This window comes from Ictidomys tridecemlineatus, unplaced genomic scaffold (genome assembly GCF_052094955.1).
Source record: "Ictidomys tridecemlineatus isolate mIctTri1 unplaced genomic scaffold, mIctTri1.hap1 Scaffold_50, whole genome shotgun sequence".
Lineage (NCBI taxonomy): Eukaryota > Metazoa > Chordata > Mammalia > Rodentia > Sciuridae > Ictidomys > Ictidomys tridecemlineatus.
Genome location: NW_027523264.1, coordinates 699933 through 816664, shown reverse-complemented (window position 1 = coordinate 816664; position 116732 = coordinate 699933). Strand labels below are relative to the sequence as shown.

Genomic DNA, 116732 nt, shown 5'->3' with positions numbered 1-116732 from the left:
GTGCTGAGGATCAAACCCAGTGCCTCACATGCAACCCCACCCCAGCCCCTCAAAGTGATAATTTATATGAAGAAACATTTAGCATCCTTCACATAAGAATGCTTTTTTTAACCTCTATTTATTTATGTGGTGCTGAGGATTAAACCCAGGGCCTTGCCTGTGCTAGGCAAGTACTCTACCACTGAGCCACAACCCCAGCTTCCACCAAAGAATGGGGTTATATGAAAAAAAAAAAAAGAGGATGCTTTGTATGAATGTCTTTCATCAGCATTAAACAAACTTAAATTGAACATTGTCATCAGCTTAGCTTTAATTCAGACCTGAATGACCAAACCTCCCCCCCAAAAAAAAGGTGATTTTATCTTGAAGCAGTTAACACAAAGCAATCTGTATCTCACAAATTAGTTGTTTAAATTTACTTTCTAGTGTGGGAGGAGATGAGTTACTGGACAATAATTACAACTATAGCAATAATACTTTCAGGTTGAAACACTACTGCTTCACAAATGAAATGATTTTAGTAACTAAATTCAAACACAACTTGCTGGAGAGAACTTCTAAAACTTTTGAGATACAAAAGTATACTTGAATCAAGGGACAGTATTCTCTACACAACCTGTATATGGGCAGCTACCTTGGGCTTTGCTACAGAAGTGGTACAATCAATCAGATGGATGTAAGGAGAGGCAACTATGGGTGGGTTCAGAACTGCTCAGATAAACTATGTAGAATGCATTATAACTTACTAATAAATACAAAAAAGGCTTTAGAGGGAAAACTACTGTTGCTTTGAATAAAATAATAAATCTGCCTTTTCTTGAAAATCTATCTTCCTAGCTGACATCACCTTTATTTAAATGCTATTTTAAAATTAGAAGTTAAGTAACTTCAGCATTGCCTTGTGTCCTGTAGAGGTTGAAAGATACATTCAAAATGTGTTTGTGACTTAAATTTTATTTTACATGGTTAAAAATGGCATAAGCTATTATATGGTTTTCCTCTTACACACAGCTGCTGCTTCTAATATTAAATGGAGGTTATGTAGATAGAATTTGAGTCCTTTAGGAAGAATTCATTTTTATTCTGAGTTATCTTCAGTAGTTTAGAGATTTTGTTTCACAGAGATTTTGTTTCACACTGAAGCTTTTGCCCCTATTTTGAGAATACTTAGGGGACATAAAAAAACAATGATATGTTATGTTCTAGGTTTCAACAATCCTATTACTTTCTAGAATTTAAAAGAATGGAAGAATATGGTCTAGCAGTAAACAAAAGTATCAGGCTTTTATAATTTTATTTAAATCTTAAACCTCTTAAAATGTACTGTTAAAATTGCCGTAATTAAAATTACAGTTCTGGAGAGCTAGTTCTTAGAAACATTGTTTTAAAAACAGTAGTTACAGATCCAGGACTTGCTTTAATTGTTTTTTAAATAAAATATGTTTGAGTATCTATCAAAAAAAAAGAATTTAATTCAGCCGGTAGTTGCTGAGTAAAGACATTATAAGCCTTAGAGTTTCATTCATTCTTAGAGGATTATACTTTTCTAATTTTTTTTATCATATTCCTTGAAAATCAGTGGGAAGGTATGGGAAAGAGAAGAGTGTGTTGTGTACATTTTTAAAAAGAAATTTCCTTATTTTTTATAGACACAACATACCACCTTATATTTTACTGTTACAATGCAATAATGGCAAAAGCAGTAGCTCTTGCTACTAATGTAAACTCATTCTCAGAAAAGCATTCTCACATGGACAGTGGTTAGAAAAAAGTACATGAATGTGCTACAAAAATAGAGCCACAAGACTTCTCACAAGTAAAAGAAATCCTCTGTAGAAGTCCACAGTTGACCAAGGTCCAGCCTCCTTAACAGTGAGCAACAGGGAATATGCTGCCAAGTCACTATCTTCAGTTCTGAGAGTGTGTTTACATGCTTCCCCAATGGCACAAAATCTCATGACGATCCAATGAATCAACAGACACTTGGGAAATATTAATAAACAATTTTTATGAACTATTACAACAAAGAACTTCAGCAAGAAGGAAAATGATGTTTATGATCTTTGAGTAAACATTTTTAGCCCAACAGTCTCTGCGACCAGATATTGAAAGAGAAAAAAAAAATCAAGCTTATAAAACACCATTTCTCTGTTATCAACTGGAATACACTAATAATAGAATAATGGAAATACATGTTCTTAAAGCATTTCCACAGGAAATGTCCATAATTATGACATTCTAAATCATTTAGCAATTGTATATGCTACATTAACTAAAACAAAGGTATTCCTTATTGCACATTTTTAAATTGGAAGGATACTCTAGCTTAAGTGGGGGATATTTAGGGGGAAAATATTTTGGCTCAAAATGTATACTGCACCAAGGCAGCTTCATTCTGAAAACATAAACCATTTAAAATAAACTTTTATATTTTGAAGCCAATAATCCTTTAACTCTGACTAAGTGTCAGAGGTTAATTTTATGGGCCCTGTTTTTAAGGCCTGTGAACAGCCCTCACTACTCTTGAGAATTAGGTGGAGTTTCATCTTTAAAGCCTGAAGGCATTAAGTCTTTTGCAGCAGGTGGTGGCCCATAGTCTTGGGGACCATGAGTTGGAGGTGGTAATGGGGCACCAGGAATGAAGTACTCTCTTGGGCCAAATGAGCCTAAAGGTCTAAATGGTGCTGGTGCAGGTCCTGGAAAAAAATCACGAGGGTCAAAAGGCAAATCCCATTTTCCAGGTGTAACACCTGGTGCATATTCTCTGAAGCCTATTGGTGGACGCATACCAGGACCTGGAAAATAAAAAGGAAGTTATGTAAATACCAGAAATTTCTGAACTAGGGTGATTTCAAGTATGTTAATATAGTCTTTAATTTCTCCCAAGCCTAGAACATCAGCTGGTGAACATCCTGACTTGCCAGATGAGGCAAACTGAGATGGAACAAGTTTAGGTTATAGCCTTTGACCAACCAGCCATGAAGCAACATATTAAGGATTTAACATGGCTCTACCTAGCTCCAGGCTTGTCTTTTTTGTTTCCCTACTATATAATTGCAGAACTATTTCTATCTCACAAGAGCTCCATTTATATTTGGAAGTATTACCATGACAAGATGATAGATTATGAAATAAGAACTTTACTACATCAAAGAAATTTTGATAAAAGGAAATCTCACTATCTATTACTGTATCCATTAAAAATTCATGAAGTATTTCAGCATGGACTTTACACATGCCATCAGAATCAAGGTGCACGCATGCCCTCCTGGAAAAGGCCTTCCACAGCCACCTAATTAAACCAGGAACATTTATTAGGTAACTGTTAAATCCTCTTTAACACTTCCCTCTGACTTTTTTCAAGTTAAGGAGGGTTTGACTTTTCCTTTTCTATATTCTATAACCTACTGCTTATGCTTCCATTATGGGTGATTACAAACTTTATGTTATAGGATTTTCATATCTGTGACAAAATTTTAAGTTATGGCATGCGTCTCATCCACCTTTCCATCTATTGCAGTGCATATCAACAGATTTTCAACAAACATCTGCAGAAGTAATATTTCTGGCTTTTCTGTATATAGCCCCTTATCCTTGTCTATGAGAGATAGCTATTGCCTATCTCAGTATAAGATTATGTAGTGTCCCATATGTCCCAGAAAACTGGAGGAAAAGTTAAAATGTACTCAGCTTTATCCTTTCATTGTTAAGACCTGAGATAGCAACCAACTGTTTTAGCAAGCAATAGAAGTGGAAGATGAATGTGATTTATAAGTCAATCACTACTGTTCAGATCATCATACCAAATGGTGGAGGAATTGGCCGAGGCCCAAAAGGCCCACCGAGCTGAAGTGGCGGTCCATACCAAATGGGAGGTGGTGGAGGCCGTCCCATCGGGGGTCCCATGAAGGGTACCCCTGAGAAAGGAGGGGGCCCTTTCATAGCCATATGAACCTGCAATTTAAGATTTGAAAGCAGTTAAAAGTTTTAAAATTCCTATGTATTAAGACAAAGTACCAATACCTATAAAAGCTAAAACCCAAAACCTGTCCAGAGAACACCATCAGTGCAACAAAACTCTACCCACCCCTCCTGTGTATTCCCACTGACAGCTTACAGAAGTTGGAAGGATGCCACAAGAGGGAGCAGTTTGTTACTGATTATATCTGCACAGGAAAGGGAAAGGCAAGAGGACTGGCAGGGGTTATTAACAGAGGTGATTTCTGACCAGTATGTCATGCTGTATTCACTACAATCTATTTCAAAGGGAGTCCCCCCATCCCCATCACTTCCCTTTTATCACAATAGCTCATTACTTCCATATTAAGAATGAACAGAATAAAATGAAAAATCCATTCTCTACTCATGTAATAATAGCTACTATTCTACTATATCTTCAGTAAGTCTTTCATATATTATTCAACCTCTGAGATCTTTAAGTAGACTGTCTTGTTTTAAATAAGAGGGAACAAAAGCAAATGGGATATCATAATTTGTTGAAGGCCACACTGCATATTAAAGAACTCAATCCCAGGTTTGCCTCCAAGCCATGCTTTTTCCCACCTCTATTCCTCTCTAACAATGGGTCTTTGCTCTCTTTTAAATTTTCTACTACAAAGGGGTTTGGGGTCTTATCTAAGCTGCCCTTAGATTTCTCCAGAGATGTATATTCCTGGAATATATATACACTGGAACTTGAGAAGTATTTTCCATCACAGTGCTATATACACAAATTAGGAAGACAAGCCTTTAATATTTACTTTCATTTACTGTACACCATTTGAGATATTTATTTATCATTTCCTATGAGTAGTGGGTTTGAAACTAAACAATTAAAAATTTATTTTATTATAGAGCTGCAGAAGACTTACTAGATATAATAGCAACACAGTTACAAGAGAATACACTTATGTGAACAAATGAGACCATTTCTTGGGACTGGCTCAAGAGGTCATTTCAGATGATCATTGTTTCACAGAAAATCTGATACCAATCTAATTCAAATCACTCAAAATAGGGTTTGCACAAATGGAGGAATTCTTAAATAACATTCTTCCAAACAAAAATAAAAATGATGAATTATATAATTTATAATGAATTTACTTTGCCTTAGAACATTCAACACAAAACACCATATAAAGTTAGAGTGATAACTTTTCACATTCTGTAGTTCATTATAGTTGTACACACTTAAGCAACATTCCCAAGTTAAAGAGAAAAGTAAGCTCAATATTGCATGCAGTTTAAAGCAAACAAGATCAGTGTCATGCTCTGAATATCCTTCCCATAAATGCACAGAATAAAACCCAATTCAGTTCTCAACCTCTAAGTACTTACTCCAACTGGATGCTCAGTCAAAGAAGTAAGGGTGGAGACTGAGGGGGTCTCAGGTTCTTGGGGAACAGTTTGCTTTTTAAAAAACAAATGGGATAGTACAAATAGAACACAAAGAAGGATAAAGCAAAGAGCAAGTACTGTAGGAAAGCTACATGTTCCTGCATGACCACATGATTCACAGTAACTACAGAACTTACCTTGCCCTCATTCGTCACCTTAGCTGGAGAAGAACTTCTGGAGCTGCTGTTCATGTGAGCTGGACCACATCCTGAATCTGTTAGAGATCAAAGAATGGATTCAGACTATTCTAACATGAAAAGAATAAAAATCCTCCATCCACAATTACAGATTCTTTGAAATTACTTGGTCCCTTTACCAGAGGCAACGGGTTTCCCAGATGCCTCAGAAGACCAGTACGAGGTAAAGGTCCATCCATTGACCTTGGGAAAGAAAGATCAGAGCCCTTGTATGTATTTTTCAGAAGAAATAAACCACTGGTGGACAGGTCAGGGTTCAACAATAACTAGAAAGCAACATGAAAAATGGGTTGCCCAGGGGTTGGTGTCATAGCTCAGTTGTAGAATGTTTGCCTAGCATGTGTGAGGCACTGGGTTTGATTCTCAGCACACATTTAAAAAATAAATAAAGATATCATGTCCACCTACAATTAAAAATATTTTTTTAAATGGGTTGCCCAATACGTAAATCACAATTTATGAAGAGACTTAAGTAAAATAAAGAACTGCCTTGGGTTGATAGAACAGGAGATTAATAAGTACTGGTCCTAAACTTTAAGCTATAGACTTAAAGTATGTGTAGGCTGGCTTTTCTTTAGTCTGTATAACCTGACTTCCAATCTTACCAAGACTACAGTCCTATTTAGAATTTGAAATAAGATTCAGTATTTCATGTTGGAAATATGTATGCTACATAAAGTTTAAGGCTACTTTTATAATATTTGGGAAAAGAACACCATAGAGATTTAATTTAAAGATAAAGGTTTACACTTCGCAGTGTAAAATTTAAAAGAAAAAAACAATACAGGGACCTCCAGGGAAAAAAATGCTTTCTATTCTAGAACAGATTTTCCAGAAAACATTCACTAAGATAAAGTAAGAAATTATCTTCTATATATTGTACAGGCCCAAATTCAATGTTTTCATTAGATATTCAAAAGGGGGAAAAAAAAAACCTTGAAGCAGTTTACTATAAAGCAACATGTGAATGCTCACTAAATCCGTTTCTAGGCATATCTTTTTGATTAAGAGTAGCAGAAGGTGGAGAAGGGGAACATTCTCCACCACTCATGGGGGATGGACCAAAAGAGCCATTATGGCTCAGTGGACCTAAAGACAACAATGCCGTGTTACTACTTTAAGGCAGCCTTCTCCCTGACACCAACCCTCACCTCCTGCTTTAGCAAATCATTCAGATTATTTCATAACCATTACACACAGAAATAAAAAGTAATTTACATACATTTGCACCAAGAAATAAAATAGCTCCTTTTACAAAGTGCCCCCTACCTCTCTGAGGAGGATTTTGTAAATCTGGTCTTCCCAGCATAGGTTTTACAATCCCGGGTTCATCTTGACGCACTGCAATCTTTTGGGTCATTTCCAATAGTCTTGAATATTGAGAAAGAATGGACTGAATTATGAAACAGCAATCTATTCCTTCATAGATAATATCTAGCATAACCTTAAAACACTATAAAACATATAGGAAGATACCAAAATCACATACTTCTGTCTCAAATTAGCAACTTCCCTTTTCTCTTCAGCTATAGCTCTTTCTGCAGAACGAGCTTTGAGCTATTAAAGAGAAAATATTCAAATTCAGTTGCAGTAGGCTATGCTCAAAATAAAGAAAAGGGGGAAAAAATCTTACCCAATTATCATGAGCTTTCTTCTCATGCATAGCAATCTGAAAAAGACAATACATTAAAAAATATGTTTTTAGGGACTCATTATAATAGCCTATAATTGTCTGTATTAGATATCAAGAAATTCTGCAACTACAGGACAGTATTAATTACTACCTGGTTTTTAAACGAGTGCTTGGTTTTCTGTAATGCTTCTTCCATCTCTTCAATTCTCCGCCTAAGAATTACAACAATTGAATAACATTTGAAACATTTCTGACCATTTTCCCTTTATTCCATCAGCTATACTTTTAAAGATTTTATCATACATAAGAAAAACATTTCTATAGTTATATGAATCCAGTGTGATCAAAACTAATACTACAGGCCAGGTGCAATGCCACATGCCAGTAATCCCAATGATTGGGAAGCTGAGGCAGGAGGATCACAAGTTCGAGGTCAGTCTCAGCAATTAAGTGGGAACCTATGCAACTGAGACCCTGTCTCAAAGTAAAAAAAAAAAGGTCTAAGGATGTAGCTTAGTAGTAAAGCACCAAAAATAAATAAATAAATAAATAAATAAAATAAAGACCCAATACTAATAACTTCTTTATCATTTAATTGCTAGAGATTCTGAATGATAAATTATAATTTCCTTAACTGTTCATCAGTGTGTTCTCAAGTAATTCTGCTAGAAATATCTTCCTCCTTAAAACTTTTTTTTTCTTTTTTTCAAATTATATCCATAAAAGATTTCCAAGGTCTATCAAATGCCACACTTTTGTGGGTCTTGATACATCACACAGCAAACTGATTTCTTAAAGAATTACTACAACATACAAAACCCCCAGAACTGTTTGCATTGACCAAGTTCCCTATGGTCTTGCCCATTGGGTATAAGTAAATTTTTGTTAACATTTTTCATTTGTAAAGTTGAAATTTATTTTTTCTCCTGTGTGAATTGAATGTATTCATATCCTCTCGTTATTTATACTTCCATGCTATTTTCTTCTATCTACATAATGTAAAAAAAGATTAAAAAAGAAAACCACCACTAGTTTATTAGACATTGACACCCTCCTTTAGAAACTGAACTCACTTGTAATTTTTAACTTCCTGTACAGCGGAAACCACCTTTTCATCTGCAGCTGACAGCCGCTGCTCTTTTTCTAGTCTCTCATATTCTTCTTGGCTCACTTTCCTAAAATAAAGCCAGTTATCAAATCAAAAGTTTCTTTCTGTGAATATCACTTCCCACAATTCTATAAAATGCTTAGGCACATAAAATAGGAATTCAAACCTGCAATTTCGTAAATCAAACTCTGGCAAATCACTTACATTTTCTAATTTTTCCTCTTAATTCTCTATTTACCAGTAAATAAAATAAATGTGAAAACAACATGTGCCCCAAGGGCAAGTCTCCTGTGTGTAAGATAATAAAAACTCACTTTACTTCAATGTGGAAGATCAGGACTGATAAACCTAACATAATTAAACATATTAGGATAAAGCAAGGGATAATTCTTTTCTCGTTTCTGCCATGGGTAGGACACTAAGTATATCTTTGTCATGGAGGAACTCTTTTCTCAATCCAAGACTGGTACCATAATAAAGATATAGTCAATCAAAGAAAAAATCTTCTAGAATATGTCTTTTAGCTATGCAATTAGCCACAGAACATTTTTCACACTTTAGATATATATTTCAAAAGAATTGCAATTAAGCAAAAAGACAAATCTGCTTTTTGATAATGTCTGTCAACCAGAAAAAGAAGCCAAACTGCCCCACCATCAGAGTATTATCTACTGACAAGTTTTAACTCTGATCATGAAACTCAAGATGTTCATCTACTGAGACAAAGGTAGCCACATTTAATGATTTTAAAAATACTATTTTCTGCTATCCTTGTACTACTTTAGCCATAGTTCCAATTCAAAAGATAATTAACTTGAAACTTAATTTTCCATAAATCAGAAGAACTATAGTAAAAAAGGATTATTGATACCAAATAGAAAAAGGGGATTATATATTCTTATATAGCTTCTCATTTAATTCTTCAGCAAGTATTTTATGAGTGGCTATAATATACTAGTTACCTTGTAAGATGCTAAAGAATAAAAGAGCTCACTGTTTCAGGTATAAATGACGCCTAAAGGAATAATAATTTTCCCCACTGGCTTAAGAAGGAATATGGAGAAAACTGAATCTTGAAGGACAGAGAGAATTTTGTTTCCAATTACCAAAGAGTTAGTCTGAGAGCACTAAGAACAATCAAAACATCTTTATAAGAATATAAAATTGTGTTTGAAAGGATACAAGCTAAAAAGGCAGTGAAGATATATGTATGTGGCCAAGATCCATTAGAAAAAGGAATCTCAGAATTACAAGTAAAGCTGGCACTTTAAGGTACTTTTCTCCTAGGTTTACCCACATATTGAAGATAACACAAAGATATAATGAGTCTGAACTAAGCCTTCATCAAATTCCTGGGCTTAGAGGAAAAAAGAAGTGTTTGGGGCTACAAATAAAGGGACCCTTAATAAAAGCCCTAGCCTTTGAGTTTAGATTAGAAAGTACTGCACACTTAAGTGATGAACAGGCAAAAAATCCAAAAGGAACAATACTGAAACATTGAAAAGACAAGTCATTTTTGAATTATCTTAATTGCTGACTAAGTTTGAAGTGACAATCTTACTCAAGTAACCTCAACACTTTTCTATAAGAAGATAACTTCATCTTAGTTCCTCAAATTTCATGTATAATTATCACAACAATGTTAGCCAATCAAAACTGACTAGGCACTCCATAAGACAAAATTCTGTGAGAAAAAATCCCACAGAAAAGGAAACCACCTAATGGGGTTAACCACACATGTTTTAAAATCACTGTGCTTTATATAGTCAAAAAAGTAAAGTCAAGATTATGAATTTCAGGTCTGGGAATATAGTTTAGTTGGTAGAGTGCTGCCTTGCATGCACAAGGCTCTGAGTTCAAACCCCAGCACCACAAAAGAGGAAAAAAAAGATTATGAATTTTGTCAAAGGATTAGAAACTATAAAACCGAGAAATAGTTGGGTGTGGTGACCTACATACAGTCGAAGATACTTGGAGGCAGAGGCAGAATGATGAGATTAAAGATAGCTTGGAAAGCAGTAAGACACTAGTCCCTTATGAGAAAGAGCAAGGAGTCTGGGGAGGTAGCTCAATAGTAGAGCACATGGCTCAAGGTCCTGGGTTTGAGCTGTAGTACTGAAATAGGACTGGGGTTGTGGCTCAGTGGTGAAGCACGTGCCCCACATGTGTGGGGCACTGGGATCAGTCCTCAACACCACATAAAATAAATAAAATATTGTGTCGGGCTGGGGATGTGGCTCAAGCAGTAAGGCGCTCGTCTGGCATGTGTGCAGCCCGGGTTCAATCCTCAGCACCACATACAAACAAAGATGTTGTGTCCGCCAAAAACTAAAAAATAAATATTAAAATTATCTTTCTCTCTCTTAAAAAATCCTATAAAAAATAAAATAAAATATTATGTCCATCTACAACTAAAATAATATTTTAAACCCTGAACTTTTTAAAATCCTAAACTCAATGAATGATTTTAACAACAGATTTGGGAAGTAAAATAAATCCTACCGCTTTTAAGACAGGTCAGAAGAAAATATCCAGAAGAAGTAAATCCAGAATGTAGGAGGCAGGGGAAATCAAATTCTAATATGCATTATTATAATCAGAAGAGAGAATGAGGTAAAATCAACATTTAGAAAAAGACTCGAAAATTCAAGAAATGTTTAATGGTCCCAAGCAACATAACTGCAAGAGGAAAAAGTGGGTGGGGTGGGGAAAACTACACCTAGGCACTTCCCAATACAACTGTTAAAAAAAGAGAGAAATGACTACAGGAACTAGGGGAGGGAGATAAGACCAAACAACAATGATAATGGACTCCTTAAAGAAAAAAAATTAAAACAGATGGTAATTAATTGGATATTTTCAAATTGCTAAAACTAAGTAACAGTCAAAATTCAGTAGCCAAAAGAAAGATCCTTTAAAAATGGAAACTGGTTTTAACTCTAATCATGAAGTTCATGTCAACCTAATACAGATTATAAAGGTAGCAATATTTAGTGGATAAAATACTGTTCTCTGTTTATCCTTGTACTACTTTGATACACTAATCAAATCTATCATTAAAGGACAATGTTCAAATAGAATGAAAATAATTTCAACTAAGAAACCAACAGTGTAGAATGCAGAACTACAGAAACTTTAAATATGTGTATAAATTGAATGAATGTCTTGTGGAGTTCACAGTATATGAAGTACTAACATAAGATGCCACAACAGTTATCTGATTCAGGAGCTACTTAAAGCCCATAAAAACAAGTAATAAACCTATTAATCTATGTCAGGTTTTTATTAAATCCAGAATATATACCAAGGCCTTTAAATTATGAGAAGATGAATAAAATTATAATTATATAATTATAATTCCATTATAATTTATGATTACATCAAGCTTATACAGGTGATGAGGAAAATAATTAAAAATATTTAAACTATTAAAAAGATACAAGGAAGAAAAAAAGAACAGGTCATCAAATAGAAAGCAAATTCTTCATAAACCACAGGCACATATTGACATGGACAGACTTATATTTTAGAAAGTCCACTCAAGCGGCTATAGAGAAAATTACTAAGAATTTGAAATAAATTATATAAAAAATATAAATAATGGAGAATGAAGACAGATGACCTAGGTTAGAAACAGAAAAGATGACACAGGCATGAACTAACATAGTACATGGGGATGAGAAAAAAAGAGTACAAACCACAGATGATGACTGAATGAATTTTGGAGGAGTTGAGGAAAATAGTGCTACAATTTAACTGCATTACAAAGAAAATTAATTGCCATTTAGGTCATTCATATTACTTGTAGGGACAGAGAAAACAAGTGTTCTTTTGAAAAAAAAAGTGATAAAATGAGAAATGTTTCTTTGAAACAGGCCAGGCATTTAGAACTGGCCTGAACAAAAATTTGAGATTCTAAAAAGGTCGCTTGGAGATCACAGAATTTTAGAAAAGTTAATGGAAAGGTTTCAATATTTAATGCATTAATTAGGCAACAGAAGTCAAAATACCTAAAAATAGTTAGGTCTATAAGAAGGTCTGTCTTTGCTTTAACAAGATATATATATATCTTGTTAATAAATCAGGTGCAAACAAATAAAATCTGACACAAAAAAAACTATTTTTAGAGAATTCAAGTATTTTTGTGGATTAAAAACTTCAAATGAACTTCCAAAAAATAACTAGCTCCACACTGAGAAGATTAATATATAAATATATACTACAAACAAGTACTTCTGTAATCATAACTCCTAAAATCCTTGCCACAGTTCAATTTTTAGTGTGAACATCTGAGATACTCAAGTCCAAAACTTGTACCATCAATAAGTAAATATTATTCCTTTTTGAAGTTTTTATTCTACTAAAACATGTCATTCCAAAACACTCAGTATTTTTAAAGGTCCAGAGTTAGAGATACAAGTTCAAAATATTAGAATTACATAACTGATCACAATGAAAGGAAATTAAAATAAATAGTGGGATCATAGAAAGGGTCTAGATCTTTGAGAGGTATTTCCACATCAGTGACTGTTAATACCAGTTTACCACTTCTTGCCTTCATATGAATTTGACAATTGATTATGATGTCCTCACAGCCTTAGTTTATGGTTCCAACTACCTCAGGACTCTTAAGACTGATGATGGAAAGAAAAATGCAACTTATAGGAAACAAAACACAAAGGAAAAAAGACAAATCTCTACTAGATAAAATTATCTGTTAGTTCACACAATGATAACAATAACAAATAATGGAAATCTTACTTTTTTAGTGCCATCTCATTTTGCTGGTAGAGTTCATTTAAAATCTCCACTTTCTGCCTAAGAGTTTTGCATTCCTCTTCCAGTCCAACTTTAGAAGACCGTAGTGAATTGCAGTCACTTTCTAATTTCTTTATTTGGTCTGTAAAGGATAAAACAGCTTATCTCTATATGTGTACAAGGACTTAAGAACTTGTTTGAGGGAGTAGTGCCAAGAAAAGTAAGAAGCATGAAAGCAAGAAGCCATTCTTTATCTTTCCAATAAATTTTTAAGTCTTTCCAACATGGCAATTTCTTCTCAAGAAGAACCCACCTTCTAGATTACATTTTGTGGACATCGAGGCTCTTGGCTTAAGTTGTAAAAGTTTTAGATCCTCTTCAACTACTGATATTGTAGTTTTTGTCTAAAAATTGCAGAAAAGAGAGGTATTCTTAAAAGTGAGGCACAGGAAGAATTCACAGGTACTATGGGACTCTTACAAAAAACTATACCTGAGAGACATCCATCATCTGCTTAATTTGATCTTTGATCTTCTCGTTCCGATCACCTAAAAAACAAAAGACTTTAGCTTTTTCTTTCCTTACTTTTAACTCTATATTCTCCTAACTTCCCTAAACTAAAGAATGATTGTGTTCAAACACTGGAAGAAAAAAATCAATTAAATAATTATACTGATTAGACTAATGACTTTTAAGAGAATTGCAAGCTTAGATTTAAAAAAAAAAAAAAGAGAGAGGTGAATTTCAGACTGGGGTTGTGGCTCAGTGGTAGAGTGCTCACCTAGCATGTGTGAGGCACTGAGTTTGATCCTCAGCATAAAAATAAATAAAAGTACTGTGTCTGTCTTAAAAAAAAAGGTGAATTTCTAGTTTGCACAACTAAAATGTTATCTATGCTATTCTTGTAAGATAAAAGCTTTTCTTCTCTCTCAGATCTATCTTCACCTGGGCAATAAGTGTCTTGTTTAGAAAGATTCAATCCTCTATTTTCTCCCTGAATCTACTACCAGGTGTGGTTTGAAATACTTGCTATGTAAGCAATATCCAACTTGGGAGAAAACATCTGGAAATATTTTCCTCATCAGTAAACACTGTTACACTCCCTCTCTAGCTTTCTGATAGTCTCTAGCCTCTGTTCTCACAGCCTTAGTTTATGGTTCCAACTGCCTCCGGACTGACTGTGGACCTTAAAACCACAGAGCCATAGAGATGATGAGTATCAAAATCAAGTATCATCTGCATAAGTTAAGAAATAAATTTCTCTTACTGTACAATGTTCAATACTTAGAGGTATAGGATATGACTATTGTAGCTGCAGTGTACTTACTAGTTTTCAATAGGATAGAAAAAGTCAGTGTTCTTCACATGCCTATTGCTACATTATACCCCAACAACCCACCTCTGCCAATGCAACAGACATATCTATAGATCCAGTGATATGTGTCTACAACCCTGAAGCTTAAGAAGAAATTAAGCCAGCTGAAAAGTGGCATCTGTATACTTAATTAAAGACAGGAAAGCAAAAAAGGATTCAACCTCCCTGAGACTGATCTTACCTGCTAACTCTCCATTGGTTAATTCATCTGACTCATCTCGACTTTGATCCTCAGATTCAGATTCACATTGAAACCGATTCAACTGTTTGATGTGATTAGTCAAAGCCTAGAAAAGAAGCAAAAGGTTGGAAGACTCTCGATTTTAATTCAGAAGATTTCAGGAGAATTCATGAGATGAAACATGTATTTGGAGTATAAACTTACATGAATAGTATCATCTTTTTGACTAAGAGCTACTTGTAAATCTTTCTGGGTCTTCTCAAATGATTTCATTTGTTCACTGAGCTCAGCGTGTGATGTACTCCAGTCTTTTACTTCCTGCTGCAACTGAAAAGTCAAAACACATGAATTCCTATGGGTTAGGGAGGGGTTTCTGCACTGGATATATCAGGACTACAAGACTTAGAGAAATAGAGAGCCATACTCCTTGGTGGCCTGCCTCAATCGAGGGGGTTGAGACCTTGGTTAAGGAAGAGGGCAGAGTGGCCCCAACTCTCACAGCTGCAGTAAGAACATCAGAGCTATCAGGAAGTTGACCCTGTTTATTGCATTCCCCAGAAAATTGCTGCCAATTCAAATAATTTATCTCCAGCAGGAATGGCTGGGCACATATGACTGTCTCCTAAATTTAGATTCCTTATCATGTAATCTTCCCTTGGCCGGTGAATCAGTAACTATTCAAAAGAGGATCATAAAATACTTAATTTTCTGGTTTAAAAAGTTTCTTTGAGGCTATGCAAGTTAATAACTGATTGACATTTGATAAGGAAAGCAATAATCCAAAAATCCAAAACAGATGGAGACCATACATATGCACTCAATTTGGGGAGCATTGTTTAAACTTTGAATATCTAGAAAAGGTCCTACATGAAAATTCCTTACCTCAGAAACAGATCCAAGAAAGATACAAGATAATGATATTCACTTCTCTAGTTTACATTATGTATGACATCAAATTTTCTTTACCTGCTCTTTCTCCTTCTTAAGCATGGTATTTTCTTTCTGAAGCTGACAGCATTTCAACTTCACCTTCTCTTCACGAAGCTTAGCTTCAGTAAGGAGAATTTGAAGCTAATGAAAAACACTACAGTTAGTGAATTAATTCCAAAGAAGAAACAAAGTTATACTTTCCCAAACAAGACATCATATAGTTCTCATTTTTTGCACATTTTAGCACACCTCAAATTTTTGGTCCGCAACAAAACTAAGATGTAGTACTAATATCCGTTAGCAATAGTTGGCAGCTTTACCTCTGAAAGTTCAGAAGTATTTACTGAAATGACATCTTTAAGCTTCTCTATAGATTTCTTATTTTCCATTATCTGCCAGGTGAAAACAGAACACAAAATATGCATTAGGATTTCAGTAGAAATACGAATATATATCTGTGTGTGTGTGTGTGTGTGTGTGTACGTACACATACATATATATACTAAAAAAGATAAACACAACAAAATTTTTGTCAAGCCATCCCATTACATTTCAGGTAAATGCAGGGGATCCAGCTTTGGACTAAGCAAAAAATCAAGAACTGAAAGAGATGAGGGAAAATGAAGTCATAAATATTTCATGGCATCCACAACCTTACTGTTTATGAGATAACCAGAAAAAAAGTTCAAAGTATAGAAAATCATAATGCAATAAGTAAATAAAATGTTTTAAAGCATAGAAAATTAACTAATTAATTACTGTTTCAAGTAAACCAGTTCAAATTAGTAATTTTTTTTCTAGTGATAGAGAAAAAAATTTCCCAAGATCATTTTTAAAATTTTCTTATCTGAAGTAAAAAATGATAAAATTTAAGGAAGAATAGACTAATCTCACATACAGAAGAATTCCAAAAAAATTATAAAGATACTTGCTCCTTAAGGAAGTGGACATAAATCTGCAATCTTTGTTTGCAATGCCTGGGATTGAATCCTGGGCCTCATGCATGCTAGGCAAGTGCTCTACCATGAGCTGCATCCTGAGCTTGTAACTCTTCATACTTTAACTGTGGGCTGTGCATGGTAACTTCCAAAGAATACAATATGAAAAGGATTGGAAAGAATTTTTACAGTGGAGAAATCTGATAAATACTACCTCAGCTAGGTGATCAAGCTTACTTGGGGGTAGGATATTTCAGAACACACTCTCTACCATCTTTTGCAACTTTTATGTAATTACAGAAACTTATAGAAATTGAAAATGAAATATGTAAGTAAAAATTTTTTAAGTTGTTGTATCAGTACTTAAAAGTTCCACAAAATGGGCAGAAGTGGGTTCAACTTCCTTGACTCCTAATCTTACTTTAGTTAACAGCTGGACTAAGTTCAACTTAACCAATTTTACAAAATATTTCAAAAGCCAAATTGCAGTAATACTTAGCAGCAAAACTCTTACCAAGTCCTGATTCTTAGCTTTCTGTTCTCTCTCAGATTCTAACATAACATGAAGACTTTTAGCTCCCTCATCCAGAAGTTCTTTAGCTTTTTCAAGAAGCTTCATTTTATCCTGGAAAAAAAAGGTGTCAAGATTACTCACTCATTACATTTACTTTTGAGTTTAGAATGTAATTCCCCCCAAAGAAGGGATTTTTACCTTATAATTAGTTGCTTCATCAGAAAGAATCATATTTTGTTTCATGGTCTCTTGGACCTGTTTCTTTGATTCCTTCATCTATGTAAATAAAGTATTCAGAATTAAGATACACAAATTATAGTGCTACCATACAAGTTACTTCCAGACAAGTGACCCTTTCCAGAAGAAAGCAGTACTTAATACATATGACTGTTTAGAATTTGGATGATTTGTAGGAAATAATGAAACAAAAATTTTAAAATATGATTTTTAAATTAAAACAGGTAGGAATGATTCAAGCTAGAACCAAGGGAGAAAGAAACAAAAAAATAATTATACCTTCTGTTCATAATTTGACAATTTCTGCATTAGTTCTTCATTTTCTTTCATGAAATTGTTCACCTTTTTGGAAATTTGCTGTTCATTGACTAAAAGGGGGAAATACACAAGATTATTACAATCACTAAATGAAATTCAATTACTCAATCTACTAAAAGCAAAGACATGTTATATGGTACTATGAGGAAATACTTCTTAGCATAACTATTATGCTTTTAAAAAGCAATCTATGCTTATTAGCAATAAGAGTATAAAAATTATTAGAATTTAAGAAAAATATAAGAACAATGATATTTTGCTGGGTGCAGTGGTGCACACCTGTAATCCCAGTGGCTCAGGAGGCTGAACTAGAAGGATTCCAAGTTCAAAGCCAGCCTCAGCAAGAGCAAGACACTAAGCAACTAAGTGAGACTTGGTCTCTAAATATAAGGGGTTGGCGATGTGGCTCAGTAGAGTGCCCCAGAGTTCAATCCCAGGAACCCCTCCCATCCAAAATGATATTTCAATTTAAGCTTATTTCACAGATGGGAAATATAGTAAAGTGTTGTAGCTTTATATTCCCCCCTTCTCAAAACACTTTCTTTTCCGAAAATGGAATCATTTAATTCTTTGCAAAGAAAAACAGAAATGAAAACATACTGATTCACATTACCATTCTTCAAATTATCTACTCAATTACTTAATTCATGATTAAATCATTAACATAGAAATACTCTTCAAATGTAATACATCTGCATTACATCAATATTCAAAGTTAATCTGCCCCGAATTAAAACTTATCATCATCTCCCTATCCACAATTTATTCCTCCTCTTTATCTCCTATCTCAGAGTTGGAACCATCATCATCTACTATATTATCCATGCTAGCAACCTAGGAATAGTAAAATTTTCAGGAGGTAAAAAAGATAATAGACATTAAAAGTCACTGTATCTACTTCTAACATACATAAAACACACATCAAACACCAATACAAAGGGTTATTACAAGTTTAAGAAACCTAAAAATTTACCTTGATATACTCTATCTTTTACCTAGAAGAGAGAAAAAAGATTAAATTTGATGTCAAACATCTGCTCAATAGAAACAGCATTCCTAAAACAACAGTCAGAATCATAACCAAGTGAGAATTTAATAACATTCTGGTTCAGGATAATAATTTATAGGATTAAAAATAAGTAAAGGTTAACAAGCCTTTTAAATTTAATTGGTAGTGATATTTCATAAATAGCCTCTGACATAAAAACACTAAGATATGTACCTTATTTCACAGCAAAGATGTGTGTATGTGTATGTGTGTGTGTGTGTGTGTGTGTGTGTGTGTATACTCAAAATCATTTACTTGACAATTCTAAATAACCAGGATAAAGTCTAGAAACAATGACTATTCAAAAGAAATCTGAGGAAACAATATTAAATGCATAATCTTTGTACTAAGATATGCCACTTTCACTCACCAGAAAACATCTTAGAACTCCAATTTAAATTTGGCTATTGGCTGAATTTAGAAACTAAGAGGGTACATCATCTTATTTCTGCAAACCACTAAATATATAGCAAGAAATCTGAAAGGAAAGACTGCTTGAAGAAAATGCACAAGCAATAAGAGAAATGACAATTAACATATTCTGGAAAGGACAAAAACAATCGTTTCCAAAAAACAGCAATAAACTACCTGATAATAAAACCTAAGCAGAAATTTTTTTTAAACATCACTAAATTTCTTTGTAACTTAGCATATTACTTGTCCTTTCAAATGTTATAAATGGTGATGGGATATTCAGATGTGTCCACGGATCATCCAGGGGATCTTCGTAACAGGAAATTGCATTCAGAAAACTCCAACACAGAAAAAAATGAACATTTCTTTAATGTCATAGCCTTGCTAACCTTTTACTCAAAATGACAACAGAGGAAAATGGGAAGTAGCATAAAAGCAGTCATCTAAGGTAGGGAGACTAAAGTTTTAAAGTCAAATGCTGAAACTGAGGAGCAACAAGCTAGGAACCACATCCCACATAACCTAGTGAAAAGAGAAACAGGTACCAGGGTTCTTGAAATGAAAGAAACAAGAGAGAGAAATATAAAATGTTTTCATGTTTTTCCCTTCTCTTTATCCTTCTATTTCCTTTTTACTTTTAGCTGAGAAAAAGTTCATTGAGATTAGAAAATTCCTCACAGGAATCCAGGCAAACAATTCTTCTATTTAAGAAGGGAATACTTTTTAAGAGATTTTACACTCAATTGTACAAGGAGAGGAAACTTATCTTAACAATGATATGTCTGAAATAATTAAGAAATCAGAAAAAGAACACTCAGATTTGAAAAGATTTGTATCCAATGCTTTTGGCCTCTTTAACTGTTAGGCTTTTCATATGCAAAGTCCATTTACCTAAAATAATTTTCTTCCAATTATGTTAAATAACTATGAAACAGAATGACCTACAGTACAAACATAAGTATGTATAAGCGCATATATATATATGTGTGTGTATATATATATATATATACATATACACACACATATATATATACACATATACACACACACACACACACACACACACTTATACATATATGTACACACATACACAGAGATAGACTAATTCTGCTCAGGAAAAAAAAAACCTTAATGAACAAAACATTTAATGGATTTTTGGACAACACATAATCTATACTTCCAAATAAAAAGGTATTTTCTGTACATATGATCAAATCATAAAATCTGGGAAAAATTTATATAAAAGACTGGAAAAATTATATCATCTCCTTTTTCTCACTTTACTGTATTTCTTTGCAGCATTTCCCCCTGTTTGTATGTTTATATTAACATACAGTTCATCAACATTTAAATCTTAGTTTCTGCTTTTTTTTCCCACTTCACATTTAATTGTGAGCATTTTCTGTACCTCAAAGCTTTGAAATAAATAAATCTGCCTACTATTCCACTAATCGAACATACAATAACCCCTAAATGAATTATGTTGTGCTAAGTCTTCAATCTAATACACTGTTCCATTGAAAAACATTACCAAAATCTTCAAAGCATAGTTATTTCTTTAAGATAGATTACTAGACATATATGCTACATAAAAGGATATTTATCTAACCTATCCCATCTTTTATCCCACTTTTAAGACTTCTGATACATATGAAACTACTGGTCAGGATGGCTGTAAGAATTACCAGTTCTACCAACTGCACCCACACTAAATTATTTTATAATGTTAGTTTGACTTAAACCACTATTTTGTGTTTTAGCAATTGAAAAAGAAAAAAAGGGGGGGCAGTGACTATATAAAATAATCCTTGTGCTTATGTGCTAAGGTATAAGTAAGTTAATTTACTCACAAGTGCAGTTCTCCAAGAGAAAATGACAAAGGATACAATCCCAAAGAAAACAGCGAATACTACAGGCTTCCATGGTAGTCCATAAAAATCAGGCCCAGGTTGAGTATCATCAGGCAATGTAGTAAACAGCTTAAACAGACAAATTAGAAGAAATGGGAAACCTTAAATTTATAACAAAACAGTCACAAAGAATCATGGCAATTCTAAACCAACTTCCTCATCAGAAATCCACCTCCTCAATATTTTCCAATAGCTTCTTCAAGAGAGAGGATACTGGCAGTCTCATATTTTTTGTTCGCTTCCAGTGTTTTCAAGTATAATGAATCTAAATACTTTTTAAAAATATTTATTTATGTATCTTTAGTTTTAGGGTGGACACATTGTTTTGTTTTTATATGGTGCTGAGGATCGAACCCAGTGCCTCATGTATGCTAGGCAAGCGCTCTACTGAGCCACAACCCCAGCCCGAATCTAAATACTTTAAATTGAGCATACATTTCCAGTTTGTAACAGGCCCTATATCATCACATAGTCTAACACCTGGCTAGAATCCCTCTGGATCATTCTTTTCTCTTAGATAACCTGGTTTTTATAATTTAAAATATTCATTTAAGACAAAATTTAAATACATGAAAGAACTAATTAATTTTATGGCAACAAATAAAAACAATGACGATATATGTGTAAGATTTTAAATCTTACTTCCATTCCACTCTTATATACAGATACGTGACATATAATTTCAGACAACTCTTGAAAACTGGCTTGGATAAACTTCTCTGAATTTAACATCCTTCTATAAAATTCAGAGCCTAATTTTAAATGGTTGCTCAAAGGCAGTGCAGTAAACACCTGCCAACTCTTCCCTGTTTTCACCGCCCTCTACACGTAATACGAGATAACTGTCACTTGGGCCCAATTCCCCAGCAGTCTCCTTAGGGAAAAAACCTGTAGTAACATTAGCTGTTTGGATTGTTGGCTGCATTTCAGAACATACCATGAGGTTGTCACCTCTATTCCGTCAAAAAAAAAGTGCAAGTGGGGAAAGCTCAAGTACACTCTCACCGGCCTCGCTTAACCATACAGTCACGTCCTGCCTGCCTTGGGCCTGACACACTCCATTTCTCCGTCGCCACGACAGTCAGTGCACCCACTCCGCCAGAACTCAGCCACCCGACAGGGGTCCCAGGAGCTCTGGGTCCCCCAGGGAAACAGTGACAGAAGGCACAGTGGCAGGTACTGAGTCCATGGTGTAGGGACGGCTGAGTGGAAGCGACGCTTCCCTGCAGAACAGCACAGGACCCTCTCTTTCACCGTTTCCTACTTCAGTAGGACCCAGCGCAGGGGGCGGGTACTGGGAGTGAACTTTGCCTTCCTCCACCACAGGCGCTTTCCGCCCAAGGCACGTAAAACCAGTCATCAGAGGAAGCCCCTGGGTGGACTGCAGTGAGCAGACAGAGGATGCTGAGGGGCGTGGCGGGGAGCGGGAAGAACCAACTGCGGAGCCCAGCGGGGGACAGCGCCAGTAGAGCCAAGTGGAAGAGTCCAAATGAAAGGACTCCAGAAGGAAAGAGGCTCACCTGTCCCCGGAACTTGGAGAGGACTGGTGATTTAGCAGGCCCTGGAGGAAGCCAGGGAAACTAGCAGAAGGGGATTATAGGCAGAGACTAGGAAAAAGGAGAAAGTCAGGCCTCCCAGCCCCTCCCAGAGCAAAACCCTTTTGTCAACGTGTTGAGACACCAGGTACCTACCTGCCCCCAAAAGTGCAGACAGAAGAGGAGAAGCTTCTCCTGCTCCCTTCTAAAGAACTACTGCTCGGACTGGGCTTTCCTTCCCTGCTCACTCTAGTCCTGTTACTTTCTCCAATTGTGGATGACACTCTTTTTAAAAAAGCCTAACCCTAAGGAATCATGTCATTATCACCACACGCTGGTGGCTTCATTTCTGGATGCCACATTTTAGGGTTGCATGACTTGTGGAAAAGAACAGAATCATGAATAGCCCAAAAAGCACGTGCTAAAAATTGAAGAAACTGGGGACATTTAACTTGGGGAGGAAATGAACATCTGTGGATCTTTAAAAATCTGTCGTCAAGTTGAATATAGTCAATTCAAAAGAACAAGAATAAGCAGGAAAGCACTGAAAAAGAAGAGCAATGAAGGGTACAGGGAGGGCAGACTATATAATTAATTCATGTACCCTCGTCCAAGCCCAGGAATACATAGAGATTGTGGGACAGAATAGAGAATCCAGAAACAGAACCAACTGGACATTTGGGGTACAATAAAAGTTAGTTTGGGGAAAATAGACTTTCTAATAAGTAGCGTTACCACATGGAAAATTATAAAATTGGATTTTTCTCTACTTATTCAAAAGATAAACTACAAATGGATAAGAAACATGAATGTAAAAATAGAAAATAAACAAGTACTAGAAAATATTAAGTGAAATTTTCTATGTATTATGAGTGGGCAAAACCTGCCTCATTGAAAAAATCTTTCCTGGCTGTATCTAAACCTGCTACACACACACACACACACACACACGCAGTTTGACAATGACAAACTGAGAAAAAATATTTGCAACATATTATTGTCCAAAGAATCATGTTCCTGAAATATAAAGAACATTATAAATAAAATGGCCAGCAAACCTATACAAAAATGGGCTGAAGAAATAAACAGATCTCAGGAAAAGAAATACAAATAGCTATAACATATGGAAACATGCTCTGCTTAGCTCATAATGAACAAAATACAAATTAAACCACACCAAGACACCATTTCTCACTTGCATTGGCAAGATCAAAACGTTTGACAACATAATCAGTAGGTGAGAGAATGTGGGGGAATACAAATTCTCAGACACTGCTAATAAGTATACAAAATGATACAACCCTTATGAATGAGATTTGGCAACATCTCCCAAAACTGCTTATATATTTACCTATTAACTCAACAATCCCACTTTTTTTTTAACTTTTTCAGTGCTGGGGAAGGGTATCTTGGGCAAGTGCTCTACTGCTGAGCTATAGTCCACCAGCCCTAATTTCTAAAGATACTGGGAATACAACAACAAATGTTTAAAACTTGTATTTACAAAACTATGTTATTCAAGCATTAATTATAACAATACAAGATGGTCACAAAAGGCTGAAACAACCGTCATCAATGAAAGTTGTTGAATAAACCAAAGAAGAAAGAAAATAATTTTAAATACTGCTAAGAGCTGGTTTCCGGAATACATTTTTTAAAAATAAAGTAGAGAAAAATATTTATAGAATACTATTTGTATCTTAGAAAGTGAAAAAAGATGAATATATTATTTCTTATAGCTTTGAGGTAAAACTGACATGCAATAAATTACATGTATTTAAAGTGTGCAATTTGATGAATTTTAACATGAAATTATGAAATCACCATTATAATCAAGATAATATACACATCCTTTACTTCCAAAAATATTCTCATTCTCTAGGTAATTTTGCCCTTTGTCACCCTTCTTTCTTGCCCCCCACTTTCCCATTCCTCCAGCAAAATGTCTTATCTTAATAGATTGCTTTGTATTCCTCAAGTTTTATGTGTATGGGATAATATATTGTATTTTCTATGGCTTCTCTTATTCAGCATAATTTGAGATTCATCTACATCAGTTTATCTATCATCTATTTTTATTGCTGAGTAGCATTTCATTACATGTACATACCACAATTTGTCTATCATCTATTGATAGACATTTGGATTTTTTTCCAGTTTGGGGCTTTTACAAATAAAATAGCCAAGAACACTGATATAAAATTCCTCCTATTGCTTTATAACTTATCTTTTCTTTGGAAAAGAATGGTTGGATATGACTGGTGTATGTTTACCTTTTTAAGAAGGTGATTCTACCACTTTATATCCCCACCAGATGTGTACCCATCCAGTTCCTCCATCTCTTCTCCAACCACTCAGCACAATTGTCTTTAATATTAGATATTTAATAAGTGTGTAGTGGTAACTCTTATGCTTCAAAATTGCATTTCCCTGATAATTATGTCAAGCATTTTTAATGTATTTACTATCTGTTTATCTTCTTTGATGAAGTGTTATTTTACAGGACTATATTTTTTTCTAATGCGTTCTAAGAGTTCTTCATATATCCTTGATGCAAGTCGTGATAAATGCTTTAGAGTAATTTCCTCCCAGCTTGTGTTTTGTCTATTTCATTGACTTCAAAGAGTATTTTGAATTACAGAGGTTTTAGTTTGATGAATCCCACATTGTCAAATCCTTTTTAATGCTTTTGTTGTCAAATTTAAGAAATCTTTGCCAAACCTAAGTTCAACAAAAATTTTTCTCTTATTTTTTTTCCTAGAGGTTTTGTAGTTTTGAGTTTAATATTTAAGTCTGTGAGTTAATTCAGGTGTCTAATGCAAGGCATGGATCAATATTTTGCATATAAATATGCAGTAATTTCAGTACCATTTGCTGAAAAAACTTTCCATTCTCTACTTGTCTTTCCATCTTTGTCAATGACTGTTGTCATATATATTGTGTATCTATCTCTGAATTCTTGGCTCTGTTTCAATATGTTTTGTCTGCAATCCTGATTACTGTAGCTTTAGAATATTTTTTTTCCTCTTCGTATGGTACTAGGGATTGAACACAGGACCTTGCATATGCTAGGCAAGTCCTCTACCACTGAGCTACATCCCCAGCCCTAGATTAAGTCTTGAAGCCACGTTGCAATCAGCTTGTCATTTTCTACAAAACTCTGCAGGGATTTTGATTGGAATAATGTTGACTCTGGTGATTAAACTGGGATGAATGGACACCTTAGTCTTCTGACTCATAAATTAGGTATATCTCTCTATTTAGGTTCTCTTTAAATTCTATCAGCAATATTTTATAGTTTTTAATATATACATTTTAGTTTTTGCCACGTTTATGTTTAAATACTTCATATTTTTATTCTATTGTACATGGAAATCTTTAAAATTTCAATTTCTAATTATTCATTGTTAATATATAGAAAATATAATTGCTTTTAGATGTAAATTTTATCTGTCAACCTTACAATAGCTTTTTTCTAGATCATACCAGATTGTATCTATATATATTCATGTTATCTGAAAAGAAAGAGAATTTTATTTCTTCCTTTCCAATCTGAGTGCATTTTATTTCTTTTTCTTGCCTTAGTATACTAGCTATTTCCTTACTGCACCCCAGTACAATGCTGAATAGATGTAATGAGAGTAGACATCTCTGTTTGGTTTCTGATCTTGGGGAAAAGTATTCAATTATCAACCATTAAGTATGAGGTTAGCTGCATTTTTTCAGAGGATGTTTTAAGCTCCCTTCTATTCCTAGTTTGTTGTTTGTTTTTCTACATCAATAATCAATGCTGAGGGGCTGGGGTTGATACTCAGTGGTAGAGCACTTGCCTAGCATGTGTGAGGCAATGGGTTCAAATCTCAGCACCGCATATAAATAAGTGAATAAAATAAAAGTTAATCAACATCTAAAAAATTTTTTTAAATAATAATCAGGGCTGATTTTTTTACATGTTGATGCGATTTATTGTCACCTACTTGTACATGCACACAAAATAACAATATAATTTGGCCAATATTACTCCCCAACATTTCCCCCCTCTGCTATATTTTTTAAATGCTTGTTTTGTATCTCTCGAGCTAAACACAAAGATTGTGCTTTTAGGTACATCAATGTGGTAAATTTCATTGATTTTCAAATGTTAAATAAATTTTGGATTCTTGACATAAATCCCCATCATCCGTCTAGTTTTTGTCTATGATGTATTTTCCTTTTACATATTGTTGTATTTGACTTAAATTTTTGTTTAGAATTTCTGTACAGATTCATTGGAGATCCCATGAGAGGTATATGGTTTTCTTTTCTTATTATATCTTTGTCTTGGTTTGGTGTAGTGATAACACTGGATTCATAGGAGAAATATTTCCTTGCTTTAATATTCTACAAGGGTTTAGTATTACTACTACTATTAGGAATTAGTATCATTTCTTCCTTACAGGTTTAATTGGATCACCAATAAAGCTATCTTGGTCTTATATTTTTTTCTTTGTAGAAAGGTTTTTACCTATACCTTCAATTTCTTTAATAGTCAACAAGGTTTATGAAATTGTCTGTTTTTCTTGAGTGAACTTTTGCAATTTCTGGCTTAAATAGAATTTCTTCATTTCATCTAAATTGTCAAGTTAATTAACATAAACTGTTCATAATATCCCCATTATCAGTCTAGTATCTGTGAAATCTGTAGTGATATCCCTTCTCTGATTGCGAATATTGGTAACCCGTGTCTCCTCTTTTATTTCCCTCACTAGATGTTGATCAATTTTATTCATCTTAAAGAACTAGCTTTGGGTTTCATTGATTTTCTCTTATTTTCCCTTTTTTAAAATTTTACTGACTTATGGTCTTTATTATATCTTTTTTTCTTGCTTACTTGGAGATTAACTTATTTTTCCTTTTCTAGTTTCTCATAGTAGGAACTAAGTCAATGACTGGAGACTTATTTTTTAATAAAGCTATCTTGGGCCTGGTAGTGCTATAAATTTTCCAATAACACTTTAGTGACATTGCACAAATGGATATGTTGTTTTCAGTTTTATTCAACTCAAAATATGAATTTCTTCTCTGATTTATTTGACTCAAAAATTATTTAGCAGTGGGGGCTAAGGTTGTAGCTCAGTGGTAAAGTGCTTGCCTCACATGTGTGAGGCACTGGGTTCGATCCCCAACACCACATAAAAAATAAATGTACTGTGTTGTCCATTTATACCAAATATATATATATATGATAGATAGATACAGATATACATATAGATATAGATAGATAGCAGATAGCAGCCTGGCACTTAAGTTTTCAAATATTTGAGAATTTTCCAGATTTTTCCATTATTGATTTCTCATTTTATTGTGTTCAGAGAATAAGCTTTGCTTGACTTTGAATACTTTTATATTTACTGATAATTTTTTTAAGATCCAGAATATAGTTTATCTTGGTAAATGTTCCATGTGCAGTAAGCTCCTTGGGGGTTTTCTATAAATGTCAATTAATTTCAAATGGATGGATTGATTATGTCATTCACACTTTCTACAACCTTATTTTTATTTTTCATTTTCTGCCAATTGCTGAGGAGAGGATATTGAAATCTCTAAATGTAATCTATAGGATTCATCATTTTCCTCATAATTCTATCAATTTTGATACTTCATGTATTTTGAAGTTCTAATATTAAAAGTACAAGCATTTAGGTTTATTATATAATCTTGACTGATTCGTTTATCATTAGGAAATAACTTTCTTTAGTCCTGATGATATATTTTGCCCCACAACCTCTTTTGGTTTAATGTAGCTACTCCAGATTTCCTTTGACTAGTGTTTAACATGAGATACCTTGTTCAATCATTTTAATTTTGACTTCTTTGTGTCTTTCTATTTACAGTGTTATTCCCTTAGACATCTATTTGGGTCTTGCTTCTTTAGGCAATATGACAATCTCTGTTTTTAACTGATGTATTTAGATACTTTCCACTTAATAGGATTACTGCCGTGCATAGGTGTAAGCTTAATATAATCTTCTATTTGTTCCTTCTGTTCTTTGTTCTTTTTCTTTTCTTTCTGTCTTCTTTTGCAGAAATACCACTATCGGTATTTTTAGTGATTCCTCTATTGGCTTATTAAGCTATAACTCTGTTTTCTAATCTTAGTGCTTCAGGGTTTAGAATATACATCTTTAATTTGTCACAATCTACCTTCAGATGATACTATATTACTTCACATATTCAATAAGAACGTTACAATAGTTACTACCCTTCTGAGATTTATACTGTTGTCATGTATTTTACTTTACATGTTTTCTAAGTCCCATACTACACTGATATTTGTCTTTAAACAGTCAATGACTTTTTAAAATGTTCAAATAAGAAAAATTATTTTAAATATTTATGCACACAGTCACCATTTTCAGTGTTCTTTACTCCTTTATTCCATTATTTCCATCTGCTGTCTTGGTGCAAGTGTAGGTGAATTCTTTCAGCTTGTATGTCAGTACAAGTCTTCATTTTAGAAAGATATTTCACTGGGCATGATATTATCGGCCAACATTATTACTCTTCAAATATATTAAAGGTATCACTCCACTATATTCTCTTATGCCTAATTTCTGACAAGAAATCTGATGTCATCCTTAGTTCTTCTCTACATAAATGTCTTCTCTAACTGCTAAGATTGCTCTTTATCACTGGTTTTGAGCAATTTATGATATAATATACCTTGATATAGCTTTATTCATGCTTTTTGTACTGTAGTCCCATTTAATATCTTGGATCTGCAGATGTACAGTTTTCACAAATTTTTGGCCATCATTTCTTAAAATATTTTTCTGAATACCTCTCATAGCTCAACTTGAAACTGTCCCACAGCTCACTGATGCTCTGGTTCACTTTTCTTTAACAGAAGAAATTTTCCCTGTTTCATTTGGGGTACTTCTCCTGCTATGTCCTCAAGTTCACTAACAATTTCATCACAATGCTTATTCTGGCATTAATCCCATCCACTGTGTTTATCATATATTTTCAACTCTAGAAGTCTGATTTTCTTAAAATATATCTTCTATATCTCTTTTTACCTTTTTAACACACGAAATATAGTAGTAATGACTTTTTAAAAAATGCCATTACCTCATTCTAACATCTCCGATAGTTCTCAGTTGGCTTTGATTGGATGATTCTTCTCCTCATCATTGTGGATTGTATTTTTCTTGCTTCTTTGCATGCCTGGTAAGCTTTGATTCGATGCCATACATTACGAATTACTATTCTTAATATTTCGTATACAATTAAATTACTGGAAACAATTTGATTCTCTTGGGTCTGAATATTTGTTAGGTATGACATAAATTGTAATAGTCCGAGGTAACACCCTTCTGATTATTCTACCCAACTTCCTTAGATAGTTTTTTCCAGGTGCTATTCTGGTCCCTGTGTTAAGACCTGTTCCTTCTAATCACTTAAGATGGTTTCTCTGACTTGCTAAGCAGTTTCATCACACTTATGTGCAGATCAATACCCTGCTGAACACTCAGAGAGCCTTTCACAGATTTCCAGAATTGTCTCTCAATGTAGCAACCTTCTTTTGGTACTCCACCCTGTGAATTCTAGTCACTTCGGTTTTCCTGGAATCTCAGCACCATCTCTCAATTCATGGTATCCTCTGGTTCTGCCTGACTTCCCCTTCTTTGTCATGGCTTGGGAATCTCTTAACATAGTAAAAGCTGGGGCAACTAAAGAGCTCATAGCATTTGTTCTTTATGTTTCCAGAATCATTCTTTGTTGCTTGATCTTCAATGTTACTGGATCTTAAAATTTTATATGTTTGTGGGTTTTTTTCATATTTATTTTAGTTGTTTCAGTTGGGAAGGTGAAGCCAGTACCTATATAAAGCTATCATAGCTAGATGTAAAAATCATTTGCTTTTCTTTTTCTTTTTATGGTGCTGGGGATTGAACACATGGCCTCATGTGTGGTAGGCAAGTGTTCTACCACTGAGCTGCATATCCCTTTTCTCATTTGCTTATTTTTTTAATAGCAGAATGCATAATGAAATAAATTTTAAAAGTTAATTATAAAAGAGAGTAATATCAGGGTAGACAGAACTGGGACAAAAGCTAGAGTTCTTTCAAAATCAGGCAGGAGAATCACAAGTTCAAAGCTAGCCTCAGCAACTTAGCAAGTCCCTACGCAACTTAGTGAGAACTATCTCTAAATAAAAAATAAAGAGCCTAGGTATGTGGCTCAGTGGATAGGAGCCCTGGGTTCAATCACCAGTACCAGAAAACAGAAACAACTTATTTTCACAAATTAACTTTGGCTCTTCTAAATATTTAAATAATTGTAAAATAAATAAAAAAATCTTTAAAAATTAACACCTAAATATTGAAAGCAAAAATGAAACAACCTGTGATATCATGTTGGTGACAAACCACAGAAATGAATTATTTCAAACATACCTTAGTGGGATATAGCTTAAAGACAAGAGAATTTCATCTCATTTCAGGAATACATTCCTGAAAGTATTTTAAACAACATAAATATAGTCGTGTGTTGCTTAATAATGGGAATAAATTCTGAGAAACACATCTTAGGCAATTTCAGTGTGTAAACATCATTGAGTATACTTATACAAACCTAGAAAATATAGCCATTTCCACACGTAGGTATTCATATATGATATATCATCGCTTTGGGGATAAAAACCTATAAGATATTATTATACTGAATTCTGTAGACAATTGTAACATTGTAAATGTTTATATATCTAAACATATCAAAACACAAAAAAGATTAAAAATACTAGGTGTCAAGAATTTTTTAGCTCCATTATTATGCACTAATGACCAAAATGTCATTAAGTGGCACAAGACTGTAAACAATTATATTTATGTCATTGAAAACTGGAACTCCAACATCAGAGAAAGAAAACACAAATCTAAGATAGATAAAGTGAAGTAAAATCTCTCTAACATCCTGAATTTTCATGGGAATTATCTAAATGACATGATCAAAAATCCCCACATATTTCTGAGCTTTGTTCACTAAAAAGGCTTACAAATGACAGTCAATTTGAGCAATAAGCAATCCTAGTACTTGGAATGTAGCCTCTAAATATCATTTCCTATTGAAAGAAACCAAAGTTCTTTTAGAGAAATAGTTCCTTCAAGGTCTGGACAGGGAATGTTTAAGATGAACTTGGAACATCTCATAGTTCAAAAGCAAGGGAAACAGGTAACAATGACCACTAGGTGGTGGCAAAGGGTCCCAGGAGCCAAGATAAAGAGGCTTCTACAAGGCAAAAGGGAGAGAAATTGAGCATCAGATAAGAACAATTACTATTCCTAACTGGATTAAACACACCAAATATTTTTAAATGCATGACATCATATTGACTCTTAAATAAAAGTTAAAAAGATTTCAAAAGCCCCTTTGGGTATCATTTGATAATGCTAGAATAATACCTTACTATTCTGAAAAGTGTTTAAATGAAGAAAAGGAATCAAATGTTTATCTCCTGCCTTAACTATACAAACTGAATATCTGTGTAAAGAATAATCAATCATAGCCAGGCGCTGTGGCACACACTTGCAATCCCAGTAGCTTGGGAGGCTGAGGAGGAAGATAGCAAGTTCAAAGTCAGCCTCAGCAAAAGTGAATTGCTAAAGCAACTCAGTGAGACCCTGTGTATAAATAAAATACAAAATAGGGCTGAGGATATGGCTCACTAGCCAAGTGCCCCTGAGTTTAATCCCCAGTACCAAAAAAAAAGAAAGAATAATCAATCATAAATTTTTATTTGTATAGGCATCCCAACCTTTAAATGAAGAAAGAAAAATCCCAGCAATTCAGACCATTGCTATTTTGCAATCTGTAATATATTAGCAAATCTCACCAAGGTCACTGTTGACTAGTAGTCAACATCAAAGGAGAGGACATGCAGATGTCAATGCAATATTTCCTATTAAATTTTCATAAGAATCAGAATTGAACCTAAACCTGACTACCAATTTCCAAGAAATATAAAGCAACAGAGAAAGGCTGAGGTTGTTAGCTCAGCACTTGCCTAGAATGCATGGAGCCCGAGGTTCAATCCCCAGCACCACCAAAAAAAAAAAAAGGCAATAGAGAAAACAGGTTAAATTGTTGTACCAGGGGGATGTCATTTATTCACCCAAACTACAATATATCCTAGAAGTCCCACAAACATATTTTTTTCAATTATTGCAAAAAGTTACAACAAAAGGAGAAATCAATAGAGAGTAACTTATATGAGACTTTTCTCCCACTGAACGCAACCAGAAAGTAGGAATATATATATTGGTACCAGGGATTGAACTCAGGAGCACTTGATCACTGAGCCACATCCCCAGTCTCAGCCCCATTTTGTATTTTATTTAGAGACAGGGTCTCACTGAGTTACTTAGCACCTCACTTTTGGCTTTGAACTTGTGATCCTCCTGTTTCAGCCTCCCGAGCCACTAGGATTAAGGCATGTGCCATCATGCCCAGTCAAAAAAGATTTTTAAAGAGCTATTTTTCAGATAGAAAGCCACAAGGAACATGCAACTGTCACCCCTAAGAGCAGGAGAACAAATAGGTGAGCATTCTACCTGGAGGCACCCTCTAGACCTCAGTTTGAAAATGGGAACACAAATGGGGCACAACAGTCTCACTGAGGAGAGAGAGACCAGAGTTCCAGGAGATTAAGCAGCCAAAAATATGTAGAGAAAACTACCAGAAACATGGGAGCCACAAAGAAAAAGAGTTCCAGAAATCTGCATGGAGGTGGTCTTCAGTTTGGGGCTACATTCTAAGCAGTACCTGTGAGGGCCAAGAACAACTATAAGCTAACCAATCCCACAGTTGGCACTGAGCTGGGAGAAGTCTGGATTCCAGCTAGCCAGAGAGAGTTGACGTACAAAAACAGTATGGTCAACAAGCTCATGAAGAAGTATTTGATCCTGGCATCATGGCACATATCTGTAATCCCAGCAATCAATCCCAGGTTGAGGCAGGAAGATCCCAAGTGTGAGGCTGGCAACTTATCAAGGGCCTAAGGAAGTTAGTGAGACCCTATCTCAAAAGAAAAAAAAAAAGTTCACTCAATATCATTAATTATCAGGAAATAAACTCACAAAGACATACCCACTAGAATGGCCCAAGTGCTAGTGAAGATGAAGTCAAGTGGAAGTCTCCTAAATTGCTGGTGGAAGTATAAAATGATTGTGGTCATTTTTTAGCATGGCTTGACAGTATCACATAAGACAAAAACATACATTAAACGTAGGAGGCAATTGCACTCCTAGATATGAGTCCACTTATAGTGGCATATATATGAAACAGTACTGTAGGAAAAATGAATCTATAGTTTAAAAAAAAAGTTATCAATGGTTGCCTGGAACAGGTGGTGAAGGCACTCACTGGGAAGGATCCCAAGGAAACCCCTTTTCTAGTGAAAAAAAAACTGTTCTATATCTTGATTATGGTAGTTTTTACCTGGGTATCTACATTTGTTAAAAGTCAGAGTGTGCTTGCTTTGGCAGCACATATACTAAAATTGGAACAATACAGAAAAAATTAGCATAGTCCCCGAGCAAGGATGACACCCACATTTGTGAAGCATTCCATAGTTTTGTGGAACCAACCCTTCAGCAGATGAATGGATAAAGAAACTGTGGTACATATATGAAATGGAATATTACTTATAGCATTAAAAGAGAAAAAAATTATGGCATCTGCGGGTGAATGGGAATATCAGGTTAAGGGAAGTAAGCCAATCCCCAAAACCAAAAGCTGTATGTTCTCTCTGAAAGTGGATGCTGACCCATAATGGGGGTGAGGTGGGTGGTAAGGGGCATAGAAAGAATGGAGGAACTTTGGGCAAAGGGGAGGTAGGACAGGTGAGGGGGCAGAGGGATAGGAAAGATGGTGGAATGAGATGAACCTCATTACCCGAGGTACATATAGGACTACACGTGTTGTGTACAACTAGGAAAAGTTTTGTTCCATTTATATACAATGAATTGAAATGCATTCTGCTATCATGTATAACCAATTAGAACAAATTTAAAAAACTCACTGATATTGGCTATCAAGGAATTACTGTTAAGTTGTGTGATGGCCCGTGGGTTCATTATACTATTCTCTATGCTTTTCTTTAAAGCTTTTCTAATTAAATTTATTTTTTAACTAGTACATAGAAACAAACATTATAATTATTGAATTAGGTAACATGACATTTTGATGCATGTATACACTATGTAAAGTTTAAATCAGTTAAATATATCTACCTCCTCAAACATCATTTCTTTATGGTAAAACTTTCACAATCGTTTCTTCTAGTATTCTAAAATATACAGTATGTTATGGTTACCTATAGTCCCCTACTATTCTCTCTGCTCTTATTTGAAAGTTTCCATGATAAAAATACTAAAAATAATTTTTAAATTAAGATATAACTTCAAATATTTAAAGGATTTCTATGTAGAAAAGTATTCAATTTTATAGAGGAAATCATGTGGAGGAAAATTTGGAGTCAATACAAGGATGAACTAGACAACAGAAGAACATATAGCCTTGTAAGAGAGTGACTCATGCTAGGAAATACTGGTGTACAGGCCTCATAACTATTCGTCAGGGCCACAGTAAAGAAAATAACAGCAATGAGTGAGAAACTAGACTAACAGCCTTCCAAGGTTTCTTCTAACACTAAGATTCTGCTAAGATTCCATTGATCAATGAATCTGATTGGTGCACATCTCCCAAACACATCAGAGCCTATTATTCTCCAGTCCTATCAGATATCATACTACTTGTTTAAGATTTTACATTGACTTGTTCATAATTTTTGCATATATTTGTTAAGTCCTTTTCTTAAGGCTTTCAAAAATCACAATCATGCCTTACACCTGTTAGACTCTTTTAGTCCTCGCACAATGTCCTGTACATACTGGGCCATCAAAATGCCTCTTTGAAATCTCCTCTCAAATCAGTCTCCTAACGTTGTGCCTCTTCTTTGCCACTCACGTCTATGTCTTACCTATCACCGTACAATCACTGACCATACCTGCACCACATTCATGTCCCCTGACCTAGACCTAGAGGAGGGCTCTGTGCATACCTAAAAATATGAATAAAGAAATCCTTCCCATATCGTGAGGCTGTTAACTTTCCAAGTGATGCTGATTCATTCTGATAATCAAATTATGACTGTGGAAGACTGCTTTAATCACTGGAAATATAATTATTCTAACTGCCTGGCTCGTATATACCCCTTACCCAGGTGGCTGCCACCATCATGAACAAACATGGAGCCAACTGAAAAATGGTTTCTCCCCACCACATCTTTTCCACCCTGGTGGTCTTTCCTCCCCAGGTATTCATTGTCTTTATACCACCTTCTGACTGTCTACATGAGAATTAGGGCATGTGTAGGGGTAAAACCCTTCAAAATGCCAGACACCTCACCAGACATTTTACCTTGTCAAATCATTTAATTCTTATGATTGGAGTAAGCATTATCTACATTTTTCAGATGAGGAAAACTTTTTTCAAAAGTTTAGTTATTTGCCCAAACTTCTAAATGATAACCTTGGGATTTGAAACCAGATCTACCTGGCTTCAAAATCTATACATTTTACAAGGAAAACAACAACATCATCTTTCTTACACAAGCCTTGAAATAATACAACCTACAGGAAACAACTTCAGTTGAGGAGGATTACTGTCACAATGGCCCTAGGACCATCTTATCCTCCAACCTCTAAAAGCTTTCTCATTCCTATAATTAAACTCTATACGTCCAATATCAACAAATACCAATAGGGGGGAGGTAAGTCCTAAAATGCTTAGATAAGCTTCTAGACAGATTAAATGTCTTATTTGGATCATGATTTTCTTTAGAAAGATCAGCCTTAAGTGACTCTTTCTAAGAAACAGATCTAACCTAATTCCTTTCATTCTTAAAACTTTCTAAGGATCCCCACTATTAATGGTCTAATGCTACTTTGGCTCATGACTTCCTTTAAGATTTGCTGGCCTCTCCAACAGGCCCATCCCCCTCCAACTTCACACTTTACAACACCAACTATTCACATTCTCCTGCCCTCCCCAAATATCCTTTCTTCATGTTTCCATTTCTCTGAACACATTTCTTCTGACTGCCAGCTTCCCCCACCACCCCAGCCTGTCTAATCAACAACAAACCACATGTCAGACTCCTGTTTGCCCTTTGCCTGTGCTTCAAACACATCTCAACCACTTTCTGACCTTACTTATCACCCTTCCAACCATAATAAATGCATTTATGGACAATAATGTTCTACCATCGAATAAATACCTCTCTTTCTGCCATTATCTTACTGTGTTTCAAGTGAATGCTGTTATCTCCCTGCCAGAATGAAGGGTTCTGAGGGGAAGAACCAAGTTTTTACAGGTGTGTAAATGTCTAGCCTTGGTAGACAGCAAATCTTCCTCATGTGCTAAACCAAGTAACCATTAAAGCCACACCCCTATGGCTTTTGTTTCAGGAGCTATGTACTCAAAGGGTCAAGAGTCATTTTCATAAAGACATTTTAAGTTTTTCACTTCATGACCAGAAGCCACTTAAAAACTAATAAATAATCAACATTCTAATTGAAGAAACTATGTCAAACTTACCATCTTAGACAAATAAAGCAAGAATGAATATAACAAGAAAAGTATGTTGTCCAAAAGGGTGGCATCTGCTGGCTCTTCGACCTTTATCTCTAGTTGGTTTTCTGTATCAGCAGCATCAACAGGAGTACCTTCTGTTATAAGTAGCTCTAAAATTGAAAGGGGAAATTGCTATTTTATTTTATGCTATAGAATAAGAATTGTCTCTCTTCAGTTTCAATATTCATCGAGTGTTTCACTAAATATATGAGTCACAGTGCCTGGAATATGTGGCTCTCTTAAAGACAATTAACACAACAGAGAAGAAAACTTCAAAATCCTAATTAGAGCTGTCAAACCCTTCAATTATAAAATGAACAATCTCCAGTCTACTCTTCACTACTTCCATGGCCATACAACTGCTACCAAAACAATATTTACTCAAGGAAAATTTTTAAAACCAGAGATATATAGACAGGGTCACATTCAAAAAACATGGATTTAGTGCTGGTGAAACTTTGTGTTTAAAATTTTAGGAAAGCTGAAAGAGAGGGAGTCTTGGTTTGCAGATTTGCAGGTGGAATGGGCCAAGGCTTAACATAGTATCTGGCACCTGGCAGAGATACTCAACAATTATTTATTGAATGGACAGATGACAGCTATTTAAAAAGAACACAGTAGTACCAAGAGAGACTAAAGGGAATTGGGTACAGACCTGCATTGAGGCTCTGTGAATGAGGTAGAATTCCAGTTAGACCTGAGAGCTTGTAGGGGTGGAATTTCAGTATGAGTTACATGAGCCTGGGGTATGTTTGATTAAACAGCAGGAGTCCAGCATGCAGTTATTAAGAAGTTGGACCAGTTGCCTCTAAGGTCTTTCTCAACCCTGAGATTCTATTCACTACTATTTTTTAAGCTTTTGCCTAATTTTTTTTTAGTTTTTGATGGACCTTTATTTTATTTATTTGTATGCAGTGCTGAGAATCAAACTAAGTGCCTCATATGTTAGACAAGCACTCTACCACTGAGCTACAACCCCAGGCCCTCCATTCACTATTGGTCTATGAATTTGACTGCTGCTGAAGTCTGCCCCATTGGCTCAGCATCTCAGCACCTGAGACACATTAAATGACATTTGGGAAGATTTTACCTATTAAAGGTCATTGACATCATTTTGTGGTGGAACTTAAAAGGCCAGGGAAATAATTCATTCTTAATTTTGTAAGTCAAGTTTTCCCTATTCTTGAAAGTTTTGGAGCATGAAAATAACAAAGCGTAATGGTGCGTGATTCATTTTCATAACCTTATAGAGTTAAAGACAGTTCAGAAGTCAGTAGTGTTCATATATAGATGCAATGTCTTCTGGAAAATGGGAGAACTCATATGTTATTCCTTCTCAAATTAACTGAATCCCCCCTTGCTATGAGTTCTCCTACACTCTGTGTGTGCAGATGGTGGGGGGGAGGTTCAGATCAGTGCTGCCAAGCCCTGCACTGGTGCAGGATAATGCTTATAGCTATGCTTACAGACCAGAACCTTTAAAAACACAAAATACAGTAATTATGGCTTCATAGCACCATACTGGATGGATTAAAATAAACAATTAGTCATCATCTAATTTACTGATAAAATGAGAGTGAGCAACACAAAAGTAGAATGCTGTTGATGCCATTATTGGGGATTTTTTTGAAAAATTGTTTCTCATCTCCCACTGGATACTGTGCACTATGATGAAGTATTCGTAAGTGTCAATCTAAAATCGATTGCAGTTCTGTACTGTTTGCTGTAAGTATATAGTATAAAGATCTGGACCATTGACTGCATTTGAAAAAGTTTAATTACCATGTCCAGGAAGCAAGTAAAAACAGGACTTGAGCTATATTATATTCCATTTAGAAGAAAAGGGAAGAAAAACACAGAATTTATGAGACTATGAACAGTGATTATTCAAGCTAACTTGTACTAGGCCAGACTTTCCTGGAAGGCCTGCTAAACACAGATTGTGGGTCCCACCCCTAGAGTTTCTGGTGCTGTTGGTCTGGTTGAAAACTACAGTTTTAGAGCATAAGGCCTTTGAAGAAAAATATTTTAGTTGTAAATGGTTTACACAAGCTAGTCATACCTAAACATTTGCTTTTAGGTGAGTTACAGTCTCTGGCCTATTTTTGATTTCTAGTCATCTTTATTCTTGCTTTTCTCTCACTTAAGATATTTTTTTTTGAACTCACATGTACCTATATCACTCTCTGCTCTATTTCGTACCTTTGGCAACAAATATCCTTGAAAGCCTTCATTATGGTAATGCCTCTACTTTGTAGAGAAAAATTGGCAAGCTTTACCTGGGTCTACTTTCTCAGTATTTGGGATCTGAGACACTTCTGAAACACCCATGTCCTCAGTCACAGGTTGATTCAAGAGGCTGGGCTCTTCAGGATGGTTCATATTAAAATGATGACGCAGGAGGTTTGGCTCTTCATGAAGATTTCTATTAGGACGATTTGTGTTCTCTTTAGGAAAATCATCTTCATGGGGTGGCTGCATCTCTACAAGGGAGAAGAATGCATTGAGCCAGATGGATGACACTATCTACCCCCACTTAAGCCCAATGATCAGCACTCCCCCTCAGCACACAGTTCCAGATACCTCAACACTGCCCTCCATGTCCTGGCATGAGCCCATGAGAACAACTGGGCAAGGATACGGGAGGGTTAATTATTTTCATCCCATTTAAAGGATGACTGAACTATACAGTCAAATTTATAAAGAAGCCTTTAATCCAAAGTATTTAATCCAAAGTATTTCATAAACAAATACATTTATGATAGAGGCTTCAATAACTTACCTTCCCTTGGCAAACCAACATACACTCACATGAATAAATGTGCAGAAGAGAATTCTGGTCCAGAACAAAAGTGTAAAATGTCTATTCTGCTCAGAAATAACAGGAACTCTTTCATCTACAAGTGTGCTGGTCTCAATGAGCCAGTATAGAGAAGGGAATTCCATAAGTCTAGCTTGCTTAATGTGCCTTTCAAATATGTTCAAAGTAACCTAGGAGCCAAATGGTGAACCTATCTCCTTCCTGAGCTCAGGACATAGACCAATAGGATCCAGAGCAAAGATTATCTCTTTACAGGTTCATATTCTACCCTGAACATTCACTTGCACTTTGCATTCTTATCCAAAATATATCTGCTTTGATTAAATGTACAACTGTTTTCTTCCCCCCAAAACTTTCCTCCTTTCCCATTTCCATATCACCTCGTTCCTTGTCCATCATGTCTACCCTTTTGGCTGTGGTTTCAGTTTTCTTTAAAATCTTCCAAATTATACTCATTTCTTGTTTGTTTTCTTTGGTTTCTAGATAAGGATTGATTTCTTTTTTCAAAAGTTTATAAGCATCAGTCTTCTCCTGTTCGTTTGAGACCTGAGAAATGTCTACCCTTTTGGCTGTGGTTTCAGTTTTCTTTAAAATCTTCCAAATTATACTCATTTCTTGTTTGTTTTCTTTGGTTTCTAGATAAGGATTGATTTCTTTTTTCAAAAGTTTATAAGCATCAGTCTTCTCCTGATCGTTTGAGACCTGAGAAATGTTGCTGGTTTTGTTTTTTTCACTTTCTGGCACTTTCAATTTATCTGGTAGTATTTCTTCAAAAAGTTCAAGTGAAGTTTGTTCACCCTGAGCATTATCTGTTTGACTATCTGCATGAGGATGGTTCTTCTGAGCCAAAAATTGTTCCTCAACATCCACAGTGTTTTCTGAGAATGCACTTTCAATTTGTTGTAAGTTTGCTACTAATGGTTTAGGTTCAGGTTCAACATCCTGGGAGACTTCAGGAAATTGTCCCACTTTTTCTATAGCTTTCTCAGAATCTTCATTTGCAGAATCATACAATTCCAAAAATCCTAGAAGTTCTTCTACGTTATAATTATCAAAATCATCTCCTCCAACATCAAAACAAACAAAATCTTTCTCCTGTAAGGAAAAGAAAACCATTAATGTGTCAATAACAAAGTATCACAAAAGCAAACTCATCCACGCTCCCAAATTCAGGATTGGTTCTAAAGAATCTTTGAGGTCAACCACATTACCCTCCTCCAACCCCCACTGCCTAACTCCATCTATGGCTGAGTAAATCTGTCTTTTTCTAGACTACAGTGTTAGAAAGTCTATTCTTTCTTTCTTTCTTTTTTTAACATGGGTCATATTCTTTAAAAAGCATAATGAGTAAAAATGGTGACAATTTGGTCTCCAACTGCCTGACTCTTGGGTCTCTCTCAATTTGCTCTGAACATAAGTAGGGAAAGGCAAGGTATCACTTATAGGATCCTCCAGCTCTTAATATCTACACCTATGTTTCAGAAATTTAACTCTTAATCATTTGCTCAGGAGAAGCTGGAAGATCCTGCAGCATTGAGAAAAATGAATCAGTTTTAAAGTATCTTACTGAGATACAAGTACATTGGATGGAATAAAGAATGATATTAAGGAGGCTCCTCACATTATTATTACCACAAGAACAAACTGAAAACAAGATTCAACAAGGTATACACCTTTCTCTTCATCAGGGTTTCACAGTCACTAAGATCTCTCTCAGAATTATGTGTATATTATCTAGTCTTCCTTCTTGCTACTAGTAAGCAAATTGATATAAAAGGAGCCATAGTATGAATGGACATGTTTTTAAAAAATTTCCATTCCTAATTAAATCTTCATAATATTCTGCGGGGGTTCTGGGGGTGGGGGAGGCAGTTCAATGTAGTAGGGATGAGTGATTTCCTCTCCTCATCACATGCATTTCTAAGCCATGAGGGATGCATGTAATGGGAAATACAATGAGAAGGCAGAGTTCAAAACAAATGAGTTCTCTGTAATCAGTGAACTGCTGTCACAGCTTAAATCCCAAGAACTCTCTTTACCAACAATGAAGTCCAACAAGCAACAGAAGTGATTTTATGGCCCCTGAGATTATAAAGAAATTTTAGAAACAGCAACAACAAACAGGATGACTTTATCCATTCAGTCCATCTAATCTAAGAACTGTCCTAGCCTAGCAGTTTGCATATTCTACAGCCACTACAAAGAGCTGCCCAAAGATGTTTCAGTGTTGGTGGGCATCAATTACTATACAATTTAAAACTCTAGAAAATAATCAGCTGAAGTGAGAATTCTAGAACACGAAATCCTTTCAGTCACAAAATCAATTTAAGTCAGAGCACCATACAGGAATGTTGTATAAAGGAAGCAGTTCCGGCCTTAAAAGATCTGAGACTGAACATCACCTGAAACGCTCAGGTCCCCTTTTCCAAATCTATAACATGACTATGATCCCGTATATGACTAAGAATAAGAAACCTTTGTAAGTACATATTTCTAGCCTAGTATAAAAGTTAGAGTTTATTAATTTAACCTAAATATACTTAAAATGTCTAATAACTATCCAATGAGTTTTGCCTGTAAAATGAAATTATTTGCCTCTTAGAATATCTGTTTCAATACATTAGACAACTCTCAGATTATAATATAATCACCCTTGAATGCCTTTCAAACTTTTTTTTTTACAGGTAGTCTGATTTCAAATGAAAATCTGACACACAAATGTTAGATTGCCCCCCAAACACATTATAAAACATTCAGAAGCAGTTAACTGAATATAACTGATGGATTTATAAGCCAGTTTACAATTGAGAACAAAAAAGAAATCCATAACTTACATCTGTTGGAATTTGTAGCTCTTCTTTAGTATATTCACGAACTACCTTGATGAAATCTTTTGGAAAGTATCCAAACATACGGCCAACCTATAGTGCAAAAGAGACAAATATCAAATAAATTCTGTACAAGGAATATAAATAAGAGATTTCTCAGAAGTGGCAGGAAATATACACATAATAGATAGGTATATGGTATAACCAAGAAAGAAAGTTGCTATAACAATTACACTGAGATTATTATTCCAAATAAAAATTAAGTACAGAACTATTAAAAAGCAACATTTCCAACCACTGAAGTTTTCTTTTTAACATTTAGCTTAATTCTCAACACAGAGCATATAAAGTTAAGACTTCTGAAGTAAATAAAAGATCTGCATAGAAGATTATTGGATACTATATGGTTAAAACTATGTAAATCAAAGCTGGTTATAAATGCAATTCCAAATAACCTCTAGCAAGAATTTACCTGTACATTTTGTAGCATTGCTCATAAACCAATATTTATGTCTTTCTTAACCAATACACAACAGTCATAAAAATTAATAAGTAAAAACAATACAAAAATCTCTAAAATGTATTACCACTATAGCAGATGTATTGATAGTATATGCTTTCCTAGCTTTGTCCAAATCTACTTTTACAAGTACTTGGGGAGTGCTGAGGGCCACTGTCAAGTAGGAATGAAGCTTCAAAATTTCCTTGCCAGCGTACCCCATGTTAAATGGATTTCACTGTTGACATTGCATGTAAGGTGACCTTGCTCAAGGACCAAGGCAGATCCGGGTTTAGAGCTGATCAGGTTTGAGGAAGTATCCCACTTCTTAGGGTGTTCCCAGTTTAAGACAAAAGGAGTTTTAGGGAAGTTGGAGGTTGAAGATTATTGCTGCTGGGAGTAGGGCGTGCCTGCAGGATGAGTTCCCGCTGAGTTCTCCTCCAGAAAAAGTTTTTAGGAGGTGAATTGTTCGGGAGATTGGATTGCCCCCGAACCTGTGTGGAGGCGGTGTGAGTCGGGAATAAAGAATTTCTGTTTGAATCTACAAGGCTGTGAGTGCCTTCTGATTCTGTGCCCAGCCAAGACTGCGGCATTATGGTGGCCCGTACGTGGGATGTCTGAAGCTTGGGGGTAAGTGAATTTGCTCGCTCCTGAAAGAGAGCAAAAAAATGGGTGACCATTTCAAAAAACAATGTGTTCTTGTTTTGATTTATTTTGTTTTCATTTCAAGTGGCCTGTTCCTAGAACTTTCTCAGGCAAACTAAGGAAAATGGTTGACTCAAGGTTTGAAGTTGTTCGCCTCTGAGGAAGAAAAATTGTTAGAGGAAGGAGGTACCCCAGTAAGACCAAGAAAAACTATGGCATATGTTGATACAATACAAAAATGTAGCCCATGGCTTTATAAAGATGAGTTATTAAGTATATCAATGGGACCATTATGGTATCCTGTAGAAGGATTTTTCTTCAACAAGAAAGAGATGACTAGTTCTGTTCACTATACTTGTCTTGGTTTTTACAGACAGCTGATTCATTTACAAAGCTAAAATGTTAAAATATCAACCACTAAATATGAAATCAAGTACTCTTTACTTATTAAGTTCCATAAGGTAATATATTTAAAAATTATGTGTGTTTTCATAAATTGGCAAATGGAAAAATGTTTAATATTGCTTTGGTCTGTGTCTTTGCTGAAACAAGGTTACTAAGTGTTAAGATTCTATCATGTGTAATTTATATACAGAGAGTATAAGAAGTTTCAGCTGGGTTTCAATTACAGTATAACAGTACCTTAAAAACATGAAAGTATTTCATCTTATTAAAGTGGAGTAATCTTATAAGGGTTGTTTTAGAATGTGAATTTATAAAAAGGGTTAATGGTTAAAAAAGAGGTATAAAAAGATTCAAGATGTGGAAATATATTTTAATATAAAAGGTTAAAGGAAAAAGAAATGTTTCTAGTTGAGATAATCTCTGTGTGGTAAAGTGAAAATTTGTAAAATGCCATTTAAAAAGATTTTGAGGAAACTAGATTTAATTTAAAAGCTTGAGAAAGGTAGAAAGAAAAAAAGGTATTTGTACATGGCAGATTGAGACAAAGCTTCTTAATGGAGTAAAAAAGAGTCTTTGGTTGAAGGGCAGCCATGTAAACTAATATTAAGCGATTTAAACAAAATCTAAACCTCGTTTAAAAGAGTGAAGCTGTAGGTGGTGAAAAAGTACATTTAATAGTACAGTATAGATGATAAATGAAATGCTTTAAATGGTTAAATTGAAGGAAGATTGTTTTACTCATCAAACTATTAAAATGTACTTATTAAACTAAAAAGAAGGAGATGAGATAATCTTTGTTTGGTAAAGTAAAAAGTTGTAAAATGTCTAAGTACATTGCAAAAAGCTTTAAAAGGTTAAATTGAAGGTGGTTAAGATGCCTTCACGATGGAGGAAAAAAAATATAACCCATGAAAATGGGAAGATAATAAGATAAAAGATTTAGATAAAGAAGATTAAAAATTTGAAGTGGAAAACTTCAAAAACAGAAGTACAAAAAGGTAAAAAAAAGAGAGAAGATGTAGAAAGATAAAGATATAGGAAGATAAAAAGATGTAGAAAGACAAGAATTTTATACCCACAAAATAGGAAATGAAAGAAAACTAGGAGAGAAGAAAGCAACTAAGGGTAAATATAAAAACCTTAGAAGAAAACTAGAAGATAGAAATAAGATGGAAAATGGTTAAAAATGTCAAGTAAAGGTATTTCAGATAGAAAATACAAAGGGCTAAGACAACTATGGTTTCAAACCACATCTAAAAATTAAAAGGACTAAAGTAATTCTAAAAACTAAGGCAAAATGCTTTTGAAAGACTTAAATTTAAAAGGATCTTAAAGGGGTATATATCCCCCAAAGATAAACTTAAAATAACCCTTTTTTTACTCTAAACTTTTTAAATTTGGATTCATCAGGACTTAATGCTGCGGAAAGACATATGTATCCAAAAAATGTACATAAGCCTAAGGTACTTTGGAAAAATATTCTAACAGGACATTGGAAAGCTCCTGACCCAGTGTTTGTCTGGAGTCGGGGTTCTGTTTTTGTGTTTCCACAGGGAGAACAGCAGCCGATTTAGATTCGAGAGACACTAAAACAATTTCTACAGACCAAAAAGAAGATAATTTGACTCAAATCCATAACAGCTGATATCCAGAGCTCCAGCTTGGCTATTCTTACATCTGCAACAGTGATTAACCACGGTGCCTTTTTTCAATATCTATTTTATTATTGCCTTTTTCCCACATCATAAAGTTCTATTTTATTTTTTGAGCTCATACAAACCTAGGTTAATGTTTTTCTGATCAGCTTTGTTTTTTGACTGTGTTTTATTTTTTGACTGTGGAGTTTCTAAAAATTGCAATGGAGATTTTACCTAGGTAAAGCTACAAGGCTGTTATTATTGTCTTACGTGTTGTATGTTATGAGTGCACTGTTTTGTGTTGCATGTCAGTATGTGTGTATGTCCATATTTTTATATGAGGAGCGCTCATGAAAAAATGGATCCGAATTTTCTTTTTTTTTATTCACGTGATTTAAGTGGTTTAATCTAAATTAGGTAAACAGCTGTTAATGATTGTTTTCAAAGGTGGTTAACAGATCTGTTTGCTTACTATTGTTTTTAAAGGTGATTAACAGATCTGTTTGTTTACTTTCACTTTTCCTTTTCATTATATTTAATAATTCTGTTCAGGATAATGTCTCTTTAACATCATTGCCAGAATTCCCATCTCCATCCCAGTGCCAGTGAAGACTAAGAAAACCAAACTACAGCTTCTATGATAACTATCACAGTAAACTGTTTAAACTGATGCATCAATGAATATAACTCAACAAGTAATGCTCAATCAAGGACTTGATTTACTTTGGGAGGAAATGAACATATTGATAGACTCCTCCGATTTGAACTGCTTGCAGAACTTGCTTGGACTATATATGAGTTGCATGCATTGTGAACTATCGTCTGGTGCAGCGAATTGTGGTACTGCTGGCATATCCTTGCTGATGGTGTCACTAGTGATGCAATTTCCTTGCCAGCGCACCCCATGTTAATTGTGGTAATGCTGGCATCTTTGCTGATGGTGTCACCAGTGACACAATTTTTCCAAAGGAGCCGTCAATTGGCTTGGTGTCGTGGCATTTCTGTATCCTCCTCCCTTCTACTAGTGATGGTCTAAAATTTGGGGGCCAACAGAGGTGAGGCAAGAACCTCACCCACCCACACTGGTGCTTAGGCCTATCCACAAGCATGGCTGAATGCTGGACCGGTAGTCAGTGACGGGTTGATCTGGTTGCAGTGGATTCAACCCAAGACAGGAAACTGACGTCTAAAGGTCAGTTCTCCCGTGACGGGTAAGAACCATATGTTGAATTGGACAACCTACCAGGCACGGTCCTTTAGCCACATTGCTTGTTGTTTAATTAATCAGAAGGGGGGAGAAAATTAATGCTGCAGTCTTGGCTGGGCACAGAATCAGGAGGCACTCACAGCCTTGTAGATTCAAACAGCAATTCTTTATTCCCGACTCACACCGCCTCCACACAGGTTCGGGGGCAATCCAATCTCCCGAACAATTCACCTCCTAAAAACTTTTTCTCCAGGAGAACTCAGCGGGAACTCAGGCTGCAGGCACGCCCTACTCCCAGCAGCAATAATCTTCAACCTCCAACTTCCCTAAAACTCCTTTTGTCTTAAACCGGGAACACCCTAAGGAGTGGGATACTTCCTCAAACCTGATCAGCTCTAAACCCGGATCTGCCTTGGTCCTTGAGCAAGGTCACCTTACATGCAATGTCAACAGTGAAATCCATTTAACATGGGGTACGCTGGCAAGGAAATTTTGAAGCTTCATTCCTAATGGCCCTCAGCAGGGGAGAAAATAAAATTACAATATAATGCATATGAAACCACATATCAAGCTTCAGTTTCACCCAAAATAAATCCTCTGCAGAAAAGAACCCCATTTATTTTCAGCACCAACAGTTAAATTATATGAAGTTACATAAAGTGTACAAAAGATATATAAAGTTCCCCTTGAGAAAGACACTCCTATTACTAACTACTGACTAAAAGGAACAGAAGATTCTTGCCAATAATTAAAGGAAACTGATAGGCAAATCAAATGCACAAAAAAGAAAATTTTAAAAGGCATCTTATCACTACCTCTAAAATATCCCCATTCATGAATGTTCTTGTTATATCTAGAAACCATCTGAGAGCCAGTATTAGTGGTAGAATACTGCCATGAAGATTAGATAAGACGGAGCAATTAAAAGTTTCATCACTGCAGATAAAGTCAGAGACTCTAGAAAACCAACAACATTGCAGAATGAAAACTGAAAACTCAAAAGGAGAATCATTTTGAAAACTAAAGAGTTTTTAATTTCTTAAGTATAACACTTATGACATGAGAGGCGAGTCTGAGGGGAAATACACTTTTCCCTTCTGATGAAAATTCTATTAAGGTTAAATTTGGAAAAGGGAAAGAAACCAGAGATGTATGGAGAAAGGGAACACATTTATCTCTTCTTAATCTGTGTCAAATGAGACCATAGATTATATAAAGCTCCATAATTACACACTTGGTGGTATCCCATTTCTTGTGATATGAAAAAAATGATGCAGAATCATGGAGGCTCATGAATGGAAATAATTTTTATATCTAATTTTGCTTCCATACATCATCCCTGCTAAGGTGCTGCTGATTTGATTTGTGGGTGGGGAGCCAAGAACTGCCACAAGAGAACAAATTCTGCATAAGCTACTATCAGAACAAATGTACTTAAGTGCCACTGCCCTGAAAGGAAATATTCAAAAGGAAGATGGATTAGACAGGGGTCCTTTCCTAACTGAGTTTTTCATTTTATAGGAAGCTAAGATAAAACACAACCTGACTGAAGGCAAAGAGGACAAATGAATGCCAGAGGAGCAATGCAAACAAGGTGCCACCCAAACACTCATCAGTTGGCAAAGATCCTTTCTGGTCAGGTGCTGAAAGCAGGGCTCCTCAGGAAGACAGGATGAGTGCTGCCACCCAGAATGGCAAGAGTCCTAGGGATGAACAGAGTTAACAGGCTACAATGTGAGAGGAGAAAATGCAAATCAAGCCCATTTATCCAAAAGCTCAAAGAAGGAAAGAAAGACGACTACTACATGAAAAATGCCACTTAGGTACATGGAAAAACAGTTCCAAGTTTAAAGGTTACCAATCCTATTTGGTATACTTGAAAGAAACAATAGATGGTTCTTTATATGGAGTACTGCAACTGGGACTCTGTCTAAATATAAAGTTTGTACCTAGAGGCACCATGTTTCAAGATCATTCCCTAAGAGTCAGAAATGGCAACAAAATGAAACTAGCTTTCCATAGGGATTACTCTTATTTTCTGTCTTATTTTCTGCTGTGTGGTGTTTTATTTACGGTGAGAACTTTCAAGGATGCAACCCGGAATGTCTCTAAACTAGAACATTCCTACAGTCATCAAAGACCCTTGCTACTATTTTACGTAAACAATCCACATATCACATTTTTTTAAATGAAAAGGACAATACTCATAAGCCACTAGGAGGACACTCCTAGTGAATCTCCCCATTTAAAATATCAAAGCATGATATAAACAATGTCATGTCTTTCATCAGAAGATCCATACAACTGGCTGGAAGTAGAACCCCTGGGGGAACCTTCAGGCATAGAATATAGGAAAAGCAGGAAATGGATGACCCAGAAGTTGCAAAAAAGAAAAAAAGGGGGGGTGGAAAGCACACAATGGACATAATATTCTGCTTTTTTAGAGTAAAAACAGCACAATTGATTAGGTAAAATACACAAAAAATCAACTTTAAATATGCATGCCTGAGTTACTATCTCTGACTTAATTTACAGGATTAACTCTAATGTCCATGAATCATTCCCTTTTGAAACAGCAAAGCTAAGAATTGTCATGTTTTCACCATGACGACCTTTATGATGTGTAGAGCCTTCTGGAACTTGATGTGAGGAGTAGCAACCACAACCAGTTCAGTTCTGTTTCAGAAAGTCTCCTGACTTTCTATGCTGTGCCAGGCCTTAGGTGTGTTAGGAGCACAGGGCCTGGCAAAGAGGTCAGGTTAACTCTACAAAGACCCCAAGAAATCAGTCATTTAAATCTACACTGCTACCCATCAAAATTAAGAATATAACACCTGTCAAACTTTTACTTACACTTCCGGCCCAAAGTTCTGGTGATACCTCTGCAAGTTTATAGTAGACAAATACAGGGTCACCTTTTTTAAAATTTACAAAATGACAATCTGGTCCTGTGAAATCTTCAACAGCTTCACCTCGATACATTAACACTGTATATAAACATTGAAAAAAGAAAAAAACAAACATTAGGATTTGATTTTTCACAGTCCATATTGACTCATCAGGAAATATGAATCCCACTATGAACAAAAATCAAGTTTTTCCAGTACTCTCTGGAATCACTTTTAATTCACCTGCTCAAAGTATCTAAAATCCTTAGAGATTTTATTGCTATAAAATACAATATTCCCTGCAATTAGACGAGGGAAAAGGAAGCTTCTCTATTTTTCTCTGTGCTGAGAAATAAAAAGCAAAGTGGCTACCACCAACCATAGCTGGTTTCAGTGAAACTCTTGGTTCTTGCAGGCCTCCTCAATTTTTTTCTGTTTCATAATCATAGAAAGCTTCATTTTGCAAATATGTAAATCCGAGTGTAGACATGGACAGGCTTAAGTATGGCTTCATGCAGAGGTAATAGGGAAGAGGTTAGAATATCCAGGAACCCCCAAGGGGTTAATTAACTTGAACTAACTGCTAAAAGACATTACCTTTAAGTGGCTGCAAGTGCTACCATGCAGCCGTAAACACTGTCAATTTCATTTGCAGCAGAGTTGCTGTCTCTGGGTTCAGGATCTGGGTAAATAACCAGGAAATATATTTTCTCTGAGCAAATATTGTTGACTATATCCAACATTAAGATTGTTTCAAAACATCCTCATTCGTATTTTTTTAATAAACAAAATCAAAAGTGGGTATCCTATCTGACAAGGAACAAGTTTAACCACGAGAAAAGGTCAGGCAATACCTTCATGCTTAAAATGCAGGACTAGGATCACAATTGATCTAGAAACTGGTAGAAGCAACATTTTTCTTTTGGTTGACCAAATAGTTTCTGATTTAAGATGAAATGGACAATAGATGTATGTAAAAAGCACAAAGAAATGGAAATAACACTTTTTCTAAAAGCCAATTAGCAGTAAAATACACGAGAATGTTTGTTTTATAAAAATATATGTCTGAGGAACAAACACAGATTTGGAGAGGGTAACTTGTTTTTTTGAAGCTAAAATAGGACTATTTTCAGAACTGTCAGCATCCTAATTCATATGTAATTAAGAGGCCAAGTTGAAGGTGAGAGACACTTTAAGGTGGGGAATTCTCATCACAAGTGGAAATGGCAATGTTTCTCTTGTTCCCCCTTAGGTCATAGAGGATTTATAAATCAGTAATATATTAGGTGACAACATAATGCATACTATGGAGCACCTATTTAGTTCTTTTTTTTTTTTTGGAGCACTTATTTGGAAGGCACACAAGGACACCTTACATACACACCTCACTACTTCCTACAACGCAACACAGACCCACCTGTTGTTTTTGGTCACATCTGTTTGGACACAGGCCATTTCTCAAGTTATGTTACCCCACTGAACCTAACCAACACCATGTCTTAGTACTGACGAAGCATCAGTGATGAGATTGTCCAGGTATCCCACGTAGGATAGCGCTCAATAGCAAAGAATAGCAAAAATGAAAGAAAATATCATGGCAGCTGCTTTGCTTCTCTGAGTGTTTATTTATTCCAGCCTTAGGGTTACCTCTAGGAACTTCTTAACATATATTGGAGACATCTTTTTTCTTTATTGGAGTGGAACAAACAATTCAAATTACAAAATTTGGTTTTGGTAAGACCAATTTAGACATAAAGAGCTCAATGGTAAACTTCTTGGCCTTTTTAGCATGAATATTTTAAAATGTGTACTGCTTACAATTTATGGACAACACAGTCATCAAGTTGCAAGGTTACTAGAAACCAAGCGGGAGTCCATAAGAAGTATTCTGGGCCAGTAAATATATAGAGGAAAGAGGTTCCAACAACACTAGTGACTGAGTCTAAAACTGAATTGGCTTATAAAAATCTTGGAGTATTTTTTATTGTTATTGCAACAAACCTCTTCATCTGAATCTGAATGGCTACATCCTCCCCACTGCCCACCTCCAATCCAGGAATTCTGTCCGCTTCCTGCGCACAGAAGAGGCTGCAGTTCCCAGGTGGCTGGTACAGATCCTTGGCCTCTTTCAAAAGCAAAAGATTATTGGCCCACCTGCTACCCTACCTCAAATATGAAGGGAGGCTTCTATGCACAGAAATGACAGGATTGAAGCAGAGTCGGGGCCGAGACCTCGGAACACATTGCGTGCCTGGACTCGGTGCTCTTCCCAAGCCTAAACTCTAGTCCCTGTTAAAAGGCAAAACCAGCCCAATCCCCAGTGCAGCAAAAGGACAAAGGGGCCAGTGAGCCTTTCCCAAGGAGCCCCACCATCAACCTTCCGCGGGAATTAGGGCCACCGAGCCCTGGAGAGCATCTGCCCTGATACTGCACTGGCCCAGGTCCCTGTAGAGGAGGCAGAAAAGCGCTCTGCTACAGCGTGGACACAACCCCATCACCCACTGAGATCCTAGGCGAATCCTGGAAGGGAATAAACTGAGAGCTGTCCCTGGGGAATCGTGTTTCCCAACCCCTGCCTCAGTCAGTAGAGAAAAATAAAACGCTGGCAACAAGTGGGAGTCGAAGCCCCCCACAACCCGAGCGGGCTGGCTGGGGCGCCAGCAGAGCCAGAGGGGACACACGCAGGGTCCCGAGGCTCTGTCACTCCTGCTCCCCACCCGTCATCCTGCGACCCCCCTCACCCAGCCCTTGGGGCTGGGGACGAGGGAGATCGGAGCCCCATGTGGCCCCAAAGAGCCTCAGTGGAGACCCTGGGCTGCCCACCCGCCTGTGCACTCACTGCTGCATTTGTCGTCTGCACAGAGTTTGTGTTTCGACCAGCGCTGGCCGGTGCTCGGGTCCGGTTGGCCTGGCACTCGCCAGTTCGGCCACAGCACGAACAGCCAGAAGAGCACCATGAACAGCCAGAAGACCAGCACCTGCGCCACAGCCATGTTGTGGTCACCTGGGTGAGCCGGTGAAGTAGGCTGCGGCGGGCGTCTGTGGGCGCGTAGGAGGTGGGGCTCAGGGGGCGTGTGGGTAGCCAAGCACAGAGGGGTGGCGCCAGGAAAGGCTTACGCCTTTCCTGGGTGACACTTCAGCAGGGATATCTGGGGGTCAGTCCACAGACTCTACTGGAGAACACACGGAGCTGGAGCTCCGTCCTTCTCTAGTCCAGACCTTCTCCTCAACTGAAGACCTTCTCCTCTAGTCGCTGCCTTGGCAACTAGGACTCTCGTTCTCGTCCAATCACCTGCCTTTGCTTCTGTGCCCTCACAAGTGACCCTCCACATGATTCTAGTAGTCACCCACCCATCCCCCCCCCTGCCAACTGGTCCTTTCTGGCTTTCCTCAACGTCTCATTTCTGGTTCATCCTGAACTAGCCCACTCCACCATCACTCCCATCCCCCATTCCTGGTCTGGTACCTCCTTTTCTGAACTACCAAATCCCACCCCTGACTTGTCACAGCTAGTCTATGGTTCCAGGCTCCCTCCCCTTCAAACTCCTAGAGGTTCCTTGAAGCCCCACCCCAAGATCCCTCTGATTAGGAAAGGGGAAGGTGAATGGAACTGTGAGTGAGGGTGTAAACTGGAGACAGTGGCCTGCTTTTTTTTAAGGCGGGGACAGGTGGGGGCAGAGAGATGGACATTAGTCTTCAGGCTAAGATCTTGAGATTCTTATCTTTATCCGTAAGGGAAGAAATTATTTAATTCAAAAGCATATTTTTAACTCTCACTTTGTGCTACCATTCATGCCAGACGCTGGACAAAGCCCTAGCATGGTGTGGGAGTGAATGAAAATCAAAAGACAAGATATCTGGTCCTGGTCCAAAAAAGTCCACAACTTAGTGGGAACCAACTGACAAAACCGATTGTCAGAGAAGAAAGCTAGTAGCTAACATTTCTTGAATGCTTTCTTTATGTCCAGTTGTTATTCTGAAGGTTTTATACATATCAATTCATTTAATCTTCATAACAATAGTACCTTACAGTAGTAGTAGGTCCTATTCCAATCCTTATTTTAGAGTAAATTGAGGCAGTCACACATCCAGTGAGCAATGGAGCTAAGTATCAAGCCCAAGGAGTAGACTCCTTTTCATCACAACCTATCAACTAACAAGCAATTGTACTTTCTGACAAGAGGAGCAAAATCTGATTTAAATCATAATATAGCTGAATTACTGATATGTACAGTTAAGGGGGGAAAGGCACAAGCTAGCCAGCCCAAGGAAGAGTGTCTGCAATGCTCCCATCCTGGGTGGAGCCATTCTCGTTTGTCTGTGACCAAGGGCTTGTTACTATAGTCTCTGCTAAGGTTATTCATCAACCTCCAACAATGAACCCATCAGTTGTTTCTCCAAATTAACTGAATCTTTAAAACTTAGAAAAAAGAATGTAGTCCACCATGTTCACAATGTTAAATAAAGAAAACGATGGGAAAAAAAAGGTGTGCACAAATATTTGTCTACAGGGGCCATGAGAGGTCCCCGTTGGTCCAGTGTACTTCTGCGCTTTCTGGAGAACCAGTGGATCATACAGAGAAACTGTCTATCTGAGTCATTCTTCATTTCTTTTCTACCATGTATTTATTATGTTATAAAATGTATCTAGTAGGCATCTCTAACAACATGTTGAAAACTGAACTCATTTTTCTCTCAAAATCTGCTTTCAGTCTTCCCTATCTCAGAAATAAGAATGACAATTTAATTCCCATTATCCAGGTGCTCAAAGCCCAAAACTTACAAACCACCTTTGATCTCTTTTCTCTCACATTCCAACTCCAGTCCATTAGACAATATTATGTCTTTATTTTTATAATTTTATTGAGATATAGTTGACCTACAATAAATTGCACATCTAAGGTGTAGGATTTGATAAGTTTTGACATGAATATACCCATGAGACTATCACCAAAATCAAAAAAGTATTTCATCCTTCTTTGTAATCCCTCCCCTCTCCTTTTCTGGGCTGTCTCCAAACATCTCCTGTCATCATAGATTGTTTTGCATTTTCTAGAATTTGATATAAATTATAAAGCATTTTATTTATTTATTTTTCTGACTTCCTTCTTTCCAAATAAGCATTTGAAACATGCCCAGAATCTGACCACTCCTCTGCATCTGCTAAGCCAATATACAGGCCAAACCCACATCATAAGTCAACTGAATGATTCCCATAGCCTTCTTCTGTCCTTGCTTCTGCCCTCATTTTCCCCAATATCTATTGTCCTGATGGCAACTAGAGTGATATTCTTAAATATAAATTTGATTGTGTCTCTCTGCTCAAAATCTTCCTATAGCTTCCCATTTCCAAATAAAAGGCAATGACTTTAGCCAGGCCTGGTCGTACTCATCTGTAATCCCAGCAGCTCAGGAGGCTGTCAGGAGGATCCTGAGTTCAAAGCCAGCCTCAGAAATGTAGTGAGTCCCTAAGAAACTCAGTGAGACCCTATCTCTAAATAAAATATTTTAAAAAGGACTGTGGGTGTTGCTCAGTGTTTAAGTGCCCCTGGGGGTTCAATCTCTGGTATCAGGAAAAAAAAAGCCATGATTTTATTATGGATTGCCCTGCCTTATTATGGACTGTTCTTATTCAATGTGACTCCCCTCATCCTCTTCTCCCCATTTCCTAACATTCTTCTCTTGTCTGTTAGTTCCATTTAAATACACCAATCCCACCCCTGCTTCAGAGCATTTACACTTGCAACTTTGCCTCAACCTTAACTGCCCAAATCATCTAACTATCTAACTACCCCCTCACTTTATCATGTCTCTGTAACAGTGGCATTTCATGTGATAAAGACTTTTCCTGGCCATCCTACACAAAATATAGCCTCTTGTCATGACTATCAAGCCCATTACCCTGCCTTTCTTTCTCTTCAGACTTGCCTTACCACTTTAGACTTCTCTTACCACTTGCCTTACATTTGTTTATCTACTTGACTGCTCTGACCCAACCTCAAACACAATTTCCAACAGGAGCAGGAAATTAGTTATTTTGTTCACTACTGTTACATCAGTGACTAGGGAAATGCCTAGAATGTATGAGAGAGTTAACAAATGATTTGATGGATAAACTCATGGTTCCAATAATATTATAAATATACTACACTATTAACCTAAACACATATATTAACTATTAAGCCCCCATATATAAATAGTACTGAGAGGAAATAAGCTATGAGAACAAGGCATTTAAGGTCCACCTCTCAGCAGCATGCATCCTCAACTCCAGGAATGTACCCCTGAATGTGTTTGTTGAATAAAAACATACTTGTGTGGAGAGTAGTTGTTTGGTTACATGATACTGAAATATTTAAGTAGATCTTTTAAAACTAGTTTTAATTTTTTCTTATTTTTCTTATTATAGAATATGGTATGTTGTAGATTTTTTCTTATTGTAGAATAGAAATTAATGATAATTCATTGGTGGAAAAATCAGAAGAGCAAAAAGATCTAATTGCATATTACCTTCTTGATATTTACTTTGACTCATAATCAGATATACTTTTATATGCATAGTCAGTGCTTCCAGTTACTGAAGAACTAGCTGCTTAGTTTGTAGAGTTTTCAATATTTTGATTTATCAGTATTATTTTTTAAACTTATTGCCTTAAAGACATATTAACTAGTCTGGTGGATAATGAGAAGAAAATTTCTCAACTGGTCACAATAAAGTAGTGGTGGTTCTTTCTACCAGGATACATACAATTAGTGGATGAATCAGCATTCACTTTTACTCATAGCATTTAAATATGTGGCATTGATGTTTAACATGTTTAATATAAGGTTATATTAAAAACCTTCAGAAAAGGAACAGGATAGAATGTGGTGGTGATTGTTGGCATGGAGATAAATAATCTCAAGTGAATTATTCTTTAATACCTCAAAGGGAATTCTTACGGGGTAAGGGTTGAGTAATTGTTAAAGGTAAATGTGACCAGTTTGGGTGAAGGGGACATAAAATTCTAAGATATAAAGGGTTCCTAAAGTCAGAGTACAATCTAAATGAGACAAAAACATATCTGAAACAAATAATTGGCAGCATAATAACATATACCATTGGAAATTTGTGAAGGCACTTGCCTAGGAGCATTCAGTAGGCCTACCGCTGCTGTTACCAGGAAGAACCTCATCTATTGTAAATGATGTGCCAGAGAATAGTGTTAAACATTTATGGAAGACTAAATCTCTCCAAGAGGGGCAACAGATTTACCCTCGCATATGAAACATTGGAAAAAAAGTGGACAAAATACAAACAACAGTTCTCAGATATTAGATAATAAGCAGCATAAGAGTGACCTCTAAGATAAAGTTAGGCATGAGAGATGAGTGCTACGATTATCCCAATTTACTCCCTGGAAAGAATTTTTCAGGCCACATCCAGAGAAGGAAAACTCAAATAGAAAATCTCCTGAGTTGAAGAGATGGATTTTAAAGTCTGAAGAGACCAACGCAGCTAGAAGTCCCAGAGCAGAATAAAGGAGAGAGTAGAGAACTGCAGATGGAGGGAGAGTGTGTACATGCACTAGCTCTCTAGACATCTATGGAGGGTTCCCCTGAAGTCTGCGGCTATGTAACAATGGGCTCACATGTACGGCCAGAGAAAGAACCTTCAGAAAGGAACAGAATGGAAGGTGGTGGTGATTGTTGGCATGCAGATCAATTTTTGTAATCACCAGCTAGAATGGAAAATCTATAATAAAAGGGCATCAAGTAACATAGTCAGTAAAAGGGACAAAATAGCCCAAGATTGAAGGTAACTCCTGTCTAGAAGAATCGTAAAAAGATAAAAATGTTTCCAAGATAGTTCAGAAAAAAAAGCTGTACACAGCTCAAGAATATTTAAAAGAATACAAAATTTCCAGTACTGAACAAGGTAAATTCACAATGTTTGGAATCCAATAAAAATGTATGAGGCATGCAAAGAGCGAGGAAAATATAACCCATGTTGAAAAGAAAATTAATAAAAATGATCATTAATTACACTGTGATAGAGTTATTATACAAGGACATTAATACAGTTGTATACCATATGTTCAAGATGCTATGGAAAAGCATAAGCATGTAAAGGAGAAAAAGAAGATATAAAAATGTCTGAATTAGATAAAACAGATAAAATTAGATAAAATCAGATAAAACAATGGCTAAGGTGAAAATTACACTGAATGAGATTAACAGCAGATTTAACATTGAAGAAGTCAATATCAGCAAACTGAATATGCAGTGATAAAGACTCCAAAATCAAACACGGAGAAAGAGACTGAACTGAACAAAGCATCAGTATGCACAGCTTCAACCAGTCCAATATATATGTTATGGTAGTTCCTAAAAAGGTGGGAAAAACACATTTGAAAAAATAATAAATAAAAATGTTCTATATCTGATGAACACTCAGATTCAAAAAGCTCAATGAATAAGAAAAATGATAAAGATGACACAAATTTACACTAAATGCTTAAAACCAGTGCTAAGAAAAAAATTGAAAAGCATCTACAGAAAACAGATACCATTATGTACAAAGGAGTGAAAGTAAAATGTCAAAATTCATTCAAGAACCATGCAAACCAGAAAACAGTACATCAACATTTTCAAGTTCTGAAAGAAAAAAAAAACTGATATCCTAGAATTGCATTCCAAATGAAAATATTATTTCAAAATGATATAGTCTTTAATGCAAAAGAATTAAGTTAAGCCCTACCCCACATAAAAATTACCTCAAAATGGACCACAGACATAAATGTAAGAATTCAAAATGGACAACACATATATATGTAAGAACCAAAACTAAATGTAAGAAAGCATAGGTAAATCTTGGGGTAGACAATGACTTTGTATTTAAGACACCAAAGGCCCAAGCACCAAAAGAAAAAATAATAAAGTAATGAACTTCATCAAATTTAAAACTTTTAAAGGCTACCATCGAAGAAAGTGAAAATACAATCATAGAAGAAAACATTTACAATTCATATAGTTAGAATATATATAACTACCTAGAATATACAAGCAATTCTTATTGTTCAATATGAAAAGACAAATGGCAAGAAATTAGAATAGACATTTCTCCAAAGAAAATATGCAAAAGCAAATAAGCAAATGAAAGGATACCCAGCACCATTAGGGAAATGTACAACCTCAGTGAGATACTACTTCACATCTATCAAGATGGTTATAATCAAAAAGATAATAATAAGTTGGCAAGGATGTGGATCAATGGGAGCCCTCACACACTACTGGTAGGAATAGACTACAGACCTAAATGTAGCAGCTAAACCTATACAACTTCTGGAAGAAAATATAAAAAGCTGCTTGGCAGAGGCTTTTAAAACTAACTAGCTCTCTCTGCCTCATGCTCTCTTTTTTCCTCTCCTCAAAAACTTTGTCTCATGCTGGGCGTGGTGGTGCATACCTGTAATACCAGTGGCTCAAAAGGCTGAGGCAGGGGGATTGCAAGTTCAAAGCCAGCCTCAGCAAAAGTGAGGCACTAAGCAACTCAGTGAGACCCTGTCTCTAAATAAAATACTAAATAGGACTGGGGATGTGGCTCAGTGGTGGTATGACCCTGAGTTCAATCCCCAGTACCAAAAACAACAACAACAACAAACTTTGTCTATTGTATATTCATTGTTATGGAAATGGAAAGGTAAGCTGACAGACTAGGAAAAAGTATTGGCAAAACATATCTCTCTCAAGAGAATGATATCTAGGATATACAAATGATTCTTACAACTTATTAATAAGAAAAATCACCCAATTTGAAAAGATGGGCAGAAGACTTTTTTTCTTCACCAAAGTAGACACAAATATGGTGAATGTGCACATGAAAGGATATCCAAAATAAGTTGAAATGTAAATCAAAACTGCAATGTTATTACACATACAGTAGGATGGACAAAATTTAAGACTCATCATAACAAATGTTGACAAAGATGAAGACTATGGTATCTCTCTTAGAACTGCAAATTATAACATGTAGTATAAACAATGGCACAAACTGTTAGAAAACTGTTTGGCAGTTGTTTTACAAATTAAATCACATCTGTCGAGATATTTACTCCAGAGAAATAAAAGCATACATCCACACTGAGACTTGTGCACAACTATTCATGGTGGTTTTATTTGTAATAGTCAAAAAATCCCCAATGTTGGACTGTGGGAACATGTCTGTCTTACATGCCTCAGAACCCTTATACTCATATTAACCATATAGTAGACATTTGATTACTAACTATTACATGAATGTAGAGATTGATTTTTTACTGTTAATAGAGCTTCTCTTTTATTAAATATAACAGACAAAAGAAAATCACGTATAGCACAATGAATTATCACAAAGTAAACATATCCACTGAACCTTAACCCAGGTCAAGAAATTGAACATCAAATGCACTTTCATGAGCCCTTTCTCATTGCTCCCCTAATTATTCCCTCCACTCCCCCAGACTTAGGCACTATTTTAACTTCTAATAACAAGGATTAGATTTGCCTGTTTTGTTACTTTATACAGTGTAATCATACACATGTGTTCTTTGGTATGTGGCTTTTTTAGCTCCATATGTATTTTTATAAGATTTATCCAAGTTGTTGAATGTGAAGGTACTTCTTATTTTCATTGCTTAATAATTTTTAATATTTAATTTATAATAATTGTATAAATATAACCTGGTTTACTTAAAAAAATCCCCAATGTATATCAATAGGAAAATAGATAATAAATTTTGGAAACATACTTAGTAAAAATAAAGAACTATTGATAATAGCAAAACCAGGGAGATTCTGAATGAAATAAACTAGACAAAAAGTAATATGTATTGAAAATTCTTTTTTTTTTGTACTCCCTAGTACAAATATCCAGGGGTGCTCTACTGCTGAGCCACATCCCCAGCCCTTTTTATTTTATTTATTCATTTATTATTAATTTTTTTTTTTGCTATCAGAGATGAAACTCTTGGGAACTAAACCACTGAGCCACATCCCCAGCCCTCTTTTGTATTTTATTTAGAGATAGGTCCCAATGAGTTACTCAGGGCCTCATTAAGTTGCTAAGGTTGGTTTTGAAATCCCAATTCTCCTGTTTCACCATTCTGAGCCACTGGGATTACAGATGTGTGCCACCATGCCCAGTTTAGTTTTTATTTTGAAACAGAGTCTGGCTCAGTTCCCCAAGTTTGCCTCAAACTTGCGATCCTCCAGCCTCAGCCTCCTGAATATCTGGGATTACAGACTCTGCCACCACCTTCCAGCAGATTCAGTTATATTTAAAGGTAGAAAGTTATAAACCAGGTAAATCCTAGTAAAGGTCTTAGTAAAAAAATAAAATAATAGCACTATGCTTGGTCACAATATGGTAAATCAGAAAATGACAAGAAATATCCATTTTCTGTGAGGTTGACCAGAACAGTATCATTTCTCAATGGATTTCAAAGGGTCTCCTTCCTTCTTTCCCCCCCGCCCGCCCACCTTTCCTTCCCTCCCTTCCTTCCTTCCTTCCTTCCTGAGTTTTGGCGTGTGTGTGTATGTGTGTGTGTGTGTGTGTGTACATCATCTTCTGTGCCAATGTAAGAGATTCAGGCAATGGATCAACCTTTACACCTGTGCCGAAGGACCCCAATCTTGGATCTATCTCCAAGGGTGGAGGTGACTCTAGATCCTCATTATAATCTCGAGAATGGGAACTCCTAAATTATAAACAGGTCTTTCTTGGTAACACCAGTTTCCTCCTTGGTAAAAGTTAGTGTAGTGGGAGGGTGGCAAGGGCCCTACCCTGCCACAAAATAAATGCTAAAAAGTATTTTGGTACAAATTGTAAACACTAAAGAGTTAAAAGTAAGAGATGAGTCTTGGGATTTGAGCTAGACCTGGATAAATACATAGGATTCAGATTCTAAAAAGAGAATAAAAGGCAAGTGAATTAAACAGCATAAAAGACTCAGCAGAAAGAAGTATGTTTAAAAAACAGTAAGGACACCTCATTTTGCTGAGAGGAAAGGATTCTATAAAGGATGACATATTTGTGTGCTTAGGTCAGATTATGAAATTCCTTGAAAATCAAGCATAAGGATTTAGACTTAATAGAATAAAAATGCATAAAATATTAGACTTTAAGTAAAGGGATCATATAACTTAAGTGGAATTTAAACAAGTATCTTGTCCTTAAATCCAGGGAAGATGGAGGTTTAGGCTGGGCATAATGAGTAGAGCTGAGGCACTCCCCACAATTAAAAAGTCATGTTGAAGTGTACTGTACTAATGGAAGTGAGTCATATACAAGGCAAGGTCTTCTGCCAGCATCTACTGTTTGTCTAGCCCTGACAAATATTATTCCACTTTCAACTGTACAAAGAAAGAAACTCAAACATCTGAAATTGCCACTAATATATGGCATGTATATGAGTTCCTGTTTCTGGTTCTGCCTAATTTACCTTGGCATTCTTTTCACAGAGGTCAAATATTTGGTGTGTTGAAATAAATGCAGAACAGACATTGGGGACTTGTGGCCTGCACATCTCAATTTCCACAGTGCACTGTTGGGCTTTATCCATTTAGTTTTCAGAAATATAAATTACTTCCTTACGAGAACAACAGCAGAAGTAAGGAATACAGCCAAAAGGATTGTAGTCAGAAGTCTAATTGTGTGACTATAGGCAAATCATTAATTTTCTGAGTCTCAGATATTTCATCTATACAAATATGGGTCAAATTTAAAATTTTATAATTCATTTTTAAAGAAGAAATAGAGATAATATATGAAAGATTGCCCATTTATGTGGTTTAAATAATTAAACAGCAAAATCCTGGCGGTTACAGCCAATATAGACAATTGACAAAGCAACAAAAGTCTTGGCAATAAATGCTTTCATTACTAAGGAGACATTTTTAGATAGTTCCTACTCTGGAAACTGTTCTCTTCTCACTGAAACAAAGTAAGGCTGATAACATCCTCCCAAAGTGTGCTTGGAAGATCACAAGCACCTCTTGGAGGAGACAGGGAGAGTGGAGGAGAAAATATGTTCTTCGGGATAACATATAGTCTACCAGAGCATACACTGAAGCAAAGCAAACCCTCCTGAATCTTCAGCATTTTAACTGATGCATGCAGTATAAAATTAGAAACAGGACCATAAACACTATTATGAAGACTATACTCAGTGGGGGACACTGAACAAACATATATGGGAAAGTAAGTTCTCTGTGATTCGTATGAAATCTCAGTCTTACCCAAATCCACATGAAATTTGAAATGGTTTGGAATACATAAGAAGATCAGTGAATGACATCAAACCCAAATGATGAAATAGGGAATCTGAACATGATCTTTCTCTTATTTCTCACTGATCCCTTAGAACCACCAATAGAAATATAATATTAACTCTACATGTAAATTAAATTTTCTAGAAGTCATATTTTAAAAAATAAGACAGATGAGCTTCATTTAATAACACATTTTACATAATTCAATATATTCAAAATGTCATCCTTTTAATTTGTAATCAAAATTAAAATATAACTGTTATTTTACATTCTTCATAATAAGTCTTTGATATCTGACTTATGGCACATCTCAGCTCAAACTGGGCACATTTAAAGACAGTCGCAGCATAAGAAAGTAGGGATTGTAAATTAACACTAGGCCATATCATATACTTGCACTTATTTTAAAGAAAAGCCAAGTTTAATAGTATGTTTTAGGTTTTAAAATATTTTTGGCCAACCTCTCTTGGTACTTACGCAGAAGTGAGAAAAGATGATTGAAGGTATCTCAACATCCCTCTTTTTTTTTCACTCAGAGGTTAAGATTTCTGTTGCAATAGCTAGGGATTGCATTGTCATTTTTGATGAATCTCAAGTCTATAATCAAAAAGTGTAAGTCATCATTAGGTTCCTACACTTGTCATTCTTTTATTATTTTTCATTGTTATCTTAAATATACTTACTTCTTGACAAACATAAAGAAATAAAGAATTATATTTAAATGGATAATAAAAAAATTTGACTGCATAAAATCCCTTTTCGTTTTAGGTAGACCCACTGGTACAAACAAGTCACCTGGGTGGTCTATTTTTCTTTGGTAACAGGGCTCTAGACCACTGAGTCACATCTCCAGCCCTATTTTGTATTTTATTTAGAGATAAGGTCTCACTGAATTGTTTAGGGCCTTACTTTTGCTGAAGCTGGCTTTGAACTCATGATCCTCCTGCCTCAGCCTCCAGAGCCACTGGGATTACAGGCATGCAGCACTGCATCCGGCACCTGCTCTGTTCTCTTACTTAACTGCAACTGTGTTTTCCTTGGTAGATTACTTCTTTGCACCAGGGTTTCTTGATAGAACTCTATTGGTACTTTGGTTTGGACTATTCCTACTAGCTGAAGGTTATATACTATCTATGGGCCTGGCCAAAAAATGTTAGTAGTTTCCTCAGTGATGGTGAAACAACAACAAAATGCCTCCAGGCATTTCTAAACTTCTCTTGATAAGACTAGTATTACTCTCCCAGTTTGAGAGTCACTGCTTGAGAGTCACTTGCAGAGTTAGTTAAACTCTGATCATTTAACAAAGCACCTTTAGTTGTAAGTATCCTATATTTTGTAGTTTGCAAGTATTCTGTATTTTGTAATTTCTCTTATCAGCTAAAAAGAAAGGATTATAAAATCAACATTTAAGGCCGGGCTTCATGATGCACACTGTAATCCCAGTGGCTCTGGAGGCTGAGGCAGGAGGATATTGAGTTCAAAGTCACCCTCAGCAATTTAGCAAGGCCTTAAGTAATTTATGGATTTCCTATGTCAAAATAAAAAAAAATGTAAAAAAAGGGCTGGTGATGTGGATCAATGGTTAAGCACCTAGATTCAATCCCCTGTGCCCATCCTCCACAAATCAACATTTTAAAAACCAGAATCACTAAAACATCAAAGAAACTCAAAGGTCCTTGTAAACACAACTGACTTTGCTTCAAAGGTTTTTTGCTTTTTGTTTTCCACTTCAAGTTAACACTACCTTTAAAAAAAATCACATTTTTTAATTTATTTTTTCTGACCTCTAAGAGGGATCTTACATTTTTCTACTTCCCTTTCCAAGACTATTCCCTCTTTTGCACTGTGTAATCTTGAATTTAAATCTGAATTAGTTGCATTGATTTTCCCTTGTGTTAATAGTCAAATTATGATACAATTTGAATTATTGAAATGCACAGAGGGGTTTCTTTTATTATTTTTAATGAAAACTCATATCTTTAAAATTAGCACCTAGGGGACTATAGGTGGAGACTTAATATGTAGAGTCATCAGCATGATAATTGTAATTAAATAAACACAAATCAGTTCATGATAGCTGATTTCATTTACTATTATAATCAGCTTTCTCTTCTATAACATAGCACAATTAGTCCTAAATTGACATTCACTAATTGTATATTAGAGTTTCAAGGAAAACAATGAAGAGTTAGTGACTATCATAATGATTGAGATGTGTTTTGATATCAGTAATTATTATTATTTTTAAGATGGGGGTCTTGCTATTTTGCGTAACCTGATCTCCAACTCCTGGACTCAAGCAATCCTCCTGGCTTGGCCTTCTGAGTAGTTAGGACTACAAGTCACCAAACCAGCCCAGTAATTATTGTTTAGTAGATCTCTTTTTGGACACTAAAATCACTACTAATATGATTGTATATGTTTGAAATTGGTTTTATGAGCAACATACAGATTTGATGCAATTCCCATCAAAATGCCCACGAATTGGTGTGAATATACTTTGTATACAAAGAGAAATATGAAAAATTGTGCTCTATATATGTAATATAAATTGTAATGCATTCTGTTGTCATATATAAATTTAAAATAATAATAATAATAATAAATGTCATTTTCCAGACCTAGAAAAAAACAGTCCTGAAATCCATTTGGAAGAATAAAATATTCAGAATAGCCAAAACAATTCTAAGTCAATAAGCAAGCTGGAGGCATCATCACATACCTGACTTCAAATTGTACTACAAAGCTATTGAAATAACCACTGCATGGCTCTGTCATAAAACCAGATACATAGACCAATGGGAAAGAAGAGAAGACACAGAAAAAGATCCAACACAGTTAACAGTCATCTGATTCTTGACAAATATGCCAAAAATATATTGGGAGAAAAGACAGGCTTTAAACAAATGGTGCCAGGAAAATTGGTTATCTATATGTAGACAAATAAGACTAGACCCTGTACAAACTTGAAAGAGATCAAAAGCCCAGGAATTAGACCAGAAACTATGCAAATCCTTGGAAGAAAATATAGGTTTGAGACTCCAGCATATAGGTACAGGCAAAGGCTTTCTTATTAGAACTCCTAAAGCTCAGAAAATAATGACAAAAGTTAATAAACAGAATGGCATCAAATTAAAAAGCTTCTGCACAGCAAAGGAAATTATTAGTAACATGAAGAAAGAACCTACGGAATGGGAGAAAATATATTTGCTAACTATTCTTTTTTTAAAAAAAAAGAGAGAGAGACAATTTTTTAATATTTATTTTTTAGTTTTCGGCGGACACAACATCTTTGTATGTGGTGCTGAGGGTTGAACCTGCACTGCATGCATGCCAGGCGAGCGTGCTACCGCTTGAGCCACATCCCCAGCCCTGCTAACTACTCTTTGACACAGGATTAATATCCAGACTATATAAGAAACTTTAAAAAACTTAATACCAAAACCTCAAATAACCTAGCTTAATTGGGCAAATGACTTAAACAGATTCTTCTCAAAAGAAGAAATAAAAATGGACAACAAATCTATGAAAATGTTCAACATCATTAGCAATTAGGGAAATGCAAATCAAAACTACAGTGAGCTTTCATCTCACTCTAGTCAGAATAGCAGCCACCAAGAATATGAACGATATGGGGCTGGGGTTGTGGCTCAACAGCAGATTGCTGGGGCTGGGGATGTGGCTCAGGTGGTAGCGAACCTGTCTGGCATGCGCGCAGCCCAGGTTCGATCCTCAGCACCACATACAAACAAAGATGTTGTGTCTGCCGAAAACTAAGAAATAAAAAAAATGTTAAAATTCTCTCTCTCTCTCCCCCCGCCCTTAAAAAAAAAAAAAACCAGCAGATTGCTTGTCTAGCACGTGCGAGGCCCTGGGTTCGATCCTCAGCACCACATTAAAAATAAATAAATAAAAATAAAGGTATTGTGTCCAACTACTTAAAAAAAAAGAATATGAACAATAATAAATGCTAGAGAGAATGTGGAGAAGAAGGGACACTTTTTTCTCTGTTGATAGGATTGTAAATGAATATAACCACTATTGAAATCAGTATGGAGGTTCCTCAAAAGACTAGGCAGGAAACCACCATATAACCCAGCTATACAACTACTCAATGTTTATCCTAAAGAATTAAAGTCATAATACTAGAGTAGTACATGCATACCCATGTTTATAGCAGCACAATTCACAGCTGCCAAACTATGGAACCAAACTAGGTGCTTATCAAGTATGAATAAATAAAGAAAATGTGGCATATACACACAATGGAGCTTTATTCAGCCATAAAGATGAATTATGTCATTTGCTGGAAAACGGATGAAACTTGAGAACATTCTATTACACAAAATAAGCTAAACTCATAAGATCAAGGGAGCATATGTTTTCTCTCGGATGTGGAAGCAAGAGAGGAAAAAGGAAAAGAAAGTTAAAATCAAAAGGAGATCAGTAGAGTGTAGGAAAGGGACCAGGAGATGGAGGAGTGAAGGGAAAATACTGGGGAATGATATAGGCCAAACTGGAGTGTTATATTGTGCATGTGGAAATATGTAACGACAAATACTGCCATGATTTACAACTATAATGTATCAACAAAAAAAATGGAAAAAATAAAAGAAAGCAAACAAAAGAACAGAATTGCTTTCATGTATGCATGTATGTATGTATGTATACAGCCTAGCCAAACATCTATTGTGAGCATAAACATTAATACTCTGGAAAAGTGATGAGCCTGACACTGTTTTTTTTTAATTGTTATCTTTATTCCTTTTTTCCCCTCCCTCCCTCCCTCCCTCCCTTCCTTCCTTCCTTCCTTCTTTCATTCTTTCCCCTCTCTCTCTCTCTCTCCCTCCCTCTCTCTCCTGTCTCTTCTCTCCCCTCCCCCCCCTCTCTTATTTCCCAGGCTGGCCTAAACTCCTAGGCTCAAGTAATCTTCCTGCCTCAGCTTTCTGAGTAGTTGTGACTGTTGGAGCACACCAAGATGTCCAACAATAACACTTGCTTTTGTAAACAAAGTTTTATTAGAACACAGAAACTTATATTATTTACCCACAGTCTAGGCTGTTTTGTGCTACACTGGCACTTGAGTGGCAATGAAGACTTGCCTACAAAGTCTAATATATTTATTATCAGTCTCTTTTCAGGAAAAGTTTGTTGATCCCTGATTAGATTATAGATTAAAGTCAGCAGAATAAATATATAAACATTTCTTTTCTTACGACTAAAATTGGCTGTATGAAATGAGATAAATGATCTATTAATTGCCAAGATAAAAGTCTCTTCCCTATAGAAAGTGTGTATTCAGGACTAGAAATCTTGGCACTGTGTCATGTCAAATGTAGGAAAAAACCTGGCAGTTCATTTTGATGAGACTTAAGAAATTTCTTTTCCAGGGCATTTTGAGGTTTATCTAAACTTTGTAGATAATACAGGGAAGAACATTTTAATCTGCAAATAGATTATGTTCATTATTAGTTTGTAATCATTTCACAACTATCATATAATATTAAAGCATCATAAGAGACTGCCTATCATAATAGAAACTTTTATGCCTCTAGCCATTAACATGTATTTTTCTAGTTATTGTAGACTCATACTTTTAAGTTAGTGCTATTGGTAAAATATATGATTATTTAAGTCTGATTGCCTTACTAATTTTGACCAGTTTATTTTTCAGATATCCATTTTGGGGTTTACTCTTTCAATTAATTTTTCGTTCCATGGACAATGAAATTGTTGTTGAGTATATAAGATGTTGCAGTTTCTATGTAAGTTGACCTAAGTGTCTCTACCACTATTGATGGGCAAAGATAAAAGTAAGTTAGTATTTTTACTTGAAACTGTAATAGATCTAATGTACTTGATTTGTTTTCCTGACACAAAAGAGTATAAAACTAGAAAAACTAAACATTTTCAGGTATTAATTTCAGACATGACTGTAGGCCTGGTGCACAAAACACAATTAGGGAGATGAAGCTCAAGTAAGATGGTGGTCATACTGAGTTAAGGAGAAAATTATCAAAGTGCAAGATTATCATAGTGGTTGGAATTTTGTGGACAAGAATGTCTGAGCTATTTATGGTGGGTGCAATGTAATTATGTGTATGTTAGAGAGAGAATACTAAAAGCCTGGAGGAAATTCATTTTTGATATGAATGTACCAGATGAGACTCTGTAAGGCTTAGCAGAGTTTGACTGCTATAAAGGAGACTGAAGATGATGCTAAATGGCAATGTTGGAAGAAATGGTTTCCAGCAGAGTCAGGTTGCAGCAGCTTCACTAATATATCAGGTACTTAATTAAGAGTTCAGGAATAAGCCTTAGCAAAAAGAACCACACACAAAAGAGCAATGGGAAAATGGTAGACCTAAATTTAAAATCAAAATTGATTCATGCTGAAAATGTATGTGGCAGCCAGAAAGGAAAAAGGAAAAGAAAGGTGTGTGTGTGTGAAAGGAATCTGACGACAATCAAAGGGAGGTCAGTAGAACAGAGGAAAGGGATCAGGGGAGAGAGGAAAGCAGGTAAAAGAGAAATACTCGAGAATGATATTGGCTAAGTTTTATCACTGTATTGTACATATGTATGAAAACATAACAACAAATCCCACCATTATGTACAAGTATAATACACCATGAAATATGGAAATAAAGAAAAATACCAAACCTAGTGAGGCGAGGTGGAATATGCTTATAATCCCAGTGACTCAGGTGGATGAAGCAAGAGGATCACGAGCTCAAAGCCAGCCTTAGTAAATCGAGGTGCTAAAGCAGCTCAGCAAGACCCTGTCTCTCAATAAAATACAAAACAGGTCTGGGGATGTGGCTCAGTAATTGAGTACCCTGAGTTCAATCTCTGGTACCAAATAATAATAATAATAATAATAATAATAATGATAATACCAAATCTAATATGATCAAAACAATTCACCAGTAATTAGCCTGCATGACACATAAAACAGAATATCCTTTATAAGAAGACAATATAATCCAGACTTCCTATGATGTATCATCTATAAATGACCAGAATATAATTAAAATTTTTTTTTTGGTACCAGGGATTGAACCCAGGGGTGCTTAACCATTGAGCCACAACCTCAGCCCTTTTTTTGCATTTTATTTAGATACAGGGTCTCATTGAGTTGCTAAGTGCATCCCTTAATTGCTGAGGCTAGCGTTGAACTCTTTTTTTTTTTAACAATTTCAATTTTTAATAATGGAAACATTTTGCTATTCCAGAAAAAATTTCAGGGGAGAAAAATCTTCCCTATAAAAATAAACTCATCAAAATTATAAATATTATAACTTTTTTACTTCTGCAATTTAAAATGCTCCCCTGCAATACCACCCCTGCATATAACACCTTTCCTGTACCATCACATTTTGAAGAGAAAAGAGTATTACAGCAAAGCTCAGTTTTAATTTAACGTAACATTTGTAAAATGACTTTTTAAAATCTCTGGCCTTCAGAGCCTTTATTCTTATTTTACAACATTAAAAATGCTGCTGTAGTAACCAGTGTTTGGGAGAGAACATCACTTTTCTAGAACCATGAACAGACAGAATTTTAATACAGTAACTTCCAAATTGTAACTTGTAGTACACATGACAGGGAGGTTTGGATAAACACAGAGGAGAATATGCCTATTTCAGACAATCTACTTCAAGTAAAAAAAAAAAAAAAAAAGAATTCACAGTTACCCAACAGCTAATACTTCAGGTTCTAACAGTGTCATGAATCTGAGAAACAAATGCTTCACAAACTATAGGCATATAGAATATCATTAAATTTTGCCAGAATGCAAAGAAGATAGAAAAATGAGAACCACAAGAGAAAATGTCACATATAAAAAAAGTTCCGTGAGCTGACCCAGATGTTAGGATTAGCAGAAAAAAAATTTAAAAAGTTTTTATAAAGAATTTCAAGGAATTAAAGAAAAGCTTAATCATAATGAATAAGTAGATATGGGTGTCAACATATAAATGAAAAATTTCTTTTAAAAGAAATAAAAAGTACAGTATTTGAAATGAAAAATTCATGAAACAAATCTATCATCAGATTATATAGTGCAAAAACATCAAAAAGTTAACTTGGAGATAGACCAATTAAAATTATCTGGTCTAAAAATCAGAAAGAAAAAAATAGAGACTTGGTTACTATCATTACAAAGTGACCTAATATACATATAATTAGATTTCTAGAAGAATAGAGGCATAAATTGTACAGAAAAAATATTTAAGACAATGATGGCTAAAATTATCTCAAATTAACAAAAAAGATGTTAACAGATTTAGGAAACTCAGTGAATACTAAAGTTAGTTACAAAGCAAATCACATCTAGATGCATCAGAGTCAACTGTAAATAATCAATTAGGAGGAAAAAGGTCTTGAAGGTAATTAGAAAAAAGTGGTGTGTTACGCATAGGTAAAAATGACTAAAATGATAGCTGACTTCTTATCAGAAATGAGAGATTAAAGTGAACGGAAAGGTTTAAGGTGCTAGAAGACAAAAACTGCTAATCTAGGATAAGTACTCTTCAAAACTGAAAGCAGAATAGACATTTTCAAATAAATAAAAAGTAAGAAAATTCAATACCAATAGATCTCTACTATTAACAATGCTAAAAGAACCTCTTCAGGATAAAAGGAGATGATCCATCAGGTAGAAACAGATGCACTGTGTGTTTTAGTTCACTGTGTAATAAATTTAATGATTTAAAATAAAAATTCTTTGTTATTTCTCCTTATTCTATGATTTGACTTTACATAACCTGATGGGTCCTTTGCTCTAGGTATTTATTAGTGCTTATGTGGTTTCCTTTAGCAGGGATTGTTTAACCAAAGGTAGAACTGACAAAATAGCTTTGTTTAAATGTCTGCTAGCTCAACTGGTTGGGTCAGGCTTATCTCCTCAAATGCTTTTAGTCATTCAGTCATTCTAAAATTTTTTATTTGTTGATTAGATTTCTAGAGGATAAAAGTAGAAGGTATACACCTTCCCAAGGTGTTAGGTCTAGGATTGACATGGCATCACTTTCACCAAAAATATATTTTGTTCATTAAAACAAGACAAAAGACCAGCCCAGACTCAGCGGGTGGGAAAATAGATATTACTTCATAATGAGAGAAGCAACATGATACAGGAATGTGGAGAATTTGGGGTAGATATTTTTAAAGACAATGCACCATAAACAGAAATGAAAAGTACTAGAAATACTAAAATGTAGGTAAATATAAAAGACAATATGTATACATATTTATTCTTTTAATTTCTTGGAAACATGACTAAGGTAAAAAACATAGGGTATACAGCTGTAATATGTATGACGACAAAGCACAAAGGACTTGGGGAGATGTGAGAAAGTATCACAATTTAAATTATGAAAACTGTGATAAATTAAAGAATGCATTTCATAATTCCTGGAAACATTGCTAAAACAATAATGTAAAGCAATAAAGCTAAACGCTAATGGATAAATTAAATAAAATTTAATTTTTATTTAATGTAATTTTATTTAATTACATTAAATAAAAAAATGAATAGAACGAAAACAAGAAATAGATAAAAATACATCATGAATAGTAAGCCAAGAAGAATGCAGAGGCTATACTAACATCAGATGAATTTAATTCAAGATAAAGAGTTTTATAAGAGATAAGAAAGACATTTCATAATACCATAATGTGTTTTTAAGAACACAGAAACATGACACCATACAACCAAACATTTATATGCCCCAAATATATGAAAGCTGACAAAACTGAAGAGACAAATCTATACTTTGAATTTTTAACACCCTTTTAACAACTTATAGTAATATAAAAAAAATCACTAATGATACACAAGAGTCTGAACAAAACTATCAACCACTTTAATCTTATTGACATTGACTGACAATGCCCAACAACTCCAGAATATATATTCTTTTCTAGTCCTCATGGAAACTTGCAAGATAGGTTATATTCTTGGCAAAAAATTTTAAATATTGAATTTCAGTTTGTTTGCTGATCACAGTAGAAATAAATGGGGTATTCTTTAATAAAACTGGTCATTAAATAAAAGCCCTACAAATCATCAATAAACAGTGTTTTAGTTATCTATTGTTATATTTTTAAAAATTCCAAAATTTAGTGGCTTTAAAAAATAACCATTTGCCAGGAGTGGTGGTGCACACCTGTAATTCCAGTGGCTCAGGAGGCTGAGGTAGGAGGATCGAGAGTTCAAAGCCAGCCTCAGTAATGGCGAGGCACTAAGCAACTCAGTGACACCCTGTCTCTAAATAAAATACAAAATAGGGCTAGGGATGTGGCTCAGTGGTCGAGAGCCTCTGAGTTCAATTCCCACTACCAAACAAACAACCATTTTATTTCTCATAATTTTGTAAGTCAAGACTTTAACCAAGGTTCTGCTCCAGCGTCACCTAGGCTCACCCATACAGCACACGCCTGATTTAGACTACAAGGTCTGAGATGGCTTTGTATGTCCGGAACTAAGGTGCTGACTGTTGGCTTTATATAGTCTCCCTTTCCATGTGGTCTTTCATATGTCAGGGGCTTTCTTCAAATGGACTCTCCCTCCAGTAAGATAGCCTGAGCTTCTTTACAGTGTGGCACAGGGTACCACAGAGAAGAAAAAATGAGTTTGTGCCTTTAAAGGATACAGTCAGTCCTTCCTCAAGTCTCAATCTTGGGTAGGATCTTGGTCCATGCATTTTGGGGGAATTTATAGTTGGATGACATTTTAATCTACATTACTATGTGAAATGTCTTTTTGTTTTTATGATTTCATTTTTGCTACATTGTTCCTTTTCCATACAATTAACTACAATATAGGATAATCTATTAACGATAATGTCTCTTCAATTGGTTGTGTGAAGCTTGCTCTATAATAATTTATATAGAAAGAACTTATGGGAATAATATTCTCTAAATGACAATTTCCTGATTTAAAAACATATAATTTGTAGCCAGTACAATAGTGCATGCCTATAATCCTAGCTACTCAGGAGGTTGACAAGTAGGAGAATGGTAAGTTTGAGGAGAGCCTGGGCAACTTGGTGAGACTCTGTCTCAAGAAAAATAAAAACAAAACAAACATTAATGACTGCAGATGTAGCTCAGTGGTAGAGCACTCCTCAGTTCAATCCTCAGTGCTGGGGGTTAAAAAAGGTCATTCATCACCATACTAAGACACTCCTTAGAGAAAAGTAATTGCAAGAACATTGTTCTCCTTCCTTGGGATATTTTTTTTTTCCTAGATTGGAATCTAGAAAGCCTTTTGTGTGCTTTATGCTCTCATTATGGGTATGTGGCTTTTTAAATCTTGTTCATGCCATTGGATGTAATATCAGATTTTGGGTTTTTTTTGGTGGTGCTGGGGATTGAACCCAGAGCCTTGTGCGTGTGAGGCAAGTACTCTTCCAACTAAGCTATATCCCCATCCCCAGTGGATTTTTTTTTTTTGGAGGGGAATCTCTTCTGAACACATTTTGTGCCAGATTGTACTTGAGAAAGGGAAGTGATATGTACAGCATGGAACGATATTAGTTTCTGATTTTCCCACTTTTTAAAATCTTTTTTAAAAAATTATTTATTTTTAATTCTAATTTGTTATATATGACAGCAGAATGCATTATAATTCATATTACACATATGGTACACAATTTTTCATATCTCTGGTTGTATACATAGTCACATCAGTTGTGTCTTTTTTTAAGAGAGAGAGAGAGAGAGAGAGAGGGAGGGAGGGAGGGGAGAGAGAGATTTTTAAATATTTATTTTTTAGTTCTCGGCGGACACAACATCTTTTTTTGTATGTGTTGCTGAGCATCGAACCCGGGCTGCATGCATTCCAGGCAAGCGCGCTACTGCTTGAGCCACATCCCCAGCCCCTAGTTGTGTCTTTATATGTGTACTTAGGGTAATGATGGTAATCTCATTCCACTGTTTTTTTCTATCTACTATTTAGATGTATTTGAGAACTTTAAGAAAAATCAGAAATACTCTTTCCTATTTTCATGAAAGCATGAATTTTTAGCCATATAAAATCTGTCCTGATGGGTTTTGGTTATATTTTTATACCTCATGAAAAGAGAAGAAATGTTCGCCAGGACAAGCCTCTAAACTGGAAGCTAATAGCCATGTTATCTTGTGTGCTCTCTTCTTCCACATCATCACTTAGGTTTGAGTGAGGCTAAAAACTAATGACACAAAGAACAGAAGGAAATTTTCTTGTGATTACTGTATATTGTTTAAAGACAGCAAAGAATCAACTATTTGTAGCATTTTGAAAAATCCACGTATAAATTTTTACTAGACTTTAAAATTTCTTCTTTGATACTCTGGTTCTACTCAAATGGTCCACTCTCAGAGGGGAAATTCAGAGAATCCTGGGAGAGTCATTATTTGTGAAGTCATAGTTATGAACAAAATCCTTTCTTGCAAAGACTTTCAAGCTGCCTCCCTTTAGCTTTCACTCATTAGTGCTGGTTGATACCTGATGCTATTAAAAAAAATCTGATCCTTATCTCACACATCCCTCTCACAAATATTGTAGAAGTACATTGTGATCCCACGAATCTTTGTCCATGGCCATCTTTCCCAGAATTCCCCAACTGTCTCTCATTTCACAGGGTTTAATCAACCTCCTTCCATCCTATTTCATATAAAGTAATCAACATTCCTTATAAAAGCTGACAGCACTTGGGTCCCCAGAACAATCCTTGTTGAGAAGGAAAAAAAAGAAATTCATGACCAAATAGTAGAGAAGGCAGCCGAGTCACTTAAAAGCTAAAACTGTAATAAAAGAGAAAAGAATGATCAAGGAACCAATTAAAAGACTATTCATGTATTTTTCTCCTAAGAACCATCAGCCATGCTTCCGTTTGCACAGGTCGTTGGAAAGCAAAGCAAAATCCAAAGGACCACCAGGAAAAGTAACATCTTACTCCCCTAGTCCAGCTGCTGACCCCTCTCCACAATCTCTATTTGCAATGGAAATCTTACACCTTCTGGATGAGACAGAATGATGTAAACCGCTGGCCAAACAAATGGGAAGGCAGCAGCCTATTGTTAGTTCCTGGTTCACTTCCATTAACCAGTACCGGCTACAGGGGCGGGCAACTCCATTTCCACCTTCAAAGGAGGAGTTGGGCGGGGCTAGGTTTTGCGCATGCTCCCAAGGCAGGTTTCTGGGCATGCTCAGCTTACCATATAACTGTGCTTTTTAAAAAACTTGGCATTAAAGATAAAGCAACCTTACTTTATACTTAATTGTGAATGGGCTGCTCTAACTACTCCTCTTTCATATTCATTTGGTATTTTTAACCATGCTTTATGTCTTCACTCTGTTTCAAAGAGGCAGCTGGAGCCCACAGGTCTAGACCCTCATCTGGGTCCTGCCAGAGGAACCATCTACCACAAAGAGAATCAAGACAGTCATCGAAGACAACATTCCAAATTTTTATCCAAGTAGAGAATCCAACAGTTAAACTGTCTGCAAAAATGTAATTTTTTTTGTAGGTAGACTGAAACACTGCAATTTTATTTTGTTCTGAAAACACTGCAATTTTATTTTGTTCTAGTAAATAAAGTCAACCTAGATGAGTACAGAAAAGGGTGGAAACTTGGTACTAAGGTAATCAAATACAACTTAAAAATATGACCACACACATCTATTTTTTCTCTCACCCGAAACAGCTAAAGGACAATACACAGATTTCTAAAAAGATATATGAGGCAATGGTAGATGAAACAGTGCACAAATTCTTTGGAAGATAAAAAGTGGATAAGAAGAGGACAACAAATTCAAAAGAGCTGTGGAACCAAAACACTGGTATCTAGCTGGGGCTGACTGCAGGAACTGAAACCCTTTCAGTTCTCCAAAAACTCAGATGCACAAGCACAGGCACCACAGTATGGAGGAACTGAGAGGATCCGCACACCAAACACCAAGAGCACCACGTGCCCTCAGTTCCCTGTCTTTCCAACTTAAACCACCAATTTCACTGTAATGGTATAGGACTCGTCTTAGGATACAATGAGTTTTCCAGTGAAATCTTCAAATCTGACTCCCCCAGTGCAAAAGCTGGCTTGCCAACCAGTGCTGTTGGCATGAGGCCCAAAGGCCACCCACCTGTTCACAACAGAGCTGCCTGTCAGCTTTGGGGAATTTCACCAGCACGATGATCAAAGGACACCAGATGTTTCAGATAAACTGCTAACAAGAACGAGAGACTCCAAAACAAAACTTTTAAAAAGAGGAGGAAGAAGGAAAAGCAAATAGAGGAAAAAGAGATAATACAGTGGGCAGGGTAACACTTTCTGAAAAGATATAATAAATATCCTCCCTGAGATATATTTTAAAAAGCTATAATAAATGTCCTCGGGGAGGATATTATATCCTTGAAATGGGAATAGGATATGATTAAAACAACAAGCTGAGAACAAGAGTTCTTGAAGAATATAAATGTGATACTATCATAACAAATTTTAAAGATAAAACACAAGAAAAGTCCAAGAACTGTGTTCTGTAAAATAATGCCAATTGCCTAGATTTTGAATTCTCCATATATTCCATAAAAACCACACCAGTCAACAAGGATAATCAAACCACCCCTAATCTAAGCCTACCACAAAATTAGGAGTCGGGAACTACTATAAACTTCCACTTGAAGGTAAACAGAGAATGAACATCCCAAACCAGCTGAGCTCTGAAGCCCTCACTGGTCTGGGGAGGCAGACAGAGACTGCACAGGAGCAGGACAGTGGGGCTCTAGCAGTGCCAGACAGATGAAGTTCATCCTCCAGAATGAGGTCACCCCAGGATGACTGAGATTGGTAGTTCAGAGCAGTGGCTGCTTAGGAATTCAAAGGAAGGGCTGGAAGGAGACGCAGTCAGACATCTAGGGACGCTCTGCTCTTAGGTGAGAAAGGGGTAATGCAGACAGCCTTCGACAGTCTATGGCAGGGAGAAAGAGAGAAGCAATGGGAGGAAATTCAGAAGGACAAAACCAAAAGCCTCACCCAGCCCTTTCCCTACCAGTAAAGGAAGCACCCTACTGAAGCCACTGTGCTTCTCTGTATTGATGAGAGAAAGAATTCTTTTTCGTGGCGGGGTGGGGTGGGGTGGGGAGGGAGGTACTGGAAATTGAACTCATGGGCATGAACCACTGAGCCACATTCCCAGCCCTATTTTGTATTTAATAGAGACAGGTTCTCACTGAGTGCCTCGCTTTTGCTGAGGCTGGCTTTGAACTCATGATCCTCAGCTTCTGGAGTTACCGGGATTACAGGTGTGCACCACTGTGCCAGGCTAGAAGGAACTCTTGAATTAAGAAGCTCAGTAAGGGTGAAAGATATATATAATGAAAATTACAGAACCTTAAAGAAAGAAATCAAAAAAAGACCTTAGAAGATAGAAAGATCTACCTTGCTCTTGGATAGGCAGAATTAATATTATCAAAATGACCATACTTCCAAAAGTGCTATACAGATTTAATGCAATTCCAATCAAAATCCCAATGACATTCCTCATAGAAATAGAAAAACAATCATGAAATTCATCTGGAAAAATAAGAGACCCAGAATAGCTAAAGCAATCCTTAGCAAGAAGAGTGAAGCAGGGGGCATCACTATATCAGACCTTAAACTATACTACAGAGCAACAGTAACAAAAACAGCATGGTATTGGCACCAAAACAGACTTGTAGACCAATGGTACAGAACAGAGGATACAGAGACTAACCCACAAAACTACAATTATCTTATATTAGACAAAGGTACCAAAAACATGCACTAGAGAAAAGATAGCATCTTCAACAAATTGTGCTGGGAGAACTGGAAATCCATATGCAACAAAATGAAATTAAACCCCTATCTCTCACCATGCACAAAACTCAACTCAAAATGGATCAAGGACCTGGGAATAAAACCAGAGACTCTGCATTTAATAGAAGAAAAAGTAGACCCTAATCTCCATCATGTGGGATTAGGCTCCAACTTCCTTAATAAGACTCTTTTGGTGCCAGAATTAAAATCAAGAATCAATAAATGGGATGGACTCAAACTAAAAAGTTTCTTTCTTCTCAGCAAAAGAAACAAATCTGTGAGGTGAATAGAAAGCCTACATCTTGGGAGCAAATCTTTACCCCTCACACATCAGATATAGCACTAATCTCTAGGGTATATAAAAAAACCTCAAAAGCTAAACACCAAAAAAAACCAAATAACCCAATCAATAAATGGGCCAAGGACCTGAACAGACACTTCTCAGAAGATAATATACAATCAGTCAACAAATACATGAAAAAATGTTCATCATTACTAGCTATTAGAGAAATGCAAATCAAAACCACTCTAAGATTTCATCTCACTCGTCAGAATGGCAGCTATTATGGATACAAACCACAATAAGTGTTGGCTAGGATGTGGGAGAAAAAGGCACACTCATACACTGCTGATAGGACTGCAAATTGGTGCAGCCAATATGAAAAGCAGTATGGAGATTACTTGGAAAATTGAGAATGGAAACACCATCTGACCCAGCTATCCATCTCCTCAATCTATATCCAAAGGACTTAAAAACAGTATACTACAGGACACAGATGCATCAATGTTTACAGCAGCACAATTCACAATAGCTAAACTGTGGGACCAACCTAGATGCCCTTCAATAGATGAATGGATTAAAAACTGTGGGGGGTGTGTGTGTGTGTGTATGTGTGTGTATACACACACATACACACACACACACACACACACACACAATGGAATATTACTCAGCAATAGAAGAAAATAAAATCATGGCATTTGCAGGTAAATGGATGGAGTTAGAAAAGATAATACTAAGTTACCCAATCCCCAAAAAACCAAATGCTGAATGTTTTCTTTGATATAAGGAGGCTGATTCATAGTGGGATAGAGAGTGGGAGATGAGAGGAACAACAAGCTCTAGATAGGGCAGAGGGGTTGGAGGGGAAGGGAGGAGGCATGAGGTTATTAATGATGGTGGAATGTGATAATTATTATCCAAAGTACAGGTATGAATACAAGAACTGGGTGTGAATATACTGTGTATACAATCAGAGATATGAAAAATTGTGCTCTATATGTATAAGAATTATAATGCTTTCTGCTGTCATATATGAATAAAAATTTTTAAAAAAGGTCAGTAAAACCCTCTCACACCAGCCCATATTGACTCCCTCTTACTGATACAGGAGAACAGTCATTTTAAAAATAATCATGAGAAAAAAAAAACCCTTTCAAGTCTGAAATTCAAATATTTCAGAACAGAAAATGGACAAAAAGATAAATATTGGGGCTAGGGTTGTAGTTCAGTGGCAGAGTGCTTACTCAGCATGTGTGAGGCACTGGGCTTGATCCTTAGCCACCACATTAAAAAAATAAAATAAGGGCATGCTGTCTATCTACAACTATATATATATATATATATATATATATATATATATATATATATATATATGTGTATATATATATATATATATATATATATATATATATATATATAGAGAGAGAGAGAGAGAGAGAGAGAGAGAAGGGGGAGACACCAAATTCGAGAAAAAAAAAGGAAGACAAAATGATCTCCTACACCTCATGAGTCTTTTTATTTTTAATATGTATATTTTTAGTTGAAGTTGGACACAATGCCTTCATTTTTACTTTTGTTTTTATGTGGTGCTGAGGATTGAACCCAGGCCCTTGCACGTGCGAGGTGAGTGGTCTACCGCTGAGCCACCACCCCAGCCTCCCACCTCATGGGTCTTAAACGACCTAAAGCACATGACATAGTAGTACTGTTGATGAACACAATAAATGTCCATAAATATCAGTTGCAATTTAAAAAACATTCTACTATTGAGAAGAGGAATCACTGTGCAAAGCACCATCATAAAGATAGGAGGTTTACCAAATAAACTCCAGAGAAGATGTCTGCGTCAAGGGAGAAAAGGTTCAAATTTAATCCTTGAGACTGACAGGACCATAAACATTAATATCATCACTTGGATTCAAAGTCCAGCTTCAAGGGAACAAGGATTATTCTGGCAGTTCTTGGACCAGGAAGCCTTAAGAATGTCATCAGATGACTACAGGGCTGGGTAGGAAAGAAAGGTCCCAGAGCAGGACACAGGACTTCCTGTGGGGACGCATCTCACTCACACCCTACCTTGAGGTGATGGAGTCACTGGCTCACCTAACCCCAACTCACTTCCTTCCTCCTGCTCTCTGATCCCTCCTCCAGCTGCAGGCAGGGCATCAGAGGCCCACTGGCTATTCTCTGTCTCTCCCAGGATGGACTCCAGGTCTCCCTCCTCCAGGGTGCTCCCCTCAGAGGACAGCAATTTATCCAAGCCAAATTTCAGTATGTCACTCAACTTGAATGAAGAAAACGAGAGATCCAGTTAGTTCTCATGAAAACACAGATGAGGATGTGTGACTTGCTAAGTGTCTAAATGATACCAGGTAATTCTTTCCCTGATGGACTTTCTTCTCTTCCATCACAAATGACACCTGCCAGGCTGTTTTGAAGTTGGATGAGGAATAAGCAGAGAGGTGATAAATGATGATCAGAGATGTTGACTTTGACAATTATTTACAATACCAAAAAAAATTGGGGCCTCCAATTTTTTTGAGGAGTGGGGGCAGATAAAATGATTCCAGCATCTTCTATAGCACTTCTCACCAGCATTTTTTACAGGCACTTCCAGCAGTCCTGAGAGAACTCAGAGAACCTGTTGGCTACCTTCTTACCTCTCCCACTGCCAAACTCTTATAAAGAGAAGGTGCCACTGAATACCTCATCTCACCATGAGCTGCCACCTGTCCTTGCCAAGCCGCTTTGCTACTACAGTGGTTTATGGGACCCACTTTGGCAAAACCATAACCACCCTGATCACCAGACCCAAAAGCCCTTTCTCAATTTCAATCTCCCTGGATAGTCCTGCAGCACTCCCCATCCTGCCCTCTTGCTCCCCCTAGGGGATATACTCAGCCTACTTCCTAAGGCTACAAGAACCAGAATCTTAGATAGTGTTACCTGGCTTTCATTTGCTACTTGCAACTTTCCACCTCCCTAAGTATTATCTCTTAGGAATTCTGAACCAATTGGGATCCACATCATGGGACTTCATTTTCATTTTGCCCTTTTAGATTTGGTTAGTTATCTCTAGATTGCCTATTCTGTAACTTGGAAACTTTAGCTTGAAAATACCCGAGATGAAAACTATGACAAAAACTAAGCAAAACCATACCTGTTATATTTATATTTAACTTTGGTGTACACATATATATAACCAAGCCAAATGGCTTTGGCATTTAGTACCCAAAACAGAAGAAAGCCTAGTATTTATGATGAGGCTCACTCCATACTGGGACCCTTCCCTCTTCCACTCCTTGGACTATGTCTCCTGGCTTCCCTCGCTACTGCTCACTCACAACATGTCTTTAAGGAACTACCCATTTTTTAAATGAAAACCACTTTATTATAGTAACTAAGAGCATGTAGTTGGAAGTTAAAGAGTGCTCAGATTAGAGTCATGAATCTGATGTTTGGAAAATTTCTTAAGATGGAGGTAAAGACAACGTCTATCTCATTTTTTTGTTATTCTTCTTCTGAAACAACTGGAAAAAGTGCATGTCACACAATGCTTAGCACACAGTACGCATTCAATAAGTGTTCACCGCATCTGTATCTGTTCTCTGTTTCTGTTGTGTTCTCCTTCTAAGACAAGGAACCTGCTTTCCTTTATCAGGACTTCACTGCTCTATACTGCTTAGATTTATCAAACCAGAATCACGTCTTTTACTATTAAATTCTTTTAATAACTTAAAAAAATGTCCTGCTGTATTTTGAGACAAGGCAGTGAGTTATCACCCTTGTTCCTGGCAACCATAAATAACTCACAGTCTGGTGGGGAGGAAAGAATCAAGACAGAACCAGAGTGTGATTTCTTGCCATGGCTTGGGCAGGAAGTCCCACCGAGGTCCTCTCCACCAGCCCATAGTTTGTTCTGGCCCCAGGATCTGGTCCCATGGCAGAGTTTTTGCCTGTGCATTTCACAATGATGTGCTAGCAGCCAATGTCACAGGGAAACCCCTGACTGAATGCCTGGAGCTCCCTCCACTGGGGAACCATCTCCTCTAACTCCTGACACCTGTGCCTTCACAACAGCCCATGATGAGCTCCTCTCCCAACGTCCTGTAAAGAAGTATATTTAGACACCTACAGTGTACACGCACCTCTCTCTCCAGCTTTCACCTTCCATTTGAAATTGCCTCTTCAATAGTGTGAAAATAAAATGCACAGCCTGCCTGGCCACCATGACAGATGAGCATGCAGAAGACTCAAAACACAAAAGGCCAAAGACTCCAGTTACTCTCTAAGATAAACTAAAGTCAAGCAAACAAACAAAACCTAGGGTTCTTCTTTCGGGTTCTAGTACCCCCAAATCTGTGACCCTTTCCTGCAGGTCAGTGACTCCCTAACAAAAACAGCACCTTCCCTGTCTGCAATGCTGATGTGTAAGGATACAGATGTGAGAAAACTGCCATTTTTAGACTCATGCTTGGGCTAGTTGTAAATTTGATGATTCTGCTTGTAATACTATGTAATTTTTTCCCTTTCATATACCTCTTGAATTTTTTGTTTGATAAGCAGATTCTTTTAAAGCCTGGTTTTTCTTGCAAACTTTTCTAATTCCTTTCTTTTCTGAGTCTCCCTCTAACAATAATGTATATTGATTTTTACTACAAACTCTGTTGACTAAAGCCTACATTATCTTCATCTTTCTAATTTCTATCCCTATCTTCCTACTTTCTACTCTCATCTTTCAGGCTTAAAGGCTTAAAGCCATCTTGGAACTTGCTCTCTCTCACTGCCTGCCTCAAAAGAATAGCCAACTCCCGTCATTTCTCTGCAGTTTCCTACAGCAGACTTTCCCACAGCTACTACCTTTTCTCAGACATTTATTACTCTCTTCATGCTTGAATCATACTAGATACTAGGGGTTGATCTCTCTGCATCTAATCCCTCAGAAGGACTTGGGGTATATTATAATATAGGTTCAATTTTATCTCAAAGGCTGCTGCTAAGGAATAACTCTAAACCTCCTACCAAAAGAGAGCTCTCTAGGATATTCTAAGACAGCATTTGATTCCCATCTAATTTTTCCTTCTTCAACAAATTAACTCTAGTGCTTTCATCCCTATATCCTATGGCATAATTTTGAATTACTAATCTTGTTCACTCATCTCTGAGTATGGAATGAGTACTGTAAGTCACTACTCAAAGGGTCTGGGATTAAGGAGGAGGTATGGAACTAATCATCACTGATTAAAAAAAAAGGAAGAAAAAAAAGAACTTAAACAAATTCTCTTTTAACTCGTGGCACACTCATCTTTAGAAGCCATAAAGTGATTAGATCCATGATGTTCAGTTACATGCTCAAAGTCATACATCCAATAAGGGATAAGATGTGAATTTCAATCCAAGTTAGATGGTTCAAAGCTCATTCTCCTTATTCTATTTTCTCTGCCTTTAAATGCCACCCTCATTTTTAGCTTGTATGGCACCTTGCATGTAGTTAGGTACTGAGAGGGTAAGAATTAGGCCAATGAAAAAATGTGTAATTTGCAACAATGGGTGGTTAATGCTGGTCCTTTTTATTTGCATTCTCATCCACAGATAGTACTGGTTATAAATCATGAGACTCTAAAAAGAACACATTTTACCTGGAGGTCAGGATCAGCCAAAAGTTTCTGGGCTCCCAGAGTAAAATGGTCTCTTTCTATGATCATGTTGGTGAGCTGCAGTTTGGAGGCTGCTTTCCTATAAACTATTTTTTCCACAGTGTCTCGGCCAATCGGCTGGATCACTTTCACAGCCCTGTACGGGAGTCAAATGAGAGCAGTGTTAGAAGTCTGCAAAGCTGGGGAAAAAAGCATGCCAGGAAAATACACCCAAAAGGAAGCAAAACCAAATGCCACATTCAGGGAACAATGAAAAGGACACTGCTCATTGGGACCTGAGCATTTGTTAGAGAAATCTGGCCTCAAATTCTTCCTGAACTTTTCCCCAAAAGAGGAAGAGGAAGGAAGACCAAGTGACCACTATTGGGCCTTCATCTGTAGCCAGGATAACCCCTGGCAGGCATGTTACCTCAAGTCAAAGAGTAGCTGAACACAACTTTGTTTCCTCTTTGTGGTACTGGGAACCCAACCCAGGAGAGCTTTACCATGAAGTTATAATCCCAGCCTTAAAAAAAAAAGTTTTGAGACAGGGTTTAGGTAAGTTGCAAGGTTGGCTTTAAACTTGATCTTCCTGCTTGAGTCTCCCATGCTGATAATGATTACAGGCATGTGCACCCACTGGCTTTAACTTCATTTTTAAACTGAATTAGGATCTAATGTGAGAAACATGAACTAAATAAATTCTAAGTTTCTTCTAATCATTTTGGAATTTAACTGTTCTTTTCAACAAAGTGAGTCTGAACTGATCATGGGACCACTGATCCCCCAACATGATTCTACAAGCCAGCAGCACAACGGGGTTCAAACCCAGTGGACTCTAACTCCAACGTGGCATTGTTGTCAGGACTACACAGTCCACCTTTCTCCCCAATCCACAGCTGCAAGCCAACAGAGCAGAAAGGTGCCAATTTCTAACTCACTCACTTGTTCTGGCCAATTCGGTGAGCTCTGGCAGTTGCCCGCAAGTCATTTTGAGGATTAAAATCACTGTCAGAAAAAATAACAGTATCTGCTGCTTTTAAGTTCATGCCAACTCCACCTGAAAACCATACAAAAAAGGAGCATGATCAGCAACACACAAATAAGGAACTAGAAAACACACAAGGCAGGACTGGGTCCTACTGAAAATCTGAAATCAGTCCAACTGACTGGTTTCATCCTTCAAACTGAAATTTCTGCCCCAAACTTCAGGTTTTGACCACCCTACAGTGGTCAAAAGTGCTACCTCACCTTTCATTGCATGAACTGGGAAAATTTAATTATCAAATATAACAGAATGAGAGGTAAGCAGAAGAAAAGGATGCTTAAGTTAATTGCATGAAGACATTTAATATTTGTTTGAAAACCTTGATTGGATTTTGCTTCAAACAGTCTGTGAATAAGGACACAAGTTCTTTCAGAAAACAGCTCCAAAAATAAGAGGTCTGGGGGCTGCAGTTGTAGCTCAGTGATAACACACAAGTGATAGAACACGTGAGGCACTGGGTTCCTTCCTCATCACCACATAAAAATAAATAAAATAAAGGTATCATCTGTTATGGTTTAGATGTGGTGTCCTCCAAAAGCTCACATGTGAGACAATGCAAGAAGGTTTGGAGGAGAAATGACTGGGATATGGCTTTAACCTAATCAGTGAATGAATCGCTAATGGGATTAACTGAGTGGTAACTGGGGCAGGTGGGTGTGGCTGGAGGAAGGGGTTCAGCAGGAACATGGCTAAGGGGTATATATTTTGTATCTGGACAGTGGAGTCTCTCTCTCTTTGCTTTCTGATCATCATGTGAGCTGCTACCCTCAGTCACACACTCCTGCCAGGATGCTGCCTCCCCTGGAGCTCCAAGGAATGGAGTCGGCCTTCTATGGACTAAGACCTCTGAAACCATGAGCCCTCCAATAAACATTCCTCCTCCACAGTTGGTTCTGGTCACAGAGGTGAAAAAGCTGACTAAAACAGTGCCCATCTACAACTAAAAATGTATCTTAAAACAAAGAGAGGTCTGCAGTGGGCAGTAAGAAACACACATGACCACACTTGCAGCTTCAACAAGGTAGGAAGACCTGACGCTAGCTATGATTAGAGCAGATGATACCTGCCTCTGAGTGGAGAAAACCTGAGAGTGTCTTCCTGTACTGGTTTCCACACTGATCAAAGAAGATGTCGTAAAATCAGTTCAAGACAAGAACACTCAATGCAACAACTCTCTGGTCTTTCTCCAATGGTGCAGGAAAAGGCCAAAAGAGCACTTTGGGTTCAGGAATTTAGAGTACTAAGAAGCAAACCACAGGCTTCTCTTTGATAAATGTGGAAACTGTACAGAACACACTCTAGCCAGGGTCACTGGAGCTCATTGCTAAAACAGGCCTGAAAGGGCTTGTTCCAAGAACTGAATGAAGGGTTCCTTTCTACAGGACTACTAACTCCTGGCTGGATGTAAGACAAGCCAGGCAGGAACGTTCTCATTGAAGTCTTCCTATAAAATCAAAGTTGGAATAAAGAAATACTAATGACTGAATACGGAGAAAGGCTACGTTATACCCAATAATAAGAGCTACACTTCTATTTTACTACTGCCAAGCACTGCTCATGGCACTTTACATGTGTTGACTCTTCTAACCCTCACAACAACCCTGTGTCCTTGCTAGCACTATTCTCATTTTGCAGATGCTGAAATGGAAACAGCTAGATTAAGGGATTTATTTGAAGTTGCACCAGTAGAAGGTAAAACAGTCAGGATTCCATCCCATATTCCAGAATCTGAGGTCATTACTCCTGGGACAGAGACAGGGTCTCACAGTGTTGCCCAGGCTGGCCTTTAACTCCTGGGCTCAAGCCATCCTCCTGCCTCAGCCTCCTGAGTAGCTGGAACTGTAGGCATGCACTACTGTGCCAGGCTCCAGAACCTTTTTGTCCACTGTATGCTAATTATCAAGGCAGTCATCTCATTTGAAAATGTGTTTGTGTTCCATAAGAATTATCTTTCTTGGGCTGGGGATGTGGCTCAAGCGGTAGCATGCTTGCCTGGCATGCATGCGACCCGGGTTCGATACTCAGCACCACATACAAACAAAGATGTTGTGCTCGCCGAAAACTAAAAAAAATAAATAATTCTCTCTCTCTCTCTCTCTCTCTCTCTCTCTCTCTCTCTAAAAAAAATAATAATAATAAAGTTGCTTTGTCATCACTAAAAAAGTTTAAAAAAAATTATCTTTCTCTTGAGTTAATAGTGGCTAGTGCAGCCCTTCTTCACCAAAGATGATATTTCAAGCTGCATTTAGTTGTTTGGGACATATTCCTAAGCTATCGCTGCCATCTGCCGGCAATATGTGGTAACAACCTCGTGGAAAGCTGGAAGGAAACATTAAATGAAAACGTGGCACAGGTATAGCTACAACACGATGGCACGTATGACAGTTAGTGCGTGGAAAAGGCTAATGTCCAGGACTGCTTCAGCTTCTAGATAATCTACTCTGAGGCCTCCAAGGAGATTAACTAATTTTAGATGTTTCAAACATTATTTGCTCTCTAAATATGAAAAAAAAAATTAAAACGCGGGGCTGGGGATGTGGCTCAAGCGGTAGTGTGCTCGCCTGGCATGCGTGTGGCCCGGGTTCGATCCTCAGCACCACATACAAACAACGATGTTGTATCTGCCGATAACTAAAAAATAAATATTAAAAAATTCTCTCTCTCCCTCTAAAAAAAAAAATCTTAAACACATAAATGGAATTCCTCTCCCAACACTGACCACGCCTTTGACCACATCCTTTGAGCTTCCCCAAAGAATAATCATGAGACAATGGGACTGAATGTGGTATGTGACCTGGGAAGAGACTGGACCAAAGGAATCTGATTGTATCTTATTATTGGCTTTAAAACACACACTAGAGAAATGATCTCCTGATACTCAAGGGTCATATCTAACACTTCTTTTATAGACCCATATAGTACAAAGCACTTACTAAGTGCTTTCTACATAAGGATGACCTTTCGTTCCATAAAGACATTAATTTCTTTATCATCAAGGACACAATTCCTGTTTGTGTTCCTATATCTATTCTATCAGGATTACCATCAAAAAAGTAAGATCATGAAACTCAGACTATGAATTCAAAATTAATTTAGGGCTTTTTGATTCAGAATGTAAGAAAAATTCCATTTCCCCAAACCGATTTCAAATTATTTAATACTATGTGAAAGCAACTGGGAAAACCACAAGTGTCATTTATTTATGATTAAGTCATATGGACAATACCATGATAATTATAAATAGCTGTCAGTTTCACTTTAGTCACATTTTAAACAACAAATCTTTATTAAACTGTATAACACTCTTTCAGAGGTACTCCTGGAGGAAGGGAAACTAGAAGATAGATTATCTTATTTTCCAAATTCATGGCTAGGAAGGAGAATGAATGAATGTGAATAAAACTTTCCCCAAAATTAAAAACAAAACAAAACAGGACGTTCCCGGTCAGTGGTCTAAGTGGATTAGAATTACTTTCCAACAGGCCCAGGTTTCAGCCTCCCTTCTCATGATCACAGCTTCACAGGTTGAACAGAAAAGAGCTCCACACGTGAAGTCCAGTACTAGGCTACGTAAGTGTTTTGATTCTCTCCTTTTTCAATACTCCTTGGTAAGAACCTCTCCTTTAAGAGAATTAGGGGAAAACGTACCAGTGGTGGGATGACTGTCTGCTTCCTCAACACCCATAGGCTTACCTGCCCTGGTGATCAGGAGAAAAACAAAGATGGGCTGCTGTCCAAAGTTCTTGATGGCCAGGTGTCTCTCTTCGCCTCTCACAGAACCGTCCACACGCTCATAGCTGTAGCCTTTACGTAGAGAAGACAACAACCACACACAGGTCCTTACTCTTTGCAAGGACTCTTAGGAAATAAAATAATCGAGTCATTCCTAAGCCAATGCCTATTTGTCCTTTCCACACCCAAGCCTGCCCTACTTTCAATAAAGCCCAAAGGAAAGATCTCAATTGTTTTATAACTTGATCTTGTTTCTTATTTTATGTGGTACTGAGGATTCAAACCATTGTCTCTCACATGCCAGGTAAGGGATCTACCACTGAGCCACAACCCCAGTCTGAAAGATCTAAATTTAGGGGAACAATTCATCACTTCAGTCAAGAGCTTTGTAATGTTGTGAACAACCAAAAAAAAAAAATTCATCACTTAATCCCTCTCGCCTTGCATAAAAGTCAACTCAAAATGAATGAAGGACCTAGAAATTAAACCAGAGACTCTGTGTCTAATAGAAGAAAAAGAAGGCCTAATCTTCATCGTGTGGTATTAAGGCCCATCTTCCTTAATAAGATTCCTATAGCACAATAATTAAAATCAGGAATCAATAAATTGGATGGAATCAAACTAAAAATTTTCTTCTTAGCAAAAGAAACAATCTGTGAGGTGAACAGAGAACCTACATACTGAGAGCAAATTTTTACCCCCTCACACATCAGATAGAGCACTAATCTCGGGGGTATATAAAGAACTCACAAAGCATAAAAAAAACCCAATCAACAAATGGACCAAGGACCTGAAAAGACACTTCTAGAAGAGGATATAGTCAATCAACAAATATTTGAAAAATTATCATCTCTAGCAATTAGAGAAATGCAAATCAAAACTACTCTTAGATATCATCTCACTCATGTCCGAATGGTAGCTATTATGAAGACAAACAACAACAGTGTTGGTGAGGATGTAGGGGAAAAGGGCACACTCATACATTACTGGTGGGACTAAAAATTGGTGCAGCCTATTGGAAAGCAGTATGGAGATTCCTTGGAAATCTGGGAATGGAGCCAGCATTTGACCCAGCTATCCCTCTTCTCGGTGTATACTCAAAGGACTTAAAAACAGCATCCTACAATGACACAGCCACAACAATGTTTATAGCAGCACAATTCACAATAGCTGAACTATGGAGCCAATCTAGATGCTCTTCAGTGGATAAATGGATAAAAGAAATGTGTCATGTATACACAATGGAATTTTACTGTTCAATAAAAGAGAATAAAATCATGGCATTTTCAGGTAAATGGATGGCGTTGGAGAACATAATGCTAAGTGAAGTTAGAAAATCCCAAAACAACAAATGCTGAATGTTCTCTCTGATATAAGAAGGCTAACTGATAGAGGGGTAGGGATGGGAAACATGGGAGGAATAGATGAAATCTATATAGTGCAGAGGGGTGGGAGGAAAAAGAAGGGTCAGGGGACTAGCAAGGATGTTGGAATGTGATAGACATCATTATCCAAAGTAAATATATGAAGACACGAATTGGTGTCAACATACTTTATATACAACCAGAGATATGAAAATATGTGCTGTATATGTGTCATAAGAATTGTAATGTATTCTGCTGTCATTTATTTTTTTAAATCAATTTAAAAAAGACTGGCAAAAAAGAAAAAGAAAATGCAAAAAATAAAAAAGAAAGAAAAAAAGAAATGAGAGAGTATATGCTAAAAACCAAAACCAAAACTAACAATAAAACCCCAGAATGCTTCTAGTAATCATACTGTGGAAGTATTGCAATTTTGACTGATATGTATTATGGGACAAAAGAAATGAGCATTTATGAGACATGAAAATTAAATTATTCCCTCTATGCTTCCAAACCAGAGTTATCAATATGGAAGAAACAGTATTCAAAAAAATAAAGATGATAAATAGAAGCTCTACTCTCAATTAAGTATCAATATACACATGGAAGTATAAAGTTCATAAGCATGTATGTATATACACACATAAAATATACACACATATAAAGACATGATAAACATGTAAAATATATACATATATACATACATATAAAGATATAATAAGTAAATACTTATATATACACACATATTAAAGTATATCCTCAAATCCTCCCATCCCCCTCCTGTCTCTCCCAGGTCCAGTGGAACTGAGGGGTCCCTGAGTGCTGACAGAAGGATGCAGTAGTCCCTGTGAGCCAGCATGCCTGGTGCAGTCAGCCAATGACTGCACCTCCTAGCAAACCTGGTGAGTGGTGCTGGTAGGTGGGTGAGAGGCCATAGGTCAGATTGGCACTGCCCCCTGTAGACCCATGCTCCACTTCCAGTGGCTGAGAAAGTGAGTGTTGCATTTGTTAAAAATAATGTGTCTCTGGGCATTGATCCCTAGATCCTCCCTCACACCATGGCAGGTGAACTGGTGCTTGTCTTGTATCTTCCTCTGATGTAACTGGGACAGGAAGCTCCTTGCTTGCCTGCACAGGGTGAGTCAGAGTGCTGTCCGTCCACCCGTCTGTGACATGGGCAGATTTCTGGAGAGTGACCAGGATGCAATATTTCTATTTGTGTATTTATATAATCTAATATAGAAGAGTATTTTAAAGCCACAATTAAATATCAAACTTTTTTCACTAAAATATATTTCTTCTTATACACATCAAATTTTGTCTCTTGTTATTATCCCATAGATTTCTTGTGTGCTAGATAAGCATTATGAACTTTCGTAGATTATTTTCACTTATATATCTTTTGCTAGTATACACAAACAATCCATGGTAAGGTTTTATTTACATTGAAGCTAATTATATCTGATCAATATATTAGTTTTCTTTGGGGATGCACTCAAGTAATTTTAAATGATACAGAAAATTAAACTCACACTGCCCTTAACATAACACTTTCTCTTCTGGTATTTAGTAAAAATGGATCACAAAACTAAGCAACTTGAAGGTTGAAGCAGGAACTGCTTTATTGAGGGGAAACTCGAGGGAACTGAGCAGGAACTCAAGGTATCGGGTACTCAAGGTAGCAGGCACCACTTTATTGCGGAACAGCAGAGGTATATATACCTAACTGATTACACACAGCTTGACTCAATTAGCATTATCTAGATACAGCAGTCAGCCAATAAGGAATCCTTATCATCTTAATGGCTCCGTGGCATTGACTCACAAACCACTCCTCCTGGCAAACTGCCAGATGCCATCTTTACTTGATTTGTGGTCCCCAACATTTTAGAAGTTGTGAGAAAGCAATTTAGATGTTCCTGATGATGTCTAAGAGGCCTGGGTGCCTAGAATCAATCTAAAATCTAAAACTAATTCAAGGATATTGAATAGGAACACTGTGTCCCCTACCATTTTTGTATTTGTCTTTGCTTGTTGATCTGCAATCACTCTTAAGACATTAATTATTTATTATACTGTTCCATTTAAAGAGTCAGAGAATGAAGACATAAATCTCCAAAGACCAAAGTGATGTTCCTGAACAGGAAGTTTCTCTATGTGTCCTGTATCCATGACTACTTTTTAATTTTTCATTACATTTCAACTATAATTGGAAAAAACTCTCATATTACTTTCAGGTCTATATTCATGTAAGTTTTGACTTATCTCTTTAATGTCCCAACTTCAAGAGATAAGTCAAAACTAATAAAAATAATTTATTATTTACCAAAGACATATTTAGCCTAAACTTCTATGATAAATATGTCTTTGTTAAATAATAAATTAAAACACCTCATGATGTATAAAGCCATAAATAACTTTCCACATCATTTATTATTTACTACCAGCAAGACATCTGTTAAGAGTTTACACACATTATCTAATTTAACCCCTATGGTTCCTAATAGGCTCCATTTAAAGATGCTCAAAGATCACTGACTTTTCCAAGTTTTGAAATATTAATGGAGAAAATGGGCATTTTAACCCAGTTCTTATCAGGCTGAAAATCAAGTATATTATTGTTTAAAATATTAAATACAAAATCATAACTGTGTGAAAAATTTAATGGCCAATTTTTAATTTTACATTGAACTGGCTTTATGTAGAAAAGGCTAATGTAAGAAAAGGTAATGAGAGATTTGACTGCAAAATTATTTTAAATGATTTCACAAAAAAAGAATCCATAAATTGCAGATAAAATTAGTATTATATCTATCAAATAGTAAAAATTTACATGAAAAAGTGATATTATCAATTGAAAAAAAATAATGCTTGTACAATTAGGAAGAGACAGGGCACATACCTTACTAAATAAGAAATACAGAAGCAGCATTAACTTATAAAAAATGCTGAAATACATAATAACTAATATGTAAAAATTTTTAAGGTGAAAAATCATTTTAGAATTTGGAGATGGGCAATATTTTTTTAAAAAAATCTAAAAATATTTGTAAAAGAAAAAATTGCTTTGAAGGAAAGAAAAGAGAATTCCAGGTTTTAGATATGTTGAAAGGGAGAGAGAAAAAAAGGAAAAAGGAAGAGTAACCAAAATGAAAATCACTCAAATCAGTCAATGTAATGAAAAACCAAAAAAAAAAAAAAAACAAATAAAAAACACCAATGCGCAACAGAATGATCAAATTTACTGGATTTAAAGTCCACTACTTATGGTGAAAAAAGATAAATTTATTACCACCATATATTACAAAGGTAATATATTACCTTAGATTAGAAAAATGAAGAATAGTGTTACTGTATTAGATAATTAACAACTTATGCAAATGCCTGGAATTTTATTGAGTTTGAAGCTGAGAATTAAACCAAGTGTCACAAAGATTTATAGATTATCTCTTAGTGATAACATTTTTAAAATTTTTTTGCCTACTAAGAGTTGTTTCAGAGTAATGTCTTTATTGTTTCCACAATTAAATAGCTGAAAACAACTGTGTTGTAAAAGATGGAGGACAATGGGAAAAGTTTAAGCTGCATTTGGACTAATCAAAGAGCAAATTAATGTATTTTCTGATTTTAAAAAATACTAAAAAATATGAACACCTTTTAGCTCATGAATATTCTTCCAAAATATAACAAGCATTATATATATATATACACACATATATACGTATATATATATATATACATAAATATATATATATACATACATATACGTATATATATATACATACATATATATATATACATACATATATATGTATATATATATATTTATATATGAAGATTACTGTGACATTGTTTATAGCATCTGAAAATTGGGTGTAGATTCTACAAGTCTATATAAAGGAATGGATTTAATTTTAGCATATCCATTATGTGAAAAAAAATTATTAACTTAAAATTATTATGCCAATTTATTTACTCTAATAATAGGTAAAAAAGGTAATAAAGTTGAAATAAACATGTTTGATTCTGGTTTTGAAAAATGCTAATCCAGTAGTAATGATTCATAAGATTATATAGAAAATATTAGCCATAATCAAGAGGATAATTCTTTTTTATTTTACACTGAACTTTATGAACATAAAAAATTGACATCCTATTCCTAAAGTATTGTTAGATGTTTGACAATAGGTAGAAATAACACAAAATTAGAGAATGAGTACTAATGCTAAAATTTAAGCTACAACTTTATTCCCACCTATGTGAATAATGAAACATTATTTTTAAGTGTTCCTCATTCTTTGGTCATTTGAAAATGTAAGGCTGTATATGAATATACATTGAACATGAAATAATATTTATAAAATTACTTTTTTTCAGAATAAAGTTTTAGAACCCCTAAATTTTCTTATGCTTCATAAAAGCACTATTGTTGTTCTTACCAGGCCAATAATAATAACACTAATAATAAAAAAATTTTTCAAGGCTGAGATTTCCCTTTCATGCTCAGAAGATAAACAGACAATTGGCACCAAATTATAGATTTGGGACAAACAAAACCTTGAATCTGTCAGTACAAGTAGAGAAAGTGAAGCTCAAGTGCTGCAAAAGGATTTGATACTACAACAGTTTGTTTCTTTGTTTGTTTTGAACTCAGAGGCCCTGGACTACTGAGCCACATCCCAGCTCTATTTTGCATTTTTTAGATATTTTTTTAGTTGTTGATGGACCTTTATTTATTATTTATTTATATGTGGTTCTGAGAATAAAACACAGTGCCTCACACATGCTAGGCAAACACTATATTATGAGCCACAACCCCAGCCCTCATATTTTGTATTCTTATTTAGAGATGGTCTCCCTGAGTTGCCTAGTGCCTTGCTGTTCCTGAGGCTGGGTTTGAACTCATGAGCCTCTAAGCCACTGGGATTACAGTTGTGCACCACTGTGCCTGGTTGATAGCACAACAATTTATTAAAGCAGAAGCATCTTCTGTGAATTTATTGGACAGCTTCTGCTAACACCCTTTCAAGTGCAATCATGGGTTTCTTTCATTCTAACTGATGACTGATTCCTTTCTCTTCTTCTGTCCAGATAACTTTAAGCTCCTTATCTTTATTGAATCTAACTTAGAAAACAAATGTGTTGTATTCTAATATCAAATATGAAACACATTTTTGTAATAGAACATTGTTGTCTTTGATTTTCCATATTATATCCCTAAAATCATAGACACTTCGAAAAGACATTACATTGTGTTTTATGAACATTCCAAATAATAAGTAGCTAAGATAAATATTTTCTGAACTCTGAATGTTAAAATCTGGTACTTCTTTATATTCTCATATTCTAAAATAGCTACTATTACTTCTTTGTATTTTCATATTCTAAAATAGCTAATATGATGGGCATAGGTGTTCAAACTGGAGAGATTGAATAGGGGTTGAAAATTGTTCGCCTTGGTTTCTTCTACTTTAATTATCATTTTTAGTTGAGTTCCCCTTAATTTTATGTTGGAATACTATAATAATATCCTGACTCTCCTGTGTGTGTGTTTATGTGTGTGTGTGTGTTTCAATTTACTCTTTAAGCTCATATGTCTGATATCAGCACCTCCTTATATAAGCACCGTAACTGTTCCCAGTAAAAAGCAAAAGCAGACACACTTAAAATTTTGCATCTACAATTTACCCCTTTCCCTCAAATGTTACTTTCAATACATCATCATTTTGTTGTTAACAAGTTAAATATTCTCCAATTCTCCTTCTTCTATCCTCTTTGTTATTACCACAAATCAGTGTTCTGGGGTGGGAGACTCCCCTGAGAACATCTGAAAATGCCTAAAGATATTGAGATGTTGTTATACTGGAGGTGAGGGAAATATTACTGACATCTAGTGAGTAGAGGCCTTGGTTACTGATAAACTACTACATTTTTACAGCAAAACCTCCAACAGCACAGAATTCTGCAATGCAGAACCATCATAATGCTGAGGTCCAGAAACTGCCTGAGATCAAGACATCATTAACTGGTAAGTAGATACCTGAAACAACAGAATGAATGAATGATCTCTCTCTGTTGCTCTGGCTCCCATCCAAGACAAATTTCCACACTATAGCAGAGCCAGTCTGTCCAAAATGTAAAAAGAGCCTGTATTTTATACTTGAAACTTCAATTATTTAGTACAAGGGATGGAAGGCATTATAAAATTCTTCATAAATTATTTCCTCATTAACTCTTTAGTTTCTTCTCACCTCCCTTTTTCTTTCTATACCAAACTTCAGCGCTACTGCAGAGTTTTCTATTATTTAAACGTTCATCTTCTATCTCTGTTGTCTGATTTCTGACATTTTGATATGCTGAAGCTTCTGCATGATTGCTATGACACTCAATTGATAGGACTTGTTCCCTTTGGGCATAGGTCCCCCTCTGAGGAAAAAATAGAATATAATCAGGAAAATGCAAATAACCACTGCATCACTGTAAATTCTGAGAGAGCTTATTAGACTATTTTGGAAAATTAATTTAGTACATTTTATAATTGAGTTGGATTCCAAAAAACAAACACCCACCTCAGTTTGTTATTTTTGCCATTTTAACACACAATAAAATACTTCTGAGACAAAGTTTTTCTCCTGATTTGTTTTGGCACTGGAACCTGGAGTCATCCCCCAGGACAGAGTGGTTAAGGAAGATGGACTTCCCTTCATTTTCAGATGCCCCAGTTGTGTGAGCATTAAATATTATTCCATCTACTTAATAGCCAGGAAGTCACAAAATAATTGAGAAAAAATAGCAGGTTTTGAGACAGTGAGGAATTTTTCCTGCTTATACTTTAAGAAAGGCAAATCAATATGAACAAAATTTCTAGTGATGTTAATTGGCTTAGGTAAGGTAGGGGATAGCCATTTGAACAAGTCACTGACATATCAAATGTTACCTTTTGGAATTTTAAGCAATTTTATAACAAAGGAAACTGATTTTGCCAATCTGAGAGATAGTGGAGACTTTTTCTCTTTGAATAAAATCATCCTACTGACTTACACAGATAGATCTCAAATTTTTGTATCATGCTGCTTGATTTTGCAAATCAAAAATTGATTTGTCCAATTTCCCTTAGATTTTTTTAAGTTCTCCTGTGTAATATTTTGGAGTAGTTTCTTGGCCTGATGGGCCCAATTTACCCTTTGTGACACAGTGAAAAAAAGGATACTGGTAATAGACATCAATAAGTTCCATTCCAATTTTTAAAGAATTAGCATTTACATATTTAGCTTTCAAAAAATAAAAATCAAACAAATGTTATTCCTCATAAAAGACTTGTGACACAAAATATTTAATTTTTATATTTTGCTGTTTCCTTCACTTATCCACAATAACATACTCTTTTTTAGAGTGGAAGAGATAAAAGCTTTTGTATTGATGACATATTAAAGAGAGAAAGTGAAATGAGCTTAAGTTTGATTTTAAAAATGTGTTTTTCAGAATATGTGTAAGTTCAATTTTTATAAGCATTAAAACCAAGCATTTCTAAGTGATCAAACTTAACTCTTCTTTTAAATTTATTCCATAGGTAATAGCAGACAATTAAAAACTACTCCCCACCTCCACAGAAGCATTATTTTACACTTGAGAAACTCAAGTACCTTTGTTTCATTATCTATTAGAGGATAGAGAAATAGTAGGTCTGACAAAAATAGATGTATATATAATATATATGTATAATAGATGGGCGTATTTAAGTATGTAAATTGTATCTCTGCCTATCTTAAAAAATGCTAATTAAAAAAGTGAATGCCATTCTAATTTTATTCTGTTTAAGAGGTAATTTATTCAAGAATATTCAGAAATCATCTATCTAATGGAAGGTTAGATTTTATTAGCATAATCCAAAAGTAGCATTTATTACTGGGGAAAGTAAGTGGTGTGGGGCTTTCATTTGGGCTTTAAAGTTTATGTCCACCTGCACTGTAGAATTATTGTAAGAAGTTCCTTGTCACAAAATATAGAATTAATATTATAGCTCTGAATATTGGATATAATACACAGTAACTAGAAACTTTAGATATATTTTATATTTAGATTATTCTTTCATTCTTCCTTTTATATACTAGATGTTGATGATATAAAAAATGATACAATATAATACCAATCCTGAAAGAATTTGCATCATAATGGAGAAGATATCTATTTGTAAAAACTGAGACCAAGCACACTTAATGTTATGATTAAAGCTTTTGAAAAAGTATATGAAAATTAGATTAATGAGCTCTCACTTCTATTAGGATGGGAAAGTAATGATGGTGCAGCAGAAATTCTTTGGGGCATGAAAAAAAGAGAATTCAATGTGGAACTTAAAGAGCGAGAGGCAATGGAGGATATGTTGGCAAATGTTAAGCATAAATAGAGACAGAGAAGCAATAAAGATCAGAAGAGGTAGGAATTGTGTGAAGCGAAGGAATTATGTGAACAAGTATTAGTGGGGCTGAGTTTGTTCCTACAGGGAATTTGGAAGACTATTTGTGATCATGCTTGGAAGAGCTGGGGGACATATAAATAAATATTGAGTTTATTACATAAATAATAGAATATTTTCTTACTTTTGTGGGTATGGCATGGTTAAATGTTTATTTTAGAAACTAATGCTTGTGAGAGGGGAGAATGGCACACTTGAGAGAGGCTCATGACAGGAAGAGCAACTAGGGGCAGGTCACTGTTTTCTAGGCTAGAGATAAGAGAAAGGAGGGTTGTAAGCACTGGCAATAATGACAAAATGAGAACTCATTCAGAAAGCAGAATAAACAAAACATAATAGTAAGAATTTGATTTTTATTTGGTTTGTTGTAGATAAAATCACAAAATTTAGAGATTTAAAGTTGCCTATAGTTATGTCTCAATTATGGTAAAAACTGTTTTAAAATAATTGAATACTTGGTGTGTCACAGCAACTCATGTGGTGGGAACAGCAGCAGTGGCCAGGCAGCACAGTTTCAGAAGGTTCCTGAGAGCCACTGCCTGCAGCACCTGCATGAGCCTTGTGCTCTTAGCCAGGAAGCTCCAAAGGAAGGTCAGCTCTGAAGAATGTGAGACTAAGAAGAAGCCCAAGAGGAGGTCTTCCAGGCTGTCTTCTCTGACTGCTGCTGCCAAGGCAGATGCCAAAACCAGAAAGGTTTTCTTTCATAGTCAGCAAATGGAAATAGTGATGTGAATGAATAACTGTGATATGAGGTAATAAATGCAGTTTTGAAAATGTTTCCAAAATAGAACTGATGGGAAGCAGCAAGTCATCAAGGAGACTGTATAAAGTGTATGTTCACAAAAGGGAGATTTTTATAAGGATCCCAAAGAGGAGTTGGATATTTCCAGATGGAGCAGAGTGAGACTGAGAGGTCTGTGAAAAGAAAATAGGATTTCAGGAGGTGCATCATCATCTGCCTAACTACAAATATATTAGACAGTTAAGGGAACTGAAAGACTTTAATTTGATTGAAATGCACAATATAATTCTATAACAAAGGGAAAATAGGCAAAAGAGAAATTAGAGAGTACATTGCTTGGTCCTTTAATAAGTAAAGACAAGAATAACATAGGGACATTTACATTTTAGAATAATCTCATTGGCTTTATTGCTGACGATGGGATAACAGATGTAAGACCTATGAATGAGGGGCTCAGAGTAGAGTTTACTATATTTTAGCAGAGAGATGATACAAATTTTACTGTCATTATCAGTTACCAGACGATGTTATTTAGAGTCAACAAAATATGATTACATAGAAAAGTAAATTGAGAAGTAAAGTTGATATATGTTTGATTTGATATATTTTGACCTGGAATTTATATATTTTAAAAAACCTTTTATAATTTACACTAAGTGTTTGCTGTGCCTCTATAGATGAAATATTTGAAGGATTTACTGAGTCTGACAATTTTAGTGTTTTAGCCTCCTTATTCATTAATATAAAATGTTACATTTTAAGTAAGGGAAGTATTTTTTGTTTGAATTACTGCTGTCTAAAAAAGATATTTAAATGATTATATCAAACAAGAATTTATTATGTCTGTTTTTATTATTTAATTTTCCTTTTAATGTGTTATGGAAAACAAAAGTTTAATAATGGAAAATTACATTTATTTTACATAATTTTGGAATAATTTTTAGCTAAGTTATCTAAGGCAAAAAATAAAAAGTAAAGTTTTAGAAAGCCTGATATGTGGTAGGAGGTGGGAGAACTAGAGGTGTGCAGAATTTGTGGTTAGACACTGATCCTTCCCATCTCTTCCAGATGCTTCCCTTATTCTTACCATTTCTCCAAATTTTATATTGATAATCTCTTCTCACATTTTTCCGAAGAGGCAATTACATTACTTTCTATGATTGCAGAAAGTTATGATTACATTATATTAGATTTTGACACTAAATCATACACTGGTGAGAAGGCCATACTCTTCATTTGGTTTTTATTTTCATCACTAAGACAATACAAACGTGACTCCCATTCTGTAGTCACAAGTTACTTCAATATTCTTAGTAAAACATAACAGAAACATATATAAGTTTTATTTCATTAAGATCTCCTGAAGGGAGACAATTCTTTGTTGTATACTAGAGCTTTTTTCCCCAAGTTTTGAAAAGCAAAATGTCTCCAGGTATTGTCAACTATCTCCTAGGCTATGAATATGGGGGAAGAGGCAAAAACTTCCGTGATCCAGATGCAAAAGAAACATTAAATGTTTAAAGATATTTCATCTTTTAAATTCTAATGAAATGCCCAAACAGAATTCTTTTTTTTTTAATTTAACTTTTAGTTGTAGTTGGACACATACATTTATTTTAGTTATTTATTTTTATGTGGTGCTTAGGATTGAACGCAGGATTAGGATTGAACTATCTAAGCAAACACTGTATCACTGAGCCACAAGCCCAGCCCCTCCTAAATATAATTACTGTCTAAAGAAATATGGAAAGAAAAAAATCATCACTTTATATGCCTGTAGATATAATAGATCTACAAGTGGTTTTGTTATATCATATTTGTAGAAAAGAGGAGAATGAAAGATAAAGTTTTCCCATTCAGTTTTCTCAATCTGAATGCTCTTGTACTCTAAGCAAGACTTGTTGATTTTCCTCATAATTAAACATAATCTACCTTCTGTTACAGCAACACATTCAAGGAGAGAATAAGGTACCAATCATTTACTTGCAGAAAGAAAATTAACAATTTGCTTCATGTTGCTATGAAGTAACCATTTAGGTTTTTAAAAAGTACACAAGGTTTTCACCCACTTTCTACTTACATTATCGTCACTGAACATAATAGACAGCTAATAAAAATGTGACCTTATATGGGGGAGATATTATTTTCAATCAATCACTCCTTTGGATAAATGTTTTGAGTCATTCAATGGTAACTGAGTCCTTCTGCTCCACTGGCATATATGGGAGACACAATTAGAATTACTGTAATTATCAACTACTTCCTATAAGCAAATAGAAATGATAGCTAAATAATCTTTAAGTGAATAATATTAAATATCACAATTATGAAAAAAGTAAAGAATATGAGTTATTTATTATTTTTTTTTCGAATACTGTTTTGCCTGGAATTACACTACATTATGTTGAAGTAATTGGTAAACTATACTATTATGAGTGTAAATTTTACAAATATTGAAATTACTGCATTCTGAATAAAATCACAAACTCTTAAAATGGGATATTTAAAGAGGGGAAAATAGTAACTAATACAACTATCTAAAAAAATTTACTATACTTTACTGGGCAGTCATAGTCATAGTATTCTTATAAATATTTTTTAAAACTTTTTTTGTAGTTGTAGATGGACAGAATGCATATATTTTATGTTTTTTTTATATGGTGCTCAGGATCAAACCCAGTGCCTCACACGTTAGGCAAGCATTCTGCCAGTAGCTTCAGCCCCAATCCCAAGGCATTCTTTTTAAGTATCATTAAGTTTACACGTATTTTTTTGGAAGGGATTGAGTATTTGTTCATCTATGATCAACACTTTTAGGCTAATTTTCTGTTTTAACTCAAGTTTTAAAAAAACCTGCTTTTATTCACATTAAAAACAAACTGCTTGATATGTACTCAATAATTAGATGATGAATTAAGATGTAATTATTCCAATAAGTAGGATGTGGATGCACTGGAGCAAACACCAGCAAGAGTGAGGACATGCTGCTAAACTGTCTCACCTACTTTTATCATGCTATATCCACTTTAGGAATCCAATTTATGTGGTAAACAAAACTTTCAACAAATTCATTTCATCCTCACAACAATTATACAATGGGGAGATCAACTTAATCTTCATTTTACAACTTGGAAAACTGAAGAACAAAAATATCCCATAACTTATATAAAGTGGCATGCCAATAGTGGCACAGCATGGATCTGAACAGTCTTGCTTCAGTAGCAGGATTTTTCCAACCTCAATAGACACACAATTCAATTAGCAATTTTATTAAATTCAGATTCGAACTCAGTACTTCTGGTTAGGGGAAAACAACATTCTGATTTTTAACAATCACATCTGTGATACAGATGTTGCTAGTCTGAAGATCACCCTTTAATTAGCAAAGTTCTAATCTACACTGGACAATAGAGATATGGCAACCATCAGAAACAAAGTTTATCCTCAGAAAATTATTCTTATGTGCAAATTGCCAACTTCTTATTTAGAACTTATGCTACTTCTTTTTCTTTCTTTTAAAAACAAAAGTTAAGGGCTGGGGATGTGGCTCAAGTGGTAGTGCGCTCGACTGGCATGCGAGCGGCCTAGGTTCGATCCTCAGCACCACATACAGACAAAGGTGTTGTGTCCGCCGATAACTAAAAAATAAATATTAAAAAATTCTCTCTCTCTCTCTCTCTCTCTCTCTCTCTCTCTTTAAAAAAAGGGAAGTTAACAAAATTTGCAAGTATTATAATATTTACAAGTATTATAGTAGCTAATTTCAGGTTTTGATAGTCAACATATGATTAATATAAACTTGAAACTGTAATATCTACCCCCCATAAGGCCTTCCCTTCATCCAAAAACGATTTACAATTACTCTTAAATATCTTCTTTAACATAGATTCAGTCCAAACCCATTAATATTTAGGAGTACATGTTTGTACCCTCTATACAGGAAAAGAAATTCAAGGTTAACTTAGAAATCCAGCACCTTTCCAAACTTTTGCTGTTTACACAAGTGCTGACTCTTAAGTGGAAAAGGAAGCACATCTTTGATAAATAGAACATAAATGTCAACACATTACTAAACAACTCTCGTCCATAACTTTCTGTAAAACAAAGGGATGTTCATAATAATTTCCCTTCATGCTCACTGGTGAATTGATTTTTATACCATAATCTAAAATATAGAATGTAAAAAGTATAAAAGTAAACCAAAAAACATATATTATTTCCCTGTGTTTAAAATGCATTGGCCCACAGGCCTTCAATACTTAAAACCTAAAATACCATCAAATCATTAGAAATTAAATCTTTATCAACCTTTTTTACTAAAAGAAAAAGAAGTATTCCTATTGACATATAATCAAACACTTTTAAAGTCATGCATTTAATTTGACAATGATATCTTCCAAAGGCCGTCCTGGATGTGTATATTAGACCTAATTATGTAACTAAAGAATAACTTATTAATTAAAACAAAAGATGGGATTTAAGACAAATCTCCCTAGTACAAGTAATTCTGGTTTTCCTATATCTCATTCAACATTTTCCTGAATGTACCCAGATACACTTAACATTTCTTCCCTGAGGGATAATTAACTGCCACATACTTTGACAAGTTTACACACACACACACACACACACACACACACACACACCCCTTACCAAAAGCCATAATTAAATAATTGCACCTGGAAGTAGCAAGCATAAGGTTTCAAAGGTCTCATGCAATATTAAAACACAAATTCTAAATATACTTATGATTGTGGAATCCCATTTTTAATTACAACATAAATTAACAAATCTAAATAATACAATTACCATAAAGCTAAAATTCTCATTTATGCAGCTATGAGTTAAAAGAAATATAATACCACAATCTATTGCATTTTCTGGCATGAAAGCAAAAACACAATACAAATGTAGGCTTTTCTATCAAAATTACAAGAACTAACCTTCTACCCAGAAAAATCCAAAGACACACAAAAGCATCTGCATTATTTTACATATGAGGTGTATGAAAAAAAGTCTCTCCCCAAAGTAGTAAGAAACAACTTCTAATTTCCTAAGAAACTTGTATTTTACATTTGTTTTTTTTTCCTGAATCACTTACACAGCCACAAAGAAACTCAGATATTAAAGAACTAGAGAAGTTAAAAGATGTCCTTTTCAATAGCCAACAGTCACCAAAGACTGTGACAAAAGAAAATAGATATAAGTATTCCATGTTACTGTGCACAAGCAAGCCCAAAGTTTTACTGCTTCACTAGTTAAATCACTAATGTTAAGCATTATTTCATGAACCTAAATGAAATCTGGTATATAAAGAGAAAAAAAATATGTGATAAGTGAAAGTTACTTTCTATTTCACAGAAATATTATTATTATTTTAGATTATTTTACTTCATCTAAAATAATCCTGTGACCTTGTGGAAACAGTCCTGGGTTAAACACTTAAAGTACATTCCTTTACCAAATGTACCAGTACATTACGGCTCTGAAAGTATTCAATATGTCTACTATGTTCTCTAGATGTAAATTCATACACTGGTTTAAGCCATTTACAGAAAATCAACAGAAATTATGAGAATATATTCTGAAAGTTCAGCCTGCTCAGCGTGCACCCTGCAGAGCCCACGGGGAAGCCAGGATGCCCCACCACCCGGTCAAAGTTAATCAACCCAAGGTGGCAGCCTGGGCCCTCTCAGGACCACTGGTACCTCCACCCCTCCTGCTCCTTCCTGTAAGAGGGGACTGCTGGGTGGACCTAGGAACAGCAGCCTCCACCCCCCATGTCTCTAGAGGTACCCCACAGGGGGAGCTTCCTCTCTAGAGGCAATTTCCTTTTCAGATCAACCCTCTACTCCTCACTGCCTGGAGTCTCATACCTGCTCCCCAGGCCAGTGGGGAGGCCAGAGATTGTCTACCCTGGGTGGGGTTCTTGCTCTCTGGACACCTACAGGAAAAGACCCTGCCCCAGCCAGGCTCCATGTCATGGACCCTCCGAGGTCCAGAACCTTGCAGGGCAGCACTTCAACATTAGGAGCACCAAGACACACACCACTCAGGCTCAAGCCTGGGGATAACCCAGATGTGCAACCTGGCCAGCTAATACTGTTAAAAGAGTGTTAACACCTCAAAAGAGTCCTGCCCCAGCACCCAGCACCTCTCTCTGCTGAGCCAGATGACTTGGTGATCTCCAGACCTGGGACAGGGAAGTCCCCAGGCCCAATGATTGACAATAACAGTGGGAAGACCCTGGAACCTTGAAGGCTGGAGTAGTAGCTCCAAGACACCCATGAGGGAGGCTGCTCAAGAACAGGCAGGACCCGCCCTTCATCCAAACAGAAGAGGATCCTGTGACCCAGGATTCCCACCCATTCCCAGGGACGGTCTGGAACAGCACAAAGCAACCCCACCCACCCCATCTGCCCTGGGAGGATTCCCTCCAGCCTGCCCAGAGGGCTGAAGTTAGGACTCCCAATCTTAGAGATCACCAGGTTCTCAGGGGAGTCCAGACACCCCAACCCAGCTTATTCCCAGGTCTCACCACAGGCGAGGATATTCGACAGCCCGGGCAGTCGCAGATTGGAGGATACACCTGCAGAATTCCCTTGGACATAAGCGTCTTCAGACTTTTTCTTGTGAGGAGAGCCGAGCAGAGCTGGTGAGCGGCAGTCAGGGCATAGATGGAGCCTCTGGGGCGCAGTCACCCGCAAAGCCAGTCCCCACTCCCGGAAGGTGTATGCAAGGCACACCAACCTTCCAAATCCACTGTCGTCCAACTTCAGAGCCTGCTGCCCGCCCCACCCTCGCGGACGAAAAGGGGATCTGCTGGGCTCTGAAACTCAAATCCTGGGCGAGGCCCTCCCCTGGTGGAGGGTGGCTTCCTCTCAGCCCTGGCGCCCCTCCTCCTGCCCCACCCTCTCTTAGCCGGTCCCACCGGAACTGTGGCCAGGCAGTGGAAGGTCGAGCTGGGGAACTGGTGAGCGGCAGTGCGGTCGCGACCCAGGCCTGCGTCAGTCCCCAACGCAGGAAAGGGCAGCCATTGCGGAGCCTGAACTCCTAAACCAAACGCTACCGGGTCCCAAACTTCCCAAGACCCTCACCGCGCTTATCAGGTGGCCCGATCTGGCCCCCAATGGTGTATTGTCGCACCTTTGGAGTCACCATCCAAACGGGCTGCTCCAGGTCTCGCTGACACTGTTCCAGCTCCCCGCGCCCACGCCCCGCCCCACTCCCGCGGCCCTACCTACCGCGCAGCCCCAACCAGTGTGCACTCGCACCCCAGCTGCACGTGCACCTCTCCACTGGAGCGGGAACCAGTGGCTCCGAGCCTGGGGAGGGAAGGCGTCCCTCCCAACACGTCTCCCGACTTCCTGTAAACTTCCTCTGGGCCTGAAGGCCCAGGGGCTTCACAAAGACCTGCCGAGCTGAGGGAGCGTCCGCTCCTGCGTAGCTCGGGACCCCAGCACTCTGTGGCCCGTACTGGGAGGACAGTGGAGACCGAGGTCGCTCTGCGGTGTCCACTGAAGCAACCGTGCGGGGGCAGGCGGGGTGTGTGTGGGTCCCTGCCGCAGCTCTGGAGGTGCAGCGCCCTCTCTGGGCCAAAACCAAGTCTCCCCAGTGGCAGAGCGAAGGGCTCAGGGCTCGGACCCGCGGGTCCCAAGTAGCGAAGGAGAGGGACAGCGGCTTGCGCCCCCTCGGCAGCCACACCTTTGTGGCGGATGCTGCGCTTCCAGTCCTTCGCCGTCTCACAGCCGCTGACGAACTCGTTGGGTGTGAGCCACTCGCCGCCGTGGCTTTTGCTGCCCTGGCAAAGTTTCCGTACCTAGAGCAGAGCACGGTTGGCGCCGCACTCCACCTCGATGCACGGATCACCGTTGTCCAGCAGCGGCTGGAAGTCCGCGGCCGCGCGAGGGCCGGAGTGGTGGAGCCAACAGTGCTTCATAGCCTGCAGCAGAGGCCGGCAGCGAGGCGGCCGGGGGCAGAGCTGCCGCGGCGGGCAGTGGGGCCAAGTAGCCCGGCAGCGGAAGCGGAGGCAGAGGCATCGCGGCCAGGGTCGGGTGGAAGGTGGCCAGGGCCAGGTCCTCGCGTCCCGGGAGCTCCTTTTTGACCACCGGCATGGCGCGCGGGTGGCCCAGCAACCGGCTCTCGGTCGCCGGCGCAACTTATTTTGGCCCTGGCTGGAGTTGCGTCTCCGCCGGCCCTGAAGGAGCCTGGCCGCGCTTCCACCCCGCCCGCTACTGCGCCCTGGTACCCGAAGCCCCCGCTGCCGCTGCCGCGCCGCCCGCCGGGCCGCCCCCATCTGCTACCCGGCCTGCTGGAGGGGTCTCGGCGGACCCAGACATGGTGTGGCCGGAGCTGCTATTGATCACAGACCGACTCGCCCTCTGCCGCAGGTGCCCTGGGCTGGCGCTCAGTGGGGCGTCGGAAGTCCACTGGAGCCCGCGCCCTGGGGCAGTCCTGCTGCCAGCTGTGCTGGGCAGTGAGGAGTCGCAGAGTCTCCAGGCCCGCTCCCCGCCCTGCCCGGGGGTCCCAAGCTCCCGCCCCGCCCCACCCTGCTCCCCAGCCGAGCACCCGCGTCCACTGGCGCGGCCCGCCCGGCGGGGACTTGGGAGACTCCCACCGCAGCCGCCACAATTTGGCCCATTCAGGCGGGCGCGGGCTCCAGGGGGGGGGGGTGCGTGAAGGTCGACTGAGTTTGTGAGGCGGGACAGGGCTGCACCCCCCCCACCTCGGGTCAGAGCAAGGAAGGGAAGGAGACCAGATGGGGCACCAGGTCACTGTTGGGTCTCAGGCTTGAGTTTGGGACCCCCTGTGGGGCAGCTTGGTTGGTGGCTTTTACCCGGGTGGATGATCCAGCTTCCCTGGCCCTTCCAGTGTGTGAGCCTGTGGCTCTGGGTAGGAGTGTTTGCAGGGTGCTTCTCTTCGTGTACAGAGTGTGAGGTTGTGGATTTGTGGAGAGTTTGAGTTCTGTGCAAAGGATAGAAATTTCCTGTAGTGCACTTGTTCACTCTTGAGGGTTTTATTTTTTTTATCATCATCCTCATTTTATAGATTGGGAACCTGAATCAGAGAAGCCAAGGAAGCTCCTGATGACACACAGCTGTTTTAAATCTAGGATGTCTGCTTTCAGGACAGTGTCAGCCATGGTGTGGGGCAGGAGTAGTTGACTGAATCAGAGTGGGGATGAGGAAGGTGAACAGCTGGCAAAATGAGTGCGCACACCACTACATTCTGTCTCCACTAGGAGGGGGTCTGAGAAAGAGGCTTCTGATAGTCCATGCCCACCTAGGCCTTCTGGGGGCAGGTCAGTCTGCCTTCTGGTTAGCCCCCCCACCCCACACACCATTCTGCATGAACTTAGAGTTTCTTTTTAGTAAAAGAAACTGAGAACTGCCCTGGAGCTTGGAGCTGGTTAGAGTGACTTGTCTTTGGTGTGTCATGTGAGATGCACCAGAAAGTGGTCTCACATCCCAACACAGAATCCCAGCCCTGTCCCTGACCCCCTGAGACACTCCAGCAGGGCATCCCTGGGAGCCTCAGGTGGACCACAGGCCTGTTTGCACAGCGCCTTCTAAAAGGGGAGGGAGGCCTGGGTGGGAGTGAGAGACAGCTCACCATCCCCTTCTGGAGCAGACACCAGCCCAGCTGGGCTTGGAGTGGACCAGTTGGTGACCACTGTGCTTCTGTTGCCAACTCACCCACAGCTAAGGCACCAGCAGGGCCCACACTGACCTGGGAGTGAGGTCTGGGTGGGATGTGCTGTGCTTAGACCAAGAATGTGGCATGCCTGTGCCCCAAACCTCCCTCCTGCCCCTTCAACTGAGGCTACTACTGGTATATCATCTGCTAGGGTCTGAGGGGCCAGGTGGGAACGTGGCTTACCCCTCCTTTCTTTATTACCCTGGGGCCCCTCACCCCCTCCTGCAGCCTGGACACCACCCCCTCTTTCTCTAAGGCACAATCTGCCTCCTAAGAGGCCATCATGATGGTGGGTGGGCGTGCCATACTGGGAGAAGGCTGGCCTTGCGTGTCCACTGCCTGGTGCAGTAGCCCTGACCCTACTGCTGAGGACTGGGGCTTCTCATGTCCACCTCCACCAGTCCTGGCCCTCACTCCATGGTTTGAGAAAGCACAGGCTCACACTGGTCCTGTGGAGGTGGGAGGGCTCCCTTCTATCCCCCCCTGCCCGACCCCCAACCCCCAGCAGGTTCATCTGGCTCAGCATGTGTTAGGAAGATAGGAGGACCTCTCTTTGGGTTTCTCTGTTGTCTGGGGACTAATCTAAACCCCATGCCAGTCTTCCCCAGGATTTCTTCCTGAAACAAACCCGAGATCGTCCAAAGCTGGGGGACCAACACCTCACCAGCTTCACAGAGGGGACAATCCCAGGGTGGTCCTGGGAAGCAGAGTGTCTGGTCCCAGGATGGGATCCTCACCCTTGACCTCACACTCAGGTACATCTGTGTTCTGGTCTGGGGCACTGGGCCTCACCTTCCTCTGTGCTTCTCAGGCAGAAGCCAAAGACTGAATTTTGGCTCCAGAATCGTCCCAGTCAGGCAGTCCGGACCGGCGGGTAAGACCGCGGCAAAAGCCAAAGCCCCACCTCCAAACCCGCGAGGCCCCGCCCGCCCTCCACTAGGCGCCACACCGTTGCTGCTCCAGGTTCCCTGAGCTGGGCCCTCCGCCGCTGGGCTGAGGCCAGAGCCGCCTCTGCCGCCGCCAGCAGGGGGAGGAGGGTCATAAATAACCCGTGGGCAGCGGTGCAGACGGTGACCCGAGACGTCCTGGGGGAGTGCGGGGCGGCCATCAGCACTTCTGCCCCCAACCGCACTGCGCCAGACTTGACCCATCCTGGAGTGCCTGCCTCTTAAAGCCCCCTTTTTATCCATTCCTTCATCAGTCAATCAACCATTTATTGAGCGCCAGATGTGGTGTAACCCCAGGAAGAGACTACCCAGAGAAGGGGTTGTGGGAAGAGAGATGCAGAGGAAGAGTGAGAGCACAGGTGTAGAGCCCGAGGAAGTGCAGGTGGCCAGAGTCCTGGCCTGCCTCCCGGCTTCTCTGCCTGAGCTCACCAGCTTCTTCAATGAGGCGGGTGCTGCATGGGAGCGCACCCAGACCCACTAAGAACAGGGGGACATGCAGGGACTGAGCTTATGGGCCACAGGTGTGGCTGACACTGAGCTCATAGGAAGCACACCTGTGTACACAGCTGCCCAGCCACCCACAAATGCATGCATGCTCAAAGACATACAAAGAACAACCACAGGTGTGTCACACCCATGACTTTTTGTGTGCCAACAGAGTAGCTACTGAGCCTGAATGCATCGGACAGGTTCATGGAGCACACAAATCCTCAAATGCTTCCCACAAGCACCAACACAGACAGGATGTGTGCTAAGAGATACAGATCACAGATATCCCGAGACTAGGACTTGAAACACAGGCACAGATGGACCCAGGTCCACATGTTCACCTGCCAAGGCAGGGTGTCAGGCACAGGTGACACCCAGTTGGTTGCACTATTGGTCTAGAAAGAGTTAACCTGGAAGGTCAGGGGTTAGAGGTTAGCCAGATGAGGCTCCCTCAGACATTCCTGCAAAGTAGCTAGAAACTTCAGGAATGTGGCCTTTCCACTGCAGATTGGATGCGGGGGCAGGGTGCAGTTCTCTCCCTCATGGCTCAAATTATTGTAGAAATGTTGTGCACCCTCAGGGCCACCAGACCTAAGTAGCACACAGGCCTTAAGTGCAGTCTCACCCATTCCACGTCCCAAGCGTGTGTCAGCAGGGGTGGAGTGAGGGGCCCCATGTGCTCATGTGTGTTAATGCTGTGTGAGGGGTGTTCGTGTGCTTATGTGTGCCTGCCCTGTCCTCCTGCCATTCACTTTAGCTGACACTCAGCACAAATACGGTGTGAAGGCCTCAGAGACCCGTGTTCCTTACTCTGGGAATCTGGGCCTTCATTGGTCCAGCCCAGCAGTGCTGGTTAGAGTTCACTCTGTGTACAATTCACAGGCCCTGTGAGCCCTAGGGCCAGAGCCCACCAGGAAGTCCTGATAGGGGCACTAGGCTATGCTGTCTGCAGAGCTTTGGGGCAGAGGTCATCCCCAAGTGGGGAGAGGAGTGGGTACAGGTGGGGTCTCTGCCAGACTGCCAGGTGGAAACAAGAGGACATCTGGGCAGTTCCTTCACAAAGAAAACCTTGGGTGGGATGTGCTGAATCATCACGGATGGTGCTGGAGGGAAAAGGAAAGGGCTAGAAGGGGTCAGGTGGTCAGCTGCTGCTCTGACTCATCTGAGAGCCCCCTCAGCTGTTCAGGCTGCAGGGTGGATTCTCAGTGCTGGGGTAGTGTCTTTCCTGACACACCCTGGCACATGGCAGGTACCAGTGTCTTAAGGACTGCCCATGGAGCAACCCAATGTGGCCATGGGTGGATCCAGCTCATACCCTGATCTGGTACCTGCTGGGCTCTGGGCTCTCTGAGCCATTCCTAACTTGACATGGCTACCCTGTCCCTGGGCAGCACCATTGGCTGACTGCTCCCCTCTGCTACCACCTGCCCTGGAATCTCTACATACCTTCCTGTCCCCAGAAGCTTATTAAGAGTTGGACTACAGATCTGGGAGGCTGAGGCAGGAGGATCACAAGTTTCAGGCCAGCCTTAGCAACATAGCCGGCAATGTAAGCAACTTATAAGACCCTCTCTCTAATTTAAAAAAAATTAAAAGGGTTGGGGATGTAGCTCATTGGTAAAGTACCTCTGGGTTCAATCCTCATTACTGAAAAAAAAGGGTACTGCCACAGGTACCCTCTTCATCAGAGAGAGATACCTGAAAGTCTTCTGCTGAAGAAGCCTAGGTAGACATCCTTGGTCTTCAGCAAGCACTGCCCAAGCTGGAAGGTAAGGTTAGATCTAAGGGTGCATAAGTGGGATGTGGTGCTGTTCTGAGGACCCTGCCACTGACACAAGGGTGAGGCAGAGTGCCCACGGACACACAGCGACAGGCAGTGGTCACACCATAGAGGGTCTGAGATCCTGCAGACCAAGTGCTGGCTGCCTGAGATCTCCTGATGCTTATCCATGTTTCTCCTGTGAAGTGCCTTCTCTGTCCACCAGCGAGGGCTCGTGGGGAATTTTTGCTGTCTGGGCCCCACAGGGCAGGATTCAGGCCTAGGAGAAGCAGATATGGAAGCTCAAAATAGAGAAAAGTAGTCAGAGTTGCCTGGTAACAGCCTTGGCCTTCTCCTGGGTAGAAGGACACAAGAAAAAGCTAAAGGCCACCTGCTGAGACCCTGACCACTGATGGTGGCCCAGGTGCAGGCCGGTGTACCAGATGCCCCCCAATGTCTCATGTCCTTGCCCCAGCGTGGCCTGAGTCAACCTGCACATGGCATTTGGGGTGGAGCAGTGGTAAGTGTTCAGGAACAGAACACAGAACAGCAGCATACACTCAGGTGAGTGACAGGGAGCAGTGGTGCACACACAGGTGTGTACCCGGGGACAACACGTGGGTGTTCAATGCAGAGTGCCTGACGTGGAGCATGCTCCCTCACACAGCCCGAGGCTGCCCAGTTGTCTGGGGCTGTCCCTTCAGTGTTTCTTCATGCTATAATACTGTCACCTTGTGCTCAGTAGGTCACACCTCTGAACCAGCTGCATCAAGAAGAGGGCATGGGGGCTGGGGAGGGGGCTCAAGCGGTCATGCGCTCGCCTGGCATGCGCAGGGCACTGGGTTTGATCCTCAGCACCACATAAAAATAAAATGAAGATGTTGTGTCCACCGAAAACTGAAAAATAAATATTAAAAAAAGGAAGAGGGCATGGACACGTGAGGCCCCACCTGGAGGGCCAGCAGCCCCTTCATCAACACCGGTGTCTTTGTCATGTCGGGATTGTTGGAGGTAGGAAGCTTGGGTGGACCAGATCACTGTCCTGGCTTCCTGATGTATAGACCGAGTCTGACTCCAGGCTCCCATTGCCACCCAGCCCCAGTCCTTGGGGGGCAGGTTGACAATGACATCCTTTGAGGTGCACTGGTGGCTTTGTGCATGGATGTCCGGTGAGGCCCTCTGGATGTGTAAGTTCCTATTCCTGACTAGGCAGGCTCCCCTGGGACCATCTCATCTCCTGCACTGTGTGAGGGCAGGTGGGGCAGCCCTGAGTGCTGTTCCCTGGGACCAGGACTCTGCTGCTGAATGGCCATGACCCCAGCTGTGGCCCCAGTTGGGAATGTGTTGAGGCCCTGTGCAGAGCCCAGATGCAGAGGCTCATGACCTGATGATAGCCACCTGGAAGGAATGGTGCACACATCTGCAGCCGTACTTCACCCGTCTGCATGAACGGTCAACACAGGGCCTTGGGAACCCAGGCAGGGCTCATCTATGGCTGCTCACTCCAGTGGTGTGTGGGCATTTGCAGGCCAGGTCCAGGGGCTGCCCAGTTCCCTAGAACCTAGCCTGTGATGGCAGGAGGGACTCAGGGCCCTGGGCACCATCTAGCCTTCTGAACAGTGCAGTTCCTACTCCCACCCCAGCCCCCACCTGCAGCACTGAGGCCGAGAGTAATAAAACACCCACCTCACAGGAGACAGCTTTATCTTGTTGATCGGAAGTCTGCCAGCCCAATTTATGATGGGACATAAGATCTCCAAATCTGAATTTATGTGCCGGAGTATAACGAGAGGTCAATGAGATTGAAAGTGGGCTCCTGAGAGGAGCTGGCAGGCTCACTCCCAGGTGCTGTAAGGAAACTTCACAGTCTTTGTCCCCAACTCCAGCCTGGCCAAACAGGGAAAGGACCGCCAAGGAGAGCCCTGCCTGAGAGGCATGCCGTTTGGTGTACGTGGGAGAGAGAGGGACTCTGTCGGGCGGGGCCACAGCTGTGGCAGGAGTCTTGGAGAGGGCCAGCCTGGACCATCTGTGCTGAGGATGCAGATCTTGTGCCTGGTATCAGGCCTGGCCCTCAGCCATGGGCAAGCCCCTGTTCAGAACAGTCACAGCAGAGCTCTGGCTCTGGCCCAGGGACCCACCGCCAAATGGAGTTGCCATGGGTGTCCATGAACCCATGGCCCCCACCTAAGCCCTCTGGAGCCCTCTGTCCTCATCACCCCCTGGAGTCAGGGGTGGGGTAGGAGGAGGGTTGGCTCTGTCTTGGGTGGGCACCTGGCCAGCAGGAGGCTGGCTTTCTGTGCCCCAGGGCAGACCCTGACTTTAGGATTTATACAAATAAGTGAAATGAAAAGTGCTGGCAGCCCTGATCTGATTACAGCCATTCATTCTCTGGTCGTTAATAATTTGTGCAATAAAGGGTTGCGGCTGCTCCAGTGTGGGGGTGGCTTCGGCTCAGCCTTCCCTTGGCACCGGCTTCGGGAGCTGGAAACATGAATTATTAGTTTCTTATCGCTCGGACCGCCATCGCTCATGCTGTCAGGACCTGGTGGGAGCTGGCAGAGGTCCCCCGCTTCCTCTGCTGGCCCTGAGCTGCTGCTTCTCTTGGAGACTCCCGGTGGGGCTCAGCACTACCCCACCCAGCCCTTCTGGGAGTGTGACCCCTGAAGCAGGAGGCTGCAACAGGCATGGGAGCTGCAGTGCTGTGCTCTGAGCCTCAGATCCTCTCTGTGAGTGAAGCCAGACCTCACATGCCAGCAAAGCACTGGCCCAGGGAGGGTGGGGTCCTTATCAGGGTGCTCTCCAAGGGGCACAGACTGCCTAGTCCCTGGCCAGAGAGGAGAGGAAGTCCCCTCTGGGAGCCACAGTGCCTTAGGCAGTCAGAGCTCCATCACCTGCAGGACAGCCAGGGGCTTGAGGAGACCCTGAGGAAAGGGATGGTGCTGGCTAGGGTCTGGGTGGGGGTACGGGGAGCCTTCTGTGGGCTTTGTGCCTGGTCTCCTGGGCTTTTTGTCTGCACCTCCAAGTACAGCTGCTGAGGTGTGTGGGCTGGGGGCTGAACTCCAAGGCCACAGCCCAGATGGTGACCAGGTGGTTACCGTCACAGAAGCACGCACCCTCCTGCAAGGCTCCCAGCCAAGCTGGGGAGTGCAAGGCTAAGGCAAAGCTGGGGTGTGGGAGGAATGGGGACCTGGCACCCACCTCTGCCTCTTGCCTGCCAAGCCCCTCCAGGTGCCTCCTGGGCTGTAGCCCTACTTCATCTCTGTGAGGATGTGGAACCTAGAGGGTAGGCCTTGCGCCCAAGGCTGTTTGCCCACCACTTCCTGGCTGTGTGGCCTTGGAGAGACTGTCA

At 37.8% G+C, this 116732-nt stretch overlaps 1 protein-coding gene and 1 non-coding gene across 2 annotated transcripts; one reads left to right on the top strand and one right to left on the bottom strand.

The window, feature by feature from the left end:
• Window positions 1-1988: 1988 nt before the first annotated feature.
• Window positions 1989-97942, bottom strand: LOC144373801 (transport and Golgi organization protein 1 homolog). Its single transcript, XM_078036788.1, has 31 exons — window positions 97889-97942; window positions 97529-97703; window positions 89875-89985; window positions 86079-86193; window positions 85137-85290; window positions 81616-81781; window positions 50065-50198; window positions 42825-42911; window positions 40371-41085; window positions 39449-39652; window positions 37134-37279; window positions 20899-21027; window positions 18560-18581; window positions 17548-17636; window positions 17230-17307; window positions 17032-17142; window positions 15900-15971; window positions 15616-15720; window positions 14854-14976; window positions 14650-14755; window positions 13586-13641; window positions 13407-13497; window positions 13097-13235; window positions 8301-8402; window positions 7379-7439; window positions 7228-7263; window positions 7084-7151; window positions 6864-6964; window positions 5535-5611; window positions 3804-3954; window positions 1989-2795 (listed from the first exon to the last, which is right to left on the bottom strand). The coding sequence occupies exons 1-31, from the start codon at window positions 97940-97942 to the stop codon at window positions 2518-2520; spliced, it is 4056 nt and encodes a 1351-aa protein (XP_077892914.1). The 3' UTR covers window positions 1989-2517.
• Window positions 34003-34109, top strand: LOC144373826 (U6 spliceosomal RNA). Its single transcript, XR_013433373.1, has one exon. It is a non-coding gene; the product is annotated as a U6 spliceosomal RNA (small nuclear RNA).
• Window positions 97943-116732: the final 18790 nt, after the last annotated feature.

Excerpts from the sequence above, each read along its gene's own strand:
- LOC144373801 (XM_078036788.1), bottom strand. The coding sequence starts at position 97,942 with ATGACTCCAGGTTCCAGTGCCAAAACAAATCAGGAGAAAAACTTTGTC. Across the intron at positions 17,637-18,559 it reads AAAAGATAGAGTATATCAAG|TCAATGAACAGCAAATTTCC; the intron begins GTAAATTTTTAG and ends TCCCCCTTTTAG. Across the intron at positions 14,977-15,615 it reads TTAAGAAGGAGAAAGAGCAG|TTGCAGCAGGAAGTAAAAGA; the intron begins GTAAAGAAAATT and ends TTGACTTTTCAG.